Source organism: Elephas maximus, chromosome 22 (assembly GCF_024166365.1).
Source record: "Elephas maximus indicus isolate mEleMax1 chromosome 22, mEleMax1 primary haplotype, whole genome shotgun sequence".
Taxonomy (NCBI): domain Eukaryota; kingdom Metazoa; phylum Chordata; class Mammalia; order Proboscidea; family Elephantidae; genus Elephas; species Elephas maximus.
Genome location: NC_064840.1, coordinates 58,066,711 through 58,210,889, shown reverse-complemented (window position 1 = coordinate 58,210,889; position 144,179 = coordinate 58,066,711). Strand labels below are relative to the sequence as shown.

General features: G+C 42.2%; 1 protein-coding gene across 4 annotated transcripts; it reads left to right on the top strand.

Annotated features, from left to right (window-relative positions):
* Positions 1 to 57,245: 57,245 nt before the first annotated feature.
* IKBKB (inhibitor of nuclear factor kappa B kinase subunit beta) lies at positions 57,246 to 126,198 on the top strand. 4 transcript variants are annotated; one of them, XM_049866391.1, is made up of 22 exons: positions 57,246 to 57,403; positions 58,060 to 58,182; positions 77,222 to 77,316; positions 78,315 to 78,432; positions 81,506 to 81,575; positions 95,124 to 95,212; positions 97,464 to 97,553; positions 100,515 to 100,639; positions 108,106 to 108,213; positions 109,444 to 109,573; positions 110,353 to 110,547; positions 111,421 to 111,535; positions 112,641 to 112,764; positions 113,549 to 113,700; positions 113,875 to 113,936; positions 115,206 to 115,315; positions 116,523 to 116,572; positions 116,681 to 116,780; positions 117,221 to 117,368; positions 119,889 to 120,016; positions 124,140 to 124,230; positions 125,276 to 126,198. In XM_049866391.1, exons 2-22 carry the CDS (start codon positions 58,078 to 58,080, stop codon positions 125,339 to 125,341), a joined length of 2,271 nt encoding a protein of 756 aa, XP_049722348.1. In that variant the 5' UTR covers positions 57,246 to 57,403; positions 58,060 to 58,077; the 3' UTR covers positions 125,342 to 126,198. The 4 variants fall into 4 exon arrangements, with proteins under 4 accessions (XP_049722348.1, XP_049722347.1, XP_049722346.1 ...); XM_049866390.1 differs by having other exon boundaries at positions 115,194 to 115,315; XM_049866389.1 differs by having other exon boundaries at positions 124,140 to 126,198.
* The last annotated feature ends 17,981 nt before the right edge of the window (positions 126,199 to 144,179 follow it).

The following is a 144,179-nucleotide window of genomic DNA, read 5'->3' as shown; positions in this document are numbered from 1 at the left end:
GGCAAGTAATACTTACTCTTTGTCCTGCACTGGCTTACATCCTAGTGAGGGAAGATACACATGCCCTAGAGCAGAGGTCAGCAAAAAATTTTCTGGAAAAGGTAATACAGTAAATATTCTAGGCTTTTTGGGTTGTATGAGCTCTACCATACTACGTAACTCTGTCCTTATAGCATGAAAGCAGCCGTAGACAATCTGTAGACAAATAAGTGTGACTGTATTCCAATAAAACTTTATTTATAAAATCAGGTGGCGGGCCACATTTGGCCCACAGGCTGTAGTTGGCTGACCTCTGCACTAGAACACAGGTATACAGGATAAAAGAAGTAAGCACCTAGTGCAGTATGGCCCAAAGGAGGGACTAGTGTGTTTTGTAAGAAGACAAAGATAGGTAGACATACAGAAATCAACATTCTTTTATGGTTACCAGGGATGGGAGGAAGAGGGTATCACTCTAGACGACAAAAACCATGCTGCCATAGAGTCGATTCCAATGTATAGCCACCCAATAGGACAGAGGAGAACTGCCACATAGGGTTTCCAAGGCTGTCAATCTTTATGGAAGCAGACTGCCACATCTTTCTCCCAAGGAAAATAAAACTCTATTTTTTAAAAAAAGGCCAGACTTATTGAACCAGTAGAAACTCAAAGAACCCCTAAAACTATCTCCCTGAGATACCCTTTAAACTCTGAACTGAAACTACTCCCAAAGGCCGCCTTTCAGCTAAATAATAGATTGGCTCATAAAATAAACAATATCACCCGTAAGTACTGTGCTCCTTTAAAAAAAAAAAACTCTGTGAGACCCAATGGTCAACATTTACCCTAAAGCAAAAATGAGAAGGTCAGGGGTGGGGGGTGGGGGGAGCGGGGCAGAGAAGCAGAACAACCAGAACGGAAATAATGAGAATGCTGACACAATGTGGAAAATGTAACCAATGTCACTGAACGATGTGTGTAGAAATTGTTGAATGGAACCTAGTTTTCTGTGAAACTTGATAAAATATCAAAAACAAAAAACTCTGCCTTGTTCATTGCCATCGCCATGATCGGTTACAGATCAGCCTGTTATGATAGGCAAGTTTTTCATTGGCTGATTTTCAGAGGTAAATCACCAGGCCTTTCTTCCTCGTTCATCTTTGTCTGGAGGCTCCACTGAAATCTGTTCAGGCAGTCCTTGGAAACTCTATAGCGCAGCTCTGCCCTGTACTATAGGGTCACTATGAGTTGAAATTGACTCGACGGCAATGGTTTGGTGCATGCATCGGCTAGGAATCGAACCGTGTCTCCTGCATGGAAGGCAAGAATTCTACCAAGGTTGTTGTTGTTGTTAAGTGCCACCAAGTTGGTTCTGACTCATAGCAACCCTATGTACAACAGAATGAAACACTGTCCAGTCCTGTGCCATCCTCACAATCCTTGTTATGCTTGAGCCCATTGTTGCAGCCACTGTGTCAATCATATTGTTGAGGGTCTTCCTCTTTTTCGCTGGCCCTCTTCTTTACTAAGCATGATGTCCTTCTCCAGGGACTGATCCCTCTTGATAAAATGTCCAAGTATGTGAGATGCAGTCTTGCCATCCTTGTTTCTAAGGAGCGTTCTGGTTGTACTTCTTCCAAGACAGGTTTGTTCGTTCTTTTGGCAGTCCATGGTAGATTCAATATTCTTCATCAACGCCACAACTGAAAGGTGTCAATACTTTGGTCTTCCTTATTCATCATCCAGATTTAGCATGCATATGAGGCGCTTGAAAATACCATGGCTTGGGTTAGGTGCACCTTAGTCTTCAAGGTGACATCTTTGCTTTTCAACACTTTGAAGAAGTCCTTTGCAGTACATTTGCCCAATGCAATGTGTCTTTTGATCTCTTGACCGCTGCTTCCATGGGTGTTGATTGTGGATCCAAGTAAGATGAAATCCTGGGCAACTTCAATCTTTTCTCCATTTATCATGATATTGCTTATTGGTTGCCTATTGTTTATTGTGAGGATTTTTGTTTTCTTTATGTTGAAGTGTAATCCATACTGAAGGTTGTGGTCTTTGATCTTCATCAGTAAGTGCTTCAGGCCCTCTTCATTTTCAGCAAGCAAGGTTGTGTCATCTGCATAATGCAGGTTGTTAATGAGTCTTCCTCCAATCCTGATACCACGTTTTTCTTCATATAGCCCAGCTTCTTGGATTATTTGCTCAACATACAGATTGAATAGGTAGAGTGAAAGGGTACAACCTTGACGCACATCTTTCTTGACTTTAAACCACACAGTATCTCCTTGTTCTGTTTAGATCGCTGCCTCCTGATTCCACATGAGCATAATTAAGTGTTCTGGAATTTCCATTCTTTGCAGTGTTATCCATAATTTGTTATGATCCACACAGTTGAATGCCTTTGAATAGTTGTTAAAACACACACAAACATCTTGCTGGTATTCTCTGCTTTCAGCCAGGATCCATCTGACATCAGCAATGATATCCCTGGTTCCATGTCCTCTTCTGAATCCGGGTTGAATTTCTGACAGTTCTTAATCGACATACTGCTGCAGCTGCTTTTGAATGATCTCCAGCAAAATTTTACTTGCTTGTGATAGTAATGATTTTGTTCAATAATTTCCACATTTTAATTATCACAAAATACAACGAAGTTGGTATTGTTAATCCCATTTTGTGATGAGGACACTTGCTCAAAATTCCCTGCTTCCGCAAGTGGCAGAGTCAGGATTCAAACCCAGATCTGTGCATCACAGACGTCCACTCTCTCCAATGTACTGCCTCTTGTTGCAGAGAAGAAACTACCCCCATTAACACTGAGGAGGCTTTTCCTCCCTTTTGCCATAACAAGTGGCCTCTCCAGACTAGTGAGAAGGATTTAGAGGATGCTATGATTTTTTTTTTTTTTTAATGATTTCTCAGAGTTGGCCAGGACTTCAAAGATAATGGGGAAGAAAGGAAAATCCTTGGTGGTGGGAGAAGGGGACCTCTTTGAAGAGAAGCAGAAATGACCTGCCTTCTCAGGCTAGAGGCTGGGTCACTCCGTTAGTTGGGGGGCAGAGGGAAGGCAGCCAGGCTCTCTTGGCACTGGAATGTTTCCACATGGCTGGTTGGGAGCCAGGAAAAGCCTGGCTCCCTTAGGGGAGAAGGGAGTGCCTTTTGGTGGAGTGTTTTTTGTTTCTTTCACACTGGCTGAGGCCCACCTGGAGCCCACGGAAGGGGCAGCAGCTCCATTACAATGTCTTGAGGTCATAAAATAACAGAGATTCCTGCAGAGGACTCATCCTTGGCTCATCTCCTCCCTGTGCTAGTTTACTTGGCTTCTTAGTTGCTGAACGCTTCAGATCTGTAATTCCACCCTTTGAAAGTGAGTAACTCACAAGAACAGGCCTCTTTTTCCTTTATCATATATGCCAGGGATGTGGTAGGTGCTCAGTAAATAATTTGCTGAGTAAAGCGATTAGTATTTAAATATATCTCCTATACAAGTGGCTTTTATTTATTTCTTCACATTTGCTCCACACTAAGACCTCATGAAACCATTTTACAGTGATTTGTCCTTTACAGAGCCTGGCTTCTTTTCGCTCAAAGTGTGAACTTGGACCAGCAGCGTCAGCACCAACTGGGAGCTTCTTAGTAATGCACCGTCTCAGGCCCCATCCCAGGTCTACTCAATCAGAATCTGTATTTTAATAAGCTCCTCAGGTGATTCATACTCACATTAAAGTTTCAGAAGCACTGGGGCCGTGCTTTTGCAATTGTACCCAGAAATGGTCACCAACCCCAATTCCATTCCTTAAATAACCTCTAAAGTGATATTCTCTATATATTTGGAACCCAGCTACATTCTGAGTCCAGAAAACATTATCAATCCCCACAAATCCTTCCCCTTTTCAGTACTTTCCCTTGAGCATATCTGCCCCATTTCTGCTTCTAGTAGCCATGGGAGTGGGATAGGTAAGAAGGAAGTGAGAGTAGAAAAATTAAAAAAAAAAATGACACGTGAGAGACAGAGCCAAATAACTCACGTCTAAAATTCACATTTTACGTAGGCTATGTATATTCTGTGACCTATTTCTTCATTCCACTGCCAAGCCTTTAGAAATTTAGAGTGAAGGTAAGTGACTTTTCCAAGGTCACACACTTAGTGAAGTGGTAAAGCCTGGAGGGGAGGGGAGGTGCAAAACAATTCTTCTGGCTCTAACTACCTGGAGTTAAGTCAGATTTCACAGGTTAAGGCCACAGTCCTCCACAAACCTGCCCTCACTTCAGACACCAGCGGCAACCTTGGCGGTTTGCAGGCTACTTTTGACCAACAGGCTACCAATTGAGGGGTTCCCACTACCCATCAGGTTTGACAATTTGTTGGAATGACTCACAGAACTCAGGAAAGCACCATACTTACAGTTTTATGATAGTGCAAAAGGATACAAACTAGAACCAACTAGAAGAGACCTATAAAGTAAGGTGTGGAAGGATCCCAAACATGAAACTTCCTGGTCCTCTCCCAGTGGAGTCAGGATGCCTCACCATCCTGGCACATCAATGTCAATCAGGGAAGCTCACCTGACCTTTGGTGTCCAGAGTTTGTTTTGGGGTTTCATTACATAGGCATGGTTGATTGAATCATTGGCCACATGATTAAATTCAATCCCCAGCCACTTCCTCTCCTTGGAGGTCAGGCTGACATCATATGGTGGGTCTTTCTGATGAAACCAGCCCCCATCATATATCACCTCATTAGCATAAACTATCAGGTGTGGTCTGGAGCCCTCCATGAATAATGAGGACACTTTAATCACTCAGGAAATTCCAATGGTTTAGAACCAGGAACAAAGGAACCAGGAACCAGGAACAAAGGCCAAATTCTTTAGGTTAAGTTAATTCTTCAATCCCAAAGGGAGAGGGACACTTAATCCCAGGGGGTCCCTGGAAAGACAACAGAAACCCCACCACCAGACTGCCCTTTGCTCAGACCAACGGTCTCCTTTCCCTCGAAGGCAGGGCGTCTACATTTCTAGTTGTAGCAGGCACTTACTTCATGGCCACTGCCTGGGGTAGAGGAAAAAATGCCAGCTTCAGAGTCAAATACTCATGTTCTGAATCTTAGTTCCACAATTCACCAGTAGTTTGGCATTCAGCAAGATATACGGTCCCTGAGCCTGTTTCCCGATTTGTGAAACAGGGACAATATCCACTTTGCAGAATGACTGTGAGAATTAGAGATAGAATATCCACTGGGTCTGCACAGAGTCCAGCACATATTGGTTGCTCAAAAATGAATAGTTGTCATCATTTCTCAGAGAGTTGCTCCCAGTCATCTCCAATAATGCCTTCTTCATATTGCTACCTTGCTCAAAAACATTCATAGATTCCCTGCTACGTATGGGAGAATGCGCAAACTCTTTAGGACTCAAGGTCTCCCTGTGACTGGTTCCCATCTCATCTTTCCAGACTTCCAAACTACTTCTCCCTTAGATAAATGTATGCTAAGAAGTCTGATTTTCTTATTGTAACCAGACTGCTCCAGGTCTGCTTGGAGTGGTCATACCAAACCAACACCAAACCCATTGCCACGGAGTTGATTTCTACTCATAGCGACCCCACAGGACAGAGTAGAACTGTCCCATATGGTTTCCAAGGAGTGCCTGGTAGATTCGAACTGCTGACCTTTTGCTTAGCAGCTGTAGCACTTGACCACTATGCCACCAGGTTTTCCAGCATGGCCATAGAGACACAAAATGGGTGAAAGCAAAAGAAGAAGCTTTATTTGGTTGGCCAAGCAAAGAAGCATACCAGGACTGGTGTCACCAGTATGGCTCCCTGAACAATGGTTGAAACAATATTTATTAAGGGAAGGGTCTTGGGGAAAAGAGCAAGGTCTTTGACTGGTCTGACCCGAAAAAGACATTCTGCACTTGCTCAGTCCAAAAGGGGGGTTTCTCAAACTGAATCTTAGGCCCAGACCCCTCACTTCTGAATGTCTCCCCCCAATCTTTGGCCACTAAAGTTTGGTTCTGTCCGGTGGGAGTAAAGTTCTGGGGTCATCCAGAGGTCAGAGTTGATGGTTCTGCCCATGTCAGGTGGACTAGATTTGGTCTTAACTGGTTCTGTGGTCTGCAGACCCCAGCCTCTTGTTTTTCTTATCTTGGGCGGAGAGTTGGCCGGTTGCCTAATAAACACCTGGAGAAACCAGCTAGAAGGGGAGGGGGCTCAGGCTACTCTACTTACAAGTTGGGGGTTGGTCATGGTGCGCTGAGGCTGGGGTCTCATTATTATTTACTTATATTAATATTATTTCTTCTACAAATATGTAATTGGTCCAATAGTTTCTTAAAAGTACTAGTTGATTATAGGAATTATGCCACTTAATTGATGGCTTCTCTTCTACCTACTATGGGTCTTGGTATTTTTATTTACTAACAAAGACTATTTCTTGTTTCAAAAGAGCTGCACCTTCTTTTGTTATTTAAATAACCTTAAGGATATTATTGCTAAAAGTATATTTAAAGTTTAATTTAAATTCTGTTTTAAACAACTGACTATCTCTAGGTGGAGTTTGCCTCTCTCCCCTAGTAATAAATCCTCTCACTATTTTGCAACATAGATGAGCTCATTCTGTTAATTTCTCCTGAGTTGTTCATTTACTTACGGGATTTTAAACTGATAAGATTTTGTAAGTGTCGGTCTGGTTAATTCTTTATGCCAACGATGTAAGATTTGCTGTTTGTTAACTTTCACAGTTGCTTATTGTTTGTAATTTTCTTATAGCAGTTTTCTAAATAAAGACCCAGTATGTTTTTCATACTTCAGTATGGATTTCACCTCAACATAAAGAAAACAAAAATCGTCACAACTGGGCCAATAAGCAAGATCATGATAAACGGAGGAGATTGAAATTGTCAAGGATTTCATTTTACTCGGATCCACAATCAACCTCCATGGAAACAGCAGGCAAGGAATCAAATGATGCATTGTATTGGGCAAATCTGCTGCAAAAGACCTCTGTCAAGTGTTAAAAAGCAAAGATGTCACTTTAAGGACTAAGGTGTGCCTGACCCAAGCCATAGTGTTTTCAATCACCTTATGTGCGTGCAAAAGCTCTGGGCAATGAATAAGGAAGACCTAAGAATTGAGGCCTTTGATAGAGGCTTCTCCTGATTCACATAGCTGCAGGGGCTGGCAAACCCAAGATCAGCAGGTCGGAGAGTAGGGCTCTTGCTCACAGGCTGTGAAGATCTATGAATTCCAAGATTGGCAGGTAAGCTGATAGCCCAAGTCCAAAAGCCGCAAGTCAGATGAACAGGAGGCAGCTGTGGGATCCAGAGCTGGCAAAAGCCAGAATGTCGACTTATTTTGGGATGCAGGCCACATGCCTAAGGAAACTCCCTTTCAACTGATGGGCTACTCACAGCAGATCCCATCATGGGGGTGATCACATATAAACACTGAGAATCATGGCCCAGCCAAGCTGACACACAATCTTAACCATCACAATCCTTAACGAGATGGATTGACACAGTGACTGCAGCAATGGGCTCAAGCATAACAATGATTGGGAGGATAGTGCAGGACAGGGCAGTATTTCATCTGGTTGTATATAGGGTCACTATGAGTCGGAACCAACTCGATGGCACCTAATAACAACATGTTTTTCATTTCTATGAGTGAACATGAATGTTTTCGGTAATGTTAAGTATGGTTTAGTTAAACTTAGGGAGGGCCTAGGGTGAGTTCACAGCGATCAAACCAAACCAAACCCCATACTGTTGAGTTGATTCTGACTCATAGAGGCCCTGTAGGACAGGGTAGAACTGCCCCATAGGGTTTCCAAGGAGCAGCTGGTGGATTCAAACTCCTGACCTTTTGATTAGCAGCTGTAACTCTTAACCACTGTGCCTCTTGAGCTCCTCAGAGTGATCAGGCATCCCCAAACCCTCCCAAAGTAAACTTGGTGCTTGGATTAAACTGAGTCATGTCGATGTAATTCAATCACGTGAACCTTTCAGTCTGCTTACCATGTTCTGATTCATCTCCTCTATAATTTCCAATAATACACATCATATCATGAATTACAGGTTTTTCACTGAGGAGTGGGAGAGAGCTAGTGTATGTGTGCTTCACAGACTGTTCTTAATGAATGATTAATCCCTTCTTTGGACTATTTCACCATGGAGACTTTCACAAACATTGTACTCTAAACTAGAAAATGTAGTCTTTTTTTTTTTTTTTTTCTTAACCTAAATACTTTTTCTAATGTTTTTATCCCTAGTACTTACTCTTCTACCCAGGCTTTGCCGACATAGTAGGGAAATAAGCTGACGCTTATAGATCAGTTATAGGGCAGACTCTCGGATAAAAGCACCACCATTGTTTTGAGTTTTAAGTCATAACTAGCACAGTTTGCGCTGGACTGTTAACCTAAAGGTTGGCAGTTTGAACCCACCTAGCAGCACTGCAGAAGAAAGGCCTGGGGATCTACTTCTGAAAAGGTTATAGCCAAGAATCTTTGGAGCAGGTCTACTGTATAACACATGGGGTCGTCAAGAGTCTTCATTGACTCAACAGCAACAGGAGTAGTGCTCTGGGAAAAAAATGCTTGTCTGTGTTAGTTTAGGGTGAAACACATTATTCTTGTCAGGGTCTTGACTTAGGCACTCTCTACTATTAAAGTCATTTTCTTAAAATGCAACCCCTTAAAATTGCAGCCCCAAATGTGGTAATTTAATCAGTCAAGGATCATCAATAGATGGTGAATCCGTTAGGTGAAATGTTGCCGGTGAACAGAGTATTCTCAAGGCACCAAAGTAACTCCAGAGATTAATTATGAATTACAAAGAAAAAAACATACCTTTATACAAGAGAGATCTGGTGGCCACCGTTTTAATCAAATGATTAAAATTAACCTCACAAAGAACGGGACAACCTGACCTTATGTGCCCCTTAGTGTAATACAGTAGGTACACAATATAATCCCATGAAGTATTCTTTACCAAAATGTTTGGCCTGAGTCTAATGAAGCCTGTAGGGCCAACTTACTGTATACAGGAAGTACAGGGGATAGAAAAGAAGCGAAAGGATATCAAGAGACCAATTAGAGAAATCTAGGCAAATTCAGACTGTGGAATATTCCACAAGATAACCATTTCGAACTCATCAAAAAGTCAAGGTAGTCGGGAAAAAATAAAAATGGGAGTATTCTTAGATCAAAAGAGACACAACACATAATAAGCAATTGCAAGGCAATAAAAGCTATAAAAGACATTCTTGGGAGAATTTAGGAAATTCAAGTACTGATTATATATATAGATGCTATTGGAGCCCTGGTGGTGTAGTAGTTAGGAGCTCAGCTGCTAACCAAAAGGTCAGCAGTTCAAATTCACCAGGTGCTCCTTGGAAACCGCATGGGGCAGTTCTACTCTGTCCTGTAGGGTTGCTAGGAGTCAGAATCTACTTGACGGTAATGTATTAAAGGATTTTTCTAGACTTTATTAAGAATTGTTATTAGTTTTTCTAGGTGTGATTGTAGTTATGTAGGAGATTGTCCTTATTCTTAAAAGATTTGCTGGAATATTTAGGGATAGCCTTTTATGATGTCTACAACTTACTTTCAAGTGACATAGCAAAATATAAAGATAAATTATATACCTATATATCTCTATGTATCGATCAATTGATCAGGCTAGAAAGAGAGAAAGAAAATGAAAAAGAGAGCCAGTGTGTGCACAAATGTGGCAAAATGCCAGCAATTGTTGACTCTGGGTGGGGATATTGGGATATTTTCATTCTTTGAGCTTTTCTGTATGTTTGAAAATTTCCAAAGTAAAAAGAGAAAAAAAAATTATTTTCATTTTTATTTCAACTGCTGTTCTCCACAGTTTAGCTGAATTTTAACTTAACTTAAAAAAAAAATCTTAGGCATGCTTTCTCTACATGGGGAATATTGGTCTAGTTGATTATGTGGACTCAAACGCTAGGATGAAATTTATCGCTCTGAGTATACCTTAGTTAAACCTTCATTTCCTACTTGACTTTTTTGTTGTTTTGTTTTTTGCTTTTGTCACTGCTGAGTTCATGGAGCTATGGTCAAATAAGGCCTGGTGAACTGCCTCACGGTGTGCTTATGCTAGAGCCTTTTCATTTTCAGTGAACTGGAGGACCTTCTCGTTGGTATGCAGCTGCTTGCATGTGTGTGATTCTGCAGATAATTAACAGTACAGCCATGCCCAAGCCTTTATGTGTATGGGCCTATAAAAGCCCACCTGGGCATTTTCATTGCCCTTCTACAATATAAACTAAATTAACAAGAGGAAGCTTTTGTGTGTTATGTCTGTACTGAAGTAGAAAAGCAGGTAATTTACATGTACATAAATCCATGCTAAAAATTTTATATGATGCATTAGTAATTTTAACATTACTTATAGTTTACAAATTAGTCTTTAAACACAGGCTAATGGCTACTGCTGTTGTATGTACTAATCTTTGTTTGATGGTTTAACCAGATATAAAAAGTAATTCACGGAGGCAGAAGGGTTTGCAGTAAACTATTTTTTACCTAATTAAATTAATTTGTTTGTATTTATTTCTAGTTTACACTTGGCTAATTGACGTGCATTTGTGCCTATGCACATACCTTTGCGAAAGTAAGGATTTATCGATAAGCATTAAGCAAACAGCCTTTATAGATTGCATGCTGCAAGTTCTAGGACTATATTTAGGTATCTATGGCCATATCTAGGAAACCCTGGAAATGTAGTGGTTAAGAGTTAGGCTGCTAACCAAAAGGCTGGTAGTACGAATTCACCAGGCGCTCCTTGGAAAGCCTGTGGGGCAGTTCTACTCTGTCCTATAAGGTCGCTATGAGTTGGAATCAGCTTGACGGCAATGGGTTTGATTCAGTTTGGGTAGCCTTATCTAAGGAGCGCTGGACGTGCTGTGGTTAAGTGCTCGGCTGCTTACTGAAAGGTTGGCGGTTTGAACCCAACCAGAAGCTCTGAGGGAGAAAGATGTGGCAGTTTGCTTCTGTAAAGATTACAGCCTTGGAAACCCTCTGGGGCAGTTCTACTCTGTCCTATAGGGTTGCTATGAGTCAGAATCAACTCAACAACAACGGATTATAGCCATATACGGGTTATAGCATCCTCCTTATTTGATAAGATACCATGTGATCTGGGTGACGTTGAGTTGTACCCTTGTGATTTGAGCACTTTTCTGTATGTATGTCTTGTTGTTGCTGTGTGCTGTCGCGTCAATTCTAACAGCAAACCTACGTAACAGAGTACAGCTGCCCCATAGAGTTTCTGAGACTGCAATCTTTACGGGAGCAGATCACCAGATTTTTTCTCCCTTGGAGCCAACGGTGGGTTCAAACGGCTGCCTCTTTGCAGAGGAGCACTTAACTATTGCGACAGCAGGACTCCTTGTATATATGTTGAGGTTACGTTAAAACAAAACAAAATAAACCTGAATTAACTCAAAACTGAAGCTACTCCTGAAGTTCACCCTTCAGCCAAAGATTATACAGGCCTATAAAACTAACAATAACACACTTGAGGAACATGCTTCTTAGTTCGATCATGTATACGAGATGAAAGGGAACATCTGCCCAAAAGCAATGACTAGAAGGCAGGAAGGGAGAGGACAAATGGACAGATGGAAACAAGGAATTGGGGTGTGGAAAGGGAGATGTTGACACATCTCAGGGACTGCAACCAATGTCACAAGAAGTTTGTGTATAAATTGTTGAATGAGAAAATAATTTCCTCTGTAAAGTTTCATCTAAAGCACACGCACACACACAAAAGAAAGAAAAAATCCTTAATGAGAGAAACCTTGTCATGGATTGAATTGTGTCCCCTCAAAACATATGTCAACTTGGCTAGGCCGTGATTTCCAGTATTGCAATGATTGTCCACCATTTTGTCATCTGATGTGATTTTGCTATGTGTTGTAAATCCTGCCTCTAATGATGTTAACGAGGCAGGATTAGAGGGAGTTATGTTAATGAGGCAGAACTCAATTTACAAGATTAGATTGTGTCTTAAGTCAATCTCTTTTGAGATATAACAGAGAAGCGAGCAGAGAGACATGGAGACCTCATACCATCAAGAAAGCAGTGCCAGGAGCAGAGTGTGTTCTTTGGATCTGGGGTTCCAGCACAGAGAAGCTCCTAGACCAGGGAAAGACTGATAACAAGGACCTTCCTCCAGAGTCAACAGAGAAAGAAAGCCTTCCCCTGGAGCTGGCACCCTGAATTTGGACTTTGAGCCTACTAGACTGTGAACGAAAAAACTCCTGTTTGTTACAGCCATCCACTTGTGGTATTTCTGTTATAGCAGCACGAGATAACTAAGAGACACCTGGGGAAAAAAAATCCAAAAAAAAGATAACCTACTGATGAAACCATAGTTACATGTGATCATAGACCAATTAGTCATGAATTCATTGTCATGATGTTTTATTTAAGAGAACCCTCAATGAGATGGATTGATACAATAGCCACAACATTGGACTCAAACATACCAATGGTCATGAAGATGGCACATGACTGCAACATTTCATTTTATTACACATAAGGTCACCATGAGTCAGAGCTCACTCTGTGGCAACTAGCAACAACATATATGTGCAATTTTAGGTTGCATGGTGCTAGAAAGGAAATCCTGGTGGTGTAGTGGTTAAGTGCTACGGCTGCTAAGCAAAAGGTCAGCAGTTCAAATCCACCAGGCACTCCTTGGAAACTCTATGGGGCAGTTCTACGCTGTTCTATAGGGTCGCTATGAGTTGGAACCGACTCAATGGCAATGGGTTTGGTTTTTTTGGTTTGGTGCTGGAAAAGGCAAAATCCCCACGTCTCCTCTGTCACCGAATATATGTTGATCAATCCAAATCAATTTATTATCAATCCTGTCCCCCCCCCCTTCCACTTCTGTTCTGATGCCAGCTGCACATGCAGCAAATTTCTCTGCTGACCCTAATCACCTGGAATTAGGTTAGATCTCACAAACTACAGGGCACAGTCCTCCAGACTGCCAAGTCGGCCCAAAACCTCAAATGCCAACTGCAAGCTTGGGAGTCCCCATAAAACCCTCACTGCTGGCCTGCTGTTAGGTTGTTTGGTGCCGTTGAGTTGGTTCCGACTCATAGCAACACTATGTACAACAGAACAAAACACTGCCTAGTCCTGCACCATCCTCACAACCCTTGTTATGCTTGAGCCCATTGTTGCAGCCACTGTGTCAATCCATCTCGTTGAGGGTCTTCCACTTTTTCACTGACCCTCTACCAAGCATGATGTCTGTCTTAGTCATTTAGTGCTAGAGTAACAGAAATACCACAAGTGGATTTCTCTTAACAAAGAGAAATTTATTCTCTCACTGTCTAGTAATCTACAAATCCAAATTCAAGGCTTCAGCTCCAGCAGGAAGCTTTTTCTCTCTGTCGACTCTGGAGGAAAGTCCTTGTCATCAATCTTCCCTTGGTCTAGGAGTTTCTCCGTGCAGGAACCCTGGTTCCAAAGGACATGCTCTCCTCCTGGTGCTGCTTTCTTAGCTGTATGAAGTCTCCATGTCTGGCTTCTTTTATATCGCAAAAGAGATTAGCTTAAGACACAATCTAATCTTGTAGATGTCATCAGCGTAACTGCTGCTAATCCATCTCATTAACATCATAGTGATAGGACTTACAACACAGGAAAATTACATCAGATGACATAACGGTGGACAATCACACAATACTGGGAACCATGGCTCAGCCAAACCAATACACACATTTTTGGGAGACACAATTCAATCCAGGACACTGTCCTTCTCAAGGGACTGATCCTTCCTGATAACATGTCCAAAGTATGTAAGACGCAGTCTCGCCATCCTTGCTTCTAAGAAGCATACTGGTTGTACTTCTTCCAAGACAGTTTTGTATGTTCTTTTGGCAGTCTGTGGTATATTCAATATTTTTTTGCCAGTACCACAGTTCAAACGCATCAATTCTTCTTTGGTCTTCCTTATTCATTGTCCAGCTTTCCCATGCATGTGAGACGATTGAAAACATCATGGTTTGGGTCAGGCACACCTTAGTCTTCAAGGTGACATCTTTGCTTTTTAACACTTTAAAGAAGTCTTTTGCAGCAAATTTGCCCAATACAATGCGTCTTTGGTTTCTTGACTTCTGACCTGTTGGCTACAAATTCAGGGGTTCTCTCTATCCAATCAGGATACTAACTGTAAGCTCAGGGGTGTTCAGGCCCCCCTCACTTCTGACCTGCTGGCTCCCACTACTCCCCTGGGTATGATAATAGGCTAGAGCAACTCACAGAACTCAGGAAAACACTACATTTATAATTATAATTTTATTATAGCAAAAAGGGTACAAATATAATCCACCACGACCAAGTGGGATTTATACCAGGTATGCAAGGCTGGTTTAATATTAGAAAAACCATTAATGTAATCCACCATATAAATAAAACAAAAGACAAAAACCACATGATCTTATCAATTGATGCAGAAAAGGCATTTGACAAAGTCCAACACCCATTCATGATAAAAACTCTCAGCAAAATAGGAATTGAAGGAAAATTCCTCAACATAATAAAGGGCATCTATACAAAGCCAACAGCTAACATCACTCTAAATGGAGAGAGCCTGAAAGCATTTCCCTTGAGAACGGGAACCAGACAAGGATGCCCTTTATCACCGCTCTTATTCAACATTGTGCTAGAGGTCCTAGCCAGAGCAATTAGGCTAGACAAAGAAATAAAGGGCATCTGGATTGGCAAGGAGGAAGTAAAATTATCTCTATTTGCAGATGACATGATCTTATACACAGAAAACCCTAGGGAATCCTCCAGAAAACTACTGAAACTAATAGAAGAGTTTGGCAGAGTCTCAGATTATAAGATAAGCATACAAAAATCACTTGGATTCTTCTACATCAACAAAAAGAACATCGAAGAGGAAATCACCAAATCAATACCATTCACAATAGCCCTCAAGAAGATAAAATACTTAGGAATAAATCTTACCAAAGATGTAAAAGACCTATACAAAGAAAACTACAAAGTACTACTTCAAGAAACTAAAAAGGACCTGCTTAAGTGGAAAAACATACCTTGCTCATGGATAGGAAGACTTAACATAGTAAAAATGTCTATTCTACCAAAAGCCATCTATACATACAATGCACTTCCGATTCAAATTCCAATGACATTTTTTAATGGGATGGAGAAACAAATCACCAACTTCATATGGAAGGGAAAGAAGCCTCGGATAAGTAAAGCATCACTGGAAAAGAAGAAGAAAGTGGGAGGCCTCACTCTACCTGATTTCAGAACCTATTATACAGCCACAGTAGTCAAAACAGCCTGGTACTGGTACAACAACAGACACATAGACCAATGGAACAGAATTGAGAACCCAGATACAAATCCATCCACATATGAGCAGCTGATATTTGACAAAGGCCCAGTGTCAGTTAATTGGGGAAAAGATAGTCTTTTTAACAAATGGTGCTGGCATAACTGGATATCCATTTGCAAAAAAATGAAACAGGACCCATACCTCACACCATGCACAAAAACGAACTCCAAGTGGATCAAAGACCTAAACATAAAGACTAAAACGATAAAGATCATGGAAGAAAAAATAGGGACAACGTTAGGAGTCCTAATACAAGGCATAAACAGAATACAAAACATTACCAAAACTGACGAAGAGAAACCAGATAACTGGGAGCTCCTAAAAATCAAACACCTATGCTCATCCAAAGACTTCACCAAAAGAGTAAAAAGACCACCTACAGATTGGGAAAAAATTTTCAGCTATGACATCTCTGAACAGTGCCTGATCTCTAAAATCTATATGATTCTGTTAAAACTCAACCACAAAAAGACAAACAACCCAATCAAGAAGTGGGCAAAGGATATGAACACGCACTTCACTAAAGAAGATATTCAGGCAGCTAACAGATACATGAGAAAATGCTCTCGATCATTAGCCATTAGAGAAATGCAAATTAAAACTACGATGAGATTCCATCTCACTCCAGCAAGGCTGGCATTAATCCAAAAAACACAAAATAATAAATGTTGGAGAGGCTGTGGAGAGATTGGATTCCACTGCTGGTGGGAATGTAAAATGGTACAACCACTTTGAAAATCTATCTGGCATTTTCTTAAACAGTTAGAAATAGAACTACCATACAACCCAGAAATCCCACTCCTCGGAATATACCCTAGAGAAATAAGAGCCTTCACACAAACAGATATATGCACACCCATGTTTATTGCAGCTCTGTTTACAATAACAAAAAGCTGGAAGCAACCAAGGTGTCCATCAACAGATGAATGGTTAAAAAAATTGTGGTATATTCACACAGTGGAATACTACGCATCGATAAAGAACAGTGACGAATCTGTGAAACATTTCATAACATGGAGGAACCTGGAAGGCATTATGCTGAGTGAAATTAGTCAGAGGCAAAAGGACAAATATTGTGTAAGACCACTATTATAAGATCTTGAGAAATAGTATAAACTGAGAAGGACACATACTTTTGTGGTTACAGGGGGGTGAGAGGGAGGAAGGGTGGGAGAGGGTTATTTACTGATTAGTTAGTAGATAAGAACTACTTTAGGTGAAGGGAAGAACAATACTCAATACACGGAAAGTCAGCTCAAGTGGACTGGACCAAAAGCAAAGAAGTTTCCGGGATAAACTGAATGCTTCAAAGGTCAGCGGAGCAAGGGTGGGGGTTTGGGGACTATGGCTTAAGGGGACTTCTAAGTCAATTGGCAAAATAATTCTATTATGAAAACATTCTGCATCCCACTTTGAAATGTGGCGTCTGGGGTCTTAAATGCTAACAAGCAGCCATCTAAGATGCATCAATTGGTCTCAACCCATCTGGATCAAAGGAGAATGAAGAACACCAAGGTCACACGATAACTAAGAGCCCAAGAGACAGAAAGGGCCTCATGAACCAGAGACTTACATCATCCTGAGACCAGAAGAACTAGATGGTGCCCGGCCACAACAGATGACTGCCCTGTGACAAGGAGCACAACAGAGAACCCCTGAGGGAACAGGAGAATAGTGGGATGCAGACCCCAGATTCTCATAAAAAGACCAGAGTTAATGGTCTGACTGAGACTAGAGGAATCCCGGTGATCATGGTCCCCAAACCTTCTGTTGGCCCATTCCCGAAGGAACCGTTCCCGAAGACAACTCATCAGACATGGAAAGGACTGGACAATGGGTTGGAGAGAGATGCTGAAGAGTGAACTACTTGTATCAGGTGGACACTTAAGACTGTGTTGGCATCTTCTGTCTGGAGGGAGAGAGGAGGATAGAGAGGGCTAGAAACTGACAAAATTGTCACGAAAGGAGAGACTGGAAGGGCTGACTCATTAGGGGGAGAGTAAGTGGGAGTATGGAGTAAGGTGTATATAAGCTTATATGTGACAGACTGACTTGATTTGTAAACGTTCACTTAAAGCTCAATAAAAATTATTAAAAAAAAAAAAAAGGATACAAATGAAGAAATGCATAGGGCGAGGTCTTGGGAGGGTTTCCAACATATGGAGCTTCCATGTCCTAAAACGGATGTTCTACCCTCTGACATACATCGATGTCTTTTGCTGGCCAGGAAGCCCATGGAGCTTCCATGTCCAGACACTTTATTGGAACCTCATTACATAGGCATGACTGATTGACTCACACCCCACGCCACATCCCCGAGGGCAGCTTATGTCATAAACCCTCAGGTGTAGCCTAGAGGCCTCATCAAAGCAGGGCATTGAACCAGTTTGTTCTGGTCCAAACCCCTGCTGAGAATTTGCATTTCTTACAAGTTTCCAGGAGATGCTAAGACTCCTGGTTAGGGACCAATTCTGAGAACCACTAGTCCAGTAGTGGTTCTCAAAGTTTATTATACATAAGAATCACCTGGTGATCTTGTTAAAATATAGATTCCAATTCAGTATATCTGGAGTGAAATGCAAATACTCAGCAGAGGTTCTAACCAAAACCAACTGATTTGAAGCCAGTTGCAGCAAAGACACTTCATTCACTGGGGAAGTTGCAAAGTTTTAGCAGTTATCTCTCAGGAAATAAGGATAAAGACCAAATTCTTTGGGTAAAGTTAAATTCATTATCTCACGCATGGTCTTGAAAAAGAACCAGGTACCAGCTATCTATACTTTAGTCTATAAACCGCCTTAACCAATGGGCTAGTATCAAGGAGAAGAATCCTCTCCAACAGGATTGCTGGTTTTCTGGCAATGCTGAGTAAGGAAAGTTAAGATGATATAAACGGTGAGAAGGCTTACAAAGAACATGTGATATGTCCCATCAAATGTGCAATGTATCTTTTTTTTTTTAATTTTTATTGTGCTTTAAGTGAAAGTTTACAAATCAAGTCAGTCTCTCACACAAAAGCTTATATACATCTTGCTACATACTCCCAACTGCTCTCCCCCAATGAGACAGCCCGCTCCCTCCCTCCACTCTCTCTTTTCATGTCCATTTCACCAGCTTCTAAACCCCTCTACCCTCTCATAGTCTCAAGTGTCCACCCGATCCAAGAAGCTCACTCCTCACCAGCATCCCTCTCCAACCCATTGCCCAGTCCAATCCCTGTCTGAAGAGTTGGCTTGGGAATGGTTCCTGTCCTGGGCCAACAGGTCTGGGGGCCATGACCACCGGGGTCCTTCTAGTCTCAGTCAGACCATTAAGTCTGGTCTTTTTAAGAGAATTTGGGGTCTGCATGCCACTGCTCTCCTGCTACCTCAGGGTGTGCGATGTTTCTTACCTTCTAAAAATGTAAATAAAACAAATACAGCAAAATGTTAGCATCTTTTTGAAAATTAGTGGTAAATATATGGTTGTCATATTGTTTTCTCTACTTTCCTGAGGGTTGAAATATTTCATAATTAAAAAAAAATCAAATAAAAGAGAAAGGAAGACAATACTTAGGGGACACTGAGCTTCTGTTAATGGTAATGGAAAAATTAGGAAATGGTTAATGGTGATGGTTACTGAACTGTGCATGCGAAGATTGTTAAAATGGCAAATACTTTGTTAACTATATATTGACCATTATAAATAGACAGAAGAACAGTCACCTAAAGCAAGGCTATCGGTTACTAAAGGTAACAGAACAAAAAAGGATGAAAATAGGCACCTTGTCTTACAAACGCCTTTTTCATCATTAAAGGTATGATTAATAGAGCCAAAGCATATGAATAAAATTGCTTTGAAAACAAGCATGTGTTTAGATGAAAAGATTTTAAAGTTGGTTTGATTAGTTTCAGTTAACGTCATTATTAGTTACACTAGCAATGGGCTGAAAATTGAAAAAGCGACAATTTACAATTTTTAAAATGCAGTTTATAAACAGAACATAGACTGCTGTGAGCAGTGTTGCCCTGGTTCTTAAACAGTGGTTTAAGATTTAAGTGTTTTGTTTAGTTTCGTTCTGTTTTCTCTAGAAGACAGTATATTCACTTTTGTTTGTGTAAACAAACCCTGTTACTACTCTTGCTCTGGAATGAAGTAAGGCTGTTAATGGTGGAAAGTCTACCTTAGAAGACAGTCATAGCCAAAGGCCAAACCCGGGTGATTTCTCAGGTGCTTTGAGTATTTTTAGAATGGGTAGCCAACAATGGGTTGATGATAAAAAATAGTGAAAAGCTTATGAGTTAGGCTTAATTATAAACTCTTCAATACCCAATTCAAAGCTGATTTTTGAGACAACTACAGAGCACTCCTGGGAGGAAATGCTGTGTTTGCATCTGTTTGGCCGCATCATCAAACTAATTAATAACGTGACATGACTTCTATAACTTCTTACCCAATAAAATTTTTTAAAAATATTGTTAGGGATAATTTAATAGTGTGACCATAAATTAGTGTAAATATTTTAAATAATTAATATCTGAGTAAGCATGTTGTCTTGGTCTGGGTTCTCTAGAAGAGCAAACCCAGTGATAAGTACATATCTTACTCTTACTATATTATTCATAAAAAAAATTATTCATACCATCTAACATTTATAAGTTTTATCAATATCCAAGTTATCTTAAAATAGTTATTTAATATATCTTCATAACTGGTCTTGTTCCTGGCTGTACATCTACTTCCTATATATGTATAGAGAAAAAAAATTTTTTTTATTTAGAAAGGGAGAGAGAAATTCACTCTAAAGGAATGGCTTACGCTATTGTAGGGGCTGGTGAATCTAAAATCTGCAGGTCACATAACAGGGCGGAGACTTCTATAGGCTATGTCCCAGGAACCACAGGCCAGGCGACGAGAAGAGTGTAGGGTCACAGGGTTGAGAGAGAGAACAAGTTTTTTCAGTACAGCCATTTGCATACTAAAGGCAGGTCATACCCCCAAGGAAACTCCCAGTTCAACTGATTGGCTGATTACTTGAGATTACATCATGGGAAGTGATTACGTTATGTCACATTATGGAAGAGCAGCCCATCCAGTGTCTGCCAAACCATAGCCTAGCTAACTTGACACTTAAAAAACTATCACACGTGTATGCATAATTTTGGAGATTTCATAATTGACCATGTTATTAAAAGGGTAATACAAATAAAGATTCCTGAAATATGATTCAATTTAACATTTGTTAATAATCTGAATATTTGTATTATTGATCAATGTAGGTTTGAAATATTAGTTATCTGACCAGTACTAGTAGATGTAGGGCCAGGAATAAGACTGATTATAAAGAAGTATGAAATAGCTATTTTAAGATAACTTTGATATTGATAAGACATATAAATGTTAGATGGTCTGAATAATACAGGAAAGGGACCATCAGGGTTATTACTATTAAAGCATTAAACATATTATTTCAATTAGGAGTATCCCCAAGTTTTTGGCTCCTAAAGCCAAAAAAAAAACATTCTTTAAAACCTGAAAAAAAATACACTGTTACATAAAGTAATAGGAATTAGAAGTTCTTCAAAACTTTCTTAGTAAGTAAGAAGTAATGAGGTTCTCTTAGTAGAATCACAATCCAAAGTTTAGTTTAAATTTTAGTTGTTTAATTTAAATTTTTGTTGTTAGGTGCCATCGAGTTAGTTCTGACTCATAGCGACCCCATGTACAACAGAATGAAACACTGCCCAGTCCTGTGCCATCTTCAAAATTTGTTGCTGTTTGAACCCGTTGTTGTTTGATTTATTGAATGCTGCTTCCATAGGCGTTGACTGTGGATCTAAATAAAATGAAACCCTTGACAATTTCAATCTTTGTTTATCAAGGTGTTTCTTATTGGTCCAGTTGTGAGGATTTTTGTTTTCTTTATGTTGAGATGTAATCCATACTGAAGGCTGTGGTCTTTGATCTTCATCAGTAAGTGCGTCAGGTCATCTTCACTTTCAGCAAGCAAGCTTGTGTCCTCTGCATAAACCAGGTTGTTAATGAGTCTTCCTCCAGTCCTGATGCCACATTCTTCTTCATGTAGTCTAACTTCTCGGATTATTTGCTCAGCATATGGATTGAAAACTATGGTGAAAGAATACAACCCTGGCGCACACTCTTCCTGACTTTAAACCACGCAGTGTCCCCTTGTTCTGTTCGAATGACTGCGTCTTGGTCCTTGTACAGGTTCCTCATGAGCACAATTAAGTGTTCTGGAATTTCCATTCTTCACAATGTTATCCATAATTTGTTACGATCCACACAGTCGAATGCCTTTGCATAGTCAATAAAACACACGCAAACATCTTTCTGATATTCCCTGCTTTCAGCCAAGATCCGTCTAACATGAGCGATGATATCCCTAGTTCCATGTCCTCTTCTGAATCTAGCTTGAATTTCTGGCAGTTCGCTGTCAATGTTGTAATTACAGTACTTAAAATCAGGAATAACTTGAGGGTTAAATTATAGGAATAGAAGAGAGATTACATGTAAATTTACATGGGTATACTCACATATAAAAGATTGTTTAGTACAATTGAAATGATGTATACATTTTTTACATTCTATTATAAAAACTCTATATAATTAGAAAGAGCTATAATTACTAAATTTGGGCCCATTAGTAAAACAGTAATGCTTGATTAAAAGACAAAGAGTGTGTTATAAAGTTGCCTCAATTAGATTAATAGGAGGGAAAAAGGGAGATTTGTTAAGCCAGCTGGTAGTAATGTTTATAATTCTCATATTAATAAATAATATGACTATAAATTCTTTCATAATTTGAATGAATAATAATAATAATATGGGAGTTAAACCATGAGGGATCGTAACAGCTTTTGCCCCAATAAATCTTCATATGCCTGATTTAGTGCTGCTACTTATACTGGCTGCTGCTATTATTGTTGATGAATAAGCAATTTGTGATTTTTTTAGAGTCTTGTTATAAGTATATACCACATATTGTTGTTGTTGTTAGGTGCTGTTGAGTGGGTTTTGACTCATAGCAACCTCACGCACAACAGAAAAAAACACCACGCAGTCCTGGCCCATCCTCACAACGTTTGCTATGTTTGAGACCATTGCTGCAGCCACTGTGTCAATCCATCTCGTTGAGGGTCTTCCTCTTTTTCCTTGGCCCTCTACTTCACCAAGCATGATGTCTTTCTCCAGGGACTACACCCTCCTGATAACATGTCCGAAGTACATGAGATGAAGTCATGTCATTCTCACTTCTAAGATTCTGGTTGTACTTCTTCCAAGACAGGTTTGTTCATTCTTCTGACAGTTCGTGGTATATTCAATATTCTTCTCCAACACCATAATTCAAACGCATCAACTCTTCTTTGGTCTTCCTTACTCAATGTCCAGTTTTTGCATGCATATGAGGCAATTGAAAACGTCATGGCTTGGGTCAGGCATGCCATAGTCCATAAAGCTGTGAGGATTTTTTTTTTCTTTATGTTGAGGTATAATCCATACTGAAGGCTGTCGTCTTCATGATAAACAGAGAAAATATTGGCATTGTCAAGGATTTCATTTTTCTTGACCCACAATCAACATCCATGGGAGCAGTAGTCAAGAAATCAAATTATGTATTACATTGGACAAAGTTGCTGCAAAAGACCTCTTAAAAGTGTTGAAAAGCAAAGATGTTACTTTGAAGACTAAGGTGTGCCTAATCCAAGCCATGGTATTTTCAATCGTCTCATAGGCATGAGAAAGCTGGACAATGAATAAGGAAGATCAAAGAAGAATTGATGCGTTTGAATTTTAGTGTAGGAGAAGAATATTGAATATACCGTGGACTGCCAGAAGAATGAACAAATCTCTCTTTGAAGGAGTACAACGAGAATGCTCCTTAGAAGTGAGGATGGTGTGACTTCATCTCACATACTTTGAACATGTTATCAGGAGGGAGGAGTCCCTGGAGAAAGACATCGTGCTTGGTGAAGTAGAGGGTCAAGAAAAAAGAGGAAGACCTCAATGAGATGGCCTGACACAGTGGCGGCAACAATGGGCTCAAACATAACAACAATTATGAGGATGGTGCAAGACTGGGTAGTGTTTCATTCTCTTGTACGTAGGGTCACTATGAGTTGGAACTACTCAATGGTACCTAATAAAAACATCATGATATTGCTTATTGGTTCAGTTATAAGGATTTTTGTTTTCTTTACCTTGAGGTGTAATACCTATTGAAGGCTGTAGCCTCTGGTCTTCATCAATGTTAAAAATGGATAGGCTCTTCTGCTTCCTGGAAGTTAGAACAGATTAGAAACATAGACATTATCTATAAAACAAACATTCTTTTCAGAAGTAGACTTCCGGGTCCCTCGACAGTCTGGAAGCTCAGCTGAAACCAGTCCTTCATGGGTGACCCTGCTGGTATCTGAATACTGGTGGCATAGCTTCCAGCATCACAGCAACATGCAAGCTCCCACAGTATGGGAAACTGACAGGATTAGCCAGTAAAAACGTTATGAATAGCAGCGGAACATGGTCTGACATAGTGCCAAAAGATGAGCCCCCCAGGTTGGAAGGCACTCAAAGGACAACTGAGGAAGAGCTGCCTCCTCAAAGTAGAGTCGACCTTAATGAAGTGAACAGAGTAAAGCTTTTAGGACCTTCATTTGCTGATGTGACATGACTCAAAATGAGAAGAAACAGCTGTGAACATCCATTAATAATCGGAACCTGGAATGTACGAAGTATGAATCTAGGGAAATTGGAAATCATAAAAAATGAAATGGAATGCATAAACATCGATGCCCTAGGCATTAGTGAGCTGAAATGCACTGGTATTGGCCATTCTGAATTGGACAATCATATAGTCTACTATGCCAGGAATGACAACTTGAAGAGGAATGGTATTGCATCCACCATCAAAAAGAACATTTCAAGATCTATCCTGAAGTACAATGCTGTCAGTGAAAGGGTACTATCCATATGCCTACAAGGAAGACCAGTTAATGCAGCTATTATCCAAATTTACACACCAACCACTAAGGCCAAAGATAAAGAAATTTAAGATTTTGTATCAGCTTCTGAAGTCTGAAATTGATCAAACACGCAATCAGGATGCATTGATAATTACTGGTGATTGGAATCCGAAAGTTGGAAACAAAGAAGAAGGATTGGTAGTTGGAAAATATGGGCTTGGTGATAGAAAAAATGCCGGAGATTGAAACATAAAATTTTGCAAGACCAAGGACTTCTTCATTGCAAATACCTTTTTTCACCAACATAAACAATGACTATACACATGGACCTCGTCAGATGGAACATACAAGAGTCAAATCAAGTATATCAGTGGAAAGAGACCATGGAAAAGCTCAATATCCATCATTCAGAGCAAGGCACGGGAATGACTGTGGAACAGACCATCAATTGCTCATACGCAAGTTCAAGCTGAAACTGAAGAAAATTGGAACAAGTCCACGAGAGCCAAAGTATGACCTTGAGTATATCCCACCTGAATTTAAAGACCAGCTCAAGAACAGATTTGACATGTTGAACACTAATGACTGAAGACCAGACAAGTTGTGGAATGACATCAAGGACATCATACATGAAGAAAGCAAGAGGTCATTGAAAAGACAGGAAAGAAAGAAAAGACCAAGATGGATGTCAGAGAAGAGTCTGAAACTTGCTCTCAAATGTTGAGCAGCTAAAGCAAAAGGAAGAAATGATGAAGTAAAAGAACTGAACAGAAGATTTCAAAGGGCGGCTCGAGAAGACAAAGTAAAGTATTATAAAGACATGGCCAAAGAGCTGGAGATAGAAAACCAAAAGGGAAGAACACACTCAGTGTTTCTCAAGCTGAAAGAACTGAAGGAAAAATTCAAGCCTTGAGTTGCAATAGTGAAGGATTCTTTGGGGAAAATACTAAACAACATAGGAAGCATCAAAAGAAGATGGAAGCTTCTGGGAGGTGGAGCCAGGATGGCGGAATAGACAGACGCTTCTGTTGAGCCCTCTTTACAGCAAAGACCTGAAAAAACAAGTGAAACGAGTATATTTGTGACAAGCTGGGAGCCCTGAGCATCAAAGGCAAGCTTAGACAACGATCTGAGGGGCAGGGGGAGGAAGAGGCCGTTCAAAAGCGGAGAGGAGTTGCCAGACCTGAATCGTGGGGAGCCCTCAGGCACCATTCCTGGAGCAGCAATGGCAACGGCGGTGATGGCGGGCTGGTCCTAGCATTCGGCTGCAGTTTCCTCAGGAAGAAGTAGCCAGCCACACAGCCCACTCACACCTCCAGAACCTGGGGAGAACTGCGCGCTCTCGGCAAAAGCCAAGTACTTGCGTACATTTTACCGCACCTCCCACCCCCAAGCCGGCTTCAGTGGCTGTATCCCTGGGCCTGAGGTAGACCCTGGTGAGCACCTAGAGCCGTCCTCCCAGCCTTGGGGAAGGAAAAAATTTGCAACTGTGGGGAAAAAATAATTTGCTAGCTCCATTAACTGGGGCTGCTCAGGCCAGAAACAGCTCCTGTCCAGGCATAAACCGTCCATGGACCTTGAACACCTTTCCCTTCTGCATGGGCCTGTGTGGGCCTATTTCAGGCGAATGGGCCTATTTCAGGCGAATAAGCCCTTGTTGGCAAACTCCAACCATTTCAGCTGTGCAGTGGAGAGGTGGGTGTTTGACTTTTGACATTGGTTTGCCTGTTAAACAAGGTCCTCACCTACCCACAACAGGAACCTAAGGACTGGTAGCTCCACTCAGGTCACCCAGCCACCCGTGATTCGGGTCCAAAGATAACTGGTACCTCCCAGTCCTTACAACAAAAACTTTGGGTGCCCATGGTCCTTCTGCAGAACCCACCCTCCAGCATGCTCTAGGGAACAGAGACGCATTTTCCTCAGAGACACTTGGGGGTTGGAACTCAGCCCCCTGCCTTGTTCAGAGCGTGACCCCTGCTGCAATCAGATACCGGTATATACGCCAATCACCCCTGCCCCTCTAAGACTGTAGGACAGAGCCTGTACCACACACTTGATATCAGCTACCTGGAAACCTGAGCTGCATTCATACAAGAAAACTGAATGGACTCCTAGACTGATATACCTGATAACAGCTCTAGCCAGCTGCGGACAGGACACCAGAGCTCCAAAGGCGAAAATAATCAAGCTAGCTCACTCAAGCAACCCATAGGGGTATACCAAAGCAAAACAAAACAAGCAGCTACGACACAGTAAGCAAGCACAAACTAATACGATAACTTATAGATGGCTCAGAGACAACAGTCAATATCAAGTCACATAAAGAAACAGACCACAATCACCTCAACGGGCTCTCAAAACATAGAATCCAGGGATCTTCTAGATGAAAGTGCATTCCTGGAATTACCTGATGCAGAATACAAAAGTTTAATAAACAGAACCCTTTAAGACTTCAGGAAGGAAATGAGGCAATATGCAGAACAAGCCAAGGAACACACAGATAAAGCAACTGAAAAAATTAGAAAGATTATTCAGGAACACAATGAAAAGTTTAATAAGCTGGAAAAATCCATAGACAGCCATCAGAAATTCAGAAGATTAGCAATAAAATTACAGAATTAGATAACTCAATAGAAAGTCAGAGGAGCAGAATTGAGCAAGTAGAAGCTGAAATTTCTGAACTCGAAGATAAATCACTTGGCACTAATATATTTGAAGAAAAATCAGATAAAAGAATTAAAAAAAATGAAGAAACCTTAAGATTCATGTGGGACTCTATCAAGAGAAATAACCTATGAGTGATTGGAGTACCACAACAGGGAGAGATAGCAGAAAATACAGAGAAAATTGTTGAGGATTTGTTGGCAGAAAACTTCCCTGATATTGTGAAAGATGAGAAGACATCTATCCAAGATGCTCGTCGAACTTCACATAAGATCTTAAAAGAAAGTCACCAAGACATATTATAACCAAGCTTGCCAAAACCAAAGATAAAGAGACAAGTATAAGAGCAGCGAGGGATAAAAGAAAAGTCACCTACACAGGAGAGCCAATAAGAATAAGCTTGGACTACTTGGCAGAAACCATGCAGGCAAGAAGGCAATGGGATGACATATTTAAAAATTGAAGGAAAAAAATTGCCTGCCAAGAATCATATATCCACCAAAACTGTCTCTTAAATATGAAGGTGAAATTAAGACATTTCCAGATAAACACAAGTTGAGGGAATTCATAAAAACCAAACCAAAACTACAAGAAATACTAAAGGGAGTTCTTTGGTTAGAAAATCAATAATATCAGGTATCAACCCAAGACTAGAACACTGGGCGGAGCAACCAGAAGTCAACCCAGACAGGGAAATCCAAAAACACAAAGCAAGATTAAAAAAAAAAAAAAAAAAAAAAGCCCAACACAGGGTAATGGCGATGTTATTATATAAAAGTAGACAACATTAAAATAATAAAGAGGGACCAAGAAATGTAATCATACATCTTCCATATGGAAAGGAAGATATGGAGATACAAAGAAATAAAAGTTAGTTTTAAATTTAGAAAAATAGGGGTAAATAATAAGGTAACCACAAAGGAGACAAACTATCCTACTCATCAAAATAAAATACAAGGGAAAAATACAAACTCAGCAGAAACAAAATCAACAACAACAAATGTGGGGAAAGGACAATATATAAAGAAAATCTACTCAGCACATAAAATCAAGTGGGAAAAAGAAACTGTCAACACACAAAAAAAGACATCAAAATGACAGCACTAAATCATACCTATCCATAATTACCCTGAATGTAAATGGACTAAATGCACCAATAAAGAGACAAAGAGTGGCAGAATGGATTAAAAAACAAGATCCATCTTTATGCTGCCTACAAGAGACACACCTTAGACTTAGAGACACAAACAAACTAAAACTCAAAGGATAGAAAAAAATTTATCAAGCAAACAACAATCAAAAAAGAGCAGGAGTGGCAATATTAATTTCTGACAAAATAGACTAAAGTTAAAACCATCAGAAAGGATAAGGAAGGCCACTATATAATGATTAAAGGGACAATACACCAAGAAGATATAACCATATTAAATATTTATGCACCCAATGACAGGGCTGCAAGAACATAAAACAAACTCTGTCACCATTGAAAAGTGAGATAGACAGCTCCACAATAATAGCAGGAGACTTCAACACACCATTTTCAGTGAAGGACAGGACATCCAGAAAGAAGCTCAAGAAAGACACAGAAGATCTAAATGCCACAATCAACCAGCTTGACCTCTTAGACATATGCAGAACACTCCACCCAACAGCAACCAACTATACTTTCTTTTCTAGTGTACATGGAACATTCTCTAGAATAGACCACATATTAGGTCATAAAGCAAGCCTTAGCAGAATCCGAAACATTGAAATATTACAAAGCATCTTCTCTGACCATAAGGCCATAAAAGTGGAAATCAATAACAGGAAAAGCAGGGAAAAGAAATCAAACACTTGGAAACTGAACAATACCCTGCTCAAAAAAGACTGGATTATAGAAGACATTAAGGGTGGAATAAAGAAATTCAGAGAATCCAATGAGAATGAAAACACTTCCTATCAGAACCTTTGGGACTCAGCAAAAGCGGTGCTCAGAGGCCAATTTATATCAATAAATGCACACATCCAAAAAGAAGAAAGGGCCCAAATCAAAGAACTATCCCTACAACTTGAACAAATAGAAAGAGAGCAACAAAAGAAACCCACAGGCAACAGAAGAAAACAAATAATAAAAATTAGAGCTGAACTGAATGAAACAGAAAACAGAAAAACAACTGAAAGAATTAACAAGGCCAAAAGCTGTTTTTTTTGAAAACTCAACGAAATGGATAAACCACTGGCCAAACTGATAAAAGAAAAACAGGAGCGGAAGCAAATAGCCCAAATAAGAAATGAGATGGGCGATATTGCAACAGATCCAACTGAAATTAAGGGAATCATATCAGATCACTATGAAAAACTATACTCAAACAAATCTGAAAACCTAGAAGAAATGGATGAATTCCTAGAAACACACTACCTACCTAAACTAACACAAACAGAGGTAGAACAACTAAATAGACCCATAACAAAAGAAGAGATTGAAAAGGTAATCAAAAAAGTCCCAACAAAAAAAAACCCTGGTCCAGACGGCTTCACTGCAGAGTTCTACCAAACTTTCAGAGAAGAGTTAACACCACTACTACTAAAGGTATTTCAGAGCATAGAAAAGGATGGAATACTACCAAACTCATTCTATGAAGCCACCATATCCCTGATACTAAAACCAGGTAAAGACACCACAAGAAAATGAAATTATAGACCAATATTCCTCATGAATGTAGATGCAAAAACCCTCAACAAAATTCTAGCCAACAGAATTCAACAACATATCAAAAAAATAATTCACCATGACCAAGTGGGATTCATACCAGGTATGAATTAGAAAAACAATTAATGTAATCCACCACATAAATAAAACAAAAGACAAGAATCACATGATTTTATCAATTGATGCAGAAAAGGCATATGACAAAGTTCAACACTCATTCATGATAAAAACTCTCAGCAAAACAGGAATAGAAGGAAAATTTCTCAACATAATAAAGGGCATTTATACAAAGCCAACAGCCAACATCACCCTAAATGGAGAGAGCCTGGAAACATTCCCACTGAGATCGGGAACCAGACAAGGATGCCCTTTATCGCCACTCTTACTCAACATAGTGCTGGAAGTCCTAGCCGGAGCAATTAGGCTAGACAAAGAAATAAAGGGCATCCAGATTGGCAAGGAAGAAGTCAAAGTATCTCTATTTGCAGATGACATGATCTTATACACAGAAAACCCTAGGGAATCCTCCAGAAAACTACGGAAACTGATAGAAGAGTTCAGCAGAGTATCCGGTTACAAGATAAACATACAAAAATCAGTTGGATTCCTCTACACCAACAAAAAGAACGTCAAAGAGGAAATCACCAAATCAATGCCATTTACAGTAGCCCCCAAGAAGATAAAATACTTAGAAATAAATCTTACTAGAGATGTAAAAGACTTACACAAAGAAAACTACAGTACACTTCTGCAAGAAACCAAAGGAAACTTACATAAGTGGAAGAACATACCTTGCTCCTGGATAGGAAGACTTAACATTATAAAAATGTCTATTCTACCAAAAGCGATCTATACATTTAATGCAATTCCGATCCAAATCCCAAGGACATTCTTTAATCAGATGGAGAAACAAATCACCAATTTTATATGGAAGGGAAAGAAGCCCCAGATGAATAAGGCATTACTGAAAAAGAAAAACAAAGTGGGAGGCGTTACTTTACCTGATTTTAGAACCTATTATACGGCCACAGGAGTCAAAACAGCCTGGTACTGGTACAAGAACAGATACATGGACCAATGGAACAGAATTGAGAATCCAGACATAAATCCATCCACGTATGAGCAGTTGATATTTGACAAAGGCCCCCAAACAGTGAAATGGGGAAAAGACAGTCTTTTTAACAAATGGTGCTGGCAAAACTGAATATCCATCTGCAAAAAAAATGAAACAAGACCCATACCTCACTCCATGCACAAAAACTAACTCAAAATGGATCAAAGACCTAAATCTAAAACGATAAAGAAGATCATGGAAGAAAAAATAGGGACAATGTCAGGAGCCCCAGTACATGGCATAAACAGTATAGAAAACATTATAAAGAACGTAGAAGAAAAACTAGATAACTGGGAGCTCCTAAAAATCAAACTCTTACGTTCATCCAAAGACTTCACCAAGAGAGTAAAAAGACTACCCACAGACTGGGAAAAAGTTTTTAGCTATGACATTTCTGATCAGCACCTGATCTCTAAAATCTACATAATACTGCAAAAACTCAACTGCAAAAAGACAAAAAACCCAATTAAAAAATGGGCAAAAGATATGAACAGACACTTCACTAAAGAAGACATTCAGGTAGCTAACAGATATATGAGGAAATGTTCACGATCACTAGCCATTAGAGAAATGCAGATCAAAACTACAATGAGATTTCATCTCACTCCAGCAAGGCTGGCATTAATCCAAAAACACAAAATAATAAATGTTGGAGAGGCTGTGGAGAGACTGGAACACTTCTACACTGCTGGTGGGAATGTCAAATGGTACAACCTCTTTGGAAATCGATTTGGCGCTTCCTTAAAAAGTTAGAGATAGAACCACCATACGATCCAGCAATCCCACTCCTTGGAATATATCCTAGAGAAATAAGAGCCGTTACACGAACAGATATATGCACACCCAAGGTTTATTACAGCACTGTTTACAATAGCAAAAATATGGAAGCAACCAAGGTGCCCATCAATGGATGAATGGATAAATAAATTATGTTATATTCACACAATGGAATACTACAGATCGATAAGAACAGTGAGGAATCCGAAACATTTCATAACATGGAGGAACCTGGAAGGCATTATGCTGAGTGAAATTAGTCAGTTGCAAAAGGACAAATATTGTATAAGACCACTATTATAAGAACTTGAGAAATAGTTTGAGATGAAAACATTCTTTTGTGGTTATGAGAAGGGGGAGGGTGGGAGAGGGGTATTCACTAATTAGATAGCAGATAAGAACTACTTTAGGTGAAAGGAAAGACAGCACACAATACAGGGGAGGTCAGCACAATTGGACTAAACCAAAAGCAGTTTCCTGACTAAACTGAATGCTTCGAAGGCCAACTAGCAGGGGCAGGGGTCTGGGGACCATGGTTTCAGGGGACATCTAAGTCAACTGGCATAATAAAATCTATTAAGAAAACATTCTGGATCCCACTTTGAAGAGTGGCATCTGGGGTCTTAAACGCCAGCAAGCAGCCATCTAAGATGCATCAATTGGTCTCAACCCACTTGGATCAAAGGAGAATGAAGAACACCAAGGACACAAGGTGATTACAAGCCCAAGAGACAAAAAGAGCCACGTGAACCAGCAACTACATCAACCTGAGACCAGAAGAACTAGATGGTGCCCGGCTACAACCAATGACTGCCCTGACAGGGAACAACACAGAGAACCCCTGAGGGAGCAGGAGAGCAGTGGGATGCAGACCCCAAATTCTCATAAGACCAGACTTAATGGTCTGACTGAGACTGGAAGGACCCCGCTGCTCAAGCCCCCAGACCTTCTGTTGCCCCAGGACAGGAACCATTCCCGAAGCCAACTCTTCAGACATGGATTGGACTGGACAATGGGTTAGAGAGGGATGCTGGTGAGGAGTGAGCTTCTTGGATCAGGTGGACACTTGAGAGTATGTTGGCCTCTCCTGCCTGGAGGTGAGATGAGAGGGTGGAGGGGGTTAGAAGCTGGTGAAAAGGACACGAAAAGAGAGAGTGGAGGGAGAGAGCAGGCTGTCTCATTAGGGGGAGAGTAATTGGGAGTGTGTAGCAAGGTGTGTATGGGTTTTTGTGTGAGAGACTGACTTGATTTGTAAACTTTCACTTAAAGCACAATAAAAATTATTAAAAAAAAAAAAAGAAGAAGAAGAAGATGGAAGGAATACACAATCATTATACCAAAAAGAATTAGTCGACTTTCAAATATTTCAAGAGGTACCATATGATCAGGTACCGATGGTATTGAAGGAAGAAGCCCAAGCTGCACTGAAGGCATTGGGAAAAAACAAGGCTGCAAGAATTGACGGAATACCACTTGAGATGTTTCAACAAACGGATGCAGTGTTGGAAGTGCTCACTTGTCTATGCCAAGAGATATGAAAGACAGCTTCCTGGCCAACCGACTGGAAGAGATCCATATTTACGCCTATTCTCAAGAAAGGCGATCCAACCGAATGTGGAAATTATAGAACAATATCATTAATATCACACGCAAGCAAAATTTTGCTGAAGATCATTCAAAAGCAGCTGCAGCAGTATATCGACAGGGAAATGCCAGAAATTCAGGCCAGTTTTAGAAGAGGATGTGGAACCAGGGATATCATTGCTGATGTCAGATGGATCCTGGCTGAAAGCAAAGAATACCAGAAGGATGTTTACCTGTGTTTTATTGACTACACAAAGGCATTGGACTGTGTGGATCATAACAAATTACAGATAACATTTCGAAGAATGGGAATTCCAGAGCACTTAATTTTGCTCATGAGGAACATGTACATAGATCAAGAGGCAGTTGTTCAGACAGAATAAGGGGATACTGACTGGTCTAAAGTCAGGAAAGGTGTGCATCAGGGTTGTATCCTTTCACCATACCTGTTCAATCTGTATGTTGAGCAAATAATTTAAGAAGCTGGACTACATGAAGAAGAACGGGGCATCAGGATTGGAGGAAGACTCATTAAAAACCTGCATTATGCAGATGACACAACCTTGCTCGGTGAAAGTGAAGAGGACTTGAAGCACTTACTAATGAAGATCAAAGACCACAACCTTCAGTATGGATTACACCTCGACATAAAGAAAACAAAAATCCTCACAACTGGACCAATGCGCAACATCATGATAAATGGAGAAAAGGTTGTAGTTGTCAAGGATTTCATTTTAGTTGGATCCACAATCAACAGCCATGGAAGCAGCAGTCAAGAAATCAAAAGACACATTGCATTGGGCAAATCTGCTGCAAAGGATCTCTTTAAAGCGTTGAAAAGCAAAGCTGCCACCTTGAAGACTAAAGTGCGCCTGACCCAAGCCATGGTATTTTCAATCTCATCATATGCATGTCAAGGCTGGACAATGAAAAAGGAAGAATGAAGAAGCAAGGATGGTGAGACTGCATCTTACATACTTTGGACACGTTGTCAGGAGGGATCAGTCCCTGGAGAACGACATCGTGCTTGGTAAAGTACAGGGTCAGCAGAAAAGAGGAAGACCCTCAATGAGGTGGATTGACACAGTGGCTGCAAAAATGACCTCAAGCATAACAAGTATTATAAAGACGGTGCAGAACCGGGCAGTGTTTCGTTCTGTTGTGCGTTGGGTCCCTATGAGTCAACTGACTCGAGGGCACCTAACAACAACAACATAAAACAAACATAAGAAGACTGTGAAAAGAGGAGAGAAAAAGACAGGCTAGGTACCTCTTGGAACCGAAGTAACAACATAGTGGTGAGTTTCCTGAGTTTTCTTCATACATGCCAGACCTGGGGCTGATGACTTAGGCAGCCCAGAAATGCCAATAGGCCTCCCCCCGCCCCTTTCATAATCCTGTTTTCTCTATCCAAAAGGACCAGGAAAGAAGCAGCCTAGTGAGACAGAAAATTTGTAGACAAAAGCCACTGTACTCCAGCCAAACACTACAGAAAAAACTGATCTGACCCCCATCCATGCCGGTAAAGAAAGGCCTAGTGTGGAGGCCTAGACTTCTACCCTTGCCAGCTGTAATGAGGTGCAGCACCTCTTTGCTGAGGGGTGTCAGAGGACATGCAGCAGAGAGTCAGGACTTTCTCCACCACCCAGTGGCAAGGAGGTCATTCCCCACCACTATTTGGTGTTATTGGAGACCATGTGAGAATGGTAACTAGGCACTTCTCCTCCTCGCATTCAGGGAGGTATGGAGGTCTAGTGGGGAGCAGAAATTCCCACCCCACTCGTCAGTAACAAGGAGCCTCCACCTCGTATCACTGTTGGCCGAGTGGGAAACCTGAATTTCTACTCCCACCTGTCTCCATGGTGCAGCACCCTCTTCCCCTGCTCGAGTGGTGTCAGAGGAAGCCAGCTAAAACAGCAAGTTTAAGTAAGATCCAGTGTCTCATAATGTAATACCCAAAATGTCCACAAGCATCAGGAAGATCTCAAACTGAATCAATAAGACAGTTAATAGATGCCAACACTGAGACGACAGAAGTGTTAGAAGTATCTGACAAATGTTTTTAAGCAGAAACCCTGATCACGTAGTGGTTAAGAGCTAGGGCTGCTAACCAAAAGGAAAGCAGTTCAAATCCACCAGGGGCTTCTTGGAAACTCAGCCATCATAAAAATGTTTCAAAGAGCAATTACAAACATGCTGAAAACAAATACAAAGGTTTTAAGACTCAGTCATTTCTAGTAGAAAATAGGAGAATTAATATGGAAATATAAGCTCCTTTGCTTATAATGTAAAACTAGCTGGCTACAAGTAGTACTGGTAAAGCCACGTTGCTAATACTGGTAAGAGAGCAGAAAGAGAGTGGGTAGAATCTGTCAATGTGAAATCCAGCTTAGATCAGATAGCTGATTTACTGGGATCAGGCTAGAGAGGCTAATTAATATGACAAAATAAAGAGCATTCATTTAAAATAAAGACAGTCTAGAGCATCATTCCTGTTGTTAGGATAAAGATTTCTAACACTGAAAAACCATTAAGATCTTAAGGAGAATCAATATTGTAGGTGTTATACGCTATTACTTGTTGTTGATGGCTGTTATTAAGTTGATTCCAACTCATAGTGACCCCATGAGACAGAGTAGAACTACCCCATAGAGTTTTCCCAGCTGTAATCTCTACAGAAGCAGAAAACCGGGATTTCTTCTGTGGAGCTGCTGGGTGGATTCTAACTGCCAATCATTTAGTGGGCACTTATGACTGGAAAGGCAGTGCCTCTAACGCATACAATGCTGCAGATTATGTTTTGGGTAAACCGGCCTGATTTTAGTGTGTCAAGTTCCTTTTACTTCTTTTAATGTTGTCTTAATGTACTCCTGTGTTGGATTAACAATGATTTGAAAAAGTAAATTATAATTTAGTTTTATCTGTTAATTTGTCAGACATCAACGGATTATCCAGTTACACTGGGCTCCTCCCTATAATTGGCCCAGGGATTGGAAGACCCAGGAGATGCAGGAACAGCTGATTCCTAAGCCATCCCAGGTTGGACTACACATCAGCACTAACTTTGTACTCTATTTTATACCCAGCTAAAGAGGATGAAGGAGCCTTGGTGGTGCAGTGGTTAAGAGCTTGGTACTAACCAAAAGGTCAGCAATTTGAACTACCCAGCTGCTCCTTGAAAATCCTATGGGGCAATTCTACTCTGTCCTATAGGGTCACTATGAGTCGGAATTGACTCGATGGCAACAGGTTTTTTTTAAAAGAGGATGAAAACAAGGGAAACCCTCAACGAGCTGGATTGACACAATAGTTGCAGCAGTGGACTCAGACTTAACAATGATCATGAAGATGGGCACAACTAGGCAACATTTTGTTCTGGGCAACATTTTGTTCTGTTACACATAAGGTCACTGTAATGGTTAAGGTTGTGTGTCATCTTGGCTGGCCCATGATGATTCTCAGTGGTTTGGCAGTTATGATGTAGTTTGGCAGCTATGTAATGATGTAATCACTTCCATAATGAGATCTGATATAATGTAATCACCTCCATGATGAGATCTGTTATGAGTAGTCAATTAGTTGAAAGGGCGTTTCCTCGGGAGTGTGGCCTGCATCCAATATAGGAGGACTTTCTGGCAAAGCTCACTGGCTTTTGAACTCTCTCTGGATCCTGCAGCTGGGTCTTGTTCATCTGACCTCCAGTTCTTGAGACTTGAGCTAGCAGCTTACCTACCAATCTTGGGATTTGTCAGCCTCTACAGCCTGTGAGCCAGAGGGCTGCCGTCTAGCCTGACCTGCTGATCTTGGGTTTGCCAGCCCCTGCAGCTATGAGAGCTAGGAGAAGCCTCCAGCCTGACCTGCAGCCTTGGGACTTTCTGGTCTCTACAACCATGTGACCCATTTCCTTGACATAAATCTCTCTATATATTCATATGATGCACTGGTTTTCTTCTCTGGAGAACTCAGCCTGAGACAGCCACCATGAATAACAAAGAGGATCTTCTGCTGCACTTAAGAAATTGATCTGAGAGCGTGTTGTTGTGAAAATGATTAACTTTAAGAATACCAAGATGATACTAATTTATATTTGTATACCACCTTTTATACCACCTTAAAACAGGGTATTTTCTCACTTCGTCCTCACACCAACCCTGTGAGCCAGGTATTTTTCTCCCAATTTATCGGTTTAGAGAGGTTAACCTGATGTGAAAACTAGGTCTGAAACTCAGGTCTGCTTTGTACCAGGCCATAGCTCTAAAGAAGCATCCTGAACCTCTGGGTGAGGGCAGCAGAGGCAGGGAGCTGGCCATCCACAGACCCTGCCCGCGGTGCAAAAATAAGATGGTGTTGTGTTTCATTTTGTTTTCCAAATCGCAGCCCTCCCTTTTCCTGTGCCGATGTGTGGGCACTAGAAAGTACCTTGTGTTCCCCATGTCGGCCACTTGGTTGCAGAGCAGTGATTCTCAAACTCTGATGGATGTGGAAATCCCCTGAGCTTGTTAACAGACAGATTTCTGGGCTCCTTTCCCTAGATTCTGATTGCATAGGCTGACAATGGAGCCCATGAATTTCAACTTCTAAGACACCGATGGTGTATGGGGCACATTTTTGAGGAAAGATATAGGCCCTACATTGAAGGGAAACTAGCATGGCCTTCGGAATCAGTAAGATATGGGATCAGATACTGGTCCCTGTCTGACCTTTCCAGGGCTATGGGAGACCCACAGGAAAATCTCCTACAAATGAATTTTCCCTCTGAAGGGACATCAGTGGGATGTACAGGCTGTGGTCTGTCTGATTCCTAAGCCAGGTGTGCCAAGGTCTGTGCGTCCCTTCCTGAGACAGAGGACACACCTGCAGCGAAGGGGAAGAACCACACGACATCTGGAAAGGCCTGGCCTAAAGGGGCTTTTAGGGCCCTTGTTTAGAAATCACACTTTCTGTGATTTTATACAAGTCAGGGGTCCTGGTACCGTATGCCCTCAGTATCCCAAAGAAATGAGGAGCACTGTGATTAGATGGCATCATGAGCCTAAAACTTCTGATCTGAAGAAAGTAACAAAGTGGGTCAGGACAGCTCATCCCCTCAGTCCTGCAGGCCGATTATGTTTACCAAGGCTCATCAACAGGGATGGACCACCTGTCGGCTGTGTCCAGGGAGCCACCACCGAAAGGAGTAATAAGATTGGACTTGAAGGGCACAGAAGCCTCTGAGTGCTTGAGAATCACACCGCAGGTAGAGAGCAGGATCAGGGCGTGTTTTATCTGGACACCACTTGGCATGCATTTGATGCAAATGAAAACCAGTTACCAACAAGATAATCCCTACTCTGGTGACCTGATGTGTGTTAGGGTAGAACTATGTCCATAGGATTTTCAATGGCTGATTTTTTTGGACACAGATTGCCAGGCCTTTCTTCTGAGGCACCTCTGCATGGACTTGAATCTCCCAACATTTCGGTTAGTACCCGAGCATGTTAACCATTTGCACTACCCAAGTGAGAGTGAAACCCTGCCTCTAGGAGTCTGGTAGTTTCATCTTATTATGTTCACAACAGAATCAAGTACTCTCGACTCAGAGAGGAAAAGCAGCCCTTAGTTTACCAGGCTCATGAGCCCTGAGCAGTGGATCACTTATCTGGAAAATGTACATAAAACAAACATTTTGGCTAACAATTTGGCAACAACTATTATAATAATTGCTTCTGCATACTTTTTGAACCAACAATTCCACTTCTAGGAATTTCTAGGAAATTCTTGATATATGTGCAAAGATACACATACAACAATATTTGTTGCAACACTGTTATAATAGCCAAATATAGAAAGGTCTATCTGAATTATGATGTTGATGAAGAATATAGAATATACTATGTGTCTTAGTTATCTAGTGCTGCTATAACAAAAAATAGCACAAGTGGATGACTTTAGCGAACAGAAGTTTATTCTCTCACAGTTTAGGAGGCTAGAAGTCCAAAATCAGGGCACCTGCTCCAGGCAATGGCTTTCTCTCTCCGTCAGCTCTTGGGAGAAGGTCCTTGTCATCAATATTCCCCCGGTCTAGGAACTTCTCAGTGCAGGGACCCTGGGTCCAAAGGACATGCTTTTCTCCTGGCTCTTCTTACTTGGTGGTAATGAGGTCCCTCTCCTCTCTGCTTCATTCTCTCTTTTATGTCTCAAAAGAGAGTGACCCTAGATACAATCTATTCCTGTAGATTGAGTCCTGCCTCATTAACATAACTGTCTCTAGTCCTGTCTCAACATCACAGCAGTTAGGATTTACAACACATGGGATAACCACATTAGATCACAAAATGGTGGACAATGACACAATACTGGGAATCATGACCTAGCCAAGTTGACACACATCTTGGGGGGACACAATTCAATCCATAACACATGAACTGCCAGAAAAATAAGCAAACTTATCTTGGAGGAAGTACAGTGAGAATGCCCCTTAGAAGCGAGTGAGGATGGCGAGACTTCATGTCGCTTACTTTGGATGTGTTATCAGGAGGGACCAATCCCTGGAGAAGGACATCATGCTTGGTAGAATCAGTAACAAAGAGGAAGACCTTCAACAAGTTGGATTGACAATGGGCCCAAACATGCCTACTATTGTGAGGAAGGCCCAGGACCTGGCAATGTTTTATTCTGTTAAACATAGGAAGAAGGGAACTGACTGGACAGCACCTAACAACAACAACGTCCATGGGGAAATGGTTAATTAAGAAGTAGTAGATCCATCCAATGGAATTTGATGCTGCTGCTAAAATGAGTAAGAACTGACATAACTACATTTCCAAGACATAGTATTAAGTGGAAAAAAAAAATGGCACAAGAGTTCATCTTTGGGAGTGGCCTTATCAGGGTTTTCACTTTCTGTATTATGCATTTCTGTATTGTTCTTCCCCACTCTCAAGATATATTGCTTTCCATTCAGGAAAATAAATGTATTTAAATGGGATAAGTGTGTATCATAATGCTTATACGTGAGATTTATAAAGGTCATAGGAAGCAAAGATCAGGCATAGAGTGAGTGCTTACTGCAACGTGGGTAAAAATTTAGGTGCAAGTAGATACTTTCTTATTCTTACTGTAGAAAACCACAGCCTCTCAGTGAGAAGGGCCAGTGGAAAACAACTTCTCAGAAGTTTTTCTACTCTTTGACGCTCTTTACCTGGAACTTTCAAGTTTCCTGCCTAAGGAAGATGAACTGGTTTCTTAGAGCACTGATACTATCTATCATTGTCTTGCTTATCATTTTTGTTAGACAACTCTTCAGTGAAAATCAGATGCTGGTGGGATAGGAAGAGAGACGTTCTCTAGGAAGCACTGATTTTTGCCTTCCAATCCAATCTTATTACTCCTTTCACAGATATCTCTGGTCTTCACGCATACCTGCCATAATGCCGTCAGATTGTAGTAGGGCAGGTATGCTTCTTCTTCTTCCTTTTTTCTTTATTGCGCTTTAGGTGAAAGTTTACAGGGCACATTAGTTTTCCATTCAACAGTCTAGGCACAAAGTGTTCCATAGCATTGGTTGTAATCCCTACCATGTGTCAGCACTCTCCCCACTTCCACCCTGATTTTCCCGTTGACGTTTGTCTGGTTTTCCTGCCCCTTCCTGCCTTCTAATCTTTGCTTTTGGGCAAATGTTGCCCTTCTGGTTTCATACAGTTGATTGTTCTAGGGAGCATTTTCCTCACCGGTGTTAGTGTTTATTTTATAGGTCTGTTTGTTTATTATTTCGTTGGTGTTTATTTTATATGTCTGTCTATTAAAGGTGATCTCGGGGAATGGCTTCAGTTCCAAGTTAGAAGGGTAACTAAGGGACATAGTCTCGGGTTCCTCCAGTCTCAGACCAGTAAACCTGGTCTTTTTTTTTCTTTCTTTCTTTTTTTAATTGTACTTTGGATGAAGGTTTACAGAACAAACTAGTTTCTCAATAAACGGTCATTAAACATGTTATTTTATGACATTGGTTAACAACCCCAGGACATGTCAACACTCTCCTTTCTCAACCTGGGGTTCCTTATTACCAGCTTTCCTGCCTCCTCCTCCCTTCTAGTCCTTGTCCCTGGGCTGTTGTGCCCCTTTAGTCTCGTTAGTCTGTTCTTTTTTTTAATTTGAATTTTGTTCTATATTTTTCTCCCACTTCGTTCAAGACCACCTATTGGGATCCTGGTCAGAGTGATTGGTAGTGGTAGCCGGGCACCACCTAGCTCTTCTGGTCTCAGGCTAGTGGAGGCTGTCGTTCATGTGGACCATTAGTCCTTTTGATTAATTGCTTCCTTGAGTCCTTAGTTTTCATCACTCTCTTTTGCTGTGGACAGGAAGAGACCAATAGTTGTAACTTATATGGCCACTCACAAGCTTTTAAGACCCCAGCCACTACTGACCAAAGTAGGATGTAGAATGTCGACTTTATGAATTATGTTACGCCATTTGACCTAGATGTCCCCAAAGACTACGATCACCAGCCCTCAAGCCTGGTAACTCAGTCCTGCAAAGTGTTTTGTTATGTCTAAGAAGTTTCCCTGACTGTGCTCCATTGTATATGTGAATATACATGTAACGTGTACAAATATGTATGTAGAAATATCCACAGCTTAGTCTATATATGCATGCAGGTGTATTCCCATATGCCCTCCCACAGGTATGCCTCTTTTTAAGAGACCCAGATATCCCCTCCAAATCTGAGCCATGACACAGATAAATGAAGGAGTAAATTTTACGATGGCAAAAGGACTCTACTAGAAGTTCTTTGAAGAGTTATTTTAAACTGAAGCCCTGTCTGGTTCATTTGAAAAGGGGTTTACTTTATAAAAATGTGGTTAATATAACTTTCCAAAAACATCTATTACATAGAGCAAAAATGTTTTTATCAACAGGGACTCTCCAAGATTGGAGTCCCCTGGGTGGTGCAAATGGTTAATATGTTCAGCTGATAAGCAAGAGGTTAGAGGTTCGAGTCCGCTCAGAGGTACCTCAGAAGGAAGCCCTGATGAGTGTCTTCAGAAAAATCAGCCATTGAAAACCCTGTGGAGCACTGTTCTGCTCTGATACACATGGGATCACTAAGAGCTGGTATCTAAAATTAACACGAGTAATAACCTGTAAGATCATTGATTATCCCAGGGAAACCTGATGACACTTTTGAGTCCTAATAAGATGTCAGAACCTAGTAAGCTCTGCTGGAAGGCAGTGCCTTCAAAAAAGCCCTGAAGAGAAATGAGAGGCCGGTGTCTTTTCCAGCATCACTACTAACTTCTCCACAGTCTGGGACAAGTCGCTTCATCTCTCTTCAGTGTCTTTATTTGCAATGATGGGAGAAATAGTTTTCTCCCTGAATCATTTTTTCAAGGAGAAAAAAAAATAGATGAATTAAACAAAATAGAGTTCAGACACAGACTTAAAACAAATGAAAATAAAGTTTACGATAAAGGTAGCATTTCGATGTATTGAGAAATAAGACGGATTTCTAAATAAATAGTTGGAACAATAGGAAAAATTTGGAAAAAATAGTGTTGAATGCTACCTTATGCTTCATACAAAAAATAAGTGCCAAATGGATCATTAAACCCAAAAAAGAAACTACGAAAGTACAAAGAGAAAAGTTGGTTGAAATCTATTTATAATCTTATAGTAGGGAAGGCTTGACTAATCAGCATATAAAACCCACAAGCCACAAAATATCCATAAATTGGTTATCATAAATGTCTCAAATTTTTTTCACAGCAAATAATAAAAACACAATAAACAATGTTAAAAAATGATAAACTGCTAAAAAAAATTTTGTCACAAGGCTAATTTTCTTAATTTACAAGGAAGGTATGTATATTAAAAAGAACAAAGAGAATAACTCTATAATATTAATGATAAAAGAATTTGACCAGGCCATATAATATGCGAATGTCCAATAGACAAATGAAAGTTACTCAACATCACTCATAATGCAAGAAATACAATTCAAAACCATAATCGAGCTGATAAAAATTAAAAATTTCGATAGTGCTCAGAGATCAAAAGATTTGCTTTAACAGGCTGTCACACACCATTGCTGGGAATGTGTGAATTAGTACAATTTTTTAATCTTTTGAAGAGGAATTTGGAAACATCTATTGCATTTTAGAACACATGAAACTTTTGGTTGCATTTTACCCCTAGAAATTTGCTCTGCAGACACACTCCCAGTGTAACCAAAAGCATATGTGCAAATATTCACAGCAGCACTTTTTTTTTATTGGAATGGTTTTTTTTTTTAATTGTACTTTAGATGAAGGTTTACAGAACAAACTAGTTTCTCATTAAACAGTACACATATTGTTTTATGACATTGGTTAACAATCCCACAACATGTCAACATTCTCACTTCTCAATCTTGGGTTCCCTATTACCAGCTTTCTTGTTCCCTCCTGCCTTCTAGTCCTTGCCCCTGGGCTGGTGTACCCCTTTAGTCTCGTTTTGTTTTATGAGCCTGTCCAATCTTCGGCTGAAGGGTGAACCTCAGGAGTGACTTCATTACCGAGCTGAAAGGATGTCCAGGGGTCCATACTCTCAGGGTTTCTCTAGTCTCTGTCAGTCCAGCAAGTCTGGTCTTTCTTTTCGAGTTAGAATTTTGTTCTACATTTTTCTCCAGCTCTGTCAGGGACCCTCTCTTGTGATCCATGTCAGAGCAGTCAGTGGTGGTAGCCAGGTACCATCTAGTTGTACTGGACTCCGTCTGGTGAAGGCCGCAGTAGATGTGGTCCATTAGTCCTTTGGACTAATCTTTCCCTTGTATCTTTAGTTTTCTTCATTCTTCCTTATTCCCAAAGGGGTGAGAGCAGTGGAGTATCCTAGATGGCCGCTCACAGGCTTTTAAGACCCTAGACGCTACCCACCAAAGTAGAAAATAGAACATTTTCTTTATAAACTATGTCATGCCAATTGAGCTAGATGTTCCCTGAGAGCATGGTCCTCACAGCCCTCAGCCCAGCGTTTCAGTCCCTCAGGGAGTCTGGATGTGTCTATGGAGCTTCCATGGCCTTGTCTTGTACAAGTTGGCAAAGCTCTTTTGTAGTAACAAAAAACTGATAACACTCTTCCCCAAGAGTATGGCCCCCAGACACTCTCTTTTAACTGAGTACTAAAGTCACTCCTGAGGTTTACTCTTCAGCCAAAGATTAGACAGGTCTATAGGGCCAACAATAACACACCTAAGGGACGTGCTTTGTAGTTCAATCATGTATGCGAGATTAATTAGCACACCAGCCCAAAAGCAAAAGTCAAGAAGGTGGGAAGGGACATGAAAACTGGATGAATGGAACCAGGGAACCAGGGGTGAAGAAGGGGAGAGTGTTGACACATTGCGGAGCTGGCAACCAATGTCACAAAACAATTTGTGCATTAACTGTTTAACGAGAACTAATTTGCTCTGTAAACTTTCACCTAATTCACTATTTAAAACACAAACTGATAGCACTCTAAAAGTCCGTTAACAGGTGACTGCTTGTATAATTTATGCTACATACATATAAAAGAATAATGCCCAGGTAAAAATATATGAAGGAGCCCTGGTGGTGCAAGAGTTAAGTGCTCAGCTGCTAACCTAAAGGTCAGCAGTTTGAATCCACCCATGGCTCCACAGGAGAAAGCCCTGTCTATCTGCTCCTGTAAAGATTACAGCCTAGGAAACCCTACGGGGCAGTTCTACTCTGTCACTTGAGGTCACTGTGAGTCAAAATTGACTCCACGGTACCCGGCAAAACAACAGCAACAACAATGTATGGGCTGCTAGCACACTAATCTTGATTATTAAATACCATTCTCCACTAAAAGGAACAAGGGCTCCTTAGAGAAAAGACTGACTCTAGGGCTGGGGCATGGAAGTACAAGAGAAGCCTGGGCTCAGGGTGGATTTGGGCCTGGTAGCTGAATTGCAACACAGCTCAGGCCTCTATATAAAGTTCCCATCTCTACTGGCTTTGTGGCCTTTTCTACCCCTCCTTCCTCTGAACTGTTCACCCTGCTCATTTCTGGGCGGGTAGCTTTTTTTCTTTTTCTCTCTGTTCCTCATTCTTGGCACAGGCTTTGCAGGCTCACTGATTAGCAGTCCTTTCCCGCCACAGCTAAGTCAGCTCCGTATATCCTGGAGCCGACTACACAGGCCCTTCCCAGCTAGGTCAGCCATTTGGTCATCTCCCTGGCCTCTGTCGCCTCTGTATGAGAAATCCAGCCCAACCCCACAGTCTGGACACATCTTGGCAGTTCTCTAGAATTATAGCTATGAAGCTAAATTGAAATTGGCCAGTTGCAAAACCATTGTGGCTGCAGATCTATGGTTGCTAGGGGCTGAGGTTGGGGATGAAGAGAAGGCATTGACAGCAAGTGGATAAGGGAACTTTTCCAAACCAAAAAAAAAGAAAAAACATTGCAGTCTAGTTGATTCCAACTCATAATGACCCAATAGGACAGAGTAAAACTGCTCTGTAGAGTTTCTAAGGCTGTAATCTTTATAGAAGCAGACTGCCACATCTTTCTCCCACAGAGCGGCTCTTGGGTTCAAATGGCCTACCTTTCAGTTAGCAGCTGAGCCACCAGGATTCCTTCTGGGAATTTTTCAGGGTGATGGAAATGTTCTATAGCATGATTTTGGTGATAGTTACAAGGCTATATACAGTTGTAAAAAAAAAAACTCATTAAATTGTGTACTTAAAATTGGTAGGCTTTATTGTATGCAAATTAAACCACTTATAAACCTAACTTCCTTTAAATGACCAAAAAAAGCAAGAAGATTATCTATGAATTTAAATTATGTGCTATCCTCTGGTAGTGACATGAGTAGGCTTTTACAGTTTCTTTCCCTAAGAATCATCCTTGTAAACCAAACCCGTTGCCATTGAGTCAATTCTGACTCATGGTGACCCCATGGGTTACAGAGTAGAACTACTCCATAGGATTTTCTTGACTGTATCATTACGGAAGCAGATTGCCAGCCCTTTCTTCTGCAATACCACCGGGTGGATTAGAATCATCATCGTTTAGGTCAGCAGCCGATCACCAACTGCTCGCACCACCTTTTTATCATTCTTCCAAGTCCTGCCACTTTTTACCCTCTTTGCCTAACCTCTACTCGACCAGTGGGAATTGGCTCAGATTGGCAGTTAGTGGTAGTAGTAGCAGCAACAGAGAGAAACTAATGTTATTTAGGACCAAAAATTGTCAGTGTTTATTCCTTCTAAGGGGAGGCATAATTCATATCAAATTGCTTTTTCTTAGAGGTTGGTGGCTAAGGCAGGGACAGAGAGTGAAATCAGACAAAGGCCCTTGGTTAGCCTAGGACTTTAATGAGTCTTTGGTCATGCAAAGGCGGTCATCTCATCCTCTAAAGTAGGTAATGTTGACCTGAGACCCAGTAGCCTGTGAAACAGTGGGGCAGGACAGTCTTTGGTAAACCAGAAGGCCTTGGCAGGTAGCTTAAGGCATTCAAAATTGAAAAAAGTTAGAACACTGTGCTGGCCATCTCAGGCCCCCTGACTGCTGGTTCATGTCCCTGGCTCTAACCAAGGGAGGCAAAAAAAAAAAAAAAAAAAAAAAAACCCAACCCCTTCCCATTGAGTCGATTCCAACTCATAGCTACCTTATGGGACAGAGTAGAACTGCCCCACAGGGTTTCCAAAGAGCTGCTGGTGGATTCAAACTGCCCCCCTTTTGGTTAGCAGCTGAGCTCTTAACCACTGTGCCACCAGGGCTCCCCCGAGGCTAGGAGTTGTCAAAAACCAGAATTGCTCAGAGAAACACCAAAAATGAGTACAGCAATATATTTATTGTGAGTAGATATGATTCAAATCTGCTACCAGACCATGTTGGGAAGACTAGGATGAGGGGACAGTGAAAGTGGGTTATACAGATCATTGTATGTTAATTTCCCAAGAGACAGCATAAAAGCACAGGGCAGGATACAGAAATAGTCACCAAAGACATACCTAAAACAGCTTCTAGTCAGACTCTAGACTTCCTGCTTCTAGAAGCTGGCTGCACATAGATAATTTTGCAAAAGAACCCAATGCCTAAGGCAGAACACTCTCCACTAAGCTGCTTACTAAGCTATTGTTTGACTTGAAGGTCAACCTGTTTCTTCAAGGTTCAGAAGGACACCAAAGGGCAGATAGCCTAGGTAGGTCACCCCAATTCTGTGAACCCAGAAATCTGGATTCTAGGAGAATTAAGATGATTTTGTCAGAGTTGAGGCTGAAGAGAGCTGGCTGCTCTGCATGACAAATTGGGAGAGATCTGATTCTTTGCTGAGTTGCTGAGCAGGAGAGGGGAATGGTGAGGGAAGCTGACTGGGACCAAGTGGTAGAGATGAGGACTGCTGTAGAGAACTTGTCTGATGTTCCATTTGAATTTGTTTGTGGCACAATGATGTACTCCTTTCCATCTCTCCAAACTTTCAGGAAAGTCTGCGAAATACCAAGTCCTTTGAATGATTGTTGAATGAAATCAAGGAAAAGGACTGCCTTCCATGCTTGAGTAAGGAACAGGAATTATAAGCCCAGGACGGCCAAAAGATCCAGAAACTGGTCAAATTCCTTCCATAAATATTTATTAAGCACCTACTATGCAGCCAATAAATGCTTGCTATTGCTTTTATATCACCACCCATCTGTCAGTTTGCTGTACTGGACAGCTTGCTTGTGGATATGATGCTGAAAATTATGCCACTGATATTTTAAATACCAGCAGGGTCACCCCGGTGGACAGGTTTCAGAGGAGCTTTCAGACTGAGACAGACTAAAAGGAAGGCCTGGCAATCTACTTCCAAAAACTCAAAAAAAAAATAACAATTTCTTTGCCATGGAGTCAGTTTTGACTGGTGATAATCCTATGTGTTACAAAGTAGAGCTGCTCCATAGGGTGTTTTTGGCTGTGATCTTTACAGAAGCAGATTGCCACTCTTCTTCCTCAGGGCTGCTTGCACTACCCGACCAATGAAAACCCTGTGGACCACAACGGAATACTCTCCAATACAGTCGCTGCAATAATGGGCAACATTTTGTTCTGTTGTACCTGGAGTCGATGGCAACTAGGAACAACAATAATTGTTTTTATAATTACATTGTAGCCATCACTGGGTGATGCTTGAACAGTGAGGAACAGAATAGACAGGAAGCTGACAGTATTGGGGAAGACAGGCAATAAACAGTAAATAAGTAATATATTAGATGTAGTGATAAGTGCTACGAAGGACTAAAATAGAGTATGGTGACAGAAAGTAACTGGTTATGGTGGGGAGGAAGAGGAGGAGCAGAACCAATTTAGAAAGGGTATTTACAGATTTCGCAAAACTAGGAGCTCAAGATGAGAGATGAATAAGAAACACACCACCATTCACCCACCATCACATACCAGCGCCACCACCACTTCCATCAAATTCCTGGAGAGGTCTGAAAGGTGAAAGGACAGGGAGCATTTCATAGCAAGTGGGATGGGATTTGAGCCAATTTCAATTGAATCATAAGGGACAGGGATCTGAGCTGATATCTGGGTTACTGGGTTACTGAAGCTAAGAAAAAACAGCAAAAAGACAGATAACCCAATCATAAAATAGGCAAAGGATTTGAATAGGCATTTCACCAAAGAGGACATTCAAATGGCCACCAAAAACATGAAAAGATGCTCAGCATGAGTTATCAGAGAGATGCAAATCAAAACCACAATGAGATACCATTTCACTCTCATGAGATGGACTGACAGAGTGGCTGGAACAACCAGCTCAAGCATAACAACGATTGTGAGGGTGGCTTGTGTTCTGTTCTGTTGTACATGGGGTTGCTATGAGTCAGAACCGACTCAATAGCACCTAACAACAACAACAACAGAATGGTTAAGATTAAAGCAAAAACAAAAAACAAAAAAAAACCCTGAAAATAACAAATGTTGACCAAGATGTGGGGAAATTGGAACAATTAACCCATTGCTCAGCTGCTAACCAAAAGGTTGACAGTTGGAATCCACCAGCCACTCCTTGGGAATCGTATGGGGCAGTTCTACTTCGTCTTAGAGGGTTGCTATGAGCTGGAATTGACTTGATGGCAATGGTTTTTTTTAATTTACTCATTTCAGGTGGGAATGCAAAATGGTACAGTCATTGTGGAAAACAATGTGGCAGTTCCTGGAAAAACGAAAAATAGAATTACCATATGACCCAGTAATTCCACTCTTACCCAAAAGACTTGAAAGCAGAGACTCAAAAAGAGACGTGTACACTAATGTTCATTGCAGCACTATTCACAATAGCCAAAAGGTGGAAACAACCTAAATGCCCACCAACAGATGAATGGACATACAATGGAATACTACTCAGCCAGTAGGAGAAATGAAGTCTTGACACATGCTACTGGAAGGCATTATGCTGAGTGAAATAAGTCAATCACAAAAGTGTAAGTATTGTAAAATCTCACTTATATAAAAAGACAAGAAAAGGCAAACGTATAGTGAACAAAGTTTATTAGTGGTTATCAGGGTCAGGAGGGTGCGGGGGAGGAGGGTTAACAATGATGGAAATATCATGTTGATTAGGGCAGGGGTGCACAGCCAATTAATGTAATTGCTGTCAATAAGTGTACAACTGTAGGAAGTTGAATTGGCAAAACTTGTGTGATAGATATAACAATGCCAAAAAAAAGAAAAAGAAAGAAAGAAAGAAAAGCCGCAGAGTCTGTTTATGTACAGCCAAAAACCTCATGGGATTTAGTTTCTTGGTTTGGAGGTTTAGGGTCATGGTTTCATGGGAAATCCCAGTTAATTGGTCTAATAACATGTTTAGTGCTTTTGTCTTACCTTCTAGTTCACTGTGCAGTGCCCGGGGTCTTAAAAGCTTGCAAGCAGCTATCTAAGCCACAACAATTGGTCTCTACTCACCTGGAGTAACAGAGAGCCAGGAACAGGGGAGGATATGTAATGTGTGGCTGATGGCCTCTATGAACAACTGCCTCCTGTGCCATGAGACCAGGACTGGATGGTGCCCAGCTACTATTACTGAACATTTTGATCAAAGATTCCAGGGAAGAATCCTGATCAAAAGGGGGAAAATAAAGAACAGAACTTAAGATTCTCATAGATTGCAGACTTCCTGGAACCACGAAGGTTAAATGAACCGCCAAGACTATTGCCCTGCGACAATCTTTAAACCTTAAAACAAAAATATTCCCTGAAGTCTTCTTGAAACCAGGCAATAGTTTAGCTTAACCAGTAAGGAATGTCTACCTTCAGCATTATGGTCTGTTAACAACTATCTATATGAGATCAAAGTAACAACAACAACTCAAAATGTTAGATAGAAACCTTAGGGGGCAGTGAATTTTTGTTAACGGGGGAGGAACAACTCAGAAAAGGAGGGCGAGAATGGGCAAACAACTTGAAGAATGTAATCAATGTCACTAAGTGGTACATGTAGAAACTGTTGAATTGGTGTATGTTTTGTTATGTAGATCCTCAACAACAACAAAATAAAAAAAAAAATTCAGTTGAGAAAAAAATAACAACACTAATAACTATTATTCAGAAAGGGCTTAATAAGCCCCAGGGTTTGTACAAGCACTTAATTATATTATCTCACTTAACCATATGACCATGAGAAGTAGGTTTTATTAGCCCCATTTTACAGATAGAAAACTGGGGCCCCGTGAGATAAGCTGCCTAAGTTCACAATGCCAAGATAGGGCGGTCAGGATTAAAATCCAGGTCTCTCAGACCCCTGAACCCACATATGCCCAGATACTAAAGAGTACAGTATCACCAGTCTTTGCACTGGCCAACTCTTTCAGTTAGTCATTTTTATTGAGCACCTATTATGTACCAAGGAGTTCCCGGGTGGTGAAAACAGTTAAGTGCTCAGCTATGAAGCTGAAAGGCTGGTGGTTTGAACCCACCCAGAGGCACTTATGAAGAAAGGCCTGGTAACCTACTTCCAAAAGATCACCCACTGAAAACTCTACGGAGCACGGTTCTACTCTGACACACAGGGAGTCGCCATGAATCAGAATCAACTCAACGGTAACTAACAACAACGATATTATGTACCAGGCCCTGGGTATGCACAGTGAACAAAATTCTTGCTCCCACGGAGCAAAAGTTGGAGCTCAGAATCAGAGGTGAATAAGAAACATACCTGCCAGTTGGTATAAACATAGACTACACCCAACCCATATCTATGGTCTCCTTGACACCACAGCCAAGGGATGGGCAAGTGCCCTTCAGTGACTTCTTCCTCTTGAACTTGAATTCACTGGAGTAAAAAAGTGTGTAAAAGTGAAGGGAGTTTACAAAGTGATCTCGTCCTGCAAATCATCACATTCCTCCAGACAGGGTGACTCAGGACTCCAAATCCCTAGCTTTCAGTGTTTCACCCTAAGTTTCATGCACGATGGCCTGGCTGGCCCTGCACCTTTGGAAATTTCACCATTGGCCCAGGTCCCGTTCAAGGAGATAGGTGTTGGCTGCATTTTATTTCCCCCCTTCTTCTGCAGCCAGCTCTGTGCTGAGCCCCAAAGGGTCTGGGCCTCATTTCACTCTTACCTTCAGTCTCCACCAGCCCCCCCGCATCTCCCTCCGACTCCTCCAGAAAGAAGAAAGGCGGATGTCTTCATTCCTTCCAACTAAACAAGTTTTTCCAACGTTTTTGGCAGATGAACTTTTATTTGTTGAAGGATCAAGTCCTGACTTGCAGAGTTCTCAGCAGGGCTGGGATAAAACACTGAACCAGGGCTGACTCTCTGGGAGCTGGGGCGCTAGGGAAATCCCCTCAAACCTGAGTGGGCTACTTTATTGCCTTTGTATCTTTTAAGCTGGCTTCTCCTACTGTGAGTCAGCTCCCAGGTCGTTCTGAAAACAATTTTTTCCTGACTTAAAGATGCTCAGTAATACTCTGCCTGGCCGCTGTTACAGTGAGTGGTAGGTTTCCAAGAGCAGCAGGGTTTTCTCAAACAATGACAAAAAAAAAGGTGAATAAGAGGATAGTTATCTTTGACTTACCCTTAGAACAAGATTTTATTTTAAAAGAAAAAGCCCTAAGAACTGTCATCCTTATCACTAAAGTTTTACACTGTCTCTTTACGGAAGAACCAATTCACAGCTGCTTTTATACTACCTTATCTTTGTGTCAACTTACTTGATGGCTCTCTCTGGATCTGAGGTCACCGGTAAGACTGTGCATCTGATAAAAGTTACACCGTTTGGATCCCCTGTGGCGGGAGGGTCCCCAGGGCTGTGCTAGATACTCACGCTGCTCAGTATTTCTTCATTACCCAATCTCACCAGTAACTGAGCAGTCAGCTCCTACTCATGGCAGCCTCGCTGTGTGTCAGAGTAGAACTGTGCTCCGTAGGGTTTTCATGGCTGATTTTTGGAAGTAGATCACCAGGCCTTTCTTTCAAGCATCTCTGGGCGGACTCTAACATTTTGGTCAGCATCTGAGCATATTAACCTTGGCACCACACAAGGACTCCTACTCTGTTGTTGTTGCTGTTAGTTGCCTTCAAGTAGGTTCTGACTCATAGTGACCCCATGCATATCAGAATAAAACACTGCCCATTCCTGCGCCATCCTCACAATCATTGCTATGTTTGGGCCCATTGTTGCAGCCACTATGTCAGTCCATCTCATTGAGGGTCTTCCTCTTTTTCACTGACCTACTTCACCAAGCATGATGTCCTTCTCCAGAAACTGGTCCCTCCTGATAATATGTCCAAAGTACGTAAGATGAAGTCTCACTATCCTCCTTTCTAAGGAACATTCTGGATCTACTTCCTCCAAGACAGATTTGTTTGTTCTTTTGGCAGCCCATGGTGTGTTCAATATTCTTCACCAACACCATAATTGAAACGCACCAATTCTTCTCTGGCGTTCCTTATTCGTTGTTCAGCTTTGCATATACATGAGGTGATCAAAAATATCACGGTTTGGGTCAGGCGTACCTTAGTGCTCAAGGTGACATCTTTGCTTTTTAATACCTTAAAGAGGTCTTTTGAGGAAGATTTGCCCAAAGTAATATATTTTTTGATTCCTTGACTGCTGCTTCCATGGGCATTGATTTTAGATCCAAGTAAAATGAAACCCTTAGCAATTTCAATATTTTTTCTGTTTATCAAGATGTTGCTCATTGGTCCAGTTGTGATGTGTGGTGGCCCTGCCCTTTAAAAAACCAAAAAACCAAAACCTGTTGGCATCAAGTGGATTCCAACTCATAGGGACCCTACCCTATAGTCACTGCTCAATAGCACACAGCCTCAAAGCAGGAATAAAAAGGAATGTTTTTCTGCTGCAGCTGAAAATATCTTTTGAAACAGTCCGCTCATATCCTCCAGAGCAGGATTGCTAGCAGATGTAGGCAGTGACGTGGACATGTCTTATCTGGAGGGAAAAGAGCGTTTAACATGATAAATATCTTGGGACATGATAAAACCCAGAGGCCCCTTCCTGAGCCATCACCCTTTCTTTTTAAAAATCTAGTACTGCATCTGACCTCATCAGAGAGATTTATGTTCGGTTGAAAACTAAGTTATTTTGAGCTGAACAAAATGAGAACTCTTAAAGTTGTACAGTGAGGAAACCTTTGGCATATCAACGATGCCTCCCTAAGTTTCTCATGGACAGTGATTTTTCAGTAGTGACAGAATTAAAGAGAAACCTTTCATGGCATCATATGGGAAAAAACAGACTCTACATAGGGCCCAGCACATACAAACCAAAAAACCAAACCCATTGCTGTCCAGTCTATTCCAATTCATAGCAACCCTATAGGACAGGGTAGAACTGCCCCTTAGGGTTTCCAGGCAGCACCTGGTGGATTCGAACTGCTGGCCTTTTAGTTAGCAGCTTAGCTCTTAACTACTATGTCACCAGGGTTTCCGGTAGTGCCGTGCATATTCTTAGTGCCTCACATATTCTAAATACAATATAGGTACTTGTATAATAAATAAATGAAATATTTTGAGCGCATACATTTCATTTATTTATTATACAAGTACCTATATTGTTTTTGGAATATGCAAGGCACTAAGGGCTTTACCTGGGTGGCACAAATGGCTTGAGCTTGGCTATTAACTAAAAGGTTGGTGGTTCTAATCCACCCAGCAGCACCATGGAAGAAGGTCCTGGGAATCTACATGCATAAGATTATAGCCACCGAAAACGCTACGGAGCACAGTTCTACTATGAAACACACGGGGTTGCCATAAGTCAGAATTGACTTTATTACAACAGGTTTTTTTTTTCTTTTTTTTAAGAGCTTTATAGAAGGTGCTTTACACCACCACCCATCTCTCAGGTTGTCATATTGTGGTGGCCTACTTGTTGCTGTGATGGTGGAAGCAACGCCCCTGGTATTTCAAATACCAGCAGGGTCACCCATGGTGGACCAGTTTTAGCAGAGCTTCTACACTAAGACAGACTAGGAAGAAAGGCCTGGTGAACTACTTCAAAATTTAGCCAATGAAAACACTATGATCACAATGGAATATTGTTAACATAGTACTGGAAGATGACCCCCTACGTAGCGTTAACCTTACTGTAGTGGGCCCAAGATGGAGTTACTTACGCTAGCCCCACATTAGCAAACCAAAACCTAGCCAGTTTCTACTCCTGTAAATGCTTGACCTTCTCAGTGTTACCGGAATAAGGTTCTTGCCTCTTACTGGTCAAGAACGAGCAGGTAAGGCACGTAGAGTTTTCCGCATGAGCAAAGCTTTATTGAAGAGGTTTGCAAGCGGTGATATGGAGGGCCTAGAGCAACGCTACCCTCTTAAAGACGGGCCTGAGTTTTTAAAAGTTCTTGGGCGGGAAAAGATTCATGTTTATTCACAGACACAGGCGGGGACATGTTAACGAAGGTGCGCACACAGCAGCTTTCCAAGACGGCTCCTGTCTCAGAGCCCTCTGGGATTTGTGGGGTGTCGTGCCTGCTCAGTCTCTCGCTCCCTGGGTTCAATTCCCCGGCTGGGGCTGTAGCCCCTCTCTGCCCCTGGTGGAAGGTCACACAGCAGTCACAGGTGGATGTTCTGCGCATGTCCCTGGGCCTGGTTTTCCCAGCTGCTTCTGAAAGGCAATTTTAAAGAAGTTTGCAAGCTATTTTTTGATACCCTCTCCCATTGTTCTGGGGAATGGCTTTGTTTCTGTGCCCTGGCCCATTTCTTGTTACTTTGTTTCCACATTTGGGGGCCCCTCCATTCTCTGCCTTACTAAGTCTCTAGGTTCCACATTCAACCCATTACCTCCCTGATAGTATAGTCTATTTCTCTTTTACTTGCTTCTCCTTTAACCACCCCAGTCCCTTCGCTATTTCTCAAACGGGCACCCTCCGATCTCAGGGCCTTTGCTCCCTGTCTTACCAGGAGCCAAAATCTGAAACTAAAACCTAAGCTAGCCAATTAGGACTTGCCTGCTGAGTTTAATCTAGTTCAAAATTGCCCCTTTATCCCAAATAAAGAAAGAAAATGCCTGCCAGCCAATTCAAAATTTGCCTAGTGTGTCTTCCTTGTTCCTGTGTGTCTGTGACAAAATAACCCTTTTGCTTTGTCCTGCTCTTCAGAGCGCTTGTCAGACTTGCAGACCCAATTTTCATGAACTGAAAAATAAAGCTTGTGAGTTTGTACGCAAATTTAATATTGTGGAAGCTTTCATTTGTAACAGTTGGAAGGCACTCAAAATGCACAATAACTGCAACAATGAACTCAAATATACCAGTGATCGTGAAGATGGTGACATTTGGTTGTGTTATACATAAGGTCACCGTGAGTTGGAGCTGACTGGAGGGCAACTAACAACAATAACAAGCGCTCTACAACTATTTGCTCAAGTAGTTGTTGGTTGTTTGGGTGGACACCTGTTCCTAAGAGTTAAGATCAACCTGCTGGCTCTGTTTAGGTGACAGGCATGTCCTCTGTGCCAGGCACTGCTTTCACCATGAGTTCATCTGTTCTTCTCCACAACCCTGCTGGCATCTCCTCCTGTGACTCTGTGTCCTCCTGCTGCTATTAAGCCGAACTAAATGAGGTTGCTGATCTTTGATCGTTGTTAATGTTTCAACAAAACGACAGTTCTAAATGTGCATTTTTTTTTAAAGGCAATCTCATGCAATTCAACCTAATATTGCCTCCATTTTAAAGAGAAAACTGAGGCTTAGAGCAATTAAGTAACTTGCACTAAAGTTTTAGAGGTAGTCGGTAGCAGTATCTGGATTCAAAATCTAGTTTGCCTCCTTCTGAGCCTCTTAGCACGCTACTTTTAACCAAATATTAAGAGCATGGGCCCAGGAAGGAGCCCTGGTGGCTCAGTGGTTAAGAGCTACAGTGAGCTATGGCTGCTCACCAAAAAGGTCTGCAGTCCGAATCCACCAGCCACTCCTTGGAAACTCTATGGAGCACTTCTACTCTGTCCTATACGATCGGAATCCACTCGTAGGCAACTGGTTTGGGCCCAGGAACCAGCTGCTTGGGTTTGAATCTCAAATCATTTATTTACTAGCCCTATGACTTTGGGATAAAAACTTTTCCTCTCTGTGCATCAGTTTCCTGCTCTGTAAAATGGTGACAATAGTAACACAGCTATTATCTAATTTATAGGGTTGCGGTGAGGATTAAAAGAGGAAATCTAAGAGTTTAGGACTGTGCCTGGCACTTAGTAAGCACTCTATAAACTATTATCAGGGTCCTTTAATCTCTTTTCTCTCTTGAGTAAAATACACCAACATACAAAAAACTTCTTTGTCTACTAAGATTAGGACTGAGAAACTCACTAGTAGAGGACCTCATGATAATGCCAAGCAGGTAGGAGATGAGCCTCAGAGTTGAGACTCCCCACATCACTGAGACTGGAACTTTAGTTTAGCACTACACTACTGGATTGGATTTTTCTTTCTGGGGGGACGGGGCAGTCACCCGGGCAGGGGTCGCGGGGGGGACCCAAGCTCCGCGCGGCCGCCGGTGGGCACTGGGAGTGACCCGGGCTTGCTCTGCGGCGGCCCCTTTAAGAGCCGGTCGCAGGCCCACGTGCCGCGGTGACGTCAGAGCAGGAAGTGTTTGAGGAAGTCGCTCTCTGCTGGCTGGGTTAGGATTCCCGCATTTTAATGTCTTCGGGGTGGTGTCAGAGCCCCCGGTTGTGCTGCCCCAGCCCCCATCTCCCCGGCCCGGGGAGCCTTTCCCCTGCCAGGCGTCCCTGCCGACAGGTGAGTCCCGCGGGCCGGAGGGAGCGGAAGCCTTGCGGTGCCCACCTGCGGACCCCGCGTCTTCCTTGCCCCGGTCGGGCTCTCCATCTCCTCACTAGAGGCTGCCGTAGAAACTTTCGTCGAGTTTAAAAATCAGGTGTTTGCCGACATGGAAGTGTTTCCCTTTAGCGGGTTGGAGTTGGGAGGCCCGGGAGAACAGCCTTGGCCAGAGGGGTTCCAGGTGGTTGCTTAGAGGTGGGTGGCATTGAGAGAGAACCGTGATTCTCTGGGACCTTGTAGAGGCGCACGTGACCGTGGTGGCGCGCAGAGCTAGATCCCCTCCCTGCTGCTTTCGGGAGAATGCGGGCACGGAAGGGGATCCCCTCTAGAGGTCATGGGGTGTGGGGCATCACCTCAGTTGAGTGACTTTCCTCTCTACTTCCTTCCACAACAACTGGAGGGCGGGTGAGAAAGACAGAAGTTTACTACCTAAAACTACAAACAAACAAAAAAAACCTGGTTTATTTACAAGATAAAAACCAGTTCAGTTTTTTTTTTTTTTTTTTCCTGTCGTATTGAAGGGCAAAACTTATGCCCTGCCTTCTCCATCTCCCTGAGCAGGAACTTGCCCCGTTTTTTCTTAACTTTTTTTGTCCTTCACCCCGAATTACTTACAGAGTTAGCGCAACATCAATATGAGCTGGTCACCTTCCCTGGCAACTCAGACATGTGGGCCCTGGGAAATGAAGGAACGACTTGGGACAGGGGCATTTGGAAACGTCATCCGATGGCACAATCAGGTAGGGCTCTGTGCAGCCTGGAAGAGGCAGGGGTGGGCAGAGGGCTGGAAGAGCGGGTGTCGGGTTCACCTTTACTGTCTCAGGGCACTTGCAGATTTCTGCCCCACGTTGTTCGGGGTAGGTGAGTGGGTTACACTTTTTGCCCTGAGCTTCTTGGGAGAGAGTGAGAAGGGGGATAGGAAGGAGGCATCAGGACTGCTAAGCTGACTCTAGGTTCAAACCTGTTGCCATTGAGTCAGTTCTGACTCATAGCGACCCCGTGGGACAGAACAGAACTGTCCCATGGGTTTTCCAAGGAGCAGCTGGTGGATTCCAACTGCCAACCTTTTGGCTAGCGGCCAAGCTCTTAACCAGTGCACCATCAGGGCACCAACTCTAGGTTAGTAGTTTCCAAATTTTATTGGCCTTAATAAATAATAAAAAAGTTTAAGCTCTCAGCCTCAATTATATGTATTTTAAGTTATTTATACCAGAAAACGAAACCTATTGTTGTTGAGTCAATTCCAACATATGGTGACCTTATAGGACAGAGTAGAACTACCCCATAGGGTTTCCAAGGAGCAGCTGGTGGATTCGAACTGCTGACGTTTTGGTTAGCAGCCGTAGCTCTTGACCACTGCACCACCAGGGCTCCATTTCTGGACTTAAGGGATGGGAAATTGCTCATCTCTTCCCAGGAACCTGGCTGCAGCGAGCAGAGTGGGGCGTTGAGGCTGCTGGCCAGCCATGTCAGGCGTTTACTTCAGACGGCCACCCTTCTTTATCACTTAGTTGATAGACATTCCAGGCCCTGCCTGAATCCCATCAGCTCTGAATGGGCAGAGCAACCCCTGGAGGGATGTCAGAGCTGGAGCTGGAGGGCAGAGTACAGTTTTGCAGGTGGTAATATTCTCTCTCCCAATGTGGGAACTAGGGTTCCAACAAACCCTATGGCTGAGGATGCCTGAGAAATACAACTGGCTCAAATTTGTCCTGGTCAGAGTATAGCCAGGGGCCTAGCAGTAAAAAACAGAAGAACCTGATCACTCTACCAAAGCAGAAAAAAAAGACCCATGGCCGTAGAGTCAATGCCAACTCATAGTGACTCTACAGGACAGAGTAGAACTGCCCAGTAGGGTTTCCAAGGAGCTGCAGGTAGCTTTGAACTGCAGATCTTTGGTTAGCAGGTAAGCTCTTAACCACTGCTCCACCAGGGCTTTGATCATTCTGCAGCCCCACAGAATTCTCGAATTCTGTCATCTCTAGCTCAGAATGACTTCTGTATGCTCTCTAGACTTGGAAAGTCAGGATATTGCAAGGTAGAATTTGTTTCCAGCTTTATCAATATGGGCCTAAGAACGTGTTCCCGTATGTATGGATTAAACCAAAAAAAACCAAACCCGTTGGCCATCGAGTTGATTCCGACTCATAGCAACCCTAAAAGACAGAGTAGCACTGCCCCATAGGGCTTCCAAGGAGCAGCTGATGGGTTCGAACTGCCGACCTTTTGGTTACTAGCTGAGCTCTCAACCACTGTGCCACCAGACCCCTGTGTATGGATTAAAAACCAAAAAAAAAAAACAAAAACAAAACACATTGCCGCTGAGTCCCTTCTGACTCATAGCAACCCTAAAGGACAGAGTAGAACCGCCCCATAGAGTTTCCAAGGAGCACCTGGTGGATTTGAACTGCTGACCTTTTGGTTAGCAGTTGTAGCGCTTAACCACTTTGGCACAGTTTTCTAGAATTACTCCCATCCCCTGCTCAAAAACCTTAATTTGTTTTTTATTTTTACAAAGCCGAACTCTTCATCCTGTCGTTTGAGGCTCCTCCACAGTCAGGTCCCACCCTGTCTTTCTAGCCTCTCCTCCCTCTTGGCTCCTGACAGGTTGGTTGGCTGAGTCCTTTCTCTGGGACAAGCATCCTTCTCAACGCCTTGACATAAATTCTGCCCGTCCGTCCCTCCGGCACCAGCTCTAGGCCACCTCCTCCGTAAACCCATCACAGGCTGCTTCATTCCATGGGAATTCGTTTTTCTGTTGAATTCCTTCAGCTTCACTCAGTTGGCATACCTCATATGCTGCCATTTTGTCTGTGTGTAGCAGTGTGTCTTGTCAGGTTCCTAAGTTCCTGGTCAGCCAGGGCTGTGTCTGGCTTTGGACTGCTTTCAGTTGACCCATAACACCTTTTATCCCATTATACATGTTATAGGTGCTCAGAAGCATCCCCTTAGCCTACAACTATTTATTGAGTGCTATGAATAGCATCGGGGCTCTAAACAGATCTTTTTGGAAAAGGAAGAGATATTGTTCAACTAATTATAAATGTAAACTCACAGCTGTGGTAAGTGTGGCAAGGGAAAGGGACACAGTGCATTGAGACCTTATTCTGGGAAGTGAGGCCAGCGAAGGGTTCCCTAAGGAGGTGACAATTGACCTGAGACCTGAGGGATTGGTAGAAGTTAGCCAGATAGAGAAGATAAGAAGTGAGTTCCAGGCCAAGGGAGCAGCCAGTTCGGTTTGTGGGGGGAGCTGGAAATGGAGTAGTCCTGGCAAGTAAGCAGAGCTAAAAGGACAATGTGACTGGAAGGGAGAGTGCGAGAGGAGGGTACGGGTTCAAGGGGAGGCTGGAGTGGCAGAAGGTAAGAGACCCTGCAGGGCCGTGAAGGTGGCTGATGAGGTTTTGTTTTGATCCTAAGAGCAATGGAAGATGTTGACTGCAGGAACAGATCAGAAGGGGCCCAGGCAGTCGTGTGCCAGGAAGTCAACTCTGAAAAAACACCCTGATTCATAGTGTTTACCTGTCTCCGTGGGGTAACTACTGCCAGCATGGCTGATTGCAAGCCATCAGCAGTTTAACAGTCAGCTCTCACCAAATTCCTGAATATTTACTTATTTTTATTGTGCTTTCTTTGTGCTTTAGGTGAAAGTTTATAGAGTAAATTAGATTCCCATTCAGTAGTTTGTACGTAAAGTGTTTCCTGGCCTTGGTTTCATTCCCTACAATGTATCAGCACTCTCGGCATTTCTGCCCTGGGTTCCCCATTTCTGCCCTGGGTTCCTCATTTCCTTTCGTTCTGCTTTTCTACCCCTTTCTGCCTTCTCGTGTTTGCTTTTGGGCAAATATTGCCCTTTTGATCTCATATAATCGGTCATTCTAAGGAGCACATTCCTCTCAGGTGTTATTGTATATTTTATGGGCCTGTCTATTGTTTGGCTGGAAGTAGTCTCTGGGAAGGCTTCAGTTCCAGGTCTGAAGGGTGTCTTAGAGCCATAGTCTTGGGGATTCCTCCAGTCTCTTGTTAAATTAGTAAGTCTGATCTTTTTCGTGAATTTGATTTTTTTTCTACATTTTTCTCCTGCTTTGTCTAGAACCCTCTGTTAAAGATCCCAGTCAGAGTGGTTGGTAGTGGTAGCTGGGCACCATCTAGTTTTTCTGGTGTTGGGGTCCTGTAGGCTGTGGTGCATGTATTCTCTTAGTCCTTTGGACTGATTGTTTCCTTGAATCTTTGATTTTCTTTACTCTCCTTTGCTCCAAACTGGAAGAGACCAATAGTTGTGCCTTAGTTGGCTGCTTTCAAGCTTTTAAGATCCCAGATGCTACTCACCAAAGTAGGATGCAGAACATTGTCTTTATGAGCTATGCTGTGCCAGTTGACATAGATGTCCCCTGAGGCCTTTGCCTTCGAGCCTAGGAACTTCATTCCCTGAGGGGTTTGGTTATGTCTAAGCTTTTTCCCTGACTATGCCCTTTGTGTGCTCTATTGTCTATGTTAATATATGAGGAACACTTACAGTTGTGTGTAGACATGTCCACCACCAAACCTGTACCTGCCGGTGGGTGTGCTCCCATACAGCCTCCCACACCTCTTGGCATATCTATCTGTGTATCCATTCGTCAATTGTTTGTTAATACTATTGAAGTCCTTGAATATTCAGCTGTCAGCTCTCAGGAGCTGGTGCTAGCTGTCTCCGGGACACCACTGGCTCTGCCCCAGCAATGTGGGGAGACCAGTTATGAGGCTTTTGGAGATGATGAGGTTTGAACTGGGCTGATGGTGATGAAGATGGAGAGAAGTGGACAGATTTAAGAGATATTTTGGGGGTAAAAGTAACAGGACTTAGTGATGGAATGGAGTCCCAGGGTGCTACAAAGATTAATACACTCAGCAGCTAACCCAAAGTTTGGAGGTTCACATCCACCCAGAGGTGTCTTGGAAGAAAGGCCAGGTGATCTACTTCCAAAAAAAATCAGCCATTGAAAACCCTATCAAGCACAGTTCTACTCTGACATGGGATTGTCATTCGAGCCGGAATTGACTCTATGGCAGCTGGTTTGGTAGTGATGGAATAGAAAAGGGGGAGAGGATGAAGGAATAGTCAGGTGTTCACAAACGCTTAGTGAATGCTTGCTGCTGAGTCCGGCTCACTCCAGAAAGCCCTCTGCCATCTTCCTGGGTTATTCTTCAGTTTGGGTGCTTATGGGAGGATCTTTAATCAGTGTCTAAGATCAGAAGATGAACAGTATACTCTTGGTTGGCTATCCCCTTGTTCAAAACTTTTTGAAGAAACCCAGCTGGGATACAGTGGTTACTTGACTGGTTAAATTATTACGATTATACTTAACATAGCAGTAGTGTGATTTTTCCTGATACTCCATGTGCTTTATCTTGGCAACAGAAGGGATATTATTTTTAGTTTATTCCAAGAGGAATTATGTGAAAGAGCCTGAGTCTTGGTATCCTCAGAGAAGTGGTCCATCATAATCAGATTGCACATTTATTGACAACCTACTGTGTGCCAGCCTTGGGGCTAGGTTTGTTAAATGCTTTATCTCCCGTTCTTACAGTGACTCTAAAAGGAGGGAATTGTGTCATTATCCCCATTTTATAGATGAGGAAACTGGAGAGCAGAGAGGTTAAGTAACTTGCCCAAAGAGGCTAAGCTAGAAATGATGGAGGTGGAAGCTGAACCTACATATATTTGAATCCTAATCTCATACTTTTCAGTTGTGCACTGTGGTTTCTCTATGGTGAGGAACCAAGATTGGGGACATTTCCAGAACATTCTTAGTACTCCTTAGGCACTCCTTTGTTCTCTGCAATCAATCTAAACTTTTTTGAAGCACTGAAGGAAAAAACCTTCTTTTGGAGAATAAAATACATACACCTTCTTGATTAACCAGAGAACTTCAAACGGAAAGTCTCCTAGTGGGGAAGAGCAGCATAACAAATGACCCCAGCTCTGTTTTCCTGAGTTTCTTTGATTTTCCTATCAAGCATGGGCCTTGCCATGCCTTGGTGCGGTGTTGTTCCCTTAAATCTCCAGCCCAAGCGCCAGCACAAACCATCTATACTGATGGTGTACTACGGAGGCAGATATTTTCAATAAGACCTTTATTAAATACAAAGGAAGAAGAAAAGGAGATAACCTGAGTGACCTTAGCCTACAGCACCTTTTGGGAGTAAAGGAGGAAAATACCACCTGACTTGTAATCACACAGACCTGAGTTCAGATCCTGGCTCTGCCCCTTGTTAACTTCATGGCCTTGGACCACAGCTTCCCACATGGATTATGGGGCTGCTAAGATACTGCTCCCTTCAGCATGGTGGGCAGGACTTGGGACAGTTGCCCTCTGGAAAAATCTGGAAATCTCCCAGGGTGCCTTGCCTTTTCTGTAATATTCTCTGTATACTTTGATGTGAAAGAGACTGGGAAGCACTTTCTTGGGTCATACAGGATACTTGTGAGGATGAAAGGAGGGGATGTATGCAGTAGGTGTTACAAGGATATAAAAGGTAGGGTAAAGGCGTTGTTATTAATTGGAGTTCCTGGGTGGTGCAAACGGTTAATCTGCTGGACTGCTAACCAGAAGGCTGGTAGTTTGGATGTATTCAAGTAAGATTAATGCTTAGAGATGTATTAAGTCTATATATAAGAATGCATCGTGTGGAAATAACGATTACCATTTATTGAGAATCATGTCCCAGGGTGTTGCCAGGTGCTTTATCCATATTAACTCTTTTGGGTGCTCAGAGGTGAGGGAAGGCTTCTTGGAGGAAATGGAACTTAAACAGAATCTTGTGGTAGGCCTTAGACTAAGAGGAGAAGACAGTTAAGATGGGTAGAGCTACATCTAATACAGGACCAGAGAAAGGGAATTATAATAGCTGTGACTTACTCAAGGTCTGCTACGTATCAGATGTACGTTCTCATTTTGACTGACAACACTGGAAGGGCAGAACCATCTCCGTGTTATGGATATAGACCTGGAAGCGTAGGGGATGGGCCCAATGTCACACATTTACCAGGCGAAGGAGGAAGGAGTTAGATCCTGACCTGCTTCGCTCCGGGCCCCTGTGCTCTGCTGTGGGTGCGGTTGAGGCCTCTTGCCTATTGTAGTGTCTGTGCTGTAGGGAGAAGGATTAAGGAAGTCATAGCCCTCTCAGCATAGACCAGCAGCACTGAGGAAAGGGTGTGTGCAGTCACTTGCTGAGTCAGTTTGAAGCTGCAGCCGGTCCCTGGACCTTTTGACCCTCTGGCCTGAGCCCTGTGTCTCTGGACCCAGCTTTGGCCCTCTTTTCTGAAACATTCATCCTGGATGGCAGAGTCTGAGAAGGAATGAGGTTATTGCTAATTGCCTTTCTTTATACTACAGTTTCTGTTGGGTGGTTGCCATGATAACAAGAGATGAGTCTTTCTGGGCTAGGGGTCTGAACGGAGCTCTTAGCTTCATGTGAGTTTACCCTGAGTCATTAAAAGAAGGCTCACTTTGGGTAGCTGGGCTAACACCTCTCATTCCCCATGCTCATTCTCCCAGCTTGCTTCTGCTATAGCACCTCTTTTTTTTTTTTTTTTTAAATAATTTTTATTGTGCTTTAAGTGAAAGTTTACAAATCAAGTCAGTCTGTCACATATAAGCTTATATACTCCCACTTACTCTCCCCCTAATGAGTCAGCCCGCATAGCACCTCTTAGTAGCTGTCAGAAGTCTGAGGACACACTGCCTCCACTTGTTTTTATACTTTCTAATGCACTGACATTTATGTGCACATTGGATATTTTTATGTACAAAAGGCAAAGAATTGCAAAGAATCTAAGAACCTTCATAATGAACTACTTTCTTTTTTTTTGGATGGAAGTAGAACTTTTTTTTTCCCAATTTTTTAATATTTTTATTGTGCTTTAAGTGAAAGTTTACAAATGAAGTCAGTCTCTCATACAAAAATTTATATACGCCTTGCTGTGGTGTATATATGGGACAGCACACTCCTTATCTCTAACTTAGGGGCTACTGCAAATGGTATTGATTTGGCGATTTCCTCTTTGATGTTCTTTTTGTTGGTGTAGAGGAATCCAACTGATTTTTGTCTGTTTAAATGAGTTGGAATTCACTTGACGGCACTGGGTTTGGTTTTGTTTTTTTTTTTTTGGATCTTGTATCCTGAAACACTGTTGAACTCTTCTATTACAGTAGTTTTCTTGAGGATTCTTTAGGGTTTTCTGTGTATAAGATCATGTCATCTGCAAATAGAGATAGTTTTACTCCTTCCTTGCCAATTTGGATGCCCTTTATTTCTTTATCTAGCCTAATTGTGCTGGCTGTGACCTCCAGCACAACGTTGAATAAGAGTGGTGATAAAGGGCATCCTCGTCTGGTCCCCATTCTCAACGGGAATGCTTTCAGACTCTCTCCAGTTAGGATGATGTTGGTTGTTGGCTTTGTATAAATCCCCTTTATTATGTTAAGGAATTTTCCTTCTATTCCTATTTTGCTGAGAGTTTTTATCGTGAATGGGCGTTGAACTTTGTCAAATGCCTTTTCTGCATCCATTCAGATCATGTGGTTCTTGTCTTTTGTTTTATTTGTATGATGCATTACATTGATTGTTTTTCTAATGTTGAAACATCCCTGCATACCTGGTATGAATCCCACTTGGTCATGGTGAATTATTTTTTTGATATGTTGTTGAATTCTATTGGCTAGACTTTTGTTGAGGATTTTTGCACTTAAGTTCATGAGGCTTATATGTCTGTAATTTTCTTTTTTTGTGGTGTCTTGCTTTTGATATCAGGGATATGGTGGCTTCATAGAATGAGTTTGGGACTATTCCATCCTTTTCTATGCTCTGAAATACCTTTACTAGTAGTGGTGTTAACTCTCCTCTGAAAGTTTGGTAGAACTCTCCAGTGAAGCCGTCAAGGCCAGGGCTTTTTTGTTGTTGTTGTTGGGAGCTTTTTAATTACCTTTTCAGTCTCTTCTTTTGTTACCGGTTTATTTAGTTGTCCTGCCTCTGCTTGTGTTAGTTTAGGTAGGTAGTGTGTTTCTAGGGATTCATCTGTTTTTTCTAGGTTTTCAAATTTGTTAGAGTACAATTTTTCGTAGTAATCTGATATGATTTTTTTAATTTCAGTTGTGTCTGTTGTGGTATCACCCGTCTCATTTCTCATTTGGGTTACTTGCTTTCTCACCTGTTTTTCTTTTGTCAGTTTGGCCAGTGGTTTATTGATTTTGTTAATTTTTTCAAAGAACCAGCTTTTAGTCTTGTTAACTCTTTCAGTTGTTTTTCTGTTCTCTATTTCATTTAATTCTGCTCTAAAATTTTATTATTTGCTTTCTTGTGGAGCCTGAGGATTTCTTTTGCTGCTCCCTGTTTGTTCAAATTATAGGGATAATTCTTTGATTTTGGCCCTTTCTACTTTTTGTATGTGTGCATTTATTGATATAAATTGACCTCTGAGCACTGCTTTACCTGTGTCCCAAAGGTTCTGATAGGAAGTGTTTTCATTCTCATTGAATTCTATGAATTTCTGTACTCTCTTCCTAATTTCTTCTATAACCCAGTTGTTTTTGAGCAGAGTATTGTACAGTTTCCAAGTGTTTGTTTCTTTTCCCTCTTTTGCTGTTATTGATTACTACTTTTATGGCCTTATGGTCAGAGAATATGCTTTGTAGTGTTTTGATGTTTTGGATTCTGTTAAGGCTTGCTTTATGACCTAATATGTGGTCTATTCTAGAGAATGTTCAATGTGCGCTGGAAAAGAAAGTATACTTGGCTGCTGTTGGGTGGAGTGTTCTGTACATGTCTATGAGGTCAACTTGTTTGTTTGTGGCATTTAGATCTTATGTGTCTTTACTGAGCTTCTTTCCGGATATTCTGTCCTTCACCGAAAGTGGTGTGTTGAAGTCTCCTACTATAATTGTGGAGCTGTCTGTCTTACTTTTCAATGCTTTTAGAGTTTGTTTTATATATCTTGCGGCCCTGTCGTTGGGTGCATAAGTATTTAAAATAGTTACATCCTCCTCGTATATCGTCCCTTTAATCATTATATAGTGTCCTTCCTTATCCTTTATGGTGGATTTAACTTTAAAGAGTCTATTGTGTTAGAAATTAATATTGTCACTCATACTTTGTTTTGATTGTTGTTTGCCTGATACATTTTTTCCATCCTTTGAGTTTTAGTTTGTGTCTTTAAGTCTAAAGGGTGTCTCTTGTAGGCAGCATATAGATGGACCGTGTGTTTTTATCCCCTCTGCCACTCTGTCTCTTTATTGGTGCATTTAGTCCATTTACATTCAGCATAATTATGGATAGGTATGAATTTAGTGCTGTCATTTTGATGTCTTTTTTGTGTACTGTTGACAGCTTCTTTTTCCCACTTAATTTTTTGTGCTGTGTAGTTTATCTTTATGTATTATCTTTTCCTTTTATTCGTTGTTATTGATTTTGTTTTTGCTAAGTCTTTATTTTTGCTTGTATTTTATTTTGATGAGTAGGATTGTTAGTCTCCTTTGTGGTTACCTTAATATTTACCCCTGTTTTTCTAAGTTTAAACCTAACTTTTATTTCTGTGTATCACCTTGACTTCTTCTCCATGTGAAAGATCTACGACTACATTTTTTAGTCCTTCTATATTGCCAGAAGCCCTGGTGACGTAGTGGTTAAGTGCCACGGCTGCTAACCAAAGGGTTGGCCGTTCGAATCGGCCAGGCGCTCCTTGAAGACTCTATGGGTCAGTTCTGCTCTGTCCTATGGGGTTGATATGAGTCGGAAAAGACTCGACGGCACTGGTTATATTGTTTTAATGTTGTCATCTTTTACGTAATGATGTCGCTGTTTCCCTGTTTTGAGCATTTTTTTAATCTTGATTTATTTTTGTTATTTTCCTAGCAGAGTTGACACCTGGTTGCTCTGTCCTGTGTTCTAGTCTTGCCTTGATACCTGATGTTATTGATTTTCTAACCAGAGAACTCCCTTTAGTATTTCTTGTAGTTTTGGTTTGGTTTTTACAAATTTCCTAAACTTCTTTTTATCTGGAAATGTCCTAATTTCTCCTTCATATTTGAGAAACAGTTTTGCTGGATATATGACTCCTGGTTGGCAATTTTGTTCCTTCTGTGCTTTATATAAGTCATCCCATTACCTTCTTGGCTGCATGGTTTCTGCAGAGTAGTCTGAGCTTATTCTTATTGACTCTTCTTTGTAGGTGACTTTTCATCTGTCCCTAGCTGCTCTTAAAATTCTCTGTTTATCTTTGGTTTTGGCAAGTTTGATTATAATATGTCTTGGTGACTTTCTTTTGAGATCTACCTTTTCTGGAGTTCACTGAGCATTTTGGATAGGTGTCTTCTCATCTTTCACGATATCAGGGAAGTTTTCTGCCAAGAAATCTTCAACAATTCTCTCTGCGTTTTCTGTTATCCCTCCCTGTTCTGGTACTGTAACCATTTGTAGGTTATTTGTCTTGAATCGAGTCTCACGTGATTCTTAGGGCTTCTTCATTTTTTTAAAATTCTTTTATCTGATTTTTCTTTGAATATATTGGTGCCGAGTTTTTTTTTTTTTCAATCTCACTAATTCCACCTTCCATTTCCTTAATTCTGCTGCTCTGACTTCCTATTGAGTTGTCTTATTCTATGATTTTCTTGTTAGTCTTCTGAGTTTCTGATTCCTGTCTCTCTATGGATTCTTGCAGCCTATTAAATTTTTCGTTATGTTCTTGAATAACCTTTTTAATTTCTTCACTTGCTTTGTGTGTTCCTCAGCTTGTTCTGTGTTTTGCCTGATCTTGTTCCAGATGTTTTGAAGAGTTCTGTATATTAATCTTTTGTATTCTACATCTGGTAATTCCAGGAGTACACCTTCATCCGAAAGATGCCTTGATTCTTTGTTTTGAGAGCTTGTTGAAGCAATCATGGTCTGCTGCTTTATGTGATTTGAATTGACTGTTGTCTCCAAGCCATCTATGAGTTATTGTGTTAATTTATTTTATGTTTGCTTACTGTATACTAGCTTCTTGCTTTATTTTGTTCTCATATGCCCAGATAGGCTGCTTGAGTGAGCTAGCTTGATTATTTTTGCCTTTGAAGCTCTAATGTCCTGTCATCAGATGGCTAGAGCTGTTGCCAGGTATATGAGCCTAGGAGTCCATTCACTGTTCTTGTATGGATTCAGCTCAGGTGTCCAGGTAGTTGGTCATCAAGTACGTGGTACAGGCTCTGTCCTACAGCCTTAGAGGGGCAGGGGCGATTGGTGTAGGCACAGGTATCTGGTTGCAGCATTGGGTCACGCTCTGGACAAGGCAGGGGGCTGACAGCTGTCCCGAGTATCTGTGGGGAAATCACAACCCTTTTCCCTAGAGTGCACAGGTGGGTGGGTTCTGCAGGGATACCATGGGCATCCAGTGCTTTAGGTTGTAAGGAATGGGAGGGACCGCTTGTCCTTGGACCCCTGTCACGAGTGGCTAGATGACATGGGTAGAGCTACCAGTCCTTAGGCCCCTGATGTGGGTAAGTGAGGACCCTGTTTAATAGGCAAAGTGGTGTCAAAATAAAAAGCTCACCTCTTCACTGCACAGCTGAAACAGTTGCAGTCTGCCAACAAGGGCCTATTCTCCTGAAATAGGCCCACACAGGTCCATGCAAGGGTGAAAGGTATTCAAAGTCTGTGGACTGTTTGTGCCTGGACGGGAGCCATTTCTATCCTTAGTTCCCCAGCTTAGTGGAGCTGGCAGATTATCTTTTCCCGCAATTGTGAATTTATTCCTTCTCCAAGGCTGGGAGAATGGCTTAGGGTGTGCAGCAGGACCTATCTTAGGCCCAGGAAATCGACATCCAATGAAGCCAGCTTAGGGGCTGGAGTTGCGGTAAAATAAATGCAAGTAACTGAGCTTTTGCTGAGAGTGCCATTCTTCTCTGGTTCCAGAGGTGTGAGTAGGCTGTGCAGTTTGTTGTCTCTCCCTGAGAAAACTGTGTCTGGAAAGCTACTGCCGGTCCCTCTGTGGTCACTCCAGGGGATCCTTCCTGAGGGTTCCTGCTGAGTCAGGTCTGGCAACTCCTCTCTGCTTCTGAACCATCTCTCTCTTGCCCTGCCTCTCAGTCTGTTTTCTAACTTTGCCTTTGATGTTCAAGGCTCCTGGCTTGTCATATATATAATTATTTAACTTGTTTTCTCGGGTCTTTGTTGTAAGAGGGATCACCGGAAGCATCTGACTACTCTGCCATCTTGACCCCACCTCCGTGAATTACTTTCAATATAGATAATATTATTGGCTCATTTTTCTGTTTTATGAAAGCAAATGCATTTTAAATTTTGTCCCACATGAGGAGTCTCCGTAGAGCCCTGGTGGCATAGTGGCTAATAGCTACAGCTGCTAACCAAAAAGTAGGCAATTGGAATCCACCGGGCACCCCCTGGAAACCCTATGGGGCAGTTCTGCCCTGTCCTCTAGGGTCGCCGTGAGTTGGAATCCACTTGATGGCAATGGGTTGGGATTTGAGGAGCCCACTTACTACGTGTTAGGAACAGTTCAGGCCACGTCTGGGTTTCCACAGAACTGAAGTGACACTCTAGGGGCTTCAGGCCAAATCAGTTGAAGCAAAGCCATCCATTGATGTTTGAATTTCATTGCTGGTAAAGCTCAAATTCCCCAGGGTTTCAAAAGCAGTATTCATGATCTGCCTCGGTAGTGTTTAATTGAGTTTTGCTTTCTAGAGCAGGTATGTTTTTAGCAGCAGAAAGCCATTCTGTTTGGGTTCCTTTGTCAAGAGAAACAGGACTTATGGAAGAATGGGAATGTTTTACCATACTTCCTAGAGTCAGATCAGGGCTGCTGTCTAAGCAGAACTTGAAGTGAATTTGCAACTATGTATCAGACATTCCCAGGAAGTCAGGACGTCCCTGCAATTGTAGGACTGAGCTGAGCTATCCACAAGTTTAAGTTTTGATCTCTATGCCCAGTTAGTTATTCTAAGACTTGTTTAGTATTCATATGGCTAAGGTCTCTCTTTTCAGTTTGAGACCAGAAAGAACTTTTCAATACAAAAATTTGTTCCTGAATTCCGGGTTGGGCCAGGTGACAGCTGTGTGTCAGTCCATTGTTTGTGTTGCACAAAGACTACGATTATGGAGAGTATGGCCAGACAGAGGTATTTCCTAATGAGGTATTTCCCAAGTCACTTAATACATTTATCGTTTGGATCTGATTATCCATCATGTTTTATGAAGGAAGCATACTATTTGTGGTAGGCAGAATAGTGAGCACCCGTAGCTGTTTGGATCCTAATCTTTGGAATGTGTGATGTGTTTGATTCTGTGACAAAGGGGAATTAAGATAGTATATGAAATTAAGGTTACCTATAAAAAAAAAAAAATTTTTTTTTTTTATAAGCTCACCTTAGATAAAAAAAAAAATAGCTAATCCTTATTATCTGAGTGGGACCAGTGTCCTTAAAAGTATCCTTAAAAATGGAAGAGGGAAGCAGGAGAGTCAGTGTCAGAGCGATGCAGTGGGAGAAAGACTAGATGGGCCATTGCCGACTTTAAGGATGGAGGAAGGGGCCAGGAGCCAAGGAATGTGGGTGGCCCTTAGAAGCTAGAAAGGGCAAGGAAATGGAGTCTTCAGGCCCCAAAAGAAATGCAGCCCCTGGTGGCACCTCGTTGGTTTTAGCCCCATGAGACTCATTTTGGACTTTTGGCCTCCAGAACTGTGATTAATAAATTCATGTTGTTTTAAGCCACCAAGCTTGTGGTGATTTGTTACAGTAGGAATAGAAAATGAATAAACTTTTCTGTGTATTGAACTTAAAATAGGTGTAGATTTTTCAGTATCTTGGTTTAAAATCTGAGAGTCATCCTGAGGTAACAAAGCACGAGTTACAGTGTCTCCTCCTAAACTGTTACTTACCGTAGAAACTTTGTATGATGAATAAATGGACCCTTTCAAATGTTACAGCTTGGTCTTGGCTCTCAGTCTTTGTAGAATTCTGCATTCCACAAGTCTGCGTTTCTCTGGGGCCCCACCTGACTAAAAGCAAGTGTCTGTGAGAGCATGGGTCTAAGCGGCTGTTGATGGAGTTACCATCCAACTAGGCAAATATGTATGTGTCTGAACGCTGCTGAAAAGTGAAATTGGAAACCAGATTCACATTAGTTTGAGAGCAGATGATACAGAGGAATCAGGAAGCTTGTGGGCTAGAGAGTATAAAGTTTTGTAAGACACAACACAAGCCTGCACGTTGCTTGAAAAAATGTCATTCTTTTGACATGTTCCATCATTCTTGATAATTGTAAGGTGGACTTCAACCCAAGTTCACTTGTATGACTGTATGAACGGATTCAGTAGCATCAGGGCTTATCATATTTGTAGGTCAATTCTCCTTCAGAAAGAACCTCAGAGTCCATGCCAAACATCAGGGTTCTTATAGACAAAGGAAGTGAATGATACTTGTGGTAGAACCTTGGTTATCAATCCATACTACAGGAGGCTGGACCAAAGAGGATGTTAGAGTCACAAATGTAGGCATGTGGCAGCAACATGGATGAAGCTTGAAAACATTATGGTACATGAAAGAAGCCAGTCACAAAGGATCATGTATGTTTCCATTTCTATGGAATGTCCAGAATAGGCAAATCCATGGAGATAGAAACTAGACCGTGGTTGCCTAGGGCTGGAGGATATGGGTATGAAGTGTTTTTTTTGGTGTGATGTAAATGTTTTAAAATTGATTGTGGCAGCCCTGAGAGTATGACCCCCAGACACCCTTTTAGCTCAGTACTGAAGTCGTTCCTGTTATGGGTCTGTTCAGATTTTCAACATTGTTTTGTGTTAGTTTGGGTAGGTAGTGTTTCTAGAAATCTTTTTCCTCTAGGTTTCCAAATTCGTTGGAGTATAGTTTTTCATTAATACTTTGTCATGATCTGTTTTATTTCAGTTGGGTGTGTTGTAATGTTCCCCATTTCATTTCTTATCTGGGTTATTTGCATCTTCTCCTGTATTTCTTCTGTCAGTTTGGTCAGTGGTTTGTCGATTTTGTTGATCCTTTTAAAGAACCAACTTTTGGTTTCGTTGATTCTTTCTATTGTTTTTCTGTTCTCTATTTCATTTATTTCTGCTCGATCTGTATTATTTCCTTTCTTCCAGTGGCTGTGGCCTTCTTTTGCTGTTCTCTTTCTGTTTGTTCGGGTTGTGTAGCTAATGTTTTGATTTTGTCACTTCTTTTTTATTGTGTGCATCTGTTGCTATAAATTGACCTGTGAGCGCTGCCTTTGCTGTGTCCCAAAGGTTTTGGTATGATGTGTTTTCATTCTCATTTGATTCCAGAAATTTTTTGATTTCATCTCTGATTTCTTCTGTTACCCAGTGGTTTTTAAGCAGGATGTTATTCAGTTTCCATGTACTTGATTTTTTTTCCTTGCTCTTCCTGTTGTTAATTTCTACTTTGATGACGTTGTGGTCAGAGAAAATACTTCATATTATTTCAGTGTTTTGGATTTTGTTGAAGGTTTTGGCATGTCTTTTAAGGCCCCTTCAGTGCCATTTGAATGTCAGCACTTAGTAGATTTGTGATTCTTTTCAGCACAAAGTTTCATAAAATGAGAAAATGGTTTGTCAGGGCCTCTTGGACGTCCTTCGGAGGGGCAACAGTAGACTTTTGGGACAGTTTTGAAGTCTTACTGTGAGATTGACTACACCACCCTGCAGGCCATGGCTCGTCCCCAGGTGCATGTTGAGTATGGGGCTGTCTGGCAGGATCTTGCTGCAGCTGTGCAGGATATGCAGGCTGTGGGAATGCACAGCCTAGGTCAGTTTGCTCACCCACGGCAGGATCCGCTCCCAGTCCAGTGTCACCAGAGCCACTCCCAGGGTGGCTGCTGCCTCTCAGCCATTCTGGAGGAGGAGGCTGCAGTGTAGAGGTGACTCCCCTCGTTGGCTGCTGGGCATCTGGAATACCTGAGACCAACACTGCAGCCTCAGAGCCTACTCCCCCTTACTTTTTTTTTTTTTTTTTAATTTTTGTTGTACTCTAAGTGAAAGTTTGCAAATCAAGTCAGACTCTCATACAAAAATTTATAAACGCCTTGCTATATACACCTAATTGCTCTCCCCCTAATGAGACTGCATGCTCCTTCCCTCCACTCTCTATTTTCGTGTCCATTCGGCCAACTTCTGACCCCCCTGCCCTCTCATCTCCCCTTCAGACAGGAGATGCCAACATAGTCTCATGTGTCTACTTGTTCCAAGAAGCTCATTCTTCACCAGTATCATTGTCTATCCCATAGTCCAGTCTGATCCCTGTCTGAAGAGTTGGCTTTGGGAATGGTTCCTGTCTTGGGCTAACAGAAGGTCTGGGGACCATGATCTCCAGGGTCCTTCTAGTCTCAGACCATTAAGTCTGGTCTTTTTACAAGAATTTGGGGTCTGCATCTCACTGCTCTCCTGCTCCCTCGGGGTTCTCTGTTGTGTTCCTTGTCAGGACAATGATTGGTCGTAGCCGGGCACCATCTTGTTCTTCTGGTCCCAGGCTAATGTAGTCTCTGCTTTAGGTGGCCTTTTCTGGCTCCTGGGCTCATAATTACCTTGTATCTTTGGTGTTCATCATTCTCCTTTGCTCCAGGTGGGTTGAGACCCAGTGAAGTATCTTAGGTGGCTACTTGCTAGCATTTAAGACCCTAGGTGTCACTCTTCAAAGTGGGATGCAGAATGTTTTCTTAATAGGTTTTATTATGCCAATTGACTTAGATGTCCCCTGAAACCGTGGTCCCCAAACCCCCACCCCTGCTACGCTGGCCTTCAAAGCATTCAGTTTATTCAGGAAACTTCTTTGCTTTTGGTTTAGTCCAGTTGTGCTGACCTCTCCTGTATTGTGTGTTGTCTTTCCCTTCACCTAAAATAGTTCTTGTCTACTATCTAATTAGTGAAAATCCCTCCCCCGTCTCCCTCCCTCCCCCATCTTGTAACCATCAAAGAATAATCTCTGTTTAAACTGTTTCTCAAGTTCTCATAATAGTGGTCTTATACAGTATTTGTTGTTTTGCAGCTGACTAATTTCACTCAGCATGTCTTCCAGATTCCTCCATGTTATGAAATGTTTCACAGATTCATCGTTGTTCTTTATCGATGTGTAATATTCCATTGTGTGAATATACCATTATTTATTTATCCATTCATCCATTGATGGGCACCTTGGTTGCTTCCATCTTTTTGCTATTGTAAACAGTGCTGCAGTGAACCTGGGTGTGCATATATCTGTTCATGTAAAGGCTCTTATTTCTCTAGGATATATTCCAAGGAGCGGGATTGCAGGATCATATGGTAGTTCTATTTCTAGCTTTTTAAGGAAGCCCAAATCGATTTCCAAAGTGATTGTACCCCACTAGCAGTGTGTAAGTTTTCAGTCTCTCCACAACCTCTCCAACATTTATTAGTGTTTTTGGATTAATGCCAGCCTTGTTGGAGTGAGGTGGAATCTCATTGTAGTTTTGATTTGCATTTCTCTAATGGCTAATGATCGTGAGCATTTCAAAGCCTCCCCTATTAGTCTGTCGCACATGGCTCCTGGATCCTGACTGGAACACCAAGGAAAGGGGATGAGTTAATCCTCATGAACCAATCGCCCAGTTATTCACAAACACTTGCTGATTGTCTTTTCTTCAGCTCAAGAAACATTGAGGGCATTGTGTTAGATACTGCGTGGAGGTTAAGGTGCGTAAAGATAGACAGGCTATAGTTTAACAAAGAAGAGAGAAAATAACCCTGTTACCCTACGGAAAATAGCTCTTGTGGGTACGTACGAAAGTGAAGAAGTTAAATGCTGTGGGAACAAAGAGGACAGCAAGATCCCCTTGAGCTGGGAAGACCATGGTGCTAGTGCCTATGCACCCCTGGGTACAGAAGCACAGACTAGAAAAGCACAGGACCAGAACCAGTGGTTTCAGATCAGCTTGCAGCATCAGATGCCTGGTGTGGAGTCACAGGAGAGAGTAACTGGAAAGTCAGACTGAAGCCACACTTGGGAGTCGCTACATGACATGGGGTGTGCCCTTCAGTAGGTTTATTGAGCACCTGCTAAGGACTGGACGCTGATAGGTGCTCAGCTTCATGACAGCCCTGAAAGGTGGATGTTATTCCCATTTTACAGATGAAGAAACTGAGTCAAACCAAGTGTCTGCCCAAGGTCGTGTAGCACGTATGTGGCAGAGTTGGAATTTGTATCAGCCCGTGTTCCTTCTCTGTACTGTGCTTACATTTTGTCTGGAGAGACAAAACTCTTGCATGAAACAATGAGGACACTCAATGTGGCACTAATTATTAGAGTGAACCATGTGAAAGTACCATTTTTGTAGGTCAAAAATATCAGCAGTATCAAATATCAGCCATGTCATATGGTTAAGCCTAATTCAGCAGGAGTGGTTTGGAATAGAGAGGAACCCGTCTGTGCAGGAATGGTTAGAAGACGTTTCATGGAGGAAGTAGGAATTGAGCAAGACCTTGAGGGATTTGTAGATTCCAGATGGATAGAAATGAAGAGGGAGAAGGGCAGGTGCAGAGACGGGGGTGACCAGAGGAGACCAGCCTGAGCACGTGGCAGGTGCTGGGGATCCCTATCAGTGGGTAGATATGCAGCTTCAAGAGTGAGCAGAGGTGATTGCATTTGATGCTTCGGACCCTCGGGAGTCACTGTAGGTTCCGCTGCTGTAGACGGTTTCTGATTTGACCTGCGGCTGTGTCTGTATATTTGATCCTTCATTCTGCCGATCCTCACCACGCTCCCTCTGCAGGAAACAGGTGAGCAGATTGCTATCAAGCAGTGCCGACAGGAGCTCAGCCCCCGGACCCGAGAGCGGTGGTGCCTGGAAATCCAGATCATGAGAAGGTGAGGGCCCGAGTGCACAGAGCCAGGGATGGAGCCACCACACGGGTGGGGGCTGTGGGAGCAGAGCGGCCATGGGACGTTGAAACCTGGAGGGAGCTGCTGAGCTTCAGGTGTGTAGTACAGCTCCAAAGTCTGTTACATGTAGAAAAGAGAGTCCTAAATCTTAGTCCCTCACTCAGGATGCCAGCCAGACTGTCCAAATAGATAGGATACTCTCCTTCTTCTAAGGACTTCTAAAGAAGGAGGTACCTTAGTGACATTGAAGACTAACACCAGGCCTTGTCAAGGGCTTTTGGTCAACTTTATTTGTCATATTGAGTAATTCAAAGTAGCCATCAGGGTGAATTTTTCTTTGCCAGCAGAAACCCTTCTCTTCCCCTGTATTTCCAATTCTAGGGTGGTATGTGACTCCACTGCTGCCCACCTGTTGCTGACATTTATTCCTCCAGTGTGGGGACAGTCTGTCAGTCGCTGGTGGATGCCGTTCTCCCAGCTAGTGAGGCGTTTAGGTAAGCGCCATAGAGCCAGCTTGAAGGCATCACGCAGGTGCTCCCTCTGCTGCTAACCTCTTAAAAAGCGGGGGCGTCACCTCATTTGCATACACACCCGCTTCATCGTTGTCGTCATCGTCATCGTCATCGCAGTGATCCACACTCCAGTGGCATGAGATTGAAGGCTTTTTACTGTCTCTGCTTTTGGAAGCAGTTTTGAAATACAATGAGGATTTGACATGGGGCACTCTAAAGAAAATTGAGTTACACGTGATGTACACACAGTCACCACAATCCCATGCTACTCAAAGTAGAGCTGGGTCAGTGCTGACTGGCCTGGGCACTGAGGCCACCATTCTGAGACCTGTGTCTTCCTTTATTCTTGCGAGCCCTTGGTTATTCCAGGCCTTTGTTGTGAGGCGGGCTTGGCTAAGACGTGGAAAAGGGGTGTGGGTAGCTTGAGGCAAAGCTCAAGTTCTGTTCTCATTGGTTTCTGCTCCTTCCTAGGCTGAATCACCCCAATGTAGTGACTGCCCGGGATGTCCCTGAGGGAATGCAGAACTTGGCCCCCAATGACTTGCCCCTGCTGGCCATGGAGTACTGCCAAGGAGGAGATCTCCGGAAGGTGAGGCTTCTGGGCGGCTAGGCGCACATCCCATCTCTGAGCGGGGATGGGGAGACGGTGACACCTTTCACTATTCCCATCATCAGGAAGCTAAGAAACCACAGTGACCCTGGTGGGATTGCTTTTACTTTTGCAGTTCCCCTCTTCCATGCCCCGTGTGGGGTGATGTGTTCATGTGACTCAAGAGACTGAATCAGAAACTCTTATGAGAAAGCCGGGGAGGGGCTTTGTATACGTTCTGCACAGTGATTACTAAAAGGACAAGGAAAAAATTATGACCAAATCTTGTCCGTGGGGAAAGACTGGACAAGTTCCAAGACAAACCTGGGCTCCCTCGGCATGTTAGGGCCATTTCTGCCTTTCAGTGTTGGTGCCACCACTGTCCTTATTAGGCAGCATTTCCTTCCACAGATGTGGCAGCAGCACACACACCCCCAGAGCAGGGTAGCAGGAAGGGCGCTGGCCTAATCGTCAGGGCGCTGGGCTGGGCTTCCAGAGCCACCACTGACTCACCTTTGGGCTCTGCCTTCTCCTTTCTCACCACTGTAGCTTCTGATTTCTAGAATGTACACTTCAGGGTGTGTGATGCGGTCCTCTGTCACCTCAGGAGCAGCTCTGGGTGTCTGCCTCCCAGGTGTCCTCTAAAATAGGATCACAGAACCTGCTTTTACACCTTGCTTCATTTGAGTGTCAGTAACACTGCAAGGTTGGTAAGACAGATAAGGTTCCCACCGCAAGGATGGTATCATGGCCCAGAAAGGTTAGCTCAATTACCAGGCTTTACACAGTGGAGACCTGGTCGCGTAGCGGTCAAAGAGCTCGGCTACTGACCAAAAGGTCGGCAGTTCAAATCCACCAGCCGCTCCTTGGGAACCCTATGGGGCAGTTCTGTTCAGTCCTTAGGGTTGCTGTGAGGTGGAACTGGCTCTACGGCACCTAACAACAACATAGCTGGTAGGGCCAAGCTTGGGTCACGACCCCCATGAGCCCAACCGTGGGCTCCCTCTCCGTCTGTGAAACAGAATAATGCCATATAGCATTTTGAGAAATAAAAGCTGTAAACAAAAATGCGTTCTTTTTGTACTGAAAAAGAGGGTGAAAAGGAGGAGGGCATCCCTAGGTAGTGTAAACAGCCAGCGTGCTCGGCTGCTGACCGAAAGGTGAAAAGATTGGAGTCTACTCAGAAGTGCCTCAGAAGAAAGGCCTGGCGATCTCCTTGTGACAAAATTAGCCATTGACAACCCTGTGGAGCACAGTTCTGCTCTGACACACGTGGGGTCGCTGTCGGCTGGAGCCAACGCCAGCTGGCTTCCGGGAGGGAGCGGCAAGTGGGGACGCAGGACCGTCTGCCCAAGTTTTTCTATAAGCTTAAAGCTGCTCTAAGACACAGCCTATTAAAACAAAAAATAACACAAAAAGGAGGTGGCTCTGTTAGTGCAGTTCTCCCTCAACTGTTCACTGTAGTCTAGAGGAAGGTCTAGGATACTGGGAGGAGGATGTCCGTTTATTTCATCTTTACGTGGCACTTCCCCGGATCCTGTGTCACAGACATTTCTCTTCTGGGCTCTTCCACTTTCTTCCTAAAAGGAAACTTTCCACGAAGGTTGATTGGCTTGTGTGGCTTTCTCCCACCGTGGGAGGTGGGTGCGTACTGGGAGTGGGGCAGCGTCACAGCAGGATGTGAACGCAGCCCTTGGCATGGCCCACAAGCAGGGGACTGATAACCGATGAGAAAAGGAGAACTTGACAGCACTTCGATTCTCCTCGTGTTTTCCTAACCTTTGATGACCATTCAATTACTAACTGCAGTTATGGAAAGAGATAAAACCATGTTGTAGTCGAACACGAGGTTCTTAGGGAGTTGTGTGGGAGGTCGGTGGGATGTAGCCAGATTACGCGGGGCTCTGAAGCTGGACAGAGGACTTTCAACTTGATCTTCTAGCAGCAAAGAGCCAATAAGCCAGAGAAGAAGTTGAAAATTCTAACATGATTGATGTGGTTTTGATTGCAGGCTGATTTGGGGGGAGGCAGGAAGCCATTGTATCCTAAGGGGAGCACGTGCCTAGAGGAGAGCCAAGCGGGGAGGGTGCTGCTGCCCAGAGCTCTTAGGTCTGTTGTTCTCCAAATAAGGTTGCCTGTCTTTCTCTCTTTTGCAAAGTTTACAACCCATACCCATGGACACAAGGACAAGGCTAGCCAGCACATGAACGAACGTGAAAGCCAGAATTGGTTTAAAGAGCTAAGACTGTGTGCCTTGTAGGTGAAGAGGCTGCCGAACGTTCATGAGAACAAATGTTCGTTAATGCCTGTGAAGCTCAGCTGAGAAGTTATTGTCCTTGTCGTCCTCATCTGAGGCTACTTCCAGCAGCATATTGAGGCCCTCGACAGGTTGAGAGGGCCAGTAAGGGCAAGGCACAGGGGTTAAGTGTTTGGGTCAAGCATCAGATAGACTTGGTTTCAAATTCAGCTCTGCCCTCTAATAGTTGTGTGAGCAGGCAAATCACTTAACCCCTCCAGCCTCAGTTTTCTCACCTATGAAATGGAAATTCCAGAAGTGCTTACCTCGGGTGGTGGTGGTGAGGCTTAAATGAGATACTGCAGGTAAAGCTTTAGTGAGCTAATCCGCAGAGTTTAACCTAGGACCTGGCATGTCCTGAGTGCTCAGTAAATAGTAGCTACTATTGTCAACCCCCCCAAGTGGCAAGGTGATCCCTGGGAAGTGGTCAGAGGGTGATATTCAGTGAATGCCTTCCATCCTGTCCTGTCAGTGGGGTTTCCCGGAGCAGGTGGACTCGTGGCTGAGCTTTGACTCTGGCCTGCCTTCTTCAGTACTGCAGCAACAGATGAGACTTGAAAATTCCAGAGCTTAGAATGACTCAGACGCCTCCAGCAGGGACCATTACCATGAGAGAAAGCCTCCGAGGTTCCCACTACCACTTCCTCCTCCACCCCAGGGTCAATTCCTGCCAGTCCCTGTCCCCAGGCCTAGGACTTTGGCTGGTGAAAAACACTCTGTGGACTTACTGGTGGTTTGTGACACTTACTCTGATGCTTCCTTTTCATTTCTTGACAGTACCTGAACCAGTTTGAGAACTGCTGTGGCCTGCGGGAAGGAGCCATCCTCACTTTGCTGAGCGACATTGGTAAATCCAGCCCCAGAAGGCAGGCCGTGGCCTACAGGGCAAGCACATGGTGCCCCTGAGAGCCCTTGTGCACAGACAGAGCCATTTCAGTCCTCTGGTCTTTAGAGCGGGTAGAGTGGGGCGTCAGCAAGAGGCTAGTCAGGCAGGCACTGAATTCAAATAGATTTCCCTTCCTTCCTGACTAAGTCATGCAGCGAGTGATGATATATATAAATAACAGATTTCCTTTTCCATTAAAAACTCCACTCCCTACTTTCCTGGAACAGCCAGCGATGGAATAGGTTGTCATCTGAATGAATTTTGTTCTTGGCATCAAATTTTTCCACTCCCACGTTGGCAGTTCTCTTGCACACTGCCGGTGTAGGGGAACTGCCCTTGTGTACTCCTTTGATGCTGTTTGCGGATGAAGGTATCCACAGCACTATCTGAGGAAGTCAGGGTGGCTTTGGGAAGGAGAAGAGTAATCTCAGCCTGCAGAACTCAGGCGGGATCTCCTAGACCCAGGAGCCCCTGCTCCAGGAGGTAACGTGGAGGTGGATCTCCAGAAGCTGATAGTCGGCGGTGACGCCAACATAGGGAAACAGACATCAGAAGTGAGAAAGGGACTTGGCCGGGGCCTTTTGTGTGTGTGTGTGTGTAATGGAGCCTTCGTGGTGCAGCAGTTAAGAGCTGGGCTGCTAACCCAAAGGTCAGCAGTTTGAATCCACCAGCCGCTCCTTGGAAATCCTATCAGGGCAGTTCCACTCTATCCTATAACGGGTCGCTATGAGTCAGAATCGACTTGACGGCAATGGGTTTGGTGTGTGTACCTCTCCAAGATTGTTGGTATAGCTTGAGATTTGGGACCTAAGGTTTAAAGATACCCAGAGTTCATCTCTGAATGTTTGCTCCCACATTGGGGAGATGATATCATTATCATTTCTCGTCCATCTCAACCTCTTTGGAGCTGTTTTTTCATTTTGTTTGCTTAAACTTTTTTTTTTTTAAATGTCAAACATATATAAAAGTGTAAAGGGTAGCACAGTGAAACCCTCCTTGATTCGGTTGTTAACGTTTTGCCACATTTGTGAGGCTGTATTCTTTAACCCTTGGTCTGCAAGCATAGGTAGTCCTCCAGTCTTTAAAACACGCCGCTTCACTAATACGGGCCTGCCCCTTCCTTACTCTTTGCCTCTTAGCAGGAAAGGGAGAAGAAATGAAGCAATGACGTTTAAAGTTAGGCTTCAAACAATTTGGTACGTAAAATTCCCGTCTTACTCTAGATCTTCTCTCTTTGTCCCTTTGAATGGAGCTCCCAGCGAAGGCAAGTCGTCTGATTTTATGTCCTCTGATTTTAGCGGGTATCTCACCACTGGCCAAATTGATTCATTGTGCGTTGGACCATGTGTGGGTCTACTGAAAGAGCCCTTTGTCTCCCTTTAGGACCTAATACCTAGAGGAGCTAATCCGTAAATCATGAATTCCACCTGTTTTCTTGATACCATGCCACAAGGCTCACCTATCCGTGTCTTGCTTAGATATTTCCTTGATTGTGTCTTTTACCCCCGTGGCCACATCATTAACTTGTTCTCTGTTGAGTTGGCAGAGAACAGCAGGGGCAACCCCAACAAAGGGAAAGGAGTGCCCACACTTGGAACGGACTGGAAGAAAATATGCTCAGGAAATGCTTCAGAATACAAAAGAGTTATGGTAGATGAGCTCCAAGAAAAACTCTGGGGCTCGAGCTCAGTCATGAGGACCTTGCAAAGGAAATAACCTGGTTAAATCTTGTATACAAGATTTAGTAGGTTGGGAGCATTCTTTTGATCTTCATTGGCAACTTTTATTTGTCTTTGGTTAGAGCTTCTTCCAGTCTTTTTTTTTTTTTTAATGTCATTTTCTCAAATGTTTTTCTTTCACTTACTGGATTATTTATTTATTCCATAAATAGTTAAAGTCTTTAAATTATTGCCTCAAGTATACGTAACTGACTGCTTCCTCATGTAACTTTTTACTTCCTCAAGTAATTTTCCACTGATATTAATAGAACCTTCCACTGGTTGCATGTTCTTTTGGTCTGGGTACATTCTGAGCCCAGATGACTTGTGTGGTAGTTTTCATATTATTTATTCAAATTGTGTGTGTGGGTGTGTTTAAATCATATGTAAATCAGAATAATAAGGTAAGCTTTCAAGTGTTGTTCAGCCTCTCCTTCCGTAGTGTATGAGTAGTAGTAAACTGCTTTGAGTCACTGATTCCCTGTCTTTCCTCTCTGTGCCCCCGAACTGGAAATAATCAGGCTTTGAAGCACTAGTAGGAGTCCTGTAAGTGGCGAACACACTTGGCTGTTAACGGAAAAGTTGGCAGTTCAAGTATACCCAGAAGCACCTTGGAAGAAAGGCCTGGCAATCTACTTCTGAAAAATCAATCATTGAAAACCTTATGTAGCACAGTTCTGCTGTGACACACATGGAGTCACCATGAGTTGGAATTGATTTGATAACAACTAGTGTTTCTGGCAGTACATGCACACTAGATAGAATTAAGCTTCTTTAGTCATTTCTGTATGTCCAGCATCTAGAACGGTAGCACCTACTACATGCAGCTGCTCAATAAATATTTGTCAAATGCCTGAATTAAATCCCAAAGGAAATGAAAAGAAGTAAAGACCTATTTTTGAAAAGCAGATGTCCGCATATAATTAACACTCCCAGGTTCAAATGCCAGCTCTTCCACTTGTTAGCAGTGTGACCCTGGGCATGTTAGGTAATTTTTCAGAACCTCAGTTTTATTATTTATTAAATGGGAGCATTACTGATGTCATCAGAATTGTTATATGAGAATAAAATGATATACATAAAGCCTGTAGCATAATGTCCTGTTCCTAGCATAATATCCAGTCAGCAAATACTAGTTCCTTTCTCATTTTCTTCCTGCTCAAAATTTGGCTGAAAAGCTGGGGAGCATGTTTTTCCCTGGAGATGCAAAGAATCCCTTTTGAGTTAAGATCGATCCCCCTAATTTGGGTTGGGACCAGAGGCTGGGAACCAGTGAACTGGGGTAGGTGGTTGTGTTATGGGATTCTCTCCCTGGCATCGGTGCCCCTGCCTGAGATGCAGTCCCATCTCAGTCACCTTTGGGATGCAGTCGCGTCCTCTGATTCTGTGGTTGTATCTGAGGGGGCTGGTAAGCCTGTACTTTATTTTCGTTTCCATTTCTGACATGTGTACAAGATTTAACCAGTTTATTTCCTTTGCAAGGTCCTCCTGACTGAGCTCGAGCCCCAGAGTTTTTCTTGGAGCTCATCTACCATAACTCTTTTGTATTCTGAAGCATTTCCTGAGCATATTTTGTTCCAATCCGTTCCAAGTGCGGGCACTCCTTTCCCTTTGTTGGGGTTGCCCCTGCTATTCTCTGCCAGGCTAACTTCAGATAAGCGGCAGAACCACACCCTTGGCTGCTGGGGCCAGATTTATTGCCTTCTCTTCTGCGATAAACCTGTTTGTCCCTATTTTCCTCCGTACCACCCACCTCCCAGAGACGCCTACTCATGGCAGTGTCAAGATAATAGACAGATTTTCCCAGACAAGTGTATGTAGGGTTTTTCCAGTGACGATTTAATTGCAGAGCACATATGAGAAAACGAGTAGATGAGTTGAACCCCCGTTTCCTCTGCCAGGGCAAGCCTATTAAACCGTTGCTCTTATGCCAGTAAGAGAGGCAGGAACAGGTGCAGAGATAGCCAGACGCGACCCTAAAATAGCTCAAGAAAGTTGTATATAAGTGGATTCTGTTTAAACAGGCTTGCTCATTATCCTTTGGAAAATATATTGGAGTGTGTTTCCTTCTGCCCACAGAGGAACAAACTCCTGAAACACTCACTCTACGAGGGTCCAGCGGCTGCACTCTGGAGGCCCGTATCCCCAAGGCCAGCTGGGTGGACCAGGACCCACTAATGGCTTTATCTGATCTTAGCATTGGTCTTCCTTGGTTCTCCAGGTGCCGATTTGCTATAGTGACTGACTGTGCAGTCCTCTGAGCCTTCAGGACATAACCCTTCCCCAGGGCCTCCTTTTTGTATCTGCTTTATTCTCGGAGTTGCTATCTCTGACCCTATTGGAGTTGCTCCTAACAGGCATCAAGTACTTCAACATTAAAAAGCAGAGAGGATTCAGAGAACACACGCCCTTAGGGAAGAGAGTTCCATTCCAGGAATCAGAAAATTGGGCTCTCTATTTAGAGTGTGGAGACCTGGTGGCACAATGGTTGAGAACTACAGCTGCTAACCAAAAATGTAAGCAGTTCAAATCCATCAGCCACTTGTTGGAAACCCTATGGGCCAGTTCTACTGTGTCCCATAGGGTCGCTATGAGTCAAAATGGGTTTTGGTTTAGTTAGAGTGTGATGCCCCTGGGTGGTGCAAAAGGTTAACGTGCTTATCTGTTAACTGAAGGTTGGCAATTCTGGACCACCCAGAGGTGCCTTGGAAGAAAAGCCTGGTATCTACTTCCGAAAAACCAGCCATTGAAAACTACGGGGTAGTTCTACTCTGGCACGCATGGCGTTGCCATGAGTCAGAATCCACTTGACAGCGACTGGTTTATTATTTAGTGTTTCCCTTACCACGCACACGGATTGCCTTCCTTATTCTATCAGGTACCTCAGCCAGAACACACTGTTGATTTATAACAAGAGATGACCTCAGGACTTTGGATCATTCGTATATAAAATACGTTGGAAAGCATAAATATCCAGATTAATAAACATAATAATACTAAAAGAGAAGACAACTGGATTTCAGTCCTGGCTTCTCTGCTTTACCAGCTCTGTAACCATGGGCAAACTTTCTGGGCCTAAATGTTCCTCAGCTTTAAAATCAGGGGTCTGTGGTTGGTGGTTTCTGAGGGCCCTTCTAACTCTAAATATTTCATTTTTCACATAACTCCTTTTCAGAATGGCTGCCCCAGAATGCTTTTGATGTCTGCTCCAGTATGTGTCCCAGCCTGACTGTTCCCCACAGGCTCTCCCACCTCTCCCCCTGAGTACTATCTGTTTTGTTTTTTTATGGCTTTCACTTTTTTTTTTTTAACATTTTATTGTGCTTTAAGTGAAAGTTCACAGAGCATATTCATTTCCCATTGAAAAAAATTATACACGAATTGTTTCATGACATTGGTTACAATCCCTGCACTGTGTCAGCACCTTCCTTCCCCCCGCCCCCCGCCCCCCGCCCCCCTTGAGTTCCCCGTTTCTGTTCGTCCGGTTTTCCTGTCTCTTAGTGGCTTCCTTTGCCTTAGCCAAGTTGTTCTGACTTCCCCTGTATTGTGTGATGCCTTTCCCTTCACCAAAGTTAACACATGTCTACTATCTAGTTAGTGGTTTCCGCTCCCTGCCCCTCCTCGGTAACCCTCAGAGATTGTTTCTTTCTGCGTGTAGCCCTTTTCTTGAGTTTTTATAATAGTGGTCTCATACAGTGTTTGTCCTTTTGTGATTGACTTATTTCACTTAGCATAATGCCTTCCAGTTTCATCCATGTTCTGAGATGTTTCATGGATTCATCATTGTTCTTTATGTTTGCACAGGATTCCATTGTGTGTATGTACCAAAATTTGTTTATCTAGTCATTTTTTTTTTTTTTGATTTTGTTTTTAAATTGTGCTTTAGGCAAAAGTTACCAGGGCAAATTGTTGTTTTTAGGTGCCGTTGAGTCGGTTCCAACTCATAGCGACCCTATGCGCAACAGAATGAAGCGCTGCCCGGTCCTGCACCATGCTCACAATTGTTGTTATGCTTGAGCCCACTGTTGCCACCACTGTGTCAGTCCATCTCGTTGAGGGTCCTCTTCTTTTTCGCTGACCCTCTATCAAGCATGATGTCCTTCTTCAGGGACTGATCCCTCCTGATAACCTGTCCAAAGTATGTAAGATGCAGTCTCACCATCCTTGCTTCTAAGGAGCGTTCTGATTGTACTTCTTCCAAGACAGATTTGTTCATTCTTTTGGCAGTCCATGTATATTCAGTATCCTTCCCCAGCACCACAATTCAGAGGCGTCAGTTCTTTGGTCTTCCTTATTCATTGTCCGGCTTTCACATGCATATGATGTGATTGAAAATACCATGGCTTGGTTCAGGCGCACATTAGTCTTCAGGGTGACATTTTTGCTTTTCAACAATTTATAGAGGTCTTTTGCAGCACATTTGCCCAAAGCAATGTATCTTTTGATTTCTTGACTGCCACTTCCATGGGTGTTGATTGTGGATCCAAGCAAAATGAAATTCTTGACAACTTCAGTCTTTTCTCTGTTGATCATGATGTTGCTTATTGGTCCAGTTGTGAAGATTTTTGTTTTCTTTATGTTGAGGTATAATCCATACTAAAGGCTGTGGTCTTTGATCTTCATCAGTAAGTGCTTCAAGTCCTCTTCACTTTCAGCAAGCAAGGTTGTGTCATCTGTATAACACAGGTTGTTAATGAGTCTTCCACCAATCCTGACGCCTGTTCGCCTTCACATAGTCCGGCTTCTCAGATTATTTGCCCAGCATACAGATTGAATTAATATGGTGAAAGGATATAGCCCCGATGCACAGCTTTCCTGATTTCACGCAGTATCCCATTGTTATGTTCGAATGACTGCCTTTTGGTCCATGTACAGGTTCTGCATGAGCACAGTTAAGTGTTCTGGAATTCCCATTATTCGTAATGTTTTACATAATTTATGATCCACACAGTTGAATGCCTTTGCATAGTCAGTAAAACACAGGTGTACATCTTTCTCATATTCTCTGCTTTCAGCCAAGATCCATCTGACATCAGTAATGATATCCCTTGTTCCACGTCCTCTTCTATATCTGGCTTGAATTTCTGGCAGTTCTTTTTCAATATACTGCCACAACCATTTTTGAGTTATCTTTAGCAAAATTTTACTTGTGTGTCATATTAATGCTATTGTTAGATAATTTCTGCATTCTGTTTGACCACCTTTCTTTGGAATGGGCACAAATATGTATCTCTTCCAGTCACTTGGCAAGGTAGCTGTCTTCCAAATATCTTGGCATAGACAAGTGAGCACAGAACACACCCTGAGAAAACTCCCTTTTCAACCGATCATATGATTACGTTACATCAGATTATATTGTGGAAGGTGATTACGTTATGAAACAGCACGTAGAGTAGGGTTTAGCCTAAGCACTGGGAACCATAGTCTAGCTAAGTTGACTTAAAATTCATAGTTTGTGATTCTCAAAACCCACTTTTTCCATCTCTCTTCCTTTCATATGCACTGTTCCTGTTTAGAATGATGTTCCTGTACCCCACCCCCCAGTGATCCAAAGTCGTCTTATCTTCCAGAGCACAACTTTAGACCTGCCCTCTCCAGAGGCACTTCCCTCATTCACAGTGATTCTGCCCTTCATGAGATTCTTCTGCCCTTACTCCCTCCACCACTCATTTGATTCTTGGTATCATTATTACTGTTCCGTGTGATTTTTGCCTGTGCCTTGAAACTAAAGGTTGACTTTTGGAACTTGGGGCCAGTTGAACAGGACCGTTTATGTAGTAAGTGCAGAAAACACTTTCATTCAGTGGCACATTTTCCATGATACTCAGCAGATAGACAATACTCGTTGAATGAATGAGAGAATGAACACTTTGCATTTTCTCTCATCCCTTGGCGTTACTGCCTTGGAGGCTAATTTAGTCAAGAAACCTCCAGCTGGACTAAATCTTCCTCCACACGTCCACACTTGGTCTTCTAGTTTGTTTTGTTTGGAAAATCAGTGACATCAAGGTGGCTAGCACACAGTAGGCACACAGTAAACTTTTGCTGAATGAAGGAACATCCTGTTGGTGACTGCCGTTTCTTTCTCTTAACGTCTCAGATTTTTTTTTATTGTGCTTTGCATGAAGGTTTACAGAACAAACTAATTTCTCATTAAACAGTATACATACTGTTTTATGACATTGGTTAACCACCCCACGACATGTCAACACTCTCCCGTCTACCTTAGGTTCCCTATGACCAGCTTTCCTGTCCCCTCCTGCCTTCTACTCCTTGCTGCTGGGCTGGTGTGTACCTTTAGTCTCATTGTGTTTTATGGGCCTGTCTAATGTTTGGCTGAAGGGTGAGCCTCGGGAGTGACTTTATTGCTAAGCTGATAGGGTGTCTAGGGTCCATACGCAGGGTTTTTCCAGTCTCTGTCAGGCCAGCAAGTCTGGTCTTTCTTTTTGAGTTAGAATTTTGTTCTACAATTTCCTCCAGTTCTTTCTAGGACCCTCTATTGTGTTCCCTGTCAGAGCAGTCAGTGGCGGTAGCCGGGCACCGTCTAGTTTTACTGGACTCAGTCTGGTGGAGGCTGTGGTAGATGTGTCCCTCAGTCCTTTGACTTAATCTTTCCCTTGTATCTTTAGTTTTCTTCATTCTTCCTTGCTCCCAAAGAGCTGAGACCAGTGGAGTATCCTAGATGGCCACCCACAGGTTTTTAAGACCCCAGAATGTCTCAGCCTTTTGATCCACTTATCTTTCTACTTCATTATAAAATATATATCAAACAAAAATGTTTCCAAGGAAACTAACAATCCTTTTAAATTTGTGGTGTAGTTAGCAAGGATTAATGGGCCCAACCCTTATAAAATTGCTTTTCTACGTGGAATTCTAGCTGATCCTATATGTTCCTTAATTTATGGTTTATATCTGTAAAAATATGCTGGAGCTGTGGTTTGGAGTTTTGGTTCGTCAATAAGAACTATAGAATTGTCACATGCTTTAATTGTACAATCGTGTTTGCCTCATGAGCTCAGAGAAAAGCTGAGGTAACAGCTTACGTGCTGTTCCTGATAAGGGTAATACAAAAAGACTGCTCTTTCCCTGGGGTGGTTCTTTAACTTGGACCTTCTTCGTGCAATAATAGTCTGTCCAGGAAGTACCACTGCATAGTTTCAAAGCTCACAGTGTCTCTTCTCCACTGGCAGTACTCAGGACTGATATTCTTCTAGAGATAACCCCGTCTTCAGAGTGGGTGTATCTTACAACTCTTTCGTATAATTGGAACATGAAAAATTAACTTTTATGCTTTCTGGTGTGGTTTTTTAATTTTTATACACATGTACTATTACTACTGTAAGGGGGTTAGATTTTTTTAATTTTTATTTGTTTATTTTTTATTGTACCTTAGATGAAGGCTTAGAGAACAAACTAGTTTCTCATCAAACAGTGAGTACACACATTGTTCTATGACACTGGTTAACAACCCCACGACATGTCAACACTCTCCCTTCTCAACCTTGGGTTCCCTATTACCAGCTTCCTGTTCCCTGCTGCCTTCCAGTCCCTGCCCCGGGGCTGGTGCGCCCCTTTAGTCTTGGTTTGTTCCATGGGCCTGTTCAATCTTTGGCTGAATGATGAACCTCAGGTAGATTTTTTTTTAAATAAAATTCCAAATGCTAAAGTGTGTTTTTTCTTAATCTCAGTATCTGATTTTCACCCAATTTAAATCAAATTAGATTCTCTTGGCTTCAAACTATTTTAATTCATTTTATGATACTACACTTCAAGTACCATTTTGTAAAACATAGTGCAGTCAGACCAAACTAAGCTTTTTAAAGACAGGTTTCTGAAGGGAAGCCATTGAAGAAGTTCTGCCTCTCAGAATTTTGACTATTTTAGCCATGTAAGAGCCATTCAAATCCAAGAAAATATATATAAACTTACCTGAAAAAGCAAACAAACAAAAGCCAGTTGCTGTGGAGTGAATTCTGTCTCATGGCGACCTCGTGTGTGTCAGCATGAAGCTGTGCCCCGTAGGGGTCTGATTGGTCAGAATAGATCTCCAGACCTTTCTCCTGAGATACCTCTGGTTGGACTCGACCCACCAACCTTGCATTTAGTAGCCAAGCACATTAACCATTTGCATTGTCCAGGTACTCCAACGATACCTGAAGAAGTCTATTCTAGACTATTAAGTTGACAGTAAATTTGTTGAGAATAAACAATTACTCTGAAGTAAGAATTAAAGTTTGTTATGTACATTTGCTTAAAAATAAAAATAAACAACTATTAATACTAACCTGTGGATTCTGTTACCAACTTGAAATTCCTCCTCGCTGAAGATGTGGTGATACAACTCTTAATCAATGTGGCGTAGAGAATAGTTCTTTCAGGCTCAGCTGGACGCCCTTGCCCGCATTCAGAGGGCTTCTTGTGGCATCTCACCCACTGGCGTCCATGTTACTTGCACTGAGATGTTTACGTCTAACTTCCAGGGCTTTGTCTTAGTCTGGACTTAGATGCTTGTTCAAAATGCAGTGAGTCTCGATTTTCATATATTCTGCCTTTGAACAAACTCAGACTTTCATATATTCTACCCTGATACTCTTCAGCGGCTTGTCCTATGCCAAAGCTGGTCTTTTGTAAATCAGTCAATGAGCAAATATCTCGAGTTACTGAACGACAGCGCTCCCTGCCAGCCAGCAGCTCAGTTTCAGCGGTAGCACCATCCCTCTCTGCACGGTTGTGTTTGGGGTTATTAGAACACTCTATTAGACTTTAATTGTTTTATAAAAATAGGAAAACAAAAACGAAAGTGCTGATAAGAAGCATTAGCCTTTTAAAAGCTAACACAGTTGAGAACAAGATGGAATGGGCTTTTTTAGGCATGTTGAGAGCAGCGAGTCTTTAACTTCATTTGGACTTTCATTGGACCCAAGCCAATCTGTTGTGTTCAGTTAACGAAAAGAAAGAAGAAAAAAAAAGGCACAGGTATGAGATGTTGGAGCTATATGGTCACAGGCAGGGCTGAAAAGGGTAGATGTAATTAGAAGTTTTGTAACACAGTTGAATGTTCTGAAATGAAACTCCTGTTTTTAAGATATGGCCGTTGTTCAGCTCTCTCAGTTTGACTTTGAGATATGTTTTCAGGAAACATTCAACATGAAAGTCTTTGTTTTTGTTAAAACCAAACCAAACTTGATGCCATCGAATCAATTCCAACTCATATAGGACAGAGTAGAACTGCCCCAGAGGGTTTCTGGGGAGCAGCTGGTGGATTGAACCGCCGACCTTTTGGTTAGCAGCCAAGCTGTTTAACCACTATGCCATTAAAAAAAAAAAATTAGGTGCCATCAAATCGATTCTGACTCTTAGTGACCCCATGTGACGGAATAGAGCTGCCTCATAGGGTTTCCTAGGCTGTAATCTTTTCTCCTGAGGAGCCTCTGGGTAGGTTCAAACTGCCAACCTTTTGGCTAACAGCCAAGAGCTTACATGTTTTATCACTTGGTTTTTGAGGAAGGCTTTGCTCCTCCTCCTCCACACAGTGCTGATCCTCACTGCTCAGCAGAGCAGACAGAATGTCTACCCAGGGCTGCGGGTCTGCCCACCTCCCTGGTTGGCTCTGGCCACATTCTCACTCTGACTGGGTGAGTTTGTATGTGTGTGGTGCCAAAGGCAGAGTGTGTTATGTAACTCCTCAGTAGTGGTGGTATTGCTTTTTAGTTTAATTTTTTTTTTTTTTTTTTTTTACAAGAGATCATATCATTTACTTGGAAGTACATCATTGTCATCCCTCTGAGCCAGATAATATAATCCTAAATAATTTTAAAATAGAGGCATGGTATTTTATAATGTGGACCTACCATAATTCGTTCAACCATTCCCTGATGGATGACTTTCAGTTTGTTCCAGTTTTTATCACAGCCCATGCTATGCAATGAGCATCTTTATATGTGTTATGATGCTTTTAATTTTCCAAGCTAGATTCTCAGAAATGGAAGTAATGGGACAAGCAATATGTGTACTTTAAAATTTAATAGACGTTGCCATATTACTTTCTCAGAAATATATAATTTTACTCCTTCCAGCAATATAGGGGAGAACCCTTTGTCACCTGAAATTCTTTCTAGTTGAAGAGGTGAAAAGACATTTCATTGCTTTAATTTGCATTTTCCTGACTACTAGTGAGCTTGAGCAACTTTTCACATAATTGTTTACCTCCCAGCAGTTCATTTGTGTTTCTTCTGTAAATCACGTCTTCATATTCTTTGTCCATTTTTCTAGTGGATTTTTTTTTGTTGATTTGTAAGAACTTTTTATATATTAGGAATGTTTACTTTTTGGCATATGTGTTATAGATGTTTTTGTCCCAGCCCTTTTATTTGTCTCTGACTTTGTTATATCTTTGGTCATAAACTTTTTGAATATTTTGACACTACTTTTATTCTGTGGTATTTTAGACTGTTGCTAATGTGAATGGGATTTTTTTCTTTTCCATTCCAACTAGTTATTGCCGACATTGAGAAAAGCCATTGATTTGTATACAGTTATTTTGTTTCTAGACACCTTATTGAATTCTTTCCAGTTTTTAGACTATTGGGTTTTCCAGACATGGAGTTATATCATGGAGCCCTGATGGCATAGTGGTTGAGAGCCTGGCTGCTAACCAAAAGGTCAGCGGTTCAAATCCACCAGCCCACTCCTTGGAAACCCTAGGGAGCAGTTCTCCCCTGTCCTATAGGATCACTATGAGTCGGAACCGACTCGATGGCACCTAACAGCGACGACAGTTACATCATCTCCAGACAGAGAATTTTATGCCTTTTCAATACTTAAACTCCAATTTTTTTCATCTATAGTACAATTCTAATTAATACCTCTATTAAAGGTATTAAACCTCTCTTACGGGTAAAAAGCATGTCCTGAACTGCAGATAGCTCCCCTGTTGTAGGCGCCATGACCCTCCTTGTGTTACATCATCACATTTCCTCTCCATGGCCAAAGCTGTGGGAATCAAAGGACTTCTCAGCCAATATTGGGCAGACTACTTCCCTCCCAACTAGAGCCCAAGCTTTGAAAGTTGGGGATCACGTCCTTTATTTTCTTTGTCTCGCAGAACGTAGCAGAGAATTGGGCACATAATAAATACATGTTGAACTGTCAAACATGTTGCATTTGTTTCTATTCTGTCCTTCCAGTGCTTCCTCCGCTTCTCCCTTGAAGCCAGCTTTGATTCTACCAGGCTCAAGAGCACATGACCCATGTACTCTGCCCAGAGGGCCTTTCTCCCTTGCCCAGATGGTACAATTTTGATTTGAACCACTAGGCTAGTGGTTCTCAAACCTTATCGGTATCTGCATCAGCTGGCAGGCTTAAAACAGATTGGAGGACCACCCTCAAAGCTTCCCATGCAGTAGGTCTGGGATGGGGCTTTAGAATTTTCATTTCTAACCAGTTCCAGGTGCTACTGGTCTAGGTTATACAATTTGAAAACCATGGCACTAAACTATATTTGATGACCTTACGGGTGCAAGGCTAAGACTTCTTTGCATGAAGAAGCTAGCAGTTGTCTAAATTCTGCTGGCATAGTGAGGTCCCCGTCTCACAGAGTTTATTCACTTCACTGCCTTTACCTGAGGAACATCCGCCCAGGTCCCTTCCCTCTGCCGTGAGTTTCTGCACCAGCAGTCACCAGCCATGTGTCAGAGGGCACACAGTATTGATCTTTTACAGGAAGGTTAGCAGAGTCTGAAATGAAAAGCATTTTTGAGGTTCACGAAAATTTTCCTTTCCACTCTCTCAGCCTCTGCGCTTAGATACCTTCATGAAAACAGGATCATCCATCGGGACCTAAAGCCAGAAAACATCGTCCTACAGCAAGGAGAGCAGAGGGTGAGACCCCCGGGGACTGACGACACCCTGCAGGGCCACCTCGGGAGCAGGAACGTGCTCTGTGTGTTTGTGTACATTCCTTGAGTGAAGCTTTGATTCTCTGGTGGTGCTTTTTGAATTTGAATAAAATCCAGTGAGAAGTTCTTCCTTGCAGATTGAATGGATCACATTGTTCATTGCCCAAGTTGCAGGAATCTGATAAGGAAAATGTTTGTCTTCCTACCTCGGCCTCCTCCCCTTCTAGACCTTTGGGACCAGCATTTCTTGGAAACAGACTTTTTGTTTGGCATTTGTTTCAGAGCCTTTTTTTTTTTTTTAATTTCTAGAGTTTTTTTGGTTAGAGTAGTTTTAGGTTTATAGAAAAATTGAACAGAAAGTACAGGGAGTTCCCATGAACACCTTGTCCTTCCCTTGCCCCCTCCCCCCTTCCGCCCCAGTTTCCCCTGTTAACATCTTGCATCGGTGGGGTACATTTGTTACAGCTGGTGAACCAATACTGATAATTATTATTAACCAGAGTTCATAGTTTACATTAGGGTCACTCTTTGTACAGTTCTGTGCGTTCTGACAAATGCTTAATATCATGTAGAATAGTTTCACTGCTCCAAAAACCTGTGCTCCACCTATTTATTGCTTTTCCTCCGCCAGCCCCTGGCAACCTATTACTGTCTCTATAGTTTTGCCTTTTCCAAAGTATGTGGCTTTTTCAGAGCAGCTTCTTTCCATTAGCAGTGTACATTGAAGGTTCCTCCCTGTCTTTGTGGCATGATAGATCATTTCTTTTTATTGCTGAATAATACTCCATTGTGTAGATGTACCACCATTTGTTTATCCATTCCAGAGCCTCAACTTTTTTTTTTCAATTTTTATTGGGCTTTAGGTAAAATTTTGCAGACCAAATTGGTTTCCCATTGGATAGGTTGTATATAAAGTGTTCTGTGACGTTGGTTGCATTCCCCACAGTGCGTCAGCACTCTCCCCATTTCTGCCCTGGGTTCTCTGTTTCCTTTTGTCTAGATTTTCTACCCCTTCCTGCTTTCTCATCTTTGCTTTTGGGCAAATGTTACCCTTTCAATCTCGTATAATTGATTGTTTTAAGGAACATGTTCCTCTTCGGTGTTATTGTTTATTTTATGGGCCTGTTTGTTGTTTGACTGAAGGGTGGTCTCCGGGAATGACTTCAGTTCCAGGTCAGAAGGGTGTCTTAGGCCCATAGTCTCTGGAGTTCCTCCAGTCTCTGTGAGACCAGGAAGTCTGGTCTTTTTGTGAATTTGATTTTTTTGTTCAGCTGTTTTTCTCCTGCTTTGTCTGGGACCCTCTGTTGTGATCCCAGTCAGAGCAGTCAGTAGTGGTAGCCGGGCACCATCTAGTTCTTCTGGTCTGGGGTTAGGCTGTGGTTCATGTGGTCCATTAGTCCTCTGGACTAATTGGTCCCTTGAGTCTTTGGTTTTCTTCACCCTCCTTTGCGCCGGACAAGGTGAGACCAATAATTGTATCTTAGAGAGCCTCACGTTTTGATGCTAAAGTGGAAACTAGCTGTATGTTGGTGCTGGATATGGCTGAGAAGAGGCATTTTGAGCTGGCATTGTCCACCCTGGGGCTCTTTGTGAGCGCATCTTCCTTGGCCCTCTTGAGTGGCTTCCCTGCTTAGCATTGTGGTATTAACCTCTCCAACCGAATGACACCATGGTCTTTCACCATGTCGTTTGTTCAGCTGAGGGTAATGAGCAAGGGCTCAGCTGAGCAGAGTGTAGTAACTGTGGGTCACCTAATCCCTCCTGATACAGTTCCCATCAGCATTCCAGGCCTGACTGTGACTATCACAGCACTCACCTTTGTTCCATTCCCTGCTCATTCTTGCCAGTAATTCTGAGATTTGAGATCTAAAGATATTTACTGTGAAGGGACTAGCCCGGTCTTCCAGGTTATAAAGTCTGGTTTTACCAATCTTGAGGGCTGACTCATGGTCTGTTAATTTTGAACTCCTCTCAATATTGGTGGTAGAGCAAGGGGGTACATATGTCTAAGCATTTTTAGTATTTGTTTTCTTTTGCCCTAAGGTTGAGGCTGTTTGTTCTCATATGTTGAAGTTGTTTATTCTCATATGTATTTGGTGGCTCTTGGGAAATTAGGATCTGATATCATCTAGGAATTTGGAAATATCCTCTTCTCTAACAGCAAACAATTGAAATACTTATAGGACAATGTATTTTCATAACCCTCGAATGTTCTCCCTCACCCTTTTTTTCAGTTAATACACAAAATTATTGACCTAGGATATGCCAAGGAGCTGGATCAGGGCAGTCTTTGTACTTCCTTTGTGGGGACCCTGCAGTACCTGGTAAGAAATGGGGTTTACATGTTTGCTTATCAGTTTGTTTCTGATGCGTGTGTTTGTGTAGCTTCTCTTTTCGCACCGTCTAGCACCTACGTCTTGGCTAGCTTTTTGGATGTTTCCTGTATATGTAGGAATTGCTGCATGAAGGCAGACACATCACCCATTTACATCAGCCTCTTTTGCCTCTGGAAGGATACAGTCATCTCCAATATCAAAAGGGCTAGTGTGCCCTTCCACAGTCCCATAAGGTCTCTGTGCTTCAGTATTTTACCTGGAAATAAAGGTTTAGACTAGTTGCATTGCTGGTCTGTAGAGGCCAGTTTTCATGAGGTGTCTCAGGAGCTATTGAGGAGGCTGAGCTCTGAGCTCCCCACTCCTCCGTTACATAATTTAGTCTGAATATTGGGGTTCTGCTTGAGTTCTTCATTCAAGAAATATGATTGAGTGTAGTCTATGTACCAGGCACTGTGTTAGGCACTGGACACAGTGATAAAAACACAGTTATGGCCTTGGCCTTTGGGGACTTAGAGTTTAGCACGGAAGCAGGCATTACCCTAATACAGATAGCTAAGAAACTGCAAGGGTGATACATGCTCTAAAGGAAAAGTGCAAGACGCTGCAAGAATATGTATTAAAAGGATCTAACCTAGTCTGGGACCTGAAGGATGAGTAGGTGAAAAGGGGTTGGAGGTGGGGTTGGGGAGAGGAAGTGGTTAGAGGAAGTTCCAGGCAGTTGGGTAGCAGAAAGTACGTGTGGAATGTAGAGAATAGGAAGAGAATATCTTGAATTAATGCTGGAGAGAGGTAGGAACGGATTTTTCTTTGCCATGTTGCAGATTTTAGACTTTATCCTAAAACCTCTGGAAAACATTGAAGGGTTTTAAGTTAAAAGGATCAAGTTTACCTGTTTGAAAGACCACTCTTGCTACAGTGTGGAAAGTAGGTACAGGTAGTTCCTGACTTGGGACAACTCTGTCGTAAGTCATTTCTGATGTAATCGAATACCTCTTTTTTTTTTTTTCATTATTATTGCCTTTTATCATCAGTATCGTTACAGATCTTATCTTTATTTGTCTTTGGGAGTTTGCGTGAGAATGAGAACATCACAGACTGTGCGCTGCAGCACTGTATGTAGTACATATTACTCACAATAAAATAAGAAAAAAAAAACGAGGTATCCGAGTTATGTCAGTTTGGGCGTCAGTGCTGTTCTTTGTAACTTGAATATGTCAAAAGCCAGGAACTACGTGTAGTGGGCAAGTAGGTAGGAGGCTATCGCAATAAGCTGGTTCAGAGCTGGTAGTAGCAGTGAGGATGTACAGAATATTAGATTCAAGAAATGCTGAGCGCTGAGCTTCTGTTAAGGGTGATGGAAAAATTGGGGAACAGGTACAGGTGGTAGCTGAACAACATGATGGATATAATTAATAACACTAAATTGTACACGTGAAGATTGCTGCAATGGCAGATGTTTTATTATGTATGTATTTACTACAATTTAAAAAAAGAGAGAAAAGTGTAAGACACTGCAATGATGTTCCATTGAAACCAGTGTTTTTCACAGGGGTCCTGACTTGGTAGTGGAATGTGAGATCGCAACCAGCACTAAAACAAAGAGAGCAGAAGATATCACAGTGTATTGTATATAGAAGGATAAATCCTAGGACATGAAATTTTGTTTCAGTTGTTGAAAAAAGAAAAGAATGCAATGGAAATCGTAAGAAAAAAAAAGTGCATAGCAGAGATATTCAGGAAGACTTGGTAATTACTTGCAAGCAGGTGGTAACAACCAGTAAAATTTTGGTTAAATAAAGGAGTCTGCACTTAAAAAAAAAAAAAGTTGAAAGCCACTAGGCTAGATGAGTGTGCGTATCCTATCTAACTCCTAAGTTAAAAAAAAAAGAAAGAAATTGTTTGACATGTTTTTGAGGGTATTTATATTTCCTCTTCTCTATACCATCAACTGTGGGCTCTGTCAGTTTATTACCTGCTTTCTGGAATAGAGGCTTCACAGAGTGGTGACCCATGGGAGGCTGTGATTCAGGCCTCTCGGTCTGTACGTAGGTCCTGCTGAGCATCCTTTGAGACCGTCATCAGCTCAGCAGCTACTCAGCGAGGGGGACCCTGTGCTCTGACCAGAATGCTGGGTCAGTTTGTTCACTCACACGAGCTAAATTAGCCCTGTCCATATCCAGACATGGTAACTGACCTGACCATCCCCAAATTTCTCCTCATCATTTGAACTCCCTGACCTTTCCATAAGTGTCACATCTCCAGCCATACCATGCACATCCATGCCTTTGCTCATAATGGTCCTTTCTAGAAGCCCTTCCTTCTCAGACCGGGCCTGCTCGCCCCTGTGCTTTGTAGCTTTCTCCGTCACCCCAGCTCTTTCTGCTTCTGCAACAGTCATACATCCGGCTTTCTCCTGCCTGGTTGTGAATATCCCATCCCATTGTATGACCACACATTACTTGGCTCAGGAAACTCGGTCAGTGTGCCGATGGCATTTAGTGCACCATCGTGCATTTAGTGTGCACAACCTGGTGTCATTTTCCTTTGCTGTATGTGGTGTACCTCGTACCGCCTCATCTGTACACAGTGCCTACAGCTGTGTTGGTTTTCAGTAAGTGCTTGAAAATGCTGCAACCCTCACTTTTAGAGGAGAGAAATGAAGCACAGAGGAGGAAACTTGATGTACTCTGGTCTACCTAAAAATAACCCCTAGGGGCCCTGATTCCCTAGCCTTTCTGTTGCATTTAATGGGAGTGAACAAGGTAGAGAAAAACTAAACATGCTCCACGTGGTCACCTTCTCACCCTTGAGCTGACATACCGGTGCACCCCAGGATGGAGCCAGGAGCGGGGGCGGGGGACACAGTTAGGTGGGCTGGGCACCCCCTCCTGCAATGGCACCTCAGAGGGAGGCGCAGCTCAGGAGTGTCCCCGCGATACGCTGTTGCAGGCCCCAGAGCTGCTGGAACAGCAGAGGTACACAGTGACGGTGGACTACTGGAGCTTCGGCACCCTGGCTTTTGAGTGCATCACTGGCTTCCGTCCTTTCCTCCCCGACTGGCAGCCTGTGCAGTGGTGAGTGAGAGACCAGGCCCAGTACCCAGGCGGGAGGGCATCCAAAGGAAGGAGCGTATCCCTCTATTTTTGTTCGCCTCTCTTCACCTGTCCCATTTCACTAGCCAGGCCTGAGAGATCGGTGGGTTGTCTCCTCTGAGAGGAAGGCCTGTTGGGACCAGGCAGATGGGCAGTCAGAGCACTGACAACCTAGAAAAACACAGTAATGATTAAGCACTGCGATGGAGTTTGACAACCTGAGCATTTTACTGGAAATGTAATACTATGTAAATGACATTTGCCCTATTTTCAGTAGTAATAACAAGTCAGTGCCTTCATGGGTATCGTTCCAGTGTCTGCATTGTATTGAACGTACTAGGTGTGAATAAACAGAAGTAAAAGATATGTATATGCACGTGACAGATAATAAGTAATATTTACTTGGAAATTTATTGTTACAAATTTTACTACACCAGAATATAAATGTTTGCTTCAGAAACATAAGAAAGTGGTTTAAAATGAACACCTAGTAAGTAATAATAATTAAAAAAAAAAAAAAGAATTTCTAATAAAAAAACCCAAAGGAACTGGAAAAACTTTTGAAATAGAACAGTCAAACTGGACAGGCATTAGACTGAAATCTCTTGACAGTGTGATGTTTTGAACACCTGAACTAGGTTATGATTCTGCTAGTTAGATGTGTATTTCAGCCTTCTGTCTTCTTAAAACACAGGTCGCAGTTGCCATTAGAAAAACTGGGAAGAGAGGAAGTCATTTTTAAATTTTCTTTTTTAAAACTGTGTGTGTGTGAGGCACTTTGCTTGTGACATCATTAACTGTTGGCAGCAACCCTGAGGAGTAGGTCTGGTGGCCTTGTTTTACAGCAGCAGCTGAAATGTGCTGAGAAAGTTGTTCGAGATCAGTCTCTAAGGAGGTGGGATCCAGATTAACATTTGCTTATTAAATACAAAAAAAATTTAAAAACCCAAAGGATACAATTACCGTTTTCAAGGTTACTGTATATTCTTTAACTTTTTTTTACTGATGATAAAAGTAATGCATTTTTTATTTTACACATGTGAATCACTATAGGAAAGCATAATTTAGAAATTAACACCCTCCACATCAGTTAGTCTTCATTCAAAGTTGTCCCTTCAGAGGCCACACAGTTAATTTAAATGATGTTACTGTTGCTCAAAACATTTTTTTAATAATTTTTTTTTAACTGTTAGTAAGTTCAGATGGCTCAAAATTAAAGAAGTATAAAACAATATACACTGAAAAGTCAGTGTTTTATACCAGTCTCCTAGCCACCCAGTCCCCCCTCCCCCCGCCCCCCCGCACAGGCAACAGGTATCATTGAGCTTTGGTACACTTCTAAGGTCTTTTATACATACATAAGCAAATTGGCACATAATCGTTCATTTATGCCCCTCACCCCCTTTTTTATTGTGCTTTAGATGAAGTTTTACAGAGCAAATTAGTTTCTTATTGAACAATTAATACACATATTGTTTTGTGTAATTGGTTGCCAACCCCGTGATGTGACAGCACTCTTCCCTTCTCAACCTGAGGCTCCCCAATTCCTTTTGTCTAGTTGTCCTGTCCCCCCTGCCTTCTCATCTTTGCTTTTGGGCTGGTGTGCCCATTTAGTCTCATATACACGGTTGAACTGCGTGTGTCATTGTTTGTTTTATAGGCCTGTCTAATCTTTGGCAGGAGGATGAACTTCAGGAGTAACTTCGGTACGGAGTTAAAACGGCGTCCAGGGGTCATACTCTTGGGGTTTCTCCAGCCTCTGTCAGGGAATTTTTGTGAGTTTGAATTTTGTTCTACGTTTTTCTCCAGCTCTGTCAGGGACCCTCTATTGTGATCCTTGTCAGAGCATTTGGTGGTGGTAGCTGTAGGCAGGCACCATGTGCTGGACTCAGTCCGGTGGAGGTTGTGAAAGTTGTGGTCCATTAGTTCTTCGGACTAGCCTTTGCCTCGTGTCTTTGGTTTTCTTCATTCTCCCTTGCTCTAGATGGAATGGGACCAGTAGATGTATCTTAGATAGCCACTCAAAAGCTTTAAGACCCCAAGCTTATTCACCAAAGCAGGCTGCAGAACATTTTCGTTATAAACTATGTTATGCCAGTTGAACTAGATGTCCTCTGAGACCATGGTCTCCAACCCTCAGCCCAGTAACTTGGTCTCTCAGGACGTTTGGGTTTGTCTGTGAAGCTTCTGTGGTTTTGCCCTAGTCAGGTTGTGCTGACTTCCCCAGTATTGTGTACTGTCTTACCCTTCACCGAAGTTGCCACTTACCTACTATCTAGTTAGTGTGTTTTTCCCTCCCCTCCCCCCCATAACCATCAAAGATAGTTTCCTTCTGTGTGTAAACCATTTCATGAGTTTTTATAACAGTGGTCTCATATGCTATTTGTCCTTCTGTGATCGACTTTTTTCACTCAGCATCATGCTCTCCAGATTGATCCATGTCATGAGGTGTTTTGCAGATTCATCATTGTTCTTTCTCGTTGCGTAGTACTCTGTTGTGTAGTACTCTGTTGTGTGTGTGTGCGCACCCTGGTTTGTTGTTTCCCCCTTTTTACACCAGTGGTAGTGTGATGGGCACCCCGTTCCACATGTGCTCTTAGAGCAGTTTTACACTCTGAGAATTTCCTTCAGAGCCAGTTCATCTGCAACACACACAGAAGTGCTTTTCTTGAATCTAAAGAGCACTGCATAGTTTCATCACCCCTCATTTCTACCAGGTTGACTTTGTTTTGTTTTTGAGTTTTGGAGACTATGGAAACAATCGAAAAACAAGAAGCAACTATAATCACACAACCTGGAAGCAACCACTATAATACTTTTGTGTGTCTCCAGTCTCGTCAGTGTGTGCGTGTGTTTTATGCTTTTTACGATATTCTCAGTTCCTGGGTCACATAAAGAGTTAGGCATCAGGCTGCTAACTGGAAGGTTGGCGTTTTACACCCACCCAGTAACGTCTTGGAAGAAAGCCCTGGGGATTTGCTTCCGGAAAGATTACAGCCAAAAAAAACCCTGTGGAGCTCAGCTCTACTCTGTAACACATCAGGTCATCGTGAGTCGCAGTCGGCTTGACAACAACAGGCTTTGTTTGGTTATGCATACTCTCATATAACCTGCTTTTCCAACTTAATATTGAAAATACTTTTCCTTTATTTGCCTGGAACAACAGAGGAAGGAGAGCCAGGAATAGGAGGAAGCTGTGGAAGGTGTGGCAAATTGCCTCCATGAACAACTGCCTCCTTTGCCATGAGACCAGCAGAACTGGGTGGTGCCTGGCTACCATTACTGAACATTTTGATCAAAGATTCCATAGAGGAATCCTGATCAAAAGGGGGAGAATGCAGACAGAATTTCAAATTCTCATAGACCCCAGATTTCCTGGAGTCAGGAAGGTTAGATGAACCCCTGAAACTGTTGCCCTGAGATAATCTTTAAGCCTTAAACCAGAACTGTCCCCTGAAATCTTCTTAAGACCAAACAGTGGTTTAGTTTAACTTGTAAAAAATGTCTGCTTTGAGCATTATGTTCTTTTAAGAACTATCTATATGGAATCAGACTGACAACAGCAATTCGAAAGATTAGGTAGGAACCTTAGGGGGCAGTGAATTTGCTGTAACAGGGGAGGAACGACTCAGAAAAGGAGGACGAGAATGGCTACACAACTCGAAGAATGTAATCAGTGTCATTAAATGGTACATGTAGAAACTGTTGAATTGGTGTATGTTCTGCTGTGTATATTCTCAATAGCATCAGCTAAATAAAATTATATTAAAAAAACACTTCTATGTCATTATGTTTTTCCACATTATGTTTAATGGCTGTATTCCACTGAGTGGCTGTGCTGTAGTTGATTTCACTTATCCCCATTTTTGGAAGCATAAGTGGTTTATGATTTTTACTTCTTGAAATGCCACCAAGAATAACATCTTTGTAGGGAAATCCATGTGCATCCACAATTATTTTCTTAGGATAAATTCCTAGAAATGGAATTAACGGATCAGAAAGTATGCACATTTTTTTTTAATGCGTGCTAACAAGCGGCTCACCAGCAAGGTTGTATCAGTATACACTTCTACCAGGAATACACCACGCAGTCCCTTTCACCACACCACTGCCAACACTGGCTATTACCATTTTTCTAAATACCTTTCTGGAAGTAATAAAAAACATTAACTTTTTCAAAGAACAAATATTTACATCATAAGGGTGTGTATTCGTAAGAATGAGGTAAGGCCTCTGCAATCAATTCCAGAGGAGTAGACGGCACTGGGTTAGGGTTATGTAATGGCAGCCCAGTTCAGTCAGCATTTACATGCCAGACATTAGTAATGCTACCATGAATGAGGCAGTGTCCCTGCCCTTGAGGTGGCTGGTGAAATGGCAAGAGTATGCCCTCCTGTGGTGACTTTAAACCAGGCAATGCTCATTTAGCTACATTAAAAAGAAAAAAACCCAAACCCATTGCAGTCAAGTTGATTCCAACTCATAGCGACTCTATAGCGACCCTATAGCTACCTAGCTCTGGGATATTGAGGAATTAGCTCATTAACTTGTAGTCACATCTTATAATGTATCCATCATAAAATTAGCTTTAAAAATCTTCACTGCTTTTAAGTATCCAGGGAACTGTTGTATTTTTTCAGTTCAAATATTGAACTTTTCCATTATTTATGACAAGGCAAGTTTACCCTTTCAAGACCCCGTTATTTCTGTGTTGAATTTTTTTGCCGATACCATGTGTTTTCATTAGTAGAATCATGCTGAATTGTTCGGTGTGTCTAAATTTTTGGTAGGTAGTATGTTTTTTTCTTGCCCCCTTTCACAAGCCAAGCCTCCTGAAAGGGTTAGTATCCATTAAAATGGAAGAATCAGTGCTATTTGAAAATATATCCGTAATGGCTTAGTGTCTTTGTAGTCAGTCTGTTCTCTGTAGAACCAGCTCCCTAGAACTTCCCTCATCAGTGATGGAAGGTCAGTTGACCACGTTCCGATGAACTTCTAGGAAACTCAATAAGGAGCTGCTTTGTGGACTAGTTTGCCTCTCTTGTCTGCTATTTAATGTCATAGGCAACTATTTCCCTTTCACTATCTTGTCACAGATGGCCGGTAGATAGTAATTTCATGACAAATGCGATTTGGCCTTTGTAATTCTATCATAAAGCTACTTTGAAATACATTTTGGTACCAACCTAAGTAATAAGCATTTTATTTCACATATCCTTTTTAAAAAAAAAAAAAAAACTTCCCATTGACAAATTAAGTTTTTCTCTTAGACGATCATGTAACTTTTATATAATCAACAGTCCTGGAGCACCTGACTTAACAATAACCCCAGTTACAGCAAGAGCTGTAAAGCACTGCCATCCACCAGCTCTTCTAGATTTCCCCTGTACTCCAGGTAGGCCATTTCACCCCTTGCCAATGAAAAGTGTTTGGGGCTAGAGCATTTTTTTATTTGAATTTCCTGAGTGTCTTTGAAAAGGATGTATTTGGGTATTCAGACCCAGTAGAAAGAACACCAGACTTCTGAGTTGAGTCCAGTTCTTCCAGTCTCTGGTTGTGTGGCCTTGGGCAAATTACTTTGTGTTCATTTCCCTATCCTTAAATAAAAAAAAAATTTAATGTCTACCACATAAGGATTATCATAGCAAATAAGAGGATATCAAATCCCAGGTGCAACATTAGAACCAAAGTATTTTGTTATCTGTGAAGCATTATTCAAATTTAAGTTATCAGCGAGAAGATTTGAAACTGATGAGATTAAAAAAATTTTTTTCCTTTAAGTACTATTTCAGATGCATCAAGAAGTTCACCAAATGCCACATACTTTTGTGGTTACGAGGTGGGGGAGGGAGGGAAGATGGGAGAGGGTTATTTACTGATTAGTTAGTAGATAAGAACTACTTTAGGTGAAGGGAAGGACAATACTCAATACACGGAAGGTCAGCTGAAATGGACTGGACCAAAAGCAAAGAAGTTTCCGGGATAAACTGAATGCTTCAAAGGTCAGTGGAGCAAGGGTGGGGGTTTGGGGACTATGGCTTAAGGGGACTTCTAAGTCAATTGGCAAAATAATTCTATTATGAAAACATTCTGCATCCCACTTTGAAATGTGGCGTCTGGGGTCTTAAATGCTAACAAGCGGCCATCTAAGATGCATCAATTGGTCTCAACCCACCTGGATCAAAGGAGAATGAAGAACACCAAGGTCACACGATAACTAAGAGCCCAAGAGACAGAAAGGGCCACATGAACCAGACACTTACATCATCCTGAGACCAGAAGAACTAGATGGTGCCCGACCACAACTGATGACTGCCCTGACAGGGAGCACAACAGAGAACCCCTGAGGGAACAGGAGATCGATGGGATGCAGACCCCAAATTCTCAAGACCAGACTTAATGGTCTGACTGAGACTAGAGGAATCCCAGCGGTCATGGTCCCCAAACCTTCTGTTGGCCCAGGACAGGAACCATTCCCGAAGACAACTCATCAGACATGGAAGGGACTGGACAATGGGTTGGAGAGCGTTGCTGATGAAGAGTGAGCTACTTGTATCAGGTGAACACTTGAGACTGTGTTGGCATCTCCTGTCTAGAGGGGAGAGGAGGGTAGAGAGGGTTAGAAACTGGCAAAATTGTCACGAAAGGAGAGACTGGAAGGGTTGACTTATTGGGGGAGAGTAAGTGGGAGTATGGAGTAAGGTGTATATAAGCTTATATGTGACAGACTGACTTGATTTGTAAACGCTCACTTAAAGCTCAAAAACTATTAAAAAAAGAAAATACAAAGAAACAAACAAAAAAGTTCACCAAATGGAAAACGTAAAATTTCTTCTATCCTTATAGTATTTGTTGTTGTATATCGTTTAGTTGATTTTGATTCATAGTGATCCCATGTGACAGCAGAACTGCCCCATAGGGTTTTCTAGGCTGTAATCTCTATGGCAGCAGATCACCAGATCTTTTTCCCACATCCTTAGAGGAAAGTACAAATGTACATGCATATGTTTGCATATTTAATGTAAATGTATCAGTAATTTTGCTTTGGAAACCCTCATTTTAGCCTCTATCAAAACATGGGTGTTCTGTATTAGATCAGATAGCAGGTAGGAAGGATGATAAGGCAAAACCAAGGATGAGATAAGGAGTCACCAGTACAGCCCGCAGAACTCTGGGTATAAGGTGATTAATGATGCTACCAAAGACTGTTCTTCAGACTCTTCATTCAGGCAGTATTGACCTTCTTCAGCTCTCAAAGAAACAGTCCAACCAGTATGCAAATGAAGGGATTAATCCAAAAGGTAAATATTCATCTGGGATATAGTCTCCTGTACAGGTGTAAAGTGGTGTGTTGCAAATGTAAAATGATTTTCCACCACTAAGTGATTTAAAGGTTACAGTTAAGATTCCTCAACACAGGACGTAGTCATCCTGATTCCTGTCTGCAGGCATTCAAAAGTCCGGCAGAAGAGTGAGATGGACATCGTTGTGAGTGAAGACTTGAGTGGAACAGTGAGGTTTTCAAGCTCTTTACCCTACCCCAATAATCTTAACAGGTAAGGCACAGTAACATCACTTGGCTACATGTTTTTCTTCCTCTTTTAGAGATAGAAGGCTGGGGTGACTTCAATCCCTTTTTAAACAGGTGATGGGGATCTCATCTGTGACTAAGAACTTGACGTAATTCACTTCAGTCTTAAGTGTAGAATGGATTCCTATTCATCATACCCATTTAGAAATCACCTCTTTTCTAGCTCATGTAACAATTTATCTGTACCTCTTATTATCCTTAGTAGCTTCTACCTTGTATTACATTCAGTTTTGCATAGGGTTTATCCCTTCTTTTTGAGGGTAAGAAATTATACCTTATTTCTCTTTGTACTCCTGATGTGGCCCAATGCTTTGTCATAGTCAACAAATGCATGTTTGTAGTTTGATTGAACAGCGTTACAGTCTAGTCTTAGGGCCAGAATACAAGCAGTTAAATAATAATACCAAAATGGGATAATAGTACAAAAGAAAGCTACAAGGTAATTGCCCACAATTGAGTAACTACCGGGAGTACTTAGAGGACGAGGAGACAGTTATTGTGGACTAGAGCTCTGTGGAATGACTATTTGGATGAGCTGAAACTTTCTGGAAGAGTCTGGAAAGATATACAGGACATGGATAGATGAAGAGGAAGGAGGAAGGAAGTTCAAGGGGGAAAGATCAGATTGAGCAGAGGCACATTTGAGGAGATAGTGAGTAGCTCTGTTGGCCTGAGTAAAGAGTTTGGGTAGAGGAGTGCCAAGGGATGCTTTTGGTATGTGTATTGGGGACACACTGTGCAAGGCCTTGAGGCTAGGGTAAGGGGTTATGAGGGGGCGGTTAATGATCAACCTGGCAGCTCAGGGTCTAGAGTGTTGTGGGGATCACGTGAGGTGGCGTGGGCCTATGAAGTGCACTTAAAAAGGTTAACGCTCATTGATCATTCTTACACAGCCAGTTGGAGGTCAGTCTGCTGACCCAGTGGTTGGGAAATCCCTGACTTGGGGAGCTATTTTTCGCAGATCAAGAGTGAGGCAATAAGCACCTAAATGATTACATTTTTTGAAAGTACTTAAACATTTTTTTCTTTCCGATTGACCCGTCTGTTTTTTCAATAATCATTTATTGGCCGCCATCTTGTATCTAATGGTGAACCACATGGGAGGTTCTCACTTTTAAACTCCCACATAATGGCAGCTTGAGATTGGTGTTGGAGGTGTCTCCCCTACTCTGCTCCTCTGCTTTTACTGGCACAGTGTGCTGGCACAGCGCCTGGAGAAGTGGCTGCAGCTGATGTTAATGTGGCACCCCCGGCAGAGGGGCACAGATCCGCTGTACGGGTCCAACGGCTGTTTCAAGGCCCTGGACGACATCTTAAACTTGAAGGTGAGTGTGGGGCCAAGTTAGCCCTGAGGCAACAAGGTCAGGTCTCAGGTGGGACATGATAAATGCATGAGAAAGAAATTCATGGGAAAAAGCAGGTCATAGACCAGCTGACCTAACGGGAAAGCGTAGGCTCCTGTGAGAATGTCTTTGTGCATAAGTGAGAGGACAGCACAGTAGGGCTGATTGACGTTGGTCTGTAGGGCTGTACTGTGGACAAACAGGAATACTGAAGAGCAGAATACGTGAACCATGGCACCCAACTCCCTTCCTCAAGCTAGGTGCTTGCTTCGTGTGGGCTAGGGAAATTTTGGAAGTAGCAGAGGATCTAGGCATATAAAGGGGCATATCTGTTGTTGTTCCCAGAGCCCTGGTAGTGCAGTGGTTAAGTTCTCAGCTGTTAACCAAAAGGTTGGCAGTTCAAATCCACGAGCTGTTGCTTGGAGACCCTATGGGGCAGTTCTGCTCTCTCCTGTAGGGTCGCTATGAGTCAGAAATGACCAGATGGAAATAACAACCGAAAAACCTGTTGCCATTGAGTTGATTGTGACTCATAGTGACCCTATAGGACAGAGTAGAACTGCCCTATAGGGCTTCCAAGGCTGTCATCTTTATGGGAGCAGATCACCGAGTCTTTTCTCCTGAGGAGCAGCTGGTGGGTTTAAACTGCCAACCTTTTGGTTAGCAGCCGAGTGCTTGACTGTTATGCCACAAGGGCTACTGATAAAGGGACATCTCTGTAAAGATGGATTTTTTCAAGTCACATTTGGATTGCGTTGCAGCTGGTTCATATCTTGAACATGGTCACAGGCACCATTCATACCTATCCAGTGACACAGGATGAAAGTCTGCAGAGCTTAAAGGCCAGAATCCAGGCAGACACGGGAATCCCAGAGGAGGACCAGGAGCTGCTGCAAGAAGCGGGTCTGGCGTTGATCCCCGACAGGCCTGCCACGCAGTGTATTTCAGATGGCAAGGTGAGCCCCTGGCTTCTTGCAAACTACCCAAAGTCTTTTTCCTGGCTTTGCCTCCAAGGAGACTAATCATGCTTTCAGATTTTAACTCTATTTTGTCAAGCAGTCGGTTAATCACAATGTGCCTGATAAGATACACTAATCACTTCACGTTTGACTTGCTAACTTCCAGACCACTTACGGTGGCTTTCCTTTGCCTTTGTTGCCAAAACTATGCTTTATCCTTATGAATCAATCAAAATGATTTATGTACAGAACTGTTAGGCACCTCATTGGCAACCAAAGCAATACAAGACACGGTCCCTGCCCAAAGACAGCTTAGAAATTAATTGTGGATATAATGTTAGTGTATAAGAAACAATCGTTGGATAAGGACATATACAGTGAACTTCCGAATTAAACAGTAAAGACAATCAGAGAATAAAAAGGAATATAAAACAGTTGTAAATAAGGTATGTGTTCAGATAATAAAGAAGCTCTCACGGCCAGTGGTTATGTTTTTGGCTGTGAACCAAAAGGTTGGTGGTTCAAACCCACCAGCTCCTTCATGGGAGAAAGATGTGGCACTCTGCTTCTCCTAAAGATCACAGCCTTGGAAACTATAAGGCAGTTCTGTTCTGTCCTCAATGGTTGCTGTGAGCTGGAATTGACTCAATGGCAGTGGGGTTTTGTTCAGATAATAAATGTAAAAGGAGCGAGAAGTATGAGTGTAGGCTGGAGCCATGAAGAAAGACTTCATGGATGCTTAGCATTTGTTGGCCCTAAGACTATGCTATTGGTGAAGAGAGGGAAATGCCCTGACATCTCTTCATTATTAGATGGAAAGGGGAAGAGGTGGGTCAAATGAGATATCATTTTGTTCTTGTCTCTTTGCAGCTAAATGAGGGCCGCTCGTTGGACATGGATCTTGTTTTTCTCTTTGACAACAGTAAAGTCACCTACGAGACACAGATCTCCCCTCGGCCTCAACCTGAAAATGTCAGCTGTATCCGTAAGGACGTGGCTGTGTTTATAAAACATAATCAGTTATTATGCTTGGGGTGAGGCAGGCAGGAGACGTGCCCCAGGGAAGGGTCCACGTCAGGGAGATGAGTTTACCCTGCCCTCAGGGCTGCCTTCTCTTAGGATGGTCAAGAAGTAGCCGAGGCAAAAAACGGTGAAAGAAGCCTTTGGTTAATTTCAGCCTCGTAGGTAGGACTTTAAACGGGACAGAGAGCACTGCCACTGAACTTGAATCAGATGACTGTTCTGTGTGTTTTTGAAGTTTTATTTGTATTTTAATAATTAATGCATATGATACCAAAAAGTACCAAAGAATATACATTGAAAAATGTCACCCTCTTTCACCAGTTCCCCAGGCAGTGAGTTCTTCTCTTCCAGAGAAACGTCTGTTATCAAATTCTTGTGTATCCTTCCAGGAACGTTCTGTGCACTTATAAACATATATACGTAGTCTTTTTTCCCGTAAACAAATAAGACACAATACATACTGTTCTGTGCTACCCGTCTCGTTATACAATAGATTTTGGAGATTTCCTCTATTGGTACGTATAGAGCTGCCTGATATATATATATATATATTTTTAACACTGATTAGTGTTGTATTTTATGAATGCCAGATTTCATCTTAATACATTGCCCACTCCCCTCTCCCTACTTCCCCCTCTCTCTTCCCCACACACCTTAGAATAAACAGATCGAGGCTCTGAAGTCTTAGAGATCTTCAGTTAATTGTTGAGGCTATATTTTTATAAAACTTCTCTTTGACTGCAAATTTTGGGAACGTAAGAGTCTGCATTAAAAATGTATGGGACTGTGTACCTAATGTATGTCTCCACGTAGTTCATAAAGTGTTTCTTCAAATCAAATCAACAGCTATTATTGACTGTGTGCTACATGCAGGTGCTATCGTGGGGTACCAGAAAATGTATGAGACAGTCTTTATGGGGTAGCCACGCATTAACACCTGAAAACTTACGAGAGTATGGTCATTATATAATTTTTGAAAATATAAAAGTACTAGCGATGTCGCAAGGCAGGACATGGTAACTGTAGGAGAGCTATTCTCTGAAAAGTGCTTATGTCTGTGTTTCCAGTTCAAGAGCCCAAGAGGAATCTCTCTTTCCCCCACCTGAGGAAGGTGTGGGGCCAGGTCTGGCACAGCATCCAAACCCTGAAGGAGGACTGTAACCGGCTGCAGCAGGGACAGCGAGCTGCCATGTACTGTGCCAAGCATTTTTTTTTAACTTAATTTATTTAAAATTGCTCAGTGGGTTTTGCCCCAGGAAGGTGGCTGAGCCAGGAGCTCAGAAACTGCTGTTAGGAGAGACAAGGGGGAGACACTGGTTTGGATGGGCTGGCTGGATTAAGGGAGGTCCTTGCAGAGCTGACAAGGCGAGTGCGGTTAGTGCATGGAGGAGCAGCTCAGAATGTGGGGTTGGGCTGACTGAACCACGGGCAGAAATGGAATGTGGTGAAGCTCGTTGCAACTTGGGTTAGCAAAACTTATCAAATTCTTGTGCCGGGGACTTACCGACTCTTTCCCCAGCTTATTGGCTAGTTTAGATTATTGGCTGTTTGTGTAGTTTCTTGTCTAATTCCAGTTTTGGTGTAGAACCTCACACATTGCTGTGGGGTAGGGATTGTCCATGTGGTTATAATTGGCTGCCATTATTATTATATTATTAGAGGAACCTGTAGTTGGCATTTGAGGGGGTTTTGTTGTTGTATGGGGCTTTGGTGGCACAGCGGTTAAGTGCTCAGCTGTGATCCAAAAGATCAGTGGTTCGAACCCACCAGCCGCTCCATAGAGAGAAAGATGTGGCAGTCTGTTTCTGTAAAGATTTCAGCCTTGGGAACACTATGGGGTGGTTCTCCTCTGTCCTGTAGGGTGCTATGAGTAGACAGCAATGGGTTTGGTTTGGTTTTGGTTTTGTTGTTGTGTAGGAAACAATATTTGGGTCTCAAAAATGCCCCAACCTTCTGTTTCTTGTGACCCCTTCAGGATGAATCTCCTCCGGAATAACAGCTGTCTTTCCAAGATGAAGAATTCCATGGCTTCCATGTCTCAGCAGCTCAAGGCCAAGTTAGATTTCTTTAAAACCAGCATCCAGATTGACCTGGAGAAGTATAGTGAGCAAACTGAGTTTGGAATCAGTGAGTGTCACTCTTTCCAGTGAGCTGGGAGAGGCCATTCCTTTCTCTCTCTCTCTCTTTTTTCCTCTTCCTGCATTTTGTTTTCTTATAATCTACTTTTGCCTGGTTTTGTTTTGATTTTGTGGTGTTCTTGTTTGGTTTTTCATTTTATTTTTCCAAATTTTTTTTTCCCAGCTTCAGATAAATTGCTGCTGGCTTGGAGGGAAATGGAACAGGCGGTGGAGCTCTGCGGGCGGGTAGGAGACTGATTTTAGATTTACGTACTTCCCCAGGGGATGAGGCTTCTAACTACCATTTCCCACCTTCTCACCAATACCGGGTAGACCTTGTATGTCAAAACTCAAGTTTTCCTCACCATGCTGTTTGACCTCAACTAGGACTTGCTAGGAAGAGACAAGGAGAGTTGCCTCAGTAAAGGGGGCTCCATCATGGCCAGATTTAAGAGTTAAACAGGTGGACAGAGACGTTCTGGATTTACACAAGGAGCAAAATGTTAAGTGCCCCTAGGGGGAGGCCTAGACCCCTTCTTTTTAGAAAGGGCTTTGGATGGATGGTCAACAGCCCATCTTGTCTAAGGTTTTTGCCTACTTTTTTTGGTGCTAAATCCATGGGGATAGGGGGGAAGTCTAGGCAGAAAGGGCAGGGTAAATTAAACGTCACTGAAAAATGTTAATTATGAAGGCAAGTAAAGTGTAACTTAGTAAACCTCACAGAAACTGAAGGCCCTGGGCTCTAGGTTTTTTTCCTAGATTCTTTTACTACGTTCCTTTGTGAACCTGGGCAAGTTTACATCTGTGTCTTAATACCTATTTCTAGAAGTCAGTACCGATGAGTGTATGTGTGCTTAAAGGTGGTTGTTGTATAGATGATACCTTATTTAACCATAGAGAGGAGTGAGTGCTTTGCCTCCTCATAGCACTCAGATACATAGATGATGAAATAGAGAAGTGCAGGCCTCCACACATGGGATGGCTTTGGAATAGACACATTAAGAGGAGAGAAAGTAATGTGCATTGGGTATCTTCTATATGCCAGGTACTTTATGTACTATATCTTAACCACTATTAAACCCCGTTAGAAAGGAGCCCTGGTGGTGCGGTGGTGTTAAGCATTTGGCTGCTAACTGAAAGGTCGGCAGCCGCTCTTCAGGAGAAAGATACGGAAGTCTGCTTCCATAAAGATTACAGCCTTGGAAACTTCGTGGGGCAGTTCTACTCTGTCCTACAGGGTTGCTATGAGTTGAAATTGACTCAGCAGCAATGGGCAGACCCTATTAAAAGCCTGTTTTATGGAAGAAGAATTTACAGCTCAAGGGCTAGGTAACTTGTCCAGGTGTCACATAGCTAGAAAGTGGCAGGTGCAGATTCAAACCCTGGTCATGTTGCTCGTAGTCAGGCAGCTAGAGAATCTTTATGTTTCAACGGGCTTGGAGGGTTTTCCCTGCAAATCTTGCATCTCAGAATGCTTTATTGTGTCAGTTGACATTAGCACAGCATTTTTATCAGGAAAATGAAGTGAAACATCTCGTGGAACGGATGATGGCACTGCAGACAGACATCGTGGACTTACAGAGGAGCCCGATGGGTCGGAAGCAGGGAGGGACGCTGGATGACCTGTGAGTACCTTCTAGGAGGGGAATCACAGTCTACCCCTTACTCCCATGCCCATCCGCCCACACACAGAGGACAACCCAGCTGGAGTTTCATATGTGTGTTAGGATTGTCTGGGCTTTCCAGCGTGGTTATTATGGAAGCTCAATAAGATCTGTCCCCTGTCCGGAACGCTTCTCTGGTTAATCGTCTCTGCATAGTCCAGAGATTGGCCAAGGCAAGCCTCCATCATTCCGAGCCTTCGTTTCCGTATCTGTGAAGTAGCAAGAAAAACTGTCTGACTTCACAGAGTCGTGAGGATCAATTCAGATACTGCATTTGAGAAGTTATAAAGGCTGTAGAATGTAAGCAGCCACTACCGTTACATCTGGTGTCTCTGCTTATCCAGCCCACTCAACCAGTCCCAGCCCAAATGACAGGAAGGAGAACAGAGAAGGAAGAGCATGGCTGGCAAGTCTTAGGAGTTTGGATCTGGAGACTGTTCATTTGAGTCTTTGTCAGGCACTTGGCGTTGGCTGCAGAAGAGGATGAGGCACCCGGGCAGATCAGTCCCTGTGGGCAGGAGATAACATGAAGCCCCCAGTGTTGTCTAAGGAAGGAACCAGGCAAGCTGGGTTGGTCTCTCAAGGACTGTGTCATCGGGGCTCAGCAGTGTTATCTGACGCGTTTATTAGGATTCTTACGACCAGACACCTGAACATCAAAAATTTGATTGTTTATATTCTACGCTTTCTAATTATTTAACGCTTTACTAGCCTCTAGCTTTCAAGTGAAAGTCCTCTTTTGAAATGTCAGCCAGTCTCACCCGTGTTAACGGGCAAAAGGGACATGTGTTTGTGTCCACTCTTGGGCTTGAGTTGTCAAGTAGGAGCAATCGTCTCCGAGCGCTTGGGTCCAGTGATGGTAGATGAGATCACTGTCATAGAAGCCATGCAGAAGGAGAATTCAGAGAGATAGCATGGAGACCCTCCTTTCCTTAAGATTCCCTGTGACTGAGCCTTGGAGATGTTTGGGTTTTGATAATGAGGGGGAATATTCCCTATGTTCACATGTAATATCGCCAGAAATAATAGCCCGTTCACATCAAGAAAGGCATATTGCAGTCTTGTCTCTAGAAATCACTCATTCTGCTGGCGGGAATTAACAAACTGATGCTTCCCATAACTTACTTGACATCAAATCTAGACAGAACTGTCCCCTTGTCTATTTCAGAGAAGAGCAAGCAAGGGAGCTTTACAGGAGACTAAGGGAAAAACCGAGAGGTAAGTGAGGTTTTATGCCTGCCTTGGGTTCCATATGATCTCATTTGTGAGGCACTGGCTCTCTGCCAGCTGCTTTGAGGAACTGTGCAACTCTGCTCTTTTTTCCAGACCAACGGACTGATGGTGACAGTCAGGAAATGGTACGGCTGCTGCTCCAGGCAATCCAGGCCTTTGAGAAGAAAGTGCGAATGATTTATACTCAGCTCAGGTACAAGCCCCACTTTCCCACTTGGGGGTGGAATGTGGAGAAGCAGTAAGGCTGCGTGTGAGGCTGTTTTCCTCACTGTGCTCAGATTTGTCTAACTGCCTGAAGAAACTGGCTGACTGGAAATTTATTAATTGCTGGGGATTATGTTCTCCTGGAGTCCCTGGGTGGTGCAAAGAGTTAACGTGCTCAGCTGCTAACCAAAAGGTTGGCAGTTTGCGTTCATCCAGAGACACCTTAGAAGTAAGGCCTGGTGATCTACTTCTGAAAAGTTAGCCACTGAGAACCCTTTGGAGCATAGGTTTACTCTGACACACGTGAAGTCACCATGAGTCACAGTCAACTTGAAGGCATTTGGTTTGGTGTCTTTTGTTTTGTTTTTGGTATATCCTGCTTTCTCCAACTCAGATGCCATTGGAGTTTGTCATGTGTGTTCTTCACAGTAAAACTGTAGTTTGCAAGCAGAAGGCTCTGGAATTGTTGCCCAAGGTGGAAGAGGTAGTCAGTTTAATGAATGAGGATGAGAAGACTGTGGTTCGGCTTCAGGAGAAACGACAGAAGGAGCTCTGGAATCTCCTGAAGATCGCTTGTGTGAGTAGTCCCTTAGCCAGGCCCAAAGTCCTTGGCCTGCAGCCTCTGTGGGCCTTCTCACCTCTGTGCTGATGTCACCACCCTACAGGGCAGAACCCTGAAGCCAGTGGCAAACCACCCAGCTGCTGCTGCTGCTCATTTTTCACTTCTCTCCTCCTTGACTTAGGGTCATGGGCAGAGTTAGTCAGGGAGGTCAGAGGAAGACCCGCACCACTTATTTCTGTTTACGCATGTCAGTGTGACCTGGTTGATCCTCGTCTGTGTCTGTATTGCCCTAAGTATCGTAATCCATACTTTGCGTACACGCCATCTAAATACAGCTATGCGTCCATTGAAACTTGCTCAGGGAGAAAAGTAAAGCAAAAAGAAAGCCAAGGACAGAGAAAGAAGAGCCAGGTTAAAGGGGATGGGAGCCAGAGTTGATTGGGAGCGTGACCCCCATTGTCAGAACCGCAGAGAGGTTGAAGAGGATGAAAAGGGTGCAGTCTGGTCATTGAGAGCTCCTGAGAGCAGTTTTGATGCTGTGGTGGCAGTGGACGCCAGAATGCAAAGAGGTACAGATTGCAGGGAGTGGATGACTTTTCTGAGAATTTTGGACCCAGAGGGAAGGAGAATTGCTTAAGTTGGAAGGAGGATACAAGGATGACTTGAGCATATTTACAGGCCAGGCAAAAGCACACAGCCTACCAGGAGAGATTAATAACATCAACTTGGAAGGAGGCAATTGATGAGCATGGTCCCAGGAACAAAGGAGAAGTTAGGACCAGGAACATAACCAGAAGGAGTTATCCTGGGAAGGAGTGAGTGACATCTCTTCTTGTATGAAAGGAGGAAAAGGGAAAAAAGAGAGATGAAAAGTAGAGATTTTAGAAGAGAGGGAGATTGAGGTATTCAAAGTTGATGGCCTGATCTGCCATCTGCTTTCATTCAGCATTTGAGTGTGACTTAATGTGTCCAACCCTGTGACGAAGACTGGAGATAAAGTGGGGGCGAGGGGAGGCATGGCACCTGCCCCAGGGCGCTCTGACCTGGTGAGGGGCACAGATGAAGAAAGGAGCAATAATTTGGGGCAGGAAATGCTGTATTGAAAGCATGCGTTGTAGTCTGAGTGCAGAGGAGAAATGCCGGCTTCCCTATTAGAGGTGAGGGAGCAACTGGAAATATCCACAAGGGGGTGACATTTCCATGGAAGAGAGAGCCAGAGTCAGCTCCGTGGATACCTGGGAGTTGGGGACATTCCAGGACAAAGGCATTGTTTTATCAAAGGTCTGGAGGCATCAAAGAGCATGGTGTGTTCTGTTGTGGCTCATAGGATGAAAGTAGAGAGGCAGACAAGGGTTAGCATATATAGGCTGTGCTTTATTTTGAAGGCTTGAGGAAACATGGTAGGATTTGTTTCTTCCTTTAATATTGAAGCAAGTTAAATAGGGGAATAAGATCACATTTGAGTTTTAGAGATTCAGTGTGATGGCAGCATGGAGACCAGATTTGAGACTTGGGCAGAGTCACCACGGAGGGTGAAGGACCACTCAGTGGGTAGCCCCTGTGGTGCACAGGACAGGTGAGGGGGGCTGGTGCTGGGGAGGGGGACTAAGCTGACTGTAAGAGGGCTAGACAGCACAGAATATGATCTTCTTCTGCCACAGCTGGGGGCCCAGGGCAGGAGGGACGAGGGGGATGACTGAGTCCACGGATGAGGATTGGCAGGGAAGGTGCAGCAGAAAGGGGAGGAACAGGGCAACAGTGGGTGCTTGATTGGCTGGTTGAAGCATGGGCCTTGATGTTCAGCTGGAGGAGGAGCCGGGAGGGGTTCCTCAGGCTGAGGGAACTGGAAGGGGTTGAAGAAGGGCAGTCTGCAGTGAGGCAGAGAGCAGGGCCAGTGAGAGAACACTCTGTGAGGGGACAGACAAGTGTGGCTGGAGAACTGGGGGTAGAGGTGGTTTTCAATGATGAGGCAGTTGGAGTACAGGCGTGTGTATGGGCTGCAGATGCGAAGCACAGATGAAGTGGCTGGAGAAGAAAGCAGGAGCTGTTGGTTTAAAATCCGGGCTTGGAGGGCAAATGGCTGCAGCACCAGCCCAGAAGGCCAAACATCTGGGTTTTCTTCTCAGCTGTGCCGCAGATGGTGTGATTCACAGAAAGTCATTTATAACCTTTCTTGTGTGTCTCGCAGGCTTCCACTTGAACAAAAGTAAAAACACCTTCCTTTTCTTTCCTTGTAAGAGCATATTAAAGAACAAAACAAATGAAATAAAGCGTATGATATAAGTACGCTAATCTCCCTGTATTTAGAATTTGTCCTCAAAAAGTGTGCCTATAGCTAGAGAAACACTTTCTAAGCCAGCATGCACAATGTCAGCGGTTGTCACGGATAGAGATGTTGACCGATCTTTTCCAGAAGAATAGCTAGTGTCTTGCAGCCAAATGACTCATGAGACAATGTTATGGTACGAATGCAAAATTTGAATCATCTCTTTGCTCCAAAATTTTGATTACTTTCTTTTTGGCCTGGTCCTTCAGAGCAAGGTACGTGGTCCTGTCAGTGGAAGCCCAGATAGTGTGAATGCGTCTCGTCTTAGTCACCCTGGTCAGCTGATGTCTCAGTCTGCCACTGCCCCTGACAGCTTAGCTGAGTCAGTCAAGAAAAGGTAAGTCAAGGTTAATAGTGCCAAATGCAGTACAGGCAGTCTTCAAGTTACGAATGTCCGACTTACGTGCAACCCGAGTTACGAACCAACCCCTGTAAAACCTATGATATTAAAAACTTGAGGTACGTACAATGGTTCATAAGAACAAACGGGTGCTTCTTTGTGACGTATATCAAAATATTATTATTACTGTCTTACGTTAAAGATGTTTTGGTGTATCTGAAAGTGGTTCTTTAGTATTTTTGGTGCATAGAAAGGTAAACTATATACTAAGACAAACCTTTGACTAACTGATGGTAGATACAAACCGTACCTAACTGTTCCAACTAACGGCCAAATTCGACTTGAAGACAGACTTAGGAGCGGAACTCGTTTGTAATCTGGAGCCTGTCTGTATTCATGGGCGTATCACGGAGTCATGGTTGTGGAAATGTGTGTATATCACTGAAAAACAGGCCATTTCAGCTGTTGAGTTAATTTGTGTGTACTTTCCTTTGTTATAATTTTTTTTTATATATGCCGAGCACTGTGGGGACAAAAGTGAGAAATATATTTTGCTCACATAGTCCCTTATAACTTGCTAACTGAACAAGTTACTTGTTCAGCGTTGCATTAAAAATTGCATTACTGACTGTTAAATGAGAAAATTGAAAGCGCTGGTCAGTCACACGCTATTATAGCCCATCCATCATTTTCTGTTCTTCACAAGTGGATTCCCTTCAAGGGCATCACCTCTAATCTGCCACCTCTTTAAGTTACCAAGTTACTGTTTTTTCACCCATTGCCTCCCGTTCATCCTGTCCTTCCCCTTCCTATTGCTCGGGCCACTGTGACAGACGTGAACAGAACAATGGAGTCCTTTCCTGACGAGGCTTTCTGCCTCCCTGCTTCCTGACTGTTACTGCCTCCAAGTTAATCTTCACAAAATACTGTTTTGATCAGATCAGCCCTTGGTAACTAATAATGTCTTTCTACTCCCTACAGAAACCCTGGTGGCATAGTGGTTAAGAGCTATGGCTGCTAACAAAAAGGTTGGCAGTTTGAATCCACCAGGCACTCCTTGGAAACTACGGGGCAGTTCTTTTCTGTCCTGTAGGGTCGCTATGAGTCAGAATCGACTCGACGGCAATGGGTTTGGTTTTTGGTTTACCCCCTATAGGATCAAGTCTAAACTTTTTCAGGCACTTGCAGCCTCTTCGGTGTGGCTCTCCAGGCTGAGCCCCCTCCCACCAGTCTCCTATAAACTTGTTCTAGCCCAATGGTTTTTTTATAATTTTATTTTGTTGTGGTTGAGAATATACCCAGCAAAACGTAGACCAGTTCAAGTTTCTACCTGTACCATTTAATGACAGTGAGTGTATTCTTTGAGTTGTGTAACCGTTGTCACCCTCCTTTTCTGAGTTGTTCCTCCCCCATTAAGATAAATTCACCACCCCCTAAGTTTCTCATCTAACCTTTTGAGTTGCTGTTGTGAATCTGATCCCATATAGATAGTTCTTAAAAGAACATAATGCCCAAGGCAAACTTGTTTACTGGTTAAGCTAAACTGTTATTTGGTTTTAAGAAGACTTCAGGGGGTATTTTTTGTTTAAGGTTTAAAGATTATCTCAGGACAGTAGTTTCAGGGGCTCATCTAACGTTTATGGCTCCAGGAAGTTTGGAGTGCATGAGAATTTGAAATTCTGTTCTGCCTTTCCCCCGCTTTGATCAGGATTCTTATATGGAATCTTTGATCAAAATATTCATAATAAAAGCTGTGCACCATCCAATTCTTCTGGTCTTGCGGCAGAGGAGGCAGTTGTTCATGGAGGCATTTAACCACATGTTCCACCTCCTCCTCCTATTCCTGACTCTCCTTTCTCCTGTGTTGCTCCAGGCAAGTGGAGACCAATCGTTGTGCCTTGGATCGCCGCTTGTAAGCTTTTAAGGCCCCAGGCACTACACATCAAATGGAGATAGAACAGCAACACTAACCATGTTATTAGGCCAATTAATTGGGATGTCCCTTGAAACCATGACCCTAAACCTCCAAACCAAGAAGTCAAATCCCATGAGGTTTTGGTTGTATGTAGCCCAGTCATCCTTAAAGTCTGATCCCAGGCCAGCAGCATGAGCATCATCTGGGTACTTCCTGGAAATGAAAATTCTCAGGCAAGGCCTACTGGATCAGAATCTTAGGGGTAGGTCCAGCAATCTGTGCTTTAACAGCCCCTCTGGTGATTCTCATGCACACTAAAGTTTGAGAACCACTGCTATAGCCAAACTCTGACTCCTCAGGTGTTCATTTCCAAAATGTAGTGGTCCATCCAAGAGCCCTGGTGGTACAGTGGTTAAGCACTTGGCTGCTAACCAAAAGGTTGGCAGCTCAAACCCACCCAGTGGCTCTATGGGAGAAAGACCTGGCAACCTGCTCCCATAAAAAAAATCCAGCGGGGCAGTTCTACTCTGTCACACGGGGTTGCTAGACAGCATCTAATGACAACATCCCGTCTGCAGTGCATATCTGCTTCGCTTGCTTTCCACCTTCCTACTCGGACCTGGGTTATCAAACAGGCATTTATTCAGCACCTTCTATGTGCCAAGCTCCAGGCACTAGACATGGTTAAGTCTAGTTCCCGTAGGTAAAGCCATAGGCAGAAAGTAGACCAATGATTGCCTAGGACAAGGGGGAGGGCGAATGGGAAATGACTGCTAAGGGATACAAGGTTCCTTTTTTGGGGTGATGAAAATGTTCTAAAACTAGATTATGGTGATGGTTGCACAACTCCGTAAATACTAAAACCATTGAATTTATACTTGAAATAGGTAAACTTAATAGTATATAAAGTATATCTCAATAAAGCTTTTTAAAAAATCCAGAAACTTGTAACATATTCTCTTCTGGTACTTAATTACACAGGACCTTAGATTGTTAATTATCTCCCCAACCTACCGTAAGTTCTTAGATGAGAGTAACCAGGTCGTGCCTCTTACGTTGCCCTTTGGAGCTGGCACTGAGCCTTTAAACTGGCTCAGAGCCCCTTAGATGAGGCTAAGCAAAAAGGTCCCTTGTAGTCCTTCCATCAGAGTAGGGTGTGTTGCAGGATGAGCTGAACTCCAGGTCACTGTCTTCCGTATTTGGCATACTCTCTCCAATGATACCCTCAAAGCTCTAAAAGAAGGTCCTGGTACCACAGGGTGATTCTTGTCTCTCTGTGCCTTAGAGCGGAGGTTAGAAACGGGCAGCGGTTGGTTTATTACACTCTTCTGTTTGTTTCTACGGCCTATTCCCAATAGGAAGCATGCCGTATATATAACCAAACATACATCCGTTCACAGTTTCTACATGAACAGTTTGATAGCATTGGTTACATACTTCACATTGTGTCACCGTTCTGTCTTTACCCATATTGTTTCATCACCATTTATTTCGGCTGTTTACACTCATATAGATAATTGTTTGTAAGAGTGCTGTGCACAAGGCAAACATTCGTTATTAATTGGGCTGAACTCCAGTTTAGCGATGACTTCGTGGGATAGTTCTGGGACAAGGTTTAAACATGACTTCCAAGCATTACATTCAGGGGGATCCCCCAGTCTCAATGGACCAGGTAAAGTCAAAAGCATCTTCAATCTTAAAAAAAGAGAGAGATTGGATTAAATGAAACCGATTCCCAGAACTTGTTTCTTGGCAGATCTCAAGGAATTATGGGAACTTGGTGAATTGCTTGGTCTAATTTTTTTTCTCCCATTTCAAAAATCAGAAAGTAGGTGATTTGGGGATATTCATCTTTAGGTTTTGGCAATTCAGAGAGAATTAAATTGAGCTATATAGTTTTTTTTTATATATATATAGTTAAGTCAGAAAGAGCTCGTTTACTTTTTTTTTTTTTTTTTAATTAAACAGATTTATTTGCTTTTTCACATTTCAAACAGCAATGCTCATGACTGGATTGGGGCTCCTGGGAAGTACTTCACTAGATGACTGAAATCACTAGCCAATGACTTGGTGTTTTGAGACACACAGGGTCAAAATTGTTATTTAATTTTTTTTTAAATGTCAAAAGTTTTTCATATTTTTCAACAGTAGTATTCTGATAAAATAATAATGACTGCTTTCTAATAATTTGATCATTTTCTTTAGTGAAGAACTGGTGGCTGAAGCGCACACTCTCTGCTCCCAGCTAGAAAATGCGATGCAAGACACCATGAAAGAACAAGGCCAGAGTTTTATGGTAACAACCCACATTATCCCAGCTATTCTTCCGCAAAAGAAAATGGAAAGGCAGTTCAGTGTTACCCTTGATCACTATACGCTTAGGATTTTCTAGTACATATTTGTTATCCACGATAATAACAATGGCTGCCATTTATTGAATACCTACCCATAAGTACTTTATGTGCGTTATCTCACTATACCACAGAAGAAAGTAACGTTATTCTCAGAAGGCCATGCCCCCCCACCCTGCAACTTGGTACCATCACTGAGTTCCCATGTGTGTTGAGTACTGTCCTGGACTCTGGTGCCAAGGCCAGAAACTGTCACGGCCACGCCCCTCAGGGACTCAGAGCTTCGCAGTAAGTAGTACTACTTATGTGGAGGCAAATCTGAAGAAAAAGTGGTCAAGGTACAAGTACGTTAAGACAGAGCTCAATTTGCTGAGATGACCCCATATCATTCCCTTAGATCTTTAAATGACCTTTTCCTGCTAATATAATCATATGCTAAATTCCTTCCTAATTTCTAAAGTTTTCACAAGAATCATAGGGGATGGGTACCACTGCTAAATTGCAATCGCCCCTGATTTATTCAAGTGTCATTCTCCAGTTTGTGGATTTTCTATATCTCTTATTGATTCCCTTCTTCCTCCTAGCACTATATATTTTTGATCGTTTCACTGCTTATTTGCACTTATGTCAGAGGCGGGGGCGGGGCAGGAAGAAAGGAGAAATGGTTTCAGCACACTGTTTCATCTAGTGAGGTTGGAAATTGACAGCTAAAATTAGGTCCTCGTACCGCTTACCCATAAAAAAGTGCTATGGCTACAAGATGTATTAAAATTGTTTTTTCAGCCATCATAGTCACAGAACCCCAGGGACCCTGAGCCAGTCCAAATAAAAGATCATGTACGGTTTCGAATGTGTAGCTTTAGCTCAAGGGTGTCCTGTAATAACGAGACTGTTATTAAGAAGAGGGCTTAAATTTACTTCTGAATTGAACTGGTTGTCCCCTAAATGGAAAATGGCTGCCGTATTTTTAATATGCCTGTTGATTTCCAGGCTCTGGACTGGAGCTGGTTAAAAGCGGAGGAAGCAGAGCAGAATACCCTGGAGCAGGCCTCGTGATTGTGTGGGTGGCCTTGACCACCTGATGTGGGGCTCCCTGGCCTGAGGCTCACGCAGTGGCCCGTGCTACAGTGATGTCCCGGAAATCTTCGGCCCCCAGGTGGGGATCTGCTGACTTCCCCCAGCAGTCGTGACACTCACCCTGAACGAAGGGTGTGGCCCTCAGTGGGCAACACTGGACACCTTGTCTGCACATCCGGAAGGTGTCCATTGCAGAGGCCCAGCACACTTTGATGCCATGTGACACGCTTGGCAGAGCCACAGCAGCACTTCCTCTGCTATGGAGAAAGTGCTCCAACTACTGTTTGCCCCACAGACCACCAGACAGATTTCGAACTAGAATGTTTCAGGACAAAGTTGAAATGGCACTTGGCAGCAACCTGTCCTCTACTGACCCATCCCGATCAGAGGCTCTGATCTACCTTTTCACTCTCATCTTGCAGCTAAGAGTTTCATCTGGATTCCAGTTCTCTTAAACAGACTTGTCAATCATTGATTTGGCCTGGCTCCATCCTGTCTCTTCCCCTTTTTACTTCACTGCTGCTGAAACTTTTATCTGCTGCTTTGATGGTGTGCTCCTTTCAGCAAGGCAGTAGCGAGGCTATGTACTAAAGCCAGGATGGAACAGCGCCTGCCTTCCTTTGGGTCTCAAAGATTACCTGGGAGGGAGAGTTGTCATGGAGAAGAAGGAAAGAAAAAAACGGAAACTCTGTCAGCCACTAGGCCACTGACCACAGAAGCCCACACCTCCCTGTCCTTGCTCAGACATGTCTGTGCGTGTTGGGAGCAAGGGGAGGGGACTCCCTGCCTCTCACGTCATCCAGCAGTATTATTAAATTGATTTATTTTAAAAAATAGTTTCTATCTTTTGTAATGTGATTCAGACACTTACATTATGTTCTACAATCCATTTTTAAAACACCCAAGATTAGGACTTCTGAACTCAAAAGCCAATTTAATCAACAATTTTATGAAATTGAATAGTGCCTGGATCGTAAAGAGTGCGGTAAACCTTTTTTCACATCTTCAACATTTTACAGAACTTCTTTCCATAAAAGCTAGGAGCAAAACAAGTTCAGATGATCACACAGAGGTAGGTCTGGTTGGAGAAGAAAGTTGGAGTAGAGGAGTTTCACAGCATGGGTTCCATGGAGACAGCATAAAGGGGACCATGGTAAAGGAAGTTTAGGAAATGCTTCATGCTTTCATTCTTTCTTGGAGATTCACGTTGTACACTGGTATATTAAAGTATCTAAAAAGTCCTATTACAGAGAAGCTGGTTTAACTGTGTGTAAATCCACTGTTTACCAAACTCATTTGACCATGGAACCTGTTTTTTTTTTATTTTTTTATTTCTCTCTGTGTGTATAAGATTAATCTTCCGTAGAATTGGAATTTGATGAACCATCGTTTTGGAAATAGTAGAGAGGGACATTGTGGGAAATAAGACCACAAAAATAGACTGAATGGAGGGAATGAATTCTGGGCTAAGGGCCATGGACTTGTTTTATAGGTTGAGCATTCTCAGCAAGAAAATGACATGACCAAAGCAGTGGTTTAAGAAGATTAATATGGCTGGGATGTGCCAACTGATTAAAAAAGTTAAAACCCTGGAGGTAGGACTTCTACTTGAAAAAAGATGGAGCAGATCTTCTTTTCCCTATTCCTCCTGATAAGAACAGCTAAACTCCTTGGACAAAAGACAGACTGGCTCAGGACCTTGGGACCTGAGGAACAACATGACAGTGAGTTCCCTGGATTTTCTTTGTGCCTCATATATCCCAGACTGGGTTCTGGAGAAGCTGGCCAACAAGTGGAGACAGAAAAGCCTTCTTTCTCTAGCCGTATTAGTGCCGTATGGTTGCTGTAACAAATTAGCACAAAGTAGGTGGCTTAAAACAACAGAAATTTAATCTCAAAAGTTCTGGAGACCAGAATTCTGAAATCAGGTATTCCTTGAAAGCTCTAGGGGAGATTCTGTTCCTTGCCTCTTCCAGTTTCAGGCAATCCTTGGTTTGTGGCCGTGTGTCTCCAGTCTCTGCTTCCTTTGTCGCATCACGGCCTCTTCTGTCTGTTAAATCCACCCTGGGTGTCTCTTTTAAGAACATTTGCCATTGGATTTAGGACCCTTCCCTTAATCCAGGATAAATGCCTCTTCTCAAGATCCTTAACTTGATCACATATTCAGCCATATAAAGTAATATTTACTCTTTCGCTATATAAGGTAATATTCACAGGCCATGGGGATTAGGACATATCTTCTTGGGGGCTACCATCCAACCCATTACAGTCCACCCTCTGGCTCCCTCAAAATTCACGTGTGTCCCACATGTAAAATACATTCATCCTATCCCAACATCTCCAAAAGTCTCAACCTGCAGTCCAAAAATCTCATCCAAATCCCGTCCAAATAGAATCAGTTCAAAAGTTCCAAATCTCATCATCCAAACCAGATCTGGGTGAGACTCTGGCCATGATCCATCATGGGGCAAAATTCCTCTATCTAGAGACCTGAGAAAGTAGAAAACAAGTCATCTGCTGCCAGAATACAGTGGTAGGTTAGGGGTATGACAGACATTCCCATTCCAAAAGGGGGAAATTGGAAGGATTAAAGGGCTCACAGTCCCAAATAGGTTGGAAATCCAGCAGAACAAATACCATTAGATTTCAAGTCCTGATAATTCTCTGTGGAAGCTTCACCTTCCAGGCCCACAGTGGCTCTATAGGCCTCTGAGTCTGCACCCATTGCCTCAGCACATACACCTCTGACTTCTGCACCTGTGGCTCTGCCCTCAGAGTCATTCTTTTTCTTAAAGGGTAGCACATATTTGAGGACTAAGGCGTGCCTGACCCAAGCCATATCATCAGTCACCTCATATGCAGGCAAAGGCTGGACAGTGAATAAGGAAAACTGAGGAAGAATTAATGCCTTTGAATTATGGTGTTGGCAAAGAATATTGAATAGACCATGAACTGCCAGAAGAATGAACAAGTCTGTCTTGGAAGAAGTACAGCCGGATTGCTCCGTAGAAGCGAGGATGGTGAGACTTCCTCTTACGTACTTTGGATGTATTATCAGGAGGGACCAGTCCCAGGAGGAGGACACATGCTTGGTAAAGTAGAAGGTAAGTGAAAAAAAGGAAGACCCTTAAAGAGATGGATTGACACAGTGACTGCAACAATGGACTCAAACATAGCAACAGTCGTGAGGATGGCACGGACTGGGCTGTGTTTCATTCTGCTGCACATAGGGTCACTGTGAGTCACAACTAACTCGATGGCACCTAACAATAAGAAGCATATGTTTGCAGTTGAATAGCTCCGTCAGCTCATCTGCCTATAGGATTTTGGAAGTTCATCAATCTTACCATTTTGTTCTGTCTTTGTCTCTTTTAATCCAAGCTGGCAGTGTTTCTGCTTATGTAACATTTTCAAAAACCTTTGGGTCTTCTGTGTATGTCATGGGGGTACATGCCATTAGACAAGAGGGTCTTCCACAGATCTTTGCTGGATAACCCCATCTCTATTCCTGGTTTTTGCTGAGATGGTTGAGTGGGTCCATGAGTCACACACCTAGTCTCTTCAGCAGAAGGTGTTGCAGCCACACCATTAGTCTTCTCTCCAGAGCATGCTTTCCCAACAGTGAATATCTTAATTTTAGCATCCTTTGCAATCTGGAGAGGCACAGAACCTCCAGAATCATCAAGTGCTGGTTCTTTTTTGTTTAACAGTTTCTTCCTCAGTTTATGTCTTTCCTTTTGCATTTTACAATAGGCAGCAAATAGAAACCAGGCCACATCTTCATAATTTTGCTTGGAAATCTCAAACATCCAGCCTCATCATTTACAAGCTCCCCTTTCCACACAACTATAGAATGAATTCTGCCAAGTTTCTGCCACTATATAACATGGATCAATTTTCCTCCAGTTTCCAAAAATGTGCTTCTCATTTCTTTCTGATCCCTGCCAGCAGTGACTAATGTTCATATGGCAATGTATTTATTCTCTAAGATGATAAAAGTTTTCTCCACCATACTCCTCACTTCTTCTGAGCCCTCATCGGGAAAAAAAAAACAAAACCCAAGGAGGCGGCGCCAAGATGGCAGAGTAGTCAGACGCTTCCTGTGTTCCCTCTTACAACAAAGACCTGAAAAAACAAGTGAATTGATTTATATATGACAACCTAGGAACCCTGAACATAAAGACAAAGTTGAGGAGTCAGACTTTGCAGTGGGAAAGTGGGGGAGAGACAGGTTCAGAAGCAGCGAGGATTTGCCAGACCTGACCTGGCCAGCACCCTGCAGTCTGGATTGGCTGATGCACATGGGCTGAGGCACACAGTAGTGCTCGGGACATGTTGCCCACATCGGGAGAAACCGAGCAGCTGAGAATCTGCACGAGCCTCCAGAGCCAGGGGGAGGTGGCTCTGGATCTTGGAAAGTTAAGTGCAAGTGTCTGTCCTATTGCATGGGATCAAAATAACCCTCCCCCCTCTGGGAAGTACCTTTCTCCTATTCACTCTCCCCTTCCCCACTCTGCTGCAGTCCTGGTCTGGCATTAGCAATTGCTACGCACTGGGCTGAAAGTGGGACCCGTTGCATGTCCCAAGCCATTCTCCCGGCTTTGGAGAGGGAACAAATCAACAAACAGGAAAAAATCTGCCAGGTCCCCTAAGCCAGGACCTCAGGGCATGCACAGCCCCTTTGCCTAGGCACAGGCATAAGGGGTCTGTGAACTTCGAATGTCTTTGACCCCTGTTTAGACCTATGTGGGCCCATTTCAACAGTGTAGGCCATTGTTAGCATAGTACAACAGGGTATATACCTGAAGCCTATTTTCAACTGCAGCTGCTGGGGGTGGGGAGTGGCAGATTTGTGACGTTTGAAACTGCCCTGCCCATTAAGCAGGGTCCTCACCTACCCACATCAGGGGCGTGAGGACTGGTGGCTGCAGCCCCTCCAGCTAGTCATCCACGACAGGGGTCTGAGATGAAGTGGTGCCTCCCAGTCCTTACAGCCAACAGCACTGGGTGCCCAAAGTCTGGCTGCAAGACCCACCCACCTATGTGCTTTAGGGGACAGGGACACACTTTCCACACAGGTACTCAGGGACAGCCATTGGCCCACTACCTTGCTCAGCACATAACCCTCTACTGCAACCAGATACCTGTGCATGCTCCAATCACCCTACATAGGCCTAGCACTGTAGGTGAGAGCCTGCCCCACGCACTTGGTGACTGACAACCTAGACAGCTGAGTTGACTCCACACAAGAAAACTAAAACTCCTGGGCTCACACATACCTAGTAGCAGCTCTAACAACCTGGTGACAAAGTGAGAGCCTCAAAGATACCAACAATCAAAGTAGCTCACACAACCAGCCTATTTGAGCATATTAAAACAAAACAAGAAGCTAGGACACAGTAAGCAAACATAGTAACCTATGGATGGCTTGGGGACAACAGTCAGTGTCAAATCACATAAAGAGGCAGACCTTGATGGCTTCAGCAAGTGACCAAAACAGAGAGCCAGGAAACCTCCCAGAGAAAGAGAAGGTCTTGGAATTACCAGAGGTAGAATTCAAAAGATTAATATACAGAGCTCTTCAAGAGATCAGGAAGGAGATCAGGCAAAATGCAGACCAAGCCAAAGAACACACAGACAAAGCAATAGAGGAATTTAAGAGGGTTGTAGAAGAGCAAGATGACAAAATTAACAGTCTGCAAGAATCCGTAGAGAGACTACAAATAGAAATCCAAAAATTAACAAGTTTCAGAATTAGACAACTCAATAGAAAGTCATAGGAGCAGAATTGAGGCAATGGAAGTCAGAATTAGTGAGATTGAAGGTAAAGCACTTGAAACCAATTTATTTAAGGAAAAATCAGATAAAAGAGTTTTAAAAAATGAAGAAACCCTAAGAATGTGGGACTCCATCAAGAGGAATAACTTATGAGTGATGGGAGTACCAGAATTGGGGGGCGGGAAGGATTAACAGAAAATACAGAGAGAATTGTTGAAGATTTATTGGCAGAAATGTTCCCTGATATCTTGAAAGACAAAAAGATATCTATCCAAGAAGCTCATTGAACCCTTCACAGGGTAGATTCCAAAAGTCACCAAGACATAATCAAACTTGCCAAAACCAAAGATAGAGAATTTTAAGAGCGATTAGGGATAAACAGAAAATTATCTACAAAGGAGAGTCAATAAAACTTAACTCTGACTACTCTGCAGAAACCATGTAGGCAAGAAGACAATGAGATGACATATACAAAGCCTTGAAGGAAAAAAATTGCCAGCCAAGAATTATATATCCAGCAAAACTGTCTCTCAAAGATGATGACAAAATTAGGGTATTTCCAGATAAACAGAAGTTAAGAGAATTTGTAAAAACCAAACCAAAATTATGAGAAATAGTAAAGGGAGTCCTCTGGTTAGGGAATTAGTAACATCAGATGTCCCAAGACTAGAACACAGGACAGATCAACCAGATATCAACCCAGATAGGGAAGCCACAAAAGTAAGTCAAAGCTAAAACACTGAGAATAGGAAAATAGAGACGTCAATATGTAAAAGATGACAACATTAAAACAAGAGGGACTAAATAATGTAGTCATAGAACTTTCATATGGAGAGGAAGTTAAGACAATATCAAGAAATAAAAGATTGCTTTAAACTTAGAAAAATAGAGGTAAATTTTAAGGTAACCACAAAGGAAACTAACAATTCTATACATCAAGATGAAAAAGAAAAACAAACTCAGCACAGAAAATTAAGTGGAAGAAAGAAACAACAACATACATACACAAAAAAAACACATCAAAATGACAGCACTAAACTTATAGCTGTCAAAATTACACTGAATGTAAATGGACTAAATGCACCAAAAAAGAGAGAGTGACAGAATGGATTAAAAAAACGTGATCCATCTATGTGCTCCCTACAAGAGACACACCTTAGAATCAAAAACACAAACTAAAACTGTGAAAGGATGGAAAAAAAAAAGCAAACAACAATCAAAAAAGAGCAGGAGTGGCAATGTTAATCTCTGACAAAATAGACTTTAAAGTAAAATCCACCACAAAGGATAAGGAAGGATGCTATATAATGATTAAAGAGTCAGTATATCAGGAGGACGTAACCATAATAAATATTTATTCACCCAACTATTGGGTTCCAAAATACATAAAACAAACTTTAACACCATTGGAAAGAGAAATAGCTCCAAAATGATAATAGGAGACTTCAACACACCACTTTCAGTGAAGGAGAGAACATTCCGAAAGAAGCTTTATGGAGACACAGAAAGTCTAAGTGCTAAAATCAATTTGATCTCATACACATATACAGAACACTCCACTCAACAGCAACCATGTATACTTTCTTTTCCAGTGCACATGGCACATTCTCCAGAATAGACCATATATTAGCCCTCAAAGCAAGCCTTAACAGAATCCAAAACATAGAAATACTCCAAAGCTTCTTTTCTGACTATAAAGCCATAAAAGTAGAAATCAGTAAGAGGAAAATGAAACACAGGGAAACTGAACAATACCTTAGTCAAGGACGGAATAAAGAAACTCATAGAATCAAATGAGAATGAAGACACATCCTACCAGAACCTTTGGGACACAGCAAAAGCAGTGTTCAGAGGTCAATTTATAGCAATAAATGCACAATCCAAAAAAAGGACTGGGTCAAAACCAAAATATTAACCCTACAACTTGAACAAATAGACAATAAAAAAAAAAAAACTCTCAGACACCAGAAGAAAGGAAATAATAAAAATTAGAGCAGAAATAAATAGAGAATAGAAAAACAATCGGAAGAGTTAAGACCAAAAGCTGTTTCTTTGAAAAGATCAACAAAATTGATAAACCGCTGGCCAAACCAACAAAAGAAAAACAGGAAAGGAGCAAATAACTCAAATAAGAAATGACATGGGTGATACCAGAAGAGACCCAACTGAAACTAAAAGAATCATCACATCACAGAATACTCTGAAAAACTGTACTCCAACAAATTTGAAAACCTAGAGGAAATGGACAAATTGCTAGAAACACACTACCTACCTAAACTAACACAAACCAGGGTAGAAAAACTAAGTAAGCCTATAACAAAAGGAGATGCTGAAGAGGTAATTTTAAAACTTCCAACAAAAAAAGCCCTGGCTCTGATGGCTTCACTGGAGAATTCTACCAAACTTTCAGGAAATAGTTAACACCAGTACGACTAAAGGTATTTCAGAGCATAGAAAAGGATGGAATACTTCTGAACTTATTATATGAAGCCAGCATAACCCTGCTACCAAAACCAGGTAAAGTCACCACAAAAAAAAAATTTCAGACCAATATGCCTCATGAACATAGAGGCAAAAATCCTCAACAAAATTCTAGCCAATAGAATTTAACAACATATCAAAAAAATAATTCACCATGACCAAGTAGGATTCATACCAGGTATGTAGGGATAGCTCAACATTAGAAAAACAATCAATGTGATCCATCTCATAAATAAAAGATAAGAACCACATGATCTTATCAGTCGATGCAGAAAAGGCATCTGACAAAGTCCAACATCCATTCATGATAAAAACTCACCAAAATAGGAATAAAAGGGAAATTCCTCAACATAATAAAGGGCATTTATACAAAGTCAACAGCCAACATCATCCTAAATGGAGAGAGTCTGAAAGCATTCCCCTTGAGAACGGGAACCAGACACGGATGCCCTTTATCGCCACTGTTACGCAACATTGTGTTGGAGGTCCTAGCCAGAGCAATAAGTCAAGAAAAAGAAATAAAGGGCATCCAAATTGGTAAGGAATTTGGATCCCTATTTGCAGATGATATGATGTTGTATACAGAAAACCCCAAAGTATCCACAAGAAAACTACTGGGTGTAACAAGATTTCAGCAAAGCATCAAGATACAAGATAAACATACAAAAATCAGTTGGATTCCTCTACGCCAATAAAGAGAACTTTAAAGAGGAAATCACCAAATCAATATCATTTACAGAGCCCCCAAGAAGATAAAATACTTAGGAATAAATCTAACTGGAGACATAAAAAAACCTATGCAAAGAAAACTACAAGACACTAATGCAGGAAACCAGAAGAGACCTACATAAGTGGAAAAACATACCTTGCTTATGGATAGGAAGACTCAACATTGTGAAAATGTCAGTTCTAACAAAAGCTATCTACAGATACAGTGCAATCCCTATCCAAATTCCAAGAACATTTTTTAATGAGATGGAGAAACAAATCACCAACTTCATATGGAAAGGGAAGAGGCCCCGGATAAGTAAACCATCCCTGAACCTGATTTTAGAATCTATTATACCGCCACGGTAGTCAGAACAGCTTGATACTGGTACAACAATAGATACATAGACAATGGAACAGAATTGAGAGTCCAGATGTAAATTCCTTCTCCTATGAGCAGCTGATATTTGACAAAGGCCCAAAGTCCATTAAATGGGGAAAAGACAGTCTTTAACAAATGGTGCTGGCATAACTGGATACCCAACTGTAAAAAAAATGAAACAAGACCCATGCCTCACACCATGTATAAAAACTAACTCAAAATAAAATCTAAAACAATAAAAATCATGAAATTAAAATAGGGACAAGGCTAGGAGCCATAATACATGGTATAAACAGAATACAAACCCTAACTAACAATGTAGAAACGCCAGAAGAGAAACTAGATAACTGGGAGCTCCTAAAAATAAAACGGTTATACTCATCAAAAGACTTCACTGAAAAAGTAAAAAGACAACCTACAGATTGGAAAAAAAAATTTTGGCTACGACATATCCGATAAAGATCTAATCTCTAAAATCTACAAGATACTGCAAAACAAAAAGACAAATAACCCAGTTAAAAAATGGGCAAAGGTTATGAACAGACACTTCACCAAAGAAGACATTCAGGCGGATAACAGATATGTGAGGAAATGCTCAGGATCATTAACCATTAGAGAAATGCAAATCAAAACTACAGCGAGATATCTCACCCCAACAAGGCTAGCAGTAGTCCAAAACACACATACAAAAAAAATGTTGGAGAGGTTGTGCAGAGACTGGAACACATACACTGCTGGTAGGAATGTAGAATGGTACAACCACTTTGGGAATCGATTTGGTGCTTCCGTGAAAAGTTAGAAATATAGAACTACCATACGATCCAGCAATCCCACTCCTTGGGATATAACCTAGAGAAATAAGAGCCGTCACAATAGGTATATGCACACCCATGTTCATTGCAGTACAGTTTGCAATAGTAAAAAGTTGGAAACAACCTAGGTGCCCATCAGCAGATGAATGGATAAGCAAATTATGCTACATACGCACAATGGAATATTATACAATGATGAAGAACAATGATGAATCCAAGAAACATCTCACAACATGGATAAATCTGCAAGGCATTATGCTGAGTGAAATTAGTTGCAAAAGGACAAATGCTATATGCGGCCAGTATTTGAAGAACTCAAGAAAAGGTTTAAACACAGAAGAAAACATTCTTTGACTAACTGGCATGACATAGTTCATAAAGTCAATGTTCTACATCCTACTTTGGTGACTAGAATCTGGGGTCTTAAAAGCTTTCGAGTGGCCATCTAAAATACAACTATTGGTCTCTTCCCATCTGGATCAAAGGAGGGTGAAGAACACCAAACATTCAAGGAAGAAATTGGTCCACAGGACTAATGGCTCATGAGAACTACAGCCTCTTCAAGCCTGAGACCAGAAGAACTGTTCTGACCAGGGAACAATAGGAGTCCCAGTTAGACTGGAAGAAAAACGTAAAACAAAACTCAGATTCCTAAAAAAGGCTAGACTTACTGGACCAACAGAGACTAGGGGGACCCTCGAGACTATTGCCCTAAGACAGCCTTTGACCTTGGAACTGAAGCCACTCCCAGTGGTCACCTTTCATCCAAATAATAAATTGGCCTATAAACAATATCACCTGTGAACACTGTGCTCCCCTAAATAATCAACTCTATGAGACCAAATGGTCTGTGTTTACCTGAAAATAAAAATGAGACACTAAGGAGTGGAAGAAAAGCTAAATTAATGGAAATATAACAAAAAGAATGGAAATAACAACAATGTTGACACGCTGTGAGAAATACATCCAATGTCACAGAACAAGTTGTATAAAAATTGTTATGTGGAAACCTAATATGCTATATAAGATATCCCCTAAAACAATAAAATATTAAAAAAAAAAAAACCAAGGCCAAGTTCACTCAGATGTTAAAAACATCTGACAAGAATTTTAAAGCCACCTTCTTAAAAATACTTCAGTGAGCAATTACGAAGTCACTTGAGACAAATGAAAAAATAGTAATTGTTGGCAAAGAAACAGAAGTTCTAAAGAAGAAGCAAGTGGAAATTTTAGAACTGAAAAATACACAACTGAAATAAAAATCTCAATGGATGGGCTTAACGGCAGCATGGAAAAAAAGATTCTGTGAACTCGAAGATGTTGTTAGGTGCCGTCAAGTCAGTTTCGACTCATAGCAACCTTATGCACAACAGAAAGAAACAGTGCCCGGTCCTGAGCCATCCTTACAATCGTTGTTATGCTTGAGCTCATTGTTGCAGCCACTATGTCAATCCACCTTGTTGAGGGTCTTCCTCTTTTCCACTGACCTGTACTCTGCCAAGCATGATGTCCTTCTCCAGGGACTGATCCCTCCTGACAACATGTCCAAAGTATATCAGACACAGTTTCGCCATCCTTGCCTCTAAGGAGCATTCTGGCTGTACTTCTTTAAGACAGATTTGTTCATTCTTTTGGCAGTCCATGGTCTATTCAATGTTCTTCACCAACACCACAATTCAAAGGTGTCAGTTCTTCTTCGGTGTTCCTTATTCTTTGTCCAGCTTTCACATGCATATGATATGATTGAAAATACTATGGCTTGGGTCAGGCCCACCTTAGTCTTCAGGGTGACATCTTTGCTCTTCAACACTTTGAAAGGTCCTTTGCAGCAGATTTGCCCAATGCGATGTGTCTTTTGATTTCTTGACTGCTGCTTCCATGGCTGTTGATTGTGGATCCAAGTAAAATGAAATCCTTGACAGCTTCAATCTTTTCTCCATTTATCATGATGTTGCTCATTGGTCCAGTTGTGAGGATTTTTGTTTTCTTTATGCTGAGGTGCAATGCATACTGAAGGCTGTGGTCTTTGATCTTCATTAGTAAGTGCTTCAAGTCCTCTTCATTTTCAGCAATCAAGGTTGTACCATCTGCATAACGCAGGTTGTTAATGAGTCTTCCTCCAATCCTGATGCCCCGTTGTTCTTCATATATTCCAGCTTCTCGTATCATTTGCTCAGCATACAGATTGAACAGGTATGGTGAAAGGATACAATCCTGACGCACACCTTTCCTCACTTTAAACTAACCAGTATCCCCTTGTTCTGTCTGAACAACCGCCTCTTGATCTATGTAAAGTTTCCTCATGAGAACAATTAATTGCTCTGGAATTCCCATTCTTTGCAATGTTATCCATAGTTTCTTATGATTCACACGGTCGAATGATTTTGCATAGTCAGTAAAACACAGGTAAACATCCTTCTGGTATTCTCTGCTTTCAGCCAGGATCCATCTAACATCAGCAATGATATCCCGGGTTCCACATCCTCTTCTGAAACTGGCCTGAATTTCTGGCATTTCCCTGTCGATATACTGCTGCAGCTGTTTTTGAATGATCTTCAGCAAAATTTTGCTTGCGTGTGATATTAATGATATTGTTGTATAATTTCCACATTCAGTTGGATCACCTTTCTTGGGAATAGGCATAAATATGGATCTCTTCCAGTCAGTTGGCCAGGAAGCTGTCTTCCATATTTCTGGCATAGACAAGTGAGCACCTCCAGCGGTGCAACTGTTTGTTGAAACATCTCAATTGATATTCCATCAATTCCTGGAGCCTTGTTTTTCACCAATGCCTTCAGAGCAGCTTGGACTTCTTCCTTCAGTACCATTGGTTCCTGATCATATGCTACCTCTTGACATGGTTGAACATCAACTAATTCTTTTTGGTACAATGGTTCCGTGTATTCGTTCCATCTTCTTTTGATGCTTTCTGTGTCATTTAATATTTTTCCCATAGAATCCTTCACTACTGCAACTCGAGGCTTGAATTTTTTCTTCAGTTCTTTCAGCTTGAGAAACAGTGTGTTCTTCCCTTTTGGTTTTCCATCTGCAGCTCTTTGCACATGTCGTTATAATACTTTACTTTGTCTTCTCGAGCTGCCCTTTGAAATCTTCAGTTCTTTTACTTCATCAATTCTTCCTTTTACTTTAGCTGCTCAACATTTGAGAGCAAGTTTCAGAGTCTCCTTTGACATCCATCTTGGTCTTTTCTTTCTTTCCTGTCTTTTCGATGACCTCTTGGTTTCTTCATGTGTGATGTCCTTGATGTCATCCCACAACTCCTCTGGTCTTCGGTCACTAGTGTTCAATGCAAAGACCAGACAAGTTGTGGAATGACATCAAGGAACTTGAAGATGTAACAATAAAATTACTCAATGTGAATAACACAGAGAAAATAGACTGAAGAAAAAAAAATGAACAGAGCCTCAAGGACCTGCTTGAGGTATAAAAGCTCTAATATTCATGTTACCTGAGTCCCAAAAGGGGAGAAGAAGATGGGACTGAAAAGTATTCAAAGAAATAATAACTGAAAACCCCCCAAATTTGGCAAGTAAATAAATAAATAAATAGACTTACACATTAAAGAAGATGAGTGAACTCCAAACGATACAAACCCAAAGAAATCTGTGCAAAAATACATCATAGTCAAACTTCTGAAAACTAAAGACAAAAAATCTTGGAAACTACAAGAGAGAAACAACACATTACTTATAGGAGAAAAACAATCTGAATGAGAGGTTTATCATCGAAAACCATGGAAGACAGAAAGAAGTGGCACAACATTTTTCAGGTGCTGGAAGAAAAGATGGCATTGGGTTTTTTGGGAAAGAAAAGAACCGTCAACTCAGAATCCTATCTTTAGCTAAAATACGTTGAAAGCGTATTCAGGAATACCTCCTGACTGAAGGGGAAATCATGACATTCTCAGAAGGAGGAAAACTAAGAGAATTTATAGCCAGCACACCTACCCTAAAAGAATGGCTAAGGGAAGTTTTCTAAACACAGAGAAAGTAAAAGGATTCTTGACATATCTGGAAGGAAGAAAAAAATAACAAAAGGGGCAAAAATATGGGTAAATACAGTAGACTTTTTCTAGAGTCTTTTCAATTAATTATGTTTGGTGGTTGAAGCAAAAAATGACAACACTATGGTTCTCAATATATGTAGAGAAAGTATTTAAGACAATGTTGTTTCTACACTTTACTTGAACCAATACAATGACTTGAATCAGTACAGTAGACTGATAATGATACATAATGCAGTACCTAGAGCAACCACCAAAAAATGCTGTAACTCAAAACTACTGTACAAACAGATATACTCAAAACCACTATAAATCAAAATGCAAGTCTAAAAAATGTTCAAGTAACCCACTGGAAGGCAGGAAAAAGAAAACGAAGAGAAACACAAAGTAGAGAGAACAAAAAAGCCCTAAATGTCAGACTAAGCCTTAAAATATCAATAATTATATTAAATGCAAATGGTCTAAATGCACCAGTTAAAAGACAGAGATTGGCAAAGTAGACTGAAAAAAAAGGTGACCCAATCATATGTAGTCTAGAAGAAACACCAAATATAATGATACAGGTGGGTTGAAAGTAAAACGATGATTATAGATACACACATACATGCACATACACAGTGTAAACATTAATAAAAATACAAGTGGCTATATTAATACTAGAAAATACAGACTTCGGAGCAAAGTAAATCAGAGACAGAGAGAGACATTACATAATAATAAAAGCATCACTCTGCCAAGAAAATATAGCAATTGTAAATGTATATGCACCAAAGAACAGAGCTACAAAATATGTGAGGCAAAAAAATTGATAGAGCTGAAAAGAGAAATAGAGAAATTCACAGGTATTGTAGGAGGCTTCAGCACTTCTCTCAACAACTCATATAACAAGTAGAAACTTACCAAGGATATGGGTGAATCAACAACATTATCAACCAACAAGATCCCACTGATATGTATAGAGCACTTCCCCAACAGCAGCATACAGGGACATTTGAATATTTTAGATTTTTTTTAAAACTTCCATTGTTGAGAATTTGACAAAATAGACAAAGTAGATAAAACAGTATAATAAAACCCCATATTCCCATTTCTCGGATTCAGTAAATATCAATTTATGACCAATCATGTTATTTCCTCATCTCTTTATTTATGAAGCAAATCTCAGACATCATATCATTTTGCTCATATGCATTTCACTATGTATCACTAAAAATAAGCCCTCTTTTTTAAAAGCATAACCACACACCATTAGCATACCCGTATCAGCAGGGAGTTTTAAAAAAAGTAATTTTATCAAGGAAAGGTTAATACAAAGAATTATGAACTATAATAGGAGGATGGCTACTAAGGGGTAAAGAAAATGCTTAAGAATACAGGAATAGCAGATATAGAGGGCAGCCACTTCCCCAAAGGCTCATGAAAGATGCTCAGAGAAGAAAGAAATACAGAGAATTTCACCTCCCTGCTGGGCTGAGATCCAGACTTCATTGGAGAGGGTGCAGCTGTGGCTTACCACTGGATGGTTGAGAAGTTTGCTGAGGTGCTGTACTGGGAGAACTTGCTAAGAAGCTGCTCCCTGGGATGTTGGGTAAGCTGTCCATGCAGAGATGCTGTGCCACAGAACTCACTGGGAAACCACTCACAGGGGTCACCTTTTGGGATGTCAGGGAAAGCTTTCTGCTGCCTGCCACAAGCTCCAGGAGCTTGCCAGTAGGAGCACGTCAGAACCGAGAAGAGCCTCTTCTTCCTCCAGCATCCTTCCAACACCCTCTACTGACAAAGCTTCACATTGTATCAGCTGGCAAGGGAGGAATGTTCCAGTATCACAAGCTGGGTAATGAAAGGTACATTTGGAATTGAGGCACAATAGATTGGTCACCAGCACAGTCCACCCCTTTGGGTAGTTGACTTCCATATGCAGCCTTTACACACATTTAAACTTCCATACAACAACAACAACAAAAACTGTTTCCACCATCACAACAACAACAAAAAAACTGTTTCCGCCTAACAAGATGCAGCTATCCTTCACAGAAGTGAAAATTTTCTCATTCTCTTTCCTAAATGAAGAGATGCACAAACCCAACAGTCATTATATCCACTGCTAAAAAACCTGTTGCTGTCAGTCAGTTCTGACTCATGGTGACCCCATGTGTTACAGAGAACTTCTCCATAGGGTTTTCTTCGCTGTAAACTTTATGGAAGCAGATTGCCAGGTCTTTCTTCTGCAGTCTGTTGGGGGGTTCAAACTGTCAATCTTCAAGTTAGTAGATGAAATGCAAACCATTTGCATCACCTGAGGACCATTGGTATCCATTACTAGTGGTATTAATTGCTCCTCAAATTCAGTCAGTGTCACACAGAACATTCTACTACCTAAAGACTAAATAGTAAAAACCTTCTACAGCTTGTATAAAAGAAAACCCAGTGCCGTCGAGTTGATTCCGACTCATAGTGGCCTTATAGGACAGAGTAGAACTGCTCCATAGAGTTTCCAAGGAGTGCCTGGTGGATTTGAACCACCGACACTTTGGTTAGCAGCTATAGCACTTGTATACGATATAATATTGAGATGGAGAACAAAATGGTTAGTATATACAGATAAGCACATATTTTTACCTCATGATTCCCAGACCCATGTATTGTGATTATGGGAGAGAGAACACCATATAATGATCTTTGATTCAAAGCATATGCTGCATCCTGTAAAACAAAAGTCTATCTTTTCAGGATGTTGTGTCTCAACAGGTGGTGTATCTGAGTCTTCATTAAGGCATTCCAATTTTATTTACCCCAGCCACTTCCAGATAATATGGTATGTATGTGGTTGTTCCACCACTTCTCTGTCAGATTTTTACCAACTTCTGCGGTCTGAAATTGATCAAACATGCAATCAAGATGCATTGATAATTACTGGTGATTGGAATGTGAAAGTTGGAAACAAAGAAGAAGGATCAGTAATTGGAAATTATGTCCTAGGTGATAGAATTATGCTGGAGATCAAATGATAGAACTTTGCAAGACCAGCAACTTATTCATTGGAAATACCTTTTTTTTAACAACATAACTGGTGATTACACATGTGGACCTCACCAGTTGGAATACACAAGAATTAAATCAATTACATCTGTTGAAAGAGATGGAGAAGCTCAGTATTACCAGCCAGGACACGGCCAGGGGCTGACTGCAGAACAGACCACCAATTGCTCATATGCAAGTTCCAGTGGAAGCTGAAGAAAATTAAAACAAGTCCATGAGAGCCAAAGTGCGACCTTGAGTATATCCCACCTAAATTTAGAGACCGTCTCAAGAATAGATTTGATACATTGAACACTAATGGTCAAAGACAAGACGAGTTGTGAGATGACGTCAAGGACATGATATATGAAGAAAGTAAAAGATTATCAAAAAGACAGGAAAGAAAGAAAGACCAAAAAGGATGTCACAAGAGACTCTGAAACTTGCTCTTGAAAAGGTAGTGTAGCTAAAGCGAAAGCAAGAAATGATGAAGTAAAAGAACTAAACAGAAGATTTCAAAGGTGGCTCAAGAAGACAAAGTAAAGCATTATAATGCATTGTGCAAAGTCTTGGAGTTAGAAAACCAAAAGGGAAAAACATGCTTGGCATTTCTCAAGTTGAAAGAACTGAAGAAAATATTCAAGCCTCAAGTTGCAATATTGAAGGATTCTATGGGCAAAAATTGAACAACGGAGGAATCATCAAAAGAAGATGGAAGGGGAGGCGGAGCCAAGATGGCGGACTAGGCAGACGCTACCTCGGATCCCTCTTACAACAAAGACACGGAAAAACAAGTGAATCGATCACATACATAACAATCTACGAACCCTGAACAACAAACACAGATTTAGAGACGGAGAACGAACTAATACGGGGAAGCAGCGATTGTTTCCAGAGCCTGGAGCCAACATACCAGTCAGGTACGGCACAAGCACAGAGACCTGCTCCACCCCCCTGAACTAACCCCGGGAGGGGGACTAGCCGGTTCCACGGGCGGCGTGGGACGCAGCCGTTAGGAGAAGTCCCCGGGAGGCAGTGACTGATCTTGGAGCAGAAAGAGCAGCATCCGAGCCGGGGAACCGTCCCACAGGGATTTGGACTGCACGCAGCGGATTTTCTGGAAAAACTAGTTTCCCAGTGATGGCTCGGAGACAACAATCCATATCAAACCACTTAAAGAAGCAGACCGTGACAGCTTCTCCAACTCCCCAAACAAAAGAATCAAAATCTTTCCCAAATGAAGATACAATTTTGGAACTATCAGATACAGAATATAAAAAACTAATTTACAGAATGCTTAATGATATCACAAATGAAATTAGGATATCTGCAGAAAAAGCCAAGGAACACACTGATAAAACTGTTGAAGAACTCAAAAAGATTATTCAAGAACATACTGGAAAAATTAATAAGTTGCAAGAATCCATAGAGAGACAACATGTAGAAATCCAAAAGATTAACAATAAAATAACAGAATTAGACAACACACTAGGAAGTCAGAGGAGCAGACTCGAGCAATTAGAATGCAGACTGGGACATCTGGAGGACCAGGGAATCAACACCAACATAGCTGAAAAAAAATCAGATAAAAGAATTAAAAAAAATGAAGAAACC

Excerpts from the sequence above, each read along its gene's own strand:
- IKBKB (XM_049866388.1), top strand. The coding sequence starts at position 58,078 with ATGAGCTGGTCACCTTCCCTGGCAACTCAGACATGTGGGCCCTGGGAA. Across the intron at positions 77,317-78,314 it reads GAAATCCAGATCATGAGAAG|GCTGAATCACCCCAATGTAG; the intron begins GTGAGGGCCCGA and ends GCTCCTTCCTAG. Across the intron at positions 109,574-110,352 it reads ACGACATCTTAAACTTGAAG|CTGGTTCATATCTTGAACAT; the intron begins GTGAGTGTGGGG and ends ATTGCGTTGCAG.